The following is a 144,179-nucleotide window of genomic DNA, read 5'->3' as shown; positions in this document are numbered from 1 at the left end:
GCATTTTTTTGTATTATTTATAAATCTCATTATACTGTTTTAGTTAACTTTTACCTTTATTTACAGTATTTTTAACAAAAAGTTTTCAGTTTTAGCCAAATAAATTGTTTCCAAACGAATACTTAGGGTGTGTTTGAATACCGCTTATTTTGCTGAAAACTGAAAACACAGTAGCAAAATAATTTTTAAATGTGTGGATAGTGTCGTGAGACCCATTTTTAATGAAAATTTTGCTGAAAAAAGAAGTTTGTGGGTCTCGTGAACAATGCACGAGACCCACTGGAAGTGTATTTGCTTTGCTGAAGTGCACTTCTAAAAAAAAAAACGCCGACGCAACAATAGTGCTTAAAAGCACTATCCAAATAGGAACTTAGTGTATATTTGGCAAGATTATTTTTGCTAACTTATTTTACTATTTAGCTTATTTTTTGCTATTATTCATAGGTCTCACTGCACTTTTTGATACTATTTATGGGTCGCACTGTTCTATTTCAACTAAACTTTACATTTATCTACCGTACTTTCAGTAAAAAGTTTTCAATTTCAGCAAAATAAGCGGATTTTAAACAGACCTTTAAAGTGAAAGTAACATTAATGATAGGGCTAACATTAATGATATTATTTCTGGTGATGTGGTACAAACTCAACTCCCCCTTCCCAATTTTATGAAAATGATAAATCTATGTGAAAGTAAAGGTTGGTTTGGATAGTGCTGTTCGTTTCTACTTTTAGGGGACAAGTCACTGTGCGTGCATAGTGCGCGCACTGTTCACGTACTGTGCACGTACTATTCACGTACTTTTCAGTAATTTTTTAATTAAAAGTGGGTCCTACGGTACTATTTACACATTTAAAAATTATTTTTCTACAGTGTTTTCAGCTTTCAGTTTTCAGTTTTCAATTTTCAGCTGTATCCAAACGGACCCTAAGTAAAGATGCATGAGTCAAAAATTATTACATCAATGAACTATAAGATACTTATTCAGCATAATAATAAAAAAATAAAAAATAAAAAAACTAAGATAGATTGTAAAAAATGTGTTGTACACCCTTCTCCCTCGTTTAGGCATGACAAATTGGACTAAAGACTTCCTTTTCCTTCACACAAATTTTATAAGTCATGATGATCTATGTTTAAACAAAGTAATGGGCATCTAATTTTGTAACTCCTTGTAATCCCATGTACTTGAATGAGTTTTAACTAGGCTTATGGCATCATGTGGACCATGATTTTTTTTTTTCCTTTAAATACTTGTAGTATGCTAGTGTGATATTCTAGTGTGATATCATAAATATAGATGAAATCAAAATACCAAATGTCCTTCATTTATATGAAAAAAGCCTGTCATGTAAGATCAATTTTTTTTTATATATAAAAATAATAATTATGGTAGATTAATAAAATAAGTTAAAATATATAATGGATTTTTTGTCTTTTAATTTTAAATAGGATTCTCAATTTTGTGTCTGTGTTTCATTTAATTTTTTATTTTGTGCCAAGTGAATTATTGAGTGTAAAAATTGAAAAATTCAAATCTAATTAAATTCTAAATTTGATTTCAATTGGAGTTCAATTTTCCAACACGTATCCATCTATTTTTTTTAATTTTTGTGGCAGAGTGCAAAAATCAAAAAGTCTAAATCCAATTAAATTCTAAATCATATATATATAAAATGAGAAACCATTACATATTTTAGAAATGTATGGCTTTTTTTTAAAAAGTGTAGATTAATATTATAAATGATTTAAACTGTATAATTGCGATTTTTTTTTAAAATTGTACTCGTGTATATGCACGTGGCTACACATTAGTGTTGCATAAAATAAGGATATCCATTCATCATAAATGTGGTATCTAAGACTCAATTTAAATAATAAAATTGACCTACAAAGACACGTGTTTGGCTGTGACTGGTGGATCTGGGATATTTGAGGAGGTGTATGGAGGTGAAGCTGCACCAGATTGTGTTCCCCTTCAAACTTTTCTACACCTTTTATTTGAAGAACAAAGTTTCTCTCCAAACTAGTTTGGAGAGAAATTCTTCAAACTTCTCATATATTTCTTTTTTGGGTGTGAATTTTGAGAATCTAACCATTGAATTTCATATTCCTTGTGTTCTTAACATACGTATCAAATTTCGTTCAAATTGGATATTATGTACTATTTGATCAATTAACTTATTTTTTATATACAACTTTAAATCACAAAAACTTGAAATTATAACATTTATTTGATGACATAGCATTTGATCTTTGATCTTCTTGAAATTTTGTAAGCATTAAGAATGTAATAAGAACATGCAATCTAACGGTTAGATTTTCAAAATTCACACTCAATATAAAGATATATGATGAGTTTGTAGAGTTTCTCTCCAAACTAGTTTAGAGAGAAACTTTGTTCTTATTTGAAGGGTATTGAAGACTTGCCATAAGAGCTTCTTGGTAAGCCAGTGGAGCCAAACCCATGTTGAGCCAAGTCCTGCAGCTAAGGCTTGTGAGCCCCAAGCCAATGTTACTAATTTCACTAACTAAACTATTACTAGGAAGATTATGATTAATGTAAACTTGGTGACTTGTTGTATTACTGGTCACAGGGATAAGCAATAAAATACAAATGTTTTATTAATTATTACTACTAATGTTTTTTAATGGTTCATTTTAGTGCTCTTGGCAAGTTCCTAATTTTATATAAGTGATATCTGTATCTTGCTCGTTTACTATCTTTTATTAATTGTCTCTTTTGAACATGTGGAAGTGGATTAATATTTTATTTGTGATACCATTCCATAAGTATGATAAAATATGGTAAACCTTAACACTCGTTAAGGCTAAAATAATGTGGGTCTTACTTAATAAAAAATAAAAATTGAATAAATGGATGAAATTGTATAAAACTAACTGATGATGCAAAAAATCAACAGTTGAGCTCCTCGTGGTAGCAGATGGAAAATGTTGTGAATGGGGTCGTCTCTGTAGATGGAAAATTTGCAAAATGGACTGGGTGGAAGAGTAACACGCCAGTGTGGCGTCAATCAAACCGCCTCCGATGCTTAAGTTAGTAAGGGAGAAAGATTCTAGAGAGAAAAATGAGTAGAGAGTGATTTCGTAGAGTATTTGTGTGTACCTTTAAATTCTGTTACCTTCTCTTTTATAGTTGTGTGCCTCATTAATGGGCAATGATGTGCTGTATTTATGCTCAACGACTAGTGCGTTATGAAATCTTTGTCTGAAGTTCACAACTCATTCTATGACCGTTGCTCTGTCTGTTACGTTTGGTCATCAATGAGCATAATAAATGCGTAACGTCTTCTCTGGGTCAATGACAATCTCTGCTTAGTGACGACCATAAATTTCTGACTCATCAGCTGCCCCCTTGTTCGAATTCTCGTCTGTTAGACAAGATAAGAACAAATACATATGACGCTTTGTATTCCGTGTACTGCGCATTTATGACGATTTGATGTTTGAGCAGTTGAATGCCACGTGTATGGCCAGGATGCGTCAACATGCAGACATGGCTCGGTTTTCCCGCGCGTGTTTTGCCACTTGTTTGGCATTTTTTCCTCATCTTTCCTTTCTTCTGTATTTTTTCCTTATTCAGTTTCTATTTTAGGGTTTGTTTCTCCTCCGAGCATCCTTTCTCTGTCTTGCGTTTCCTCATAAGTTCTTCGTGCTCCTTCTTCTTTTCTGGTTCTTCCATGGTAGATTATTTTACTGTTAGGGTAGATTGTCCTTCGATAGCTTTCTTTTTTGTTCATTTAGGTTGTTTACTCGAGTTTGTAGAAGGGGAGTGTCTTGAGAGGGTCAGTCTCTTCGTAGGGGAGGACTGTCCATATAGTTTTGTCCTTTCTTCACTATTCCCTTTGGTTTCCCATTCTGCTAAGGTAGCTAGGTTGTTAAAAATGTCTGAGGTAAGGTCTAGTGATCTGGAGACAGGGTTATCTTAGTCTGATGATCGCATGATCTCGGAGGCTACTTCCATTTCCACCCCCTATAAAGCCTGGAACATCTCATGTTCCCTTACGAGAAAGGATGAGCAACGGATCAGGGATTGGTTTTAGTTCCATGATTCAGTAAAAATTAGGATTCCCAGTGACGAAGAGAGGAATTGTCACTCGTATGTTGACGAGGTTTGTGTTTACGAGGCCGACTTTACCAGTGACCTTCGTTTCCTTGTTCACCCCTTTGTTAGGGAACTTTTTTCTTATTTGCATCTTGCTCCGGCACAATTGGTGCCTAACTCGTGGTAGATCATCGTCTCTTGCATGGTGGTATGGATGTCCACTAATGATGGTGATGTCCTTAGGAGGGACGATTTCCTCCATTTTTATCATTTGAGGAAATCAAAGGACCTCGGCTTTTATGAGTTTAAGCTGTGGGATAGGGCTTCTAGGTTAATCCTCGATTGCCCACCGTCTTTCCGAAATTGGAAGCCAACTTTCTTTTTTATCTCTAGAAGTGGCTGGGAGTTCGTCCCTGGTGAGGAATTGGACAAAGCCCCCAACTTTTTTCATAGTTGGGGAGTTCTCGTGTTCGGTGTGTCTTTCCCATCTTTAGGTTGCTTTTCCCTTCTTTTATGAGTGACAATGATGAGTAACTTACTTGTGTTTCCGTTTGTAGTTTCCCAACATCCTCGTGTGAAGAAGAGATATCAGCGTCGAGCTGAAAGAGTGAAGGAGTACTTGGAGTTCGTCAAAGATTTTGACGAGCTCATTTCTCGTTAATCTTTATTTCTTCACTTTTTGGGTCTGAAACCGTCTACTAAGGTTTGGAAGAATTTAGAAGTTGTAAAAAAGAGTAAGTGCTTCTTTCCTTTTGTCTTCTTCTTTTTTCTTTTTCTTTTTTTGATCTTTTCTTCGTCCTTTCAGGAATGATGACTAAGTTTAGTAAGCAGAAACTAGCTGAGTCCCAAAAGAAGAAGGCCAAGGAAGGCACTGTCAATGGTCTCTTGTCGAAGAAGAAGATGGGTGACGCCTCTAAGAAAGATCCTGTGGTGACACCTCCTCCTGCCTACTCGCCTGCCAAGCGCCCTGCCTCTTGCACTTCATCATTGGAGGTTATTGCCTCTGCTGGAGAGGAGGTTAGGAAGAAGAAGAAGGTTGGTGGTAAATCTTTCCTTCCTTCCTTTTGGGACGATGCTGACGCGGCAGCTTTAAAGGCTCATGAGGCGCTTTCTGTGGATGACCTCAATCCTCTGATGACGAAGTCGTCCAGTGAGGTGATGTCGTCTCATATTCAAAAGCTTGTGCAAGTATGCGCTATAGGTTGTCTTTAGTTCTTCTTTTTCTTTTGCTTTAATTTTACTAAGGGAGATTTTTGTAGGCTTTAGGGGAGTCTCTATTTGTCTCTAGGAAGCTCTTGGACTTGGAAAAGAAGGAGGCCTCGTCCGAGCCTATGGTCAAGTCCCTTTCCGCTGAGAATGAGACACTTAAGAACAAGGTTGCCATCCTTATCGTTGAAGCTAAAAATGATAAAAATGGGTGGCGGTCTTGGAGAAAAGCCTACAAGTGGAGAAGGACTTCAACAAGCTAAAGGATAAGCTGATTGGTGACCTGGAGCTAAAATTGCAAAATGTTGGTGCTATGTCAGTGAAGGACTTTAAAGACTCTGACAAGTTCTCCGATGAGTTGTGCAAGTACTACGTAGAGTGCTTTGATCTTCTCGTGAATTGGATGGCAAAGCATCACCCTGGCCTAGACCTCTTTGGCTTAGTTGTGGTGACGTTGAGAAGGAACTTATGTCTGATCGTCCTTCTGAGGCTACAACAGAGAATGTGACGGAGGAAGCCACAGACGAAGCCGAAGTAGAGGAGGTCAGAATTACGACCCCTGTAGACCCTGTCCCTAATGAGCAGTAATCTTTATGTTTTTTTCTTCCCCCCCCCCCCCTTTTATTACAAGGCAAGAATAATGTTTCTCTTTGGGCCCGTTGTTTTGGGCGATTGAATAATTCCTTTGGGGCTCGTTGTTTTGGGCTATTAAACAATCATTTTGATAATGATAGATAGGTTGGTTGTAGCAAGCAACTCTTTTTATGTTTGGTTGTGTTTGGAGAATCTTTTATGACGATGTGCTGAAGCAACTTTTTATACTTAGCTCATTTTTGAATAATTCTCTGTTTTTGGCTATGTTGGAACAATCATGTTTGAATGATAATTCTGATCATGTTTGAACACCTTAGTACTTTAGTTGTGTTTTGACCAGCTTTCTATTGAGTCGTGTCTGAATGACAACCTTAGTCGTATTTGAACACTTAGTGTTCCTTAGTTGTGTTCGAACAGCTTTTACCGTGTCATGTTTGAATGATGATCTCAATTGTGTTCGAACAACTTACTTTTTTTTTTTTAGCTGTGTTTGAACAGTTTTTTATTGAGTCATGTTTGAATGACAATCTTAGTTGTGTTTGAAGAACTTAACATTTTTTCGCTGTGTTTGAACAGCTTTTCATTGAAGCATGTTTGAATGACGATCTTAGTTGTCTTTGAACAACTTAACATTTTTTAGCTGTGTTTGAACAGCTTTTTATTGAATCATGTTTGAATGACGATGTTAGTTGTGTTTGAATAACTTAACATTTTTTAACTATTTTTGAATAACTTTTTATTGAGTCATGTTTGATGTGTTTGAACAACTTAACATTTTTTAGCTGTGTTTGAATGGCTTTTTATTGAGTTATGTTTCAATGACGATGTTAGTTGTGTTTGAAAAACTTAGCATTTTTTAGTTCTGTTTGAACAACTTTTTATTGAGTCATGTTTGAATGACAATGTTGCGCTGTACTTGTGACTCAGAGTCGTGGTATTGGAGCGTCTTTTAGGTTAACCATTTTTTGTTTTATCTTGAATGACGATAATATTGGTTGTGTTTAAACAACTCTGTCTTAGTCGACTTTGGTATGAGGCTGTTAGCTATGTGTGAATAGCTTTTGATTTGAAATTTTAATGACGGATCCTTGAGACATCTCCCAAGGATGACTCCTAAGTGTTGTGCATATTCTCATTGATAAATGACCCATGGATAATCATTGATAAATACGCATGGATAATGCTTTCATGTATTATTGATCTTATGAATGATAAAAGTAATGATTGTCATACATACTAATATGAAGATTAGGCAACTTGAAATGTAAAGCATTCCTTACTGGTAGTATTTCTTCAAGTGTTCTATGTTCCATGGTCGAGGCAGTTCCTGGCTGCCTAAAGACTTCAAGTAGTAGGAGCCTTCTCTGGACTGGCGGATTACTTCATAAGGGCCTTCCCAGGCTGGTCCCAATTTTCCTTGGGATGGGTCCTTTGTTTCCTGTGATACCTTTCTAAGGACAAGGTCTCCTGTGCTGAACCTTCTTATCTTAACCTTTCTGTTATAGTATCTGGCCATTACTTCCTTGTGTTTGGCCATTTGCTTCATAGCTTCTTCTCTGACTTCATCAACTTGGTCCAGATTGCTGTTAAGCTCCTGCTGATTCTTCTGGTCTTCATATGTTTTGACTCGAAAGCTTGTCAGTCCTACTTCCAATGGTATGACGGTCTCAGTGCCAAATGCCAGTCTGAATGGTGTTTCTCCTGTTGGAACTCTTGTGGTCGTCCTATATGCCCAAAGGACATTTTGAAATTCTTTCAGCCATATCCCCTTTGCCCCCTCAAGCCTAGTTTTGATAATTTTGAGCAAGCTTCTATTTGTCACTTCTGTCTGGATGTTGGCCTGAGGGTGTCTTGGAGAAGAGTTGTGATTCTTGACTCTTAAGTCTTGGGGGAAATTACACTTTACCACCCAAAACTATACACCAGATTACACTTTGCACCCTAAACTATCCGAATGCATACTTTGCACCATAAACTATTACACTTATCACACACTACACCCTGGTGTTACTTTTGTTGTTATGTTTGACAGAACTTTGCAGCATGTGACAAGCACATGTTTTTTGCTTAGATGGAACAAACATAAAAGTCTAAAACACCATTCTTTAAAATCAATAAAAACAAAAACCAATTTTGTCTACCCGTGTGTGCCTTTTCCCAAATTCAGATTCTTCTCAAAACCTCAGGTCCCACCCACCCACCCACCTCACTTATCATCCTGTCCCTCTCTCTCTCTCTCTCTCTCTCTCTCTCTCTCTCATATTTCAATTCCAACTCATTGATTTTAGCAGCAATATCATTGTTTAATTGTAAAGGAGCACAAGAGGACTTGACAGTTAGCATAAACTTTAGAAGATCTCTGATTGTCAATAGCTGGGTTTCACTCATATCTCTGCAATGACAGATTATTTGCTAAATTTCTTTGTATTGGTCTGTGTTACTAAAATTTTGGATAATTTTGTCAAGTTCCAATGAGGTAAGAATTTCAATAGCTTTATTGTAATTGTGCTCTGCCACTCCAAGCTTCCACAGCAAAATCTATAACCCCATCTACCAAACCAAGAATGTCCATAAGCAACCCCATACAACAATCTAAGATCCATTGACCTCTTCTTTGACATCCTCAACTGTGATTTTTCTGCAAAAGAAGGAAGACCACCCAAATTTAGAGTTTTCATAAATCAAAAACAGAAAAACTGAGAACTTTGTATGGAATTATGGTTACCGGGTTTGTAGATTTTTACAAATCCTATCCCATAGACAAACAATGCAATAGATGGGTATGAAGATCAATGACATGATCAGCCAAAGGCGTATTCTATATCCTCTCTCTCATATTTCAAGTTTTGACTGCGCTATCAGCAAAACTTGTATGTTGATTTCCTACACCAGCAATACTTTCCATACGGTCAGTTTAGAGTTCCTCTTTTCGTAATTTCTGCCTCTATTCTGGTCCTTTTTCTATCTTCATTTTCTTTCATGGATCTTTTTGGTCAAAGAAAGAACAAAAGAATGAAAATTTGAGTTTTTTCTTTCTCTTTGGACAATGGGTGAGTTGGGTGGGTGGGACCTGAGGTTTTGAGAAGAATCCAAATTTAGGGAGAGGCACACACGCTAAACAAGAGATTTGGAAAAATATGGCTTTTGTTTTAATTGATTTTGAAGAGTGGTGTTTCAATTTTTGAAGTTTGTTCCATCTAAGTAAAAAGCATGTGCCAAGCACATGTAGTAGAATTCTGTCAAACATAACAGAAAAAGTAACACTGGTGTGTAAAGTGTGATAAGTGTAATAGTTTAGGGTGCAAAGTGTGCATTCAAATAGTTTAGGGTGCAAAGTGTAATTTGATGCACAGTTTAGGGTGGTAAAGTATAATTTTCCCTAAGTCTTGGCAAAATTTTCGAAACTTGGGGTTGTCAAACTGCTTTCCATTTTCTGATATTATGACATGTGAGACTCCAAATCTGCAAATGATGTTTTTCCACACAAAGCTTGTGACTTTAGCCTCTGTTATCGTCGTCACTGGTTCTACTTCTACCTATTTTGTGAAGTAATCAATTGCAATGATTAGAAATCTGAATTGGTTTTTCCCTAAAGGGAATGGACCCATAATATCGATTCCCCATTGGGCGAAGGGCCATGGTGAGGATATGGGTGTCATCGTCTCTCTTGGTTTCGTCTAGACATTTGCGAAGTGTTGACACTTGTCGCATGCTCTGACAATATCATATGCATCTTTCTGTAGGGTTGGCCAATAATATCCAGCTCTGAGCGCCTTTCCCACTAAGGATTTTGCCCCAGCATGATTTCCGTAGACTCTCTCATATATCTCGCAAAGCACAAAGTCTGCTTCTTCTGAGTTGGCGCATCTTAGATATGGGAGTGAGTATCCTCTTCTATATAGCACGTCGTCGATAATGATGAAGCGAGCTACTCTGATCTGTATCTTCCTTGCTTCCATCTTATCTTCAGGGAACCATCCTTCTTTCAAGTAACGGACGATGGGAGTAATCCACTCTTCTTGTTCTTTTATTTTCAGAACCTGCCTACCTTCTGTGCTTGGCTGCCCCCTTATCTTTATACATAGTTCAAAGGTTGCATTGTAGTCATCTGACGAGGCCAATCTTGCTAGGAAGTCAGCTTCTGCATTTTTGGTTCTTGGGATTTGCACAAAGTCTAGGTTGTCAAAGTGTTGTGAGAGTTGTTGACGATCTTCAAGTACTTCTGCATCCTTTCATCTTTGGCTTCGTAATCTCCCATCACTTGTTTAATTATTAGCTGAGAATCAGCTTGGACGATAAGATTCTTTGCTCCTAGAGCTTTTGCTAGGCTTAGCCTTGTTAGCAATGCTTCGTATTTTGCCTCGTTATTCGTTGCTAGGAACTGCAATCTGACTACATACTTCAATGTTTCTTTTTTTGGAGATATGAGCACTACTCCTGCTCCTCTTACTTTCTTCGTGGCAGACCCATCTGTCTGGACCGTCCATGTTTCCATAGGAGGTTCTTCCATCTTATAGGGGTAAGTGAATTCTGCAATGAAGTCTGCTAGTACCTGGGCTTTGATTGCTACTTATGGCCGATATTTGATGTCAAATTGGCCCAATTCAATTGCCCATTGAATGAGTTGTCCTGCTACATCTATCTTGTTCATCGTCTTTCTTATGGGTTGGTCTGTCATGGCGACGATGGGGTGTGCTTGGAAATAAAGACGAAGCTTTCTGGAGACAACCAATAATGCAAAAGCTATCTTTTCCATCCTTAGGTAAGTTGCCTCTGCTCCTTGGAATGTCTGGCTGGTATAACAAAATGGGTTTTGGGCATTCCTTTCTTCTCTGATCAGTACCGAACTTACTGCAGTGTTAGATACTGCTACGTAGAGATACAAATTCTCTCCCATCATCGAGGGGCTTAATAGAGGTGGCTTCGTCAAGTACTCCTTTAACTTGGCAAAGGCTTCCTCGCACTCGTTAGTCCACTAAAAAGCTTTTTTCAATATCTTAAAGAATGGCATGCACTTGTCTGTTGCCTTAGAGACGAATTTGTTTAGGGCTGCAATCTTTCCAGTGAAGCTTTACACCTCCTTCACTGTTTTTGGTGACTTGACCTCGATTATCGCCTGTACTTTATCTAGATTTGCCTCTATACCTCGTTGGAACACCATGAATCCTAAGAACTTTCCTGAAGCAACAGCAAAAACACACTTTACAGGGTTTAATTTCATATTGTACTTACGTAATGTGTCGAAGGTTTCTTTTAGATCATCCAAGTGGTTGGCTTTGTCCTTGATTTCCACTAGCATATCGCCTACGTAAACCTCCACATTCCTTCCAATCTGGTGAGAGAACATACGGTTCACCAACCTTTGGCTGGTAACGAACGATGTCTTCTCTTAATCATCTTCATCCATAAGAATCTGGTTGTATCTAGAAAATGCATCCATGAAACTCAAGAGCTTGTGTCCAGTAGTTGAGTCTACCAGTTGATTAATCCTTGGCAAGTGGAAGCTATCTTTTGGGCAGGCCTTGTTTAGGTCTGTAAAGTCAACACACATTCTCCATTTGCCATTACTCTTCTTTACCATTACCATGTTTGCTAGCCAATCTGGATAGAAGACTTCCCTAATGAGATCAGCTTCTAGTAGCTTCTCTACTTCTTCAATTACAATTTTGTTGCATTCCGGTACAAATATTCTCCACTTTTACTGTACAGGTTTGCATTTTGAGTTAACGGTGAGACGATGCTATATGACCTTCCTATCAATTCCGGGCATATCCTCGTGTTTCCAGGCAAAAACATCTTGGTTTGCCCTTAAGAATGAGATCATTTTCTCTTTCTCTGAAGTTGGGAGTGTTGTTCCAATCTTCAATACCTTCGTCAAATCTCCTAGGACGATCTCAACTTCTTGTAGTGTTTTTAACGGTTTGGGAGTGGGCTCAGGTTCATTGATCACCTATATGTGATTCTCTCTAAATGCTAAGGCAGCTTGATAACATTCTCTTGCCAGAACTTGATCTCCTCTGATTTCTCCTACCCCATGGGATGTTGAAAACTTCACCTTTAAGTAGTATGTTGACGTTGTTGCTCTTAGTCTGTTGAGTGCAAGTCTTCTCAGAATGATGTTGTATGTTAAAGGGCAATCAACTATAAGGAAATCAATTTCCTTGGTGACATGTGCTGGATAAGTTCCTACAATTACAGTTAGAGTGACGATGCCTCTAGGGATGATTCTATCCCATGTGAAGCTTACCAGAGGCGAGGTGAAAGGCCTAATCCTTTTCTTATCCAGCTTCATTTGCTGAAACACGGGCAAATAGATGATATCTGCTGAGCTTTCATTGTCAATGAGCACCTGGTGGATGTTGAACTCTTCTACTCTGAGCATGATTACCAGTGGATCGTCATGGGGTTGTCTGATGCCGCGACCATCTCTCTCTGAGAAGACAATATCAGGCTTGTCGTTCTTTTGCATCTTTATTGGAGGGAACCGTGAATGGATGTTGTTTGTTTCTCTTCCCTATGCCTTTTTTCGGGAATTCATCATTCTGCCTGCTATTAGTCCTCCCGAGATCATTCTTATTTCTCCTACAGGGGGTTTGCTATCCCCTACCTCCAAATTTCTATCCTGGTCATCCTTCCGTTGGTATCTGTAAGGCTCCGTCTTTCTGACGTACTTCTGTAACTTCCCTTGCCAGATTAAAGTCTCCCCCTAGTTTTTCAAATATCTACATTCATAGGTACGATGCCCATGGTCCCAATGGAACCTACAATACATGCTCTTGTCCCTTCTTTCTACTCAAGTGCTAATTAGCTTCGGCCATTGCAGGGAGGGATCATCTCTTATCTGCATAAGTACTTGCTCAATTAACATTATCAAAGGTGTAAAGTTAGTGAACTTGGGTTTCCTGTTTGGGAATTCCTTCTTTTTCCTCGTGGTCTGCCCAACACTTCGCGTTTCTTTCTTCTTCTTATGATTGCTGCTTGTTTTTGTAGACTTTTAGTGAATGAGAAGAAGAAATCCCTAGCAGCAACCTAGCTTGGAAGGTTGTTAAGATAACTTGATCTTCAGCTTCATCTACCTACAATAGCTCCTTATTGAACCAAATGACGTACTGTCTTAGTGATTCTCCTTCTGCTTGCTAAATGTTAAGAAGATGGCCAGTTGGTTTTTTGTGGCTTTGCCCTCCAATGAAATGACGAACAAAATTCTTGTTGAGGTCTTCAAAGTCTGCAATAGTTCTTAGGGATATTTTGTTGAACCATACTCTGGCCGTTCCCTTCAGTGTTGTTAGGAATTCCCTACACATCACTTCGTCTGGGGTCATTTGCAACAGTATCAGCGTCTTGAACGATTCGATGTGATCCAAGGGATCCTTAGAACCATCATATGACTCCAACTGTGGGAGACGAAATTTTGGTGGGAGGGGAGGATTCAGTACTATATTAGTGAATGATGAATTCGTCCTTCAAATCATCCCATCTAGATTATCTTCGCCTTTATCCTTTATAACGCTTTTTAGTTCGTCCATCTCCTTTCTCATGTTGCAGAGCTCATTCTCCACCCTAGTGGAATCTTATCTTGACGTTTTGTCTCACCTATTTGCTTGAGAGTTTGATTCTCCTTCCTTTTGGTTTTCACCTGTTCGCCAACGTTCTACGTTTTGAGACTCCATTGTCTTTCATAGTTCTTCATTCTGGCAAGTCAGCTCTTCCACATTGGCCAAAAGGACTTGGATTTGTTGTTGTTGCACAACATCTGGTTGAGGTCCAGTTTCTGCTTCCATCTACTTAGAAGAACTCTTTTATCACTGGAAATGATGGCTTGAATGATTAGTGTTCCCATAGACAGCGCCAAACTAATGATGCAAAAAATCAACAGTTGAGCTCCTCGTCGTAACAGATGGACAATGCTGTGAATGGGGTCATCTCTGTAAATGGAAAACCTGCAAAATGGACTGGGTGAAAGAGTAACACGACGGTGTGGCCTTAGCCAAACCGCCTTCGGTGCTTAAGTTAGTAAGGGAGAAAGATTCTAGAGAGAAAAATGAGTAGAGAGTGATTTCGTAGAGTATTTGTGTGTGCCTTTAACTTCTGTTACCTTCTCTTTTATAGTTGTATTCCTTATTAATGGGCAATAATGTGCTGTATTTATGCTCAACAGCTAGTGTGTTACGAATTCTTTGTCGGAAGTTCACAGCTCATTCTGTGACCATTGCTCCATTCGTTACGTTTGGTCATCAATGAGCATAATAAATGTGTAACATCTTCTCTAGGTCAATGACGATCTCTGCTCAGTGAAGACCATAAATTTCTAACTCATCACTAACCTTAAAACTTATAAAGCTAAAAAAATAATATAAAAATAATAATTGTGACACAAAGTATAAAAATTCCGACACAAAGTAAAACGCGATGTAGGAGAGACAACCACCACACCAAAACAGAAATCTATAGAGAGAACAAAATAGCGCTAGTACAATGTCGTTATTAAGTCTGGAAGGTTATCATAGGCAGAACACCCTCAAGATGGAATTTGGAGGCGCACTTGGCTAACTCACGAGGTACCATAGGATAAAGACTAAAGAGAAAGCATATATAAACAATTAACTTTATGTCAAAAATCATGACAGGTGACCTTGAATGATGAAAAAAAAAATTGTGATTACATTTTAATCAACAAAATAGAAATTGTGATTACGTGTGAAAATGATGGTTCACTGATTACAGTCATATATGTTATCAAGTTATGATAAAGTGTACAGCCATAAAAGAACTCTAGAATACAATTTTTTATTTATTTATATAAGATAAAATTCTACTCTAGCCTAATCTAAGTGTATATGTGTGTGAAGCTTCCTCTTGGAGACTTGAACTCCGACCCTTTGCCCCCTATACCCCACAAGCACTTATACTTGTAGAGTGACCATCGCACCAAGGGTTTGCCATAAAAAATGCTCCGAATTAAAACTAATAAGGGCACTAGCATTAATTGTGCTTTGCCAACTACTATTTTACCACTCCAAAACTTAACTTTTCTATTTATTATAACATTTAACATTTCACCATACATAGAATGTTTAATTTTTTCCATTCAACACATTAAAATAATACATACAATACATTAAAATAACCTTAAAAAACTCCTATATTAAATTAAAAAAAAAAAAAAAACACACATAGTACCCACGGTACCACCCATAACTCACCCCACCAAATCAAAACCCACTACCACCACCACCACAACCCACCACTATTGTAAACCCACCACCACCAACCACCGGCCATAATCAACCAACCACCACCTCAAAACTCAACTCAATACAAGACACAGCTGCCAAGATGTACCAGTGGCCACCAATCAACAACTACCACACAACCACCGCATCCTCCACAGCCCAAAACACAACTCTAAACAAAATTCAACCAAATCTAGCGAAATACCCATAACAAACCCACAAACACCAACAACAAAAACACCAACAACCACCACCGTACAAACACAACCTAACACCCGTAAATACAATTTGATAATTATTCGAGCTTAGGAGAGAATGAAACTAGAAAGCTAGAGAAGAGTTTTGCCCATGGGGATTTTGGAGCTATGGTGAGCGACGATAGTGTTTTGGAGGATCGGCCATGGGTTTTGGAGCTGTAGAGTGGTGGCGTTTTTGCTGGAGAGACTAGCAATGGGAGAGAGTAGAGAATACTATAGATATAGGAGAAAGGAGAGAGATATCTAATTTGATGGAGAAGAGAAGAAAGACAAGGAGAGAGAAAAAATGCTAGAGAGACCGGCCACTACATCTAGTTTCTTATATTATTGGAGTCTAATTTCATGAAATATAAATTCTAGTAACTCCTTGCTAAAATGATCAGGTCTGATACTTTGAACAATCAATTCCCATTAAATCTATCTCAACAAGAAGCTTACTGTCTCTTATCGAGATTTTGGATTCCATCTTGAGGAATAGTGCTCCACAAAAGCAACCTAAAGACTCCTTATTTTATTGAACTTTCATAAACTTAGTTTATTACACTACATACGATTACCTAATGTATTAGGGTATTAACAGTAAAAGATTTCACTCAAGTATACATCAAAATAATTTATATTTTACTTCAAAGTTCACCATCCTCTCAAGATTGAGAGTTTATGTATTTGGAAATCGTGAGGTCAATTATTGATGAAAGTAGTTTATAGGATAACAACTCACAGTGGTCCATTTCAATGTATTCCAAATAAATCAATATATTAATCAAAACTCTCCACTTCCATAATCAAAATAGATCATTATGATTGATACACTAAAGTATTATTAGATGAAATTCCCAATTTCATTACCTACTACAAACTAAGATTTATGAGTTTACAAGGAATGGTGATTTATATATTCTATATGTGGATCTCATTCCAATACTTAAATCATGAAAAATTCATCTTAGGGACTATTCATTAAATGAATGTGTAAAATCCAATGATTATATATTCTTAGATAGTAAAACACTTTTATTAGTTGAAGAATGTCATGTAAATTGGATTTTAGGACTTAAATCCCAACAGTCTCTCACTTGCCCTCAAAGACAGTTTTGCATATATTATTTGTCACTCACTTCCCTTCAAAGTAATTTGCAAGTATTTTTAGGCAAGGTCTTGAAAAAGATTCGCAAGTATTCTTAGGCAAGGTCTAGAAAAAGGTTTCAGCCAAACTCACAGCAAATATATCTTTACTACTACTATATCACACACTTTTATGACTTAATTAAAATGCCAATGACCTAATTAGGGGGAAAATCTTAGAGTTTGTAAATTATTAGGAAACTAAGTTGTTTGGATATCATTTAATTATATTGCAAAAAATATTAATAGCATTTAATAAGGCCTTACTTATGGGAAGAAGCTTTCAAAGTCTGCTTGAACTCATTACACAATAATTCATATGATTATCCACATGTATTTTGATCACACTACCTATCAAGTCATTTAAATATGGCACATGACTTTCTTTTAATGATAATTCAATAGTTAGAAGAGCGGGATTTAAACTATGGGTGTGTCCGTTGGAAATATTAAGGAATATAGTTGAGACATAAGACCCTTGGCCACATGGCTATTAAATAAGTAATGTAATTAAAAATATTAAGAATGTTCCCTTGAACCAAAATTTAATGAGTTGCGAAAGCTTTCCTCCAAATTGGTTTAGAGAAGTTTTTTTATACTTAATAAGTTAATTTTTCATGGAAAATAACTAATCACTTAATTATGATGGAAGAGAAGTGAAAGGTACAAGTCATAACACCTAGATATTTGTAGTGACGTGCACTCAATTATTTTAAACATATCAGAACCGATGAAGCCGCTCGATAGATTTGTTTTTTTCTCCAAGTAAATAAAACTTGGCAGGAAGAAGAAGAAGATAAAAGGGTAAACTACGTATTTGGTCCCTATCTTTTACACTATATTTCAATTTAGTCCCTAACCTTTCTATTGTATTAATTTGGCCTCTAACCTTTCAGTGCCGTGTCAATTTAGTCCCTGCCGTTATCTCTTGGATGGAAAAGTTTGATGTGTCAAACGGCCTAAATAAATAAATTTCCACATCAACATATACCTAAACTAATTTGTCAGCATAATCTTAATTTAAAAAAAGAAAAAAAGATATGTAAAAGTGAGTAAATTTTGGGTTCAAAATCCCAATCTCACATCTATCAAAAAAAGAAAAAAAAACCCTAATTCACAAGTGTTTCACGTTTTAAAAAAACTAATTCATGAATGCTTCACGTTTTTGTATTAAATGCAGTTGCTACTCTGGCTTTGGCGATCTCTTTTGGAATAATCACAATGAACAAGTAAATAAGAATCCAAACAAATTTCAATTGAGACTGAGAACTCTTCCTAGAAGATTTGGACCTTTTAGATGTGCCAACTTATGCATAGCAAATGGAGCTATCATGATTGGCGCTAAGATTTTGTAACCCAGTACAATAGTTGACAATTTTATTATGCTTAAATCTACAAGAATTCTAGGTCGGAATCTGAGAAGCAGTATAAAGTGATAAGGAAAAAGCTAGTTTGCAGCGAAAATAATTGCAAGAATTTCTTAATATATGTGATACTCCTGTCTATGGCCTTAAAAGTTTTCGTTGATCTTGCTTATATATGATATAACCACAAGCTAGCTTGAAGCAAAGTTGGGTTCCCAAGCAACTAAATTTCTTGCACAAAGCCATTCACATACTATATACCCTTAATATACCAAAGCTTGAATGAGCATTCGTGAATTAGGGTTTTTTCCTTTTTTGTGTTAGGCGAGAGTTAGGGATTTTGATCCCAAAATTTACTTACTTTCACTTATCTGTTGTTGTTGTTGTTGATTTTTTTTAATTAAGATTATGTTGACAAGTTAGTTTAGGTGTCTGTTGATGTGACAATTTTTTTATATTTTTATTTAGGTCATTTGATATATCAGACTTTTTTATTCAAAGATAATGATAGTGACTAAATTGACATGAAATATGACGTAAAGGATAGAACAAAATACGTTGTTTATTCAAGATAAAATAAAAGAAGCTTTTATTGTGAATATCTAGAAAGTACAAATTTTCAACTATATATTTTTTTTGGCTATATTTTAATGGCAGAGGGTATATATATATATATATATACTTATATATATATATATATATTTTTTTTTTGCTGAATAACAGAGGGTAAAATTTGGGTGGATAAATAGTGATTAGGTAAATTAGGTATCCATTAATGCCAATATCACTACTAGCGAGGTAGGTTTTTTTTTTTTTCCTCTGAGTGGTAGAAAATCACATCCGATAAAAACATCAGTATCTCTATAGACCCCCATTTGATAACTGATCAATCCTATTTCCATTTGTGTTCATAATGATAAGAATTACTCTTGGTGCATAATGATAGGCTTCTTGGTGCACAATACTCTTGCCGGGGGTCATGTTCCACGCAGCAAAAGACGCGTCTAGCCGTCACAAGATCAATTTCCTCACAACATTTTCCGTCCAAATCCCAAACCGATCTACAAGAAAAATAAAGTTCTTAGTAGAAATTGGAACTTTCTAATTTTCCATGTGGACACAGATGATTGTTTGATCCCATTAGTCTTTTTTTTTTTTTTTCTTGCACCGTCCATCCGCACACTCGAAAAAATTAAAAAATATACACATGGATTAATTCTCACTATAAAAAATAAATAAATAAATTATAAACCCTACTTCACCAATTTACTAATTGTCTCACCTTCGTTCAGACCAAACACTTTCTTACACACCAACCAAAGGCAACACTCTCAAAGTCTCTGTCTCTCTCTAATCAATGGCTTGCTCAAGCTCTGCTTTGAAGACCATCTTTCCCCCTATCAAGCTAGCCAACCCAAGATCACACCCCACCTCTTCATTCACGAATAACACACTCCTATCATTCAAGCTCTCAAACACATCTCTCACCCACCCTTAAATTCCAGTCAATCTCACCCCAAACCCCCCAGCTTTTCACTACCCAAAAGATCATTCACTTGCAAAAGTCAAGCCAACCCAAAATAATTTTTAAATATGTGAATAAAATTGTGGACCCATTTTTAATTTTTTTTTCTGAATAAAATGCTTGTAGGTTCTATGAATAGTGCGTGAATGTGAACAGTAACTTTGTCTCTCGCACAGTGTAATCACGTGCATGAACATAAGTAATTTTGACAGAATGAAGATGTCCTCTTTTCCATGGTTCAATTACACAAAAGATCTTATCTTGTTACATGTTTGACCATGCATCACCCTCCTATTCACAAAATTTTCCTCCTCTTGAAAGTTTTGACCATCCACAAGTCAATGTTAAACATGTTTGGAAAATTAAAAACCCTGTTGGAACCAATCCAGATGGAACCAAAAAACAAGTCTCCTCAGCTGAAGCAGCTCTCAATTGGCAGGCAGAAAATGTTGTTACACAAAACCAGGTCCTTTCAAAGATTCTTGATAATCAACAGAAGATGACTGAAGCAGTAACTCATACCTTCTCATCTTCCAATTCTCTTATTGAAGATTTGAAGAAAAAAATATAGTTAATTGAACAAGAATTGGAAATGATTGCCTCCACAGTAAAGGATTTGGCTGTCTCCTTTCCTCTCATTGGGCAAAAAGAAAACAGTTGTTGATACAACTCCAGTCTATAGAAAATTCACAAAAGGCGGCTACCCAAGCTCTTCCAATGCAAGTCTACATGCCTTATCAACCACGTCAATCATTGTATAAAGATCTGTCCATACCCTTACCCCCTGTAAAAACCTTGTTTAATCTAATAATATCCCTCAGTTTGTTGTATCTTAGGATGAAGGATTGTTGTTGCTGCTCCTGTATCAAACAAAGCTATTACCGAGATGGGTCTGGAATAAGTATCAAGGAGGATGTGAACTGGTGTGGGGCCAACAATTTTTTTTTTTTAATATATCTTTTATATATGTCTATCTTTTAGTCATCCCATTCGTCTCTACCTTGAAACCATTCTTCATCAACATCTGCATCTGGGTCATGGTTATGGTAGTAAGGGTAATCAAAGCCAAATAAAGGATTAGGCATTTTCCAATGGTCTTCATGTGGCCATTGCTGTCTGCAAACATCTGGGTCGGCTGGTACTATGGCTGGTAAGATTCCCTGATTGAGAGATTCTGCCATTGTGAGGGAATAGTGACAAGATATCCAAGATATGTCCACGTGTGTGTGAAGAGTACCATCAGCATTAGTCACCCAATGTATATCTAGAGGGTGGAAAGTTCCTTCTGCGTGAACATTATTTTTGGAGTTTAGCTTGGCTACTATGCATGCAGAAGTAATTTTGCGACCAAAACGGGGGTGATCTATTTTGGGATACTTGAACCATTGGCCATCATGAACATCATTTTTCAAAATTTCACGCCAGAATTTGTGAAAATATTTATTCTCTCGAGGGAAAATGTAGGAGTAGAATTCTGGTTTGAAATGGAGGCACAGGTAGTACTCATTGAGTAAGTACCACATGTAAAGGTAGTGTACAACAGTCCAGTTTGTTAGCCAAAATGCAAATGGAGTTTTCCATGGTTGCTCAATTTCTGGGAAAAGGGCAAAGAAATGGTGTTGGTGTTGTTTGAGGTAATCATGGAGAACTCGAATGATTCTTTTGGATCTAGCTTGAAGGGTCAGGGTCTACAAGAAAGTTGTGACCAAGGAGGTGAAACTAGAACTTTTCAATTCCATGTTTGACTGCCAGGATTTCTTTGAAAATAGAATGGTAATGGAGCTCTGAAAGCTTGAATGCATCACTTTTATATCCACAAATATTTCTTTTGCCATCAATTTTTTCAAAGAGAGCTGCTGCCCAATACTCATCACTTGCATCTTCTGTAGAATTCTTTTGCCTGTTCCTAGAATCTGCAAAGGGGGAAGTTTTTCTGCTAATTTTTTCAATTGTTGGACTGCTTCTGTATGAACTGGATTCCATTCTAGGGGAGACTTTTTCAACAATTTAGACAAACAATCCCTGTGTTTGGAGATTTTTGGGATGAAATCTGACATGTAGTTAACAATTTCAAGAAACTGCTGGATCTGTTTGGTGCTAGTAAGCGTATCTGGAAATTCACTAAGAGAGACTGCTATGTGAGGCTGCAAAGTGTACTTTCCATCTGAAATGTTTACGCCCAAGAAGTCAATAGAAGATACTCCTATGACCATTTTCTTTTCTGAAAGCATTATCCCTTGAGCTTTTACTAAATTGTAGAATTTCGTAAGCAATTGTTCATGGGATTCTGTATCTTTTGAAAATAAGAGGATATCATCTACATAGATCAATACATTTGACAAAAGCAGTTGGAACAGCGTTACCATTGCTTTTTGGAATTGAGATGGAGCATTTTTTAGGCCAAAAGGCATTACAGTCCATTGATAATGGTGGTCTGGGATTCAAAATGCTGTTTTGTGTTTTTCTTCTGGATGGATTCCTAATTGCCAGAATCCTGCTTTGAGATCAAACTTTGAAAACACTTTGGCATGAGAAAGATGTTGGAAAATGGCACTTTTGTTTGGCAAAGGGAACTTGTCATCAGCAAGGAAATTATTAAGATCTTAGTAATTAATTACCAATTTAAGCTTTCCTCGAACTTGTTAACATAGAAAGCTTCACACGCCCATGGAGAATTTGTGGGTTCAATGAGGTTTTCTGAAAGAAGGGTGGATAACTCCTGCTTAGCTAAGGACAAGTATTTTGGATTCATTCCTCTATGACTAGCTTTTGTGGGGTTAACATCTTTGTTCTTTTTGAAGGGAAGGGTGATGAAAAAAGCTGAATTTTTCCACAAAGGATTTGGATTTTTGAGGAGGAATTCAGAGTGAGTGGTTGTACAACATTCATTGATAATTTGGAATTTCAAGGAGTTAAAGGGATTTATTGAGAACAAATGAGGTACCTGAGTCTAGGTAAGGAGGTGTTGTTTATGCAAAAGGCCTTTTGAGGACCATCTGAGACTGGGTATCTGGTGAAGGAGGTCAAATCTGATGAGAAGATCTCTGCTTGTGAGGGGGGATCCAAGGACTTGGTGTCTAATGGTAAGGGTTGGAAAAATTCGAATATGAATGGGCTTACTTTTCTGGGTAATCAAAAATGTTTCTCCATTGGCTGCTCTGAACATCTGATGATGGGGTAACCAAAAGTCTTCGGGTAATATCTTAGGATGAAGGATTGTTGTTGCTGCTCCTGTATCAAACAAAGCTATTACCGGGATGGGTCTAGAATAAGTATCAAGGAGGATGTGAACTTGAGCTATTGGTGTGGGGCCAATTATTGGGGCTATAAGAGGCTGAGATGTGTATATGGTTTGGATTTCTGGGTCTGAATCATCAGTATTGTTTGAATCTGACTCATCTTCTGAGGTTGAATAAGCCATGACTGCCAAGGCTTGAGGAGAGTAATCACCATCCAAGGAAAAGAGCGATTCAACATCTGAAAATGGGGTGTCATCTACATGAATTTGGGCTTGCTCTAGAAACTTTGTTGCTTTTTCTATTTTTGGACAATTTTTTGCAAAATGACCGGGCTTTCTACATACAAAACAAACTTTTAAAGTTTTGCCTTTGAACTGCTTTCTTCTGAGGAACTTCCATTTCTTTTTTCTGAAAAACTTCTTCTTTGGATGAGAATGTTTCTTCTTCCAAGAGTACCTTTTGTAATGATCTCTTCTTTTGGTTGGACAAGCACAATTTTTGTCATAACATTTGATCTGCAAATCTTTCCTTTTGCAATTGTCTTTAAGCTTGCTGTGAATCTTGTCAATTTCTGAAAGAAACTTTCTTTGATTGCAGAGCTTTTCAAGAGCAATGAGCACATGCTGATAAATTTCTCCTAAGGAGGCTTGCTGTAGGGTGATTTTTTGAAGGTTCATCATGCGAAGAGTTTCATCACCTAATGGCTCTGGGAAAGAGTTAAGGAAAGTGTGCTTGGAATTAACATCATCCATTCCATTAAAGGAGTAGTACCTACTTGACATTCTGTCAAAATGTTTTTCCAAATCTTTTCTTTCAAAAGAACAACATTTCATCAGTAAGAATTCATTTCTTGCTACTTCAGTGTAATGGGCCAATGAACCAAGGAATTCATTATGAAGGATTGTGAAAAAATCTTCTAGAGTGTTACACTGGGCTGCTTATCTTTGCTTGTATTCTCCAAGATTAATCCACCATTGTCTCAATCCTCCTGTAAGTCTTGCAACAAACTTGGCAATGATCTGTGCAACAGTATTATTTGGGGCCTGGAGTTCAGCTGTACACCATGAATACATGTTAAAAATCTCATCATGCCACTTTGAAGGAGGACTGTTATCAATGGTAAACAAGTGTTTTGAATCTGTTGTTGATGAGTAGGTTAATCTTGTGTGGTGATCAGGGATGAAAGGTGGTGTAGGGAATATTGGTGGTGGTGGTGGAGGTTGTTTAGGATGAAGGACATCTTCTTCCTCTTCTACCTTTGGTTCTATCATAATACTTCATCTAATTCGAGGCTAGACAAGTCTAGATCTGTGTCATCAATGACTGGGAGAACAAAAGGTTATGTTGGTTCTTGAAGAGTTAAAGTTCTAAGAAATGATGAAATCGGGTTTGGGGGATCAGAGTTTATGGCCAACATGTTCATATCTGGGGGTCTGGAAGAAGCACCAATAATTGGATCTGGTGGTTGGTATAATGGTTCTTTGTCTTTTTTAATGAGAGGAGGGTCATTTTGTGGTTTGGTTTGAGGTTCTAGTTGGAGTGGTGGTGTTGGGCTTATGATGCTGGGAAAAATTTCACTTGGTTTAAAAGGATTTTGAGCAGGATGTGTCATGTTTAGTGGTTGGAGGTTCTGGTAGAGGGAAATTAGGGAGCATGGTGAGGGTAAGGGTATGGACAGATTTTTATACAATGATTGACATGGTTGATAAGGCATGTTGACTTGCATTAGAAGAGCTTGGGTAGCCACCTTTTGTGAATTTTCTATAGACTGGAGTTGTATGAACAACTGTTTTCTTTCTTTTTCTTTTTGCCCAATAAGGGGAAAGGAGACAGACAAATCCTTTATTGTGGAGGCAATCGTTTCCAATTCTTGTTCAACTGACTGTATTTTTTTCTTCAAATCTTCAATAAGAGAATTGGAAGATGAGAAGGTATGAGTTACTGCTTCAGTCATCTTCTGTTGATTATCAAGAATCTTTGAAAGGACCTGGTTTGGTGCAACAACATTTTCTGCTTGCTAATTGAGAGCTGCTTCAGCTGAGGAGACTTGTTTTTTGGTTCCATCTGGATTGGTTCCAACAAGGTTTTTAATTTTTCAAACATGTTTAACATTGACTTGTGGATGGTTAAAACTTTCAAGAGGAGGAAAATTTTGTGAATAGAAGGGTGATGCATGGTCAAACATGTAACAGGATAAGATCTTTTGTGTATGGGTTTGACTGGGAGGCTTGGGTTGACATTTTGGTATTTGGGGAAGGACTTTCTGGTAATATAAGATTAGTGGTGGTTTCTGGTTTTGTTGGTGTTGATCATGACTTTCTCTGCATGGGGAAAGGGATGGAGTTTTTTGCTTTCTGGATCTAGGATAGAGGACATAGTAGTCAAACTTTCCAAAGGGTTCTCCAAGGAGGTCAACTTCTGGATCTCTTGCTTCATATCTTTCTTTAAGAAGCTGTTGGGAAGACTTTTTCTTTCGTCTTTTTTGCTTTTCTTCAACAAATTCTTCTTCTTGACAATCAGTACAGTTACAAACATCCCACCATATATGGCCGGAGGATGATTTTCCTTCATAGCAAGGTTTTCCATCTTCTCGAAATGCTTTGATTTGAAGACCTTCAAGACCTTCATATGAGACAGGTTGGATCATAGTCGTTTGAGTAGGAAAGACTGTCACTTCTTCTTTTTCTGGTGTGGCTGCCATAAATCTAACTTCAACTTCATCATTTTGGTTTCTGATGAAGAAAGGAGTTTTGGATTGGATTGGCTAGGCTGCTTGATGAAGATTTTCATATTTTGTAATCCATGATTCTGGAAAGAGTTTTGTCATCTGCTCTTTATTCAATTGTCTTGGAACAAATGTGCACATAGGCGTCATGCCTGGGTCAACTTGGATTAAAAGAGCATCATTAGACTGGGCTATTTCTGGTATAATTATGTCAAAAGCATGATTTTGGAGTCTGTAGGCAAGCTGATAATAGAGTGTGGCTGCAAAAGTATCATGTACTTGTGAAGCTCCTGTGATCTAGACTTGGATTTTAAGAGCATCACAAAGGTGAGGGTCTTTAAGAGACATGTTAAAATTGGGGAAAATGGTGACAAAGACTGTTCCTGCATTGAGTGTGGTTTGGACAGTTCCTATAACTGCATTATGATATTCCAAAAATCTAGAATCAAGAAGTGAAATTCTAGAAGCTATAGGGAGTCATTTTCTGCCATGAAAAGTATTATAATTACAACTTACCCACCTATGGTTTGTCTGAAATTTAAGTTGCCTACTTGTGGTTTAGAATTTAACACTTTACTTACTTGGGGTTTTACCAAAATTTAAGTTACTTACCTATGATTTGAAATTCCAAAAAGTGTTTTGATGGATAGTTTTTGATCTTATTTAATCTTGTATTTTTATGTTGTTGTGTTTTTGGAGAAGAGAGACATAAAAGTTGAGCAAAATTACATATTTAGCTTTGTTTTTAACAGATATGAGTTATAGAAATCTAACTGAGCTAACCTCAGATAGGTACAATGTTAAATTTTAAACTACAAATAGGCAATTTAAAATTCGACTAAACCACATGCGGGTAAATTGTAATTTGTCATATTAGTAAAGAGTTGCTCTGTTTTATCTGTTTTCTACTTTTTCGTACATAGTGAATGAACATATCTTTAAATTAAATTTTTATTATTATTTTTAAATGTTAAAGTTGTATACCGGAGACTTGGAGAAACGGTTGGGGATCACAGCAGGAATATGCATTTTGATCGAGAATAAACCGGAAAAGAAAGGTGACCGGTACGAGGCTGTATACAGCTTTTACTTCGGAGACTACGGTCACATGTCGGTGCAGGGAGCGTATCTGACATACGAGGAGGACACGTACTTGTCAGTGACTGGTGGGTCTGGAATCTTTGAGGGTGTGTATGGGCAGGTGAAGCTGCACCAGATTGTGTTCCCATTCAAGATCTTCTACACGTTTTACTTGAAGGGCATCAAGGACTTGCCAAAGGATCTTCTATGCGAGCCTGTGGAGCCCACTCCTTATGTGGAGCCCACTCCTTATGTGGAGCCCACCCCAGCTGCAAAGGCTTGTGAGCCCCACGCCACTATTCCTAATTTCACTAACTAGTGAATTGTGATGTAATAATGGGTTTTGCCAAATTGTCTTTTGGAAGTGATTGTTTTTTATTTTATGCGGAGGGTTGCTAGTGTTGCATCAAAAGGATAATGTGGGAAAAGCAGAATAAGTTGTTATTATTATGAGTATTTTTTTAGAAAGTAATGTGAATTTAGCTTAATCATAAGCACGTGTAGCAAGTATATATATGGGGCTAATATACACATTTTTTTTTAAAAAAAAATATAGAAATAAGGCATATGATGATATAATCATATATGGGGCTGACTGAGATGATGGCCATGATGGTGAGTCACAACAACAATGTTGAGTGCTTATCCTTTTGTCAATTGATGCATTTGCTTTTCGGCCTAGATTTTTAAAGAATGTGTATGTGGGTGGAAGCATATACAGGCAGACAGCATACGTGCATTGGGCTTAGAGGTGTCCACAGGTCGGGTTTGTGCCCAACCCAAATTTTTCAGGCGAGAAGAAACTGAAACTAAAACCGACCCATATTAATGGTAAAATTGTTTGGTTCGGGTCTGTCGGGTTTTGGGTTTGCACTGGTTGGTTTCAAGTTTCGCCGCTGGTGACGATATTTCGCCGGATTGGTCTAGATCTGGCCGATATTTGGCCGGATTCGTCAAATCCGGACTGGATCTCGACAAGATCTTGCCGGATCTGGTGGATTTCAAGCAGCTCTTTGTCGGAAAAACAACAATATCGCCTGTATTTGTAAATTTATGTCGAAAAACCTTTGAATGTCGCCGGATTTCATTGATTTTATGGTCGGGTCAGGTTGCTCGGGTTTTTGGGGAGGAAACCAGCCAACTGACCTGAAGGAATCGAGTTCTGAGGATGATGACCCGCCGTCGACCATCGGATTGGTCGGTTCGGGCCTATGCTAGTCGGTTTTGAGTGGGTCTGGCTGGTTGATCGGGTCTCCAGGACCCGTGGACACCCCTTGGACTTATATTTTTTATCTTGGCGAAAACTACATTTTTGTCCCTTACATTTTCATGCGATTCCCACTTTGGTCCCTATCTTTTATTTTCACCATTTTTAGTCTCTAAAATCAAAAAAAGCGATCGCGTTTTTGTCCCTACCGTCAGTGCCCTAACGAGAAAGTCCTAGGTGGCAAACAGAACACCCTACTAGTTAACGTGGCGCTGATGTGGCGATTAAAATATTATTAAAAAAATATTATTTGGCATTTTAATTTTTTTTAAAGCCATGTCAGAAAATTTAAACCAAAAAAGAAAAAAATTAAAAAACAAAACTTTTTTTTTTTTTTTAATTTCTTTTGCTTTCATTATTTTTTCGTAAGAACTGAAGTTGTTCTTCGTGTTCTTCCTAAATCCATGAAATAAACCAATCTCCAACAAATCCCAAATCCAAATCCAGCAACCAAATCTACTCCATGAAATCCAGAAAAAACAAGAAATAAATCCAAGAAACCAAGCCAAACCATAAATAAATTGAAGAAATAAACCAATAAACCCAATAACCAATTCAATCTCTAGCAAACCCATAAACCCAGAATTTTTCTTCAGGAACAAACACACAAAAAAACCCACAAAGACAGACAACTTCACGTTCTCTCCAAGAAAACAAGAAAACAAACAAACCCAAAACAAGAGCAAGGATACCCAAATCTGAATAAACTTAGTCACACAAGTCTCAAACAAACCCAGATACCCACTCATGGGCAATGGATTCTCTTCTTGATGCATGCCACAGCCACCATCGGCGATGTTCCCATTTTCCATCCAAACACCATCCTCCACCGAAACCTCCAACAAATCAAACCCATAAACCCAGAAAAATTATCAAATCCACATTTAAAAAAAAAAAAAACCCCAGAAATTTAAAACAAACCAACACCCACATGGAAAAACAAACCCAGGTCAGAGAGATCGTGACCAACACCCACCGATCTATGACCTACATTCCCCAATCCGACAACAGAGCTCCGCACACGATGACGCTGATCCTGAGGCGACAGGATCGGACCTCTAGTGACTGGAGTGGTGGAGCGAAGAAGGACGTTGAGAGAGAGTTGGAGAAACCGATTCAGCACGATGAATAAGAGAGAGTGAGATCGCGAGGATAGAGGTTCGGAGAAAAACCATAGCTGGTGGTGGCTTGTGGTAGCTGTGGAATAGCTCAGAGAGAGAGAGAGAGAGAGAGAGAGGAGATAAGAATTTGATTTGATCTAAGATTTAGGAAGCTCCAGCTTATTTTTGTGTTTCGTTAAGAAAAAATAAAATGCACGAAAACTCGAGAATTGAGAAATTAAATTTTCTATTTAAATCAAATTTGCATTTTTAGTTTAAATTAAAATTAAGAAATTAAATGTTTGTTTTTTAATTAGATTTTTTTTGAAACCGTATTTAATTAGATTTCAATTTTGTTTTTTTAATTTTATTTTCTTTTTTAGTTTAAATTTTCTGACATGGCTTTTTAAAAAAAATTAAAATGCTAATGTGGCATATAAAAATGCCAAATAATATTTTAATCGCTACATCAGTGCCACATTAGCACCACGTCAGCTAGTAAGGTGTTCCGTCTGCCACCTAAGACTTTGCCGTTAGGGCACTGACAGTAGGGACAAAAACGAGATCGTTTTTTTGATTTTAGGGACTAAAAGCAGTGAAAATAAAAGATATGGACCAAAGTGGGAATCGCGTGAAAATGTAAGAGATGAAAATGTGATTTTCACCTTTTATCGTTTATTTTTCTAAGGATTTACTTCTATTTAGTGTGTGTTTGACATTAATTATTTTTGCCAGCTTATTTTCGCTACTATTCATAGGTCTCATTGCATTTTTTGGTACTATTTATAGATCTCACTATACTGTTTCAGTTAACTTTTACCTTTATTTACAGTACTTTTAGTAAAAAGTTTTCAGTTTCAACCAAATGAACTGTTCCCAAACGGACACTTAGCATGCGTTTGCTTGAGGATTATTGTGCATTTTGCATTTTTGGCTGGGTCTCACGGCACTATTCACGATCCAGCCAAACTTGTGAAAACGCAGATTTCGAGGTAAATCTTGGGTCCCACAACACTATTCATAACTTAAAAATTATTTTGTTAGAGTGTTTTCAGTAATAAGTTTTCAGTTTTCAACAAAATAAGTTGTATCCAAACAGACCCTTAGTGTCTATTTGGCAAGATTATTTTTGTCAACTTATTTTACTATTCATCTTATTTTTGGTACTATTTATGGGTTTCACTGCACTTTTTGGTACTATTTATGGGTCACACTATACTATTTCAACTAACTATTACCTTTATGTACAGTACTTTCAGTAAAAAGTTTTCAGTTTCAGCAAAATAAGCAGATCTCAAACAAACTCTTTGAGTGAAAGTAACATTAATGATAGGGCTAACATTAATGATATTATTTCTGGTTATGTGGTATAAACTCAACTCCCCCTTCCCAATTTTATGACAATGATAAATCTATGTGAAAGTAAGTAAAAATGCATGGGTCACAAATTATTTCATCAATGAACTATAAGATATTTATTCAGCAAAAAGAAAAAAAGGAAAAAAAGAACTATAAGATAGATTGTAAAAAATGGGTTGTACACCCTTCTCCCTCGTTAGGCATGGCAAATTGGACTAAAGACTTCCTTTTCCTTCACGCAAATTTTATAAGTCATGATAATCTCATGTTTAAACTATGTAATGGGCATCTAGTTTTGTAACTCCTTGTAATCCCATGTACTTGAATGAGTTTTAACTATGCTTATGGCATCATGTATGTGGACTCCGATTTTTTTTTTCTTTAAATACTTGTAGTATAGTGTGATATACTAGTTAAAATTTATATTTAAAGTAAAGAAAATATCATAAATATAAATGAAATCAAAATACCAAATTTCCTTCATTTATATGACAAAAGCCTGTCATGTAAGATCATTTAAAAAAAAAAATTATGGTAGATTAATAAAATAAATTAAAATATATAATGGATTTTTGTCTTTTAATTTTAAATAGGATTCTCAATTTTGCGTCATGTGTCTCATTTAATTTTTTATTTTGTGCCAAGTGCATTATTGAGTGTAAAAATTGAAGAGTCCAAATCCAATTAGATTCTAAATTTGATTTTATTTGGAGTCCAATTTTCTGACACGTATCCATCTATTTTTTTAATTTTTGTGGCAAGTAAATTATTGGGTGCAAAAATCAAAAAATCTAAATCCAATTAAATTTTAAATCATATATATATATATATATATATATATATATATATAATGAGAAACCATTACATATTTTAGAAAGGTATGGTTTTAAAAAAAAGTGTAAATTAATATTATAAATAATTTAAACTATATAATTGTGATTGTTTTTAATTGTACTCGTGCATATGCACATGACTACAAACTAGTGTTGCATAAAAGAAGGATATCCATTCATCATAACTACGGCATCTAAGACTCAATTTAAATAATAAAATTTATTTATTTTTAAATTCAAACATTTAATAATATCTTTAAATGGAAATAGTAATTTAAACTTATTAGACTTATAACTATAATAATTCAATTTTATCTAGAGTAAATTTAAATTCATAATTTTAATATACTTATAGTATGGTGACTAGTGAGAGAACTCTTATATTATACATATAATGTTGGAGTGAGTGTGTGTTCCAAACACTTTTATTATTATTAATTTTCTAGCCATTGGGCAATTATGAGAAAAATAGTCTTTGGGTAATAATGGGTAAACTAGTTGTTGGGTTTTTTATGACTTATCATTAACCAATAGCTATAGACATATTGCTATAAATAACTTATATAGGGGAAAATACACTTTGTCCACTTGTAGTTTGCTTGAAAAACACTTTGTTATCTGTGGTTACCCACTTGAGATTAGCTTCGTTTATCTCCCATTACCTACCTCTGTTAAAAACAAAGGTAAATTTGTATTTTTGTTACCCTTTTATGTCTCTCTCCTCTCAAAACATAATAAAAAAAACTAAAAAATCAAGGGAAAAAATAGTTAAAAGCTAGATTTTATAAAAATTAAAACTTAACTTTTACGTCTTCTTTTTATGTATGAACTTTTAGTTCTTTTATTTTAAAATCGTCCCCTCTTTGTATAGAACACACGCATAAACAAAGCCATCAGCAACTTTGCTTAATCATAGAATGAGTAAAGATCAAATGAACCAAACATAGAGGCAACATCTAAAGGGGAATATGCACGAAATTCTCAAATCTGTGAGATGCAAAAAATAGAGAAAAATGCACAAAAGAAAAATAATCACACAAGACCGTATTTATTTGGTTCGGCAATTTACCTACGTCGACGGAGTTACAGGAATTTCATTATTCTCAGGGAAAAATACAAGATACAGTAGTACAGTTTTCTTTCTAAAAAACAACATAAAACCTTAATCTACAAAACAACATTTTTATATTTTGTGCACAGGATTCACAATGGGCTACAAAATGGGCCAAAATTTTTTCGGCCCAAGCCTCCGCTTAATGGATTAAGTTTCAGAAATTCTCCCACTAAAAACTTTAACAATATTATTTCGGGTTGGGTTATAATCCGGATCAAACACAACTAGACTTCAAAAAACCCAACAACATCAACCATGAGTCTAGAAAGACATAACACACCAAAGTTTTGACACAAGTTTGAGCAAAAACAGAGACAAAAGTGAAGGACCTTCAACCCAAGCTTAAATGCCATAAGTGCAACTCTTTCAACAAATCAAACATAACCTCTCTGTGAATTAACATTTTTTCGCAATTTCTGTTTTGTGACAGATGGAAGAGTGCACTACCACTACCACAAATGAGAAGCCAGACAAACAGCCTCACTTCTTAGATGATAATGAAGATACATAAAGCTTGACAGTTGAATTTAATAACAATTTCTAATCTTCAATTGATCAAGAAGCAATATTAGGAAAGATTAGTTGATAAACATTCGAGGCCTAGAAAAAGCCTCAAAATGGGAATCTCATCACAACAGGCACACTATAACACTTATTTCCATTGATAAGACACTTGACCTTGTTAATAAGCACGCCCAATAGAAACCCTTTTAGAAGCCAGGTAAGTTATGATAGAGGTGCTAACAATACCCAGAAACTTCTTACTATTGTTCCCTCTCCTGCTAGCACTTACAATTGCAATATGTTAAAATAGAAGATCTAAAAGTTGATACATAAAAAGAAGATGTAAAAGTTAGATTTTAATTTTTACAAAACCTAAATTTTAAATCTTCTTTTTCTTTGATTTTTTAGTTTTTTATGTTTTAAGAGGAGAGAAATATAAAAGGGTAACAAAAATACAAATTTACCCATGTTTTTAATAGAGGTGGGTAATGTGAGACAAATAGAGCTAACTTTAGGTAGGTAAAATGCCAATTTTTAAACCACAGGTAGGCAAAGTGTTTATCAGGTAAACCATAGTTGGATAAAGTGTAATTTCCCCACTTATATAATACCATCATAACACCCTTTCCTATATGTTATTTTTTACTTTATATTTCCAAATACACAATTTCTATTTTCTTTCTCTCCCACATATTTTTCTACAATTGAATGGAAAGGCAATATTAAAAAGTTGTTCTTGAACCTCCATGAGTGGAAGTGCGTCTATCACAAAGATTGACGCTATAGTCTAATCTTGGAATTTTTTTTGGCCAAGAGAACCAATAGCATTGAGTTTTACTCCGTGTGACATGAATCAACATTTAAGGACAACATTTTCGCAGTGTAATTCTATAGCATTGTGAGGTCTTTCTAAACTTCTTTTATTTTATATTCTTGCAAATTATTCGAGTTATTATCTATTGTATAAAAACTTGTTTATTCACTCAAATATTTCCAATTTGTAACATAATAAAATATTATTCACTTGTTAATTGTTATAACCACAACTCCTAATATTGACTTTTATCATATACAATATACCGTTGTTACATTAATGTTTTGTGTTTAAAGTTTTTTTTTTTTTTTTTGAGGAAGAACGTAACTTATTTTATTAAGTAAAGCCAGCTATGTTATCCAAAACAACAGAAAATAAAAGTGGTGGAACATCCTCCATCCACACTACAACATCTGAAACACAAATAGCATGACGAGTTAACTTGTGAGCAACAATATTACCCTCTCTCTTTACATGAGAGTAGTGTAATTCATTAAAAAAAATTAACCTTATTTCTAATCTCATCCAACACTAAGCCCATGGCTGATAGGAACTCTGTATCATCATGCAAAGCCTTCACTAGCACAAGCGAGTCTGTCTCAAGGATGGCACGTTGAAATCCCAAGTCTGAAGCAAACTGCATTGCTGTTGAGACAACCATCACCTCAATTTCCAGAGGGTTGTATGCCTGGAGAATTTGTTTGGACAATGAGCCCAAAACCATTCCTTCGCTATCACGAATGACCACCCCAATCTTTGCTCTATACTCCTTTGTGATCCTGGCCTCGTCACAATTAATTTTCACCATTTCGTGTTCTGGCAATTTCCATTTCTGCGCCAGGGGAGGATCAGTCCGAGGAGATGGAGGGTGCGGATTAACTGTTTGGAATTCCTGAAGTCATTCCTTTGCCAATGGGGTGATTAAGTGTGGACTGCAGCTAGGTTTGTTTAGTCGGACCTAGTTTCATTGAATCCAGATAGACCATGTCGTGACCGAGAAGAACTCCAGGTGGTGCTGGTGCTTGATCAGCCATGACAGCAGCTCTTTGAAGGTGATGAAGCTGACTGTATTTCGACAACTCCACAGGGTCAAGTCCTCCCAAACTACATCCAATTCACCACACGACCACAACGCATGGAGGGCTGATTTGTTAACACAAGAGCAACAATAGGATTCTCAATAATGGTTCGACGCACCAAATTTTCGGCAAGCCCTCCATATGAAATTTTTTATTTTGTTTGATACCTGGAATGACCAAATACCTCGCTATAACTCCCTATCCTCCATCAACCGAGCTGAAACTTCAGTATTTTCTTCCTCCGACTTCATAAATCGGTACCCCAACTTGCTTGTATATGCCCCAGTTTCAGTGAAGGGCCAAAAAAGTTTGTCCTCCACCCCTTGTTGTGGCAGCGGGATGGACTTGATCAGTTCTGCCTCCTCTGGAATGAAAATACCATCAATGACTGAATGGTTCCAGCGGTGTGTCGCTTCGTCTATCAATATTTTGACCCTTGCATCTACCATGGAATCAATGATGGGAGAGGTTACCTTGGTTGGGTGTTTCTACGGCAGGGTACTCTGCCAAATGTGCACAGACCTCCCATTTCCCACCCTCCACCTACATCCTTTAAGTAGCACATTTCGCCCATGTAAAATACTCCTCCAAGCATAGGACCTTGTGGATGAATTTTTTGCCTCCATTATAGAGCAATTTGGGAAGAACGGGGCTTTGAAAAAATTATAGAAGAGAGAATCTGAATTTTGCAAGAGCCTCCAAGCATGTTTTGCCAACAAAGAGTCATTGAACATTGCTAGGTCCCTGAAACTCACACCCCCCTCCATCTTTGACTTCGTCATTTCCTCCAATTTCAACCAATGAATTTTTCTTTTATCTCCTTTTTTACCTCACCAAAATTTTCTGACTGTTGATTCAATCTCTTGGCAAAGTCCTAACAGGATTTTAAAGCACCCCATATCATATGTTGGAATTGCCTGAATGACCGCCTTTATCAAAATCTCCCACCCTGCTTGAGATAAAGCTTTCCTTCCCAACCTTGTAATTTCCGCCAAACGTTTTCCTTGATAAAATTGAAACTCTCCTTCGTTTTCCTTCCCACTAGAGATGGCAGCCCAAGGTATTTATCATAATGTACAATCTCTTATGAACCCAAAGCCTCCTTGATCTCAGCCTTAGTACCTTCCGGAGTGAATTTACTGAAGGATATGGCTGTTTTTTTTTTTGTTCACCTTTTGGCCTGGCCCCTCCTCGTAAATCTCCATAATTTTTCTGCACTCCTCAATGGTTGCCCTGTAAAAAAGGAGACTATTGTCTGCAAACAATAAGTGTGTCAGCTGAGGGCCATTCCGGGTAATGGATAGGCCTTTTAACTCCCCTACTCTTACAGATTGTTGTATAAGTCTGTGTAAGCCTTCCGTGCACAACAAAAAGAGAAAGGGAGAGAGTGGATCCCCTTGTCTGATTCCTCTGATCGGTTGGATGAGACCTTGGGGTTCACCATAGACTAGGATAGAATATGTCACTGTTTTTATGCACACCATAATTAAGCCAATTAGCTTCTCACTGAACCCCATTTTTGTCATAACATTCTTCAAATACACCCACTCCACCTGGTCATAGGCTTTGCTCATATCGAGCTTTACAGCCATGTAGCCTGTTTCTCCTGTTCTCATATTATTCATATAGTGAAGTGACTCATAAGCAATAAGGATATTATCTGTTATCAACCTATTTTTGTGTAAAGGCTAAATGGTGTTCAGATATAACACTTGGTAAAATTTTCTTTAATCTATTGGCCAACACTTTAGAGAAAATTTTATACAAGACATTGCATAAACTGATGGGGCGATAATCACTGACACATTCAGGGTTTTTTATTTTTGGGATAAGGGTAATAAAAGTGTGATTTAACGGATGTGGGATAGTACCTGAATTGAGCCAAGATAAAACTGAATTTGTGACATCGGCATCTACCACTCCCTAAAAATGCTGAAAGAACAAAGGTGGCATGCCATCAAGACCTGGGGCTTTGAAAGGTGCCATCTGTTTCAAAGCTTCTTTTACTTCAAAAGCCGTAAAGGTGTCAGTTAGAGCTGCATTCATTTCTTCGGTAATCATCAAAGGAATGTGCTCTAATTGAGACCATTGGGGATTCGGCCTTGAGGTAGAAAAGATCTCCCTATAATAGTTAACCAAAACCAATGATATCTCCTCTGATTCTACTCTCCATATGTTGTTCTTGTCCATAATTCCCCGGATTTTATTTTTCCTATGTCTCTTAGTAGCCCGACAATGGAAGAACTTAGTGTTGTTATCCCCATTTTTTAGCCAAATAGTACGTGATCTTTGGCCACATTCTTGCTTCTCTATCTAGCAGAATATTGATCTCCTCCTTTAATTCTCTAACCCGACCATTCTGCCCACTTACAATAGTAGCAGATTCGGCCTCCACCAAGAGAGCTTTTTTGTTTTTTTAACTCCTTCCTCACATTGCCGAAAATGTTGTGGTTCCATCATGCTAGGTCCCTACCACAAATCTCCACCCTCCTTAGTATATCACTATCACGATGCCCCACGGAATAGGAAGACCAAGATGCTTCCAACATTTTTGCACAGTGTTCATCTGATAGCCACATTTCCTCAAACCTGAAAATTCTTTTTTTTGGGGGGAGGATCCAAACCCAACAGGTTGATCAAAAGCTGGCAATGGTTAGAGGAGGTACTTTGTAGGTGTTGAACAATCGAACCCGAGAATTTCAGAAACCAAGAGTCATTAGCCAAATTCCAGTCAAGTCATTCCCAAATTGAATGTCCATCCTCAAAGTGTTTGCTCCATGTGAAATGGTTACCCACAAATCCAAGGTCCAAGAACCCACATTCATCAATAACATCTCTAAGGAGTTGCATTTGCTTATGTTGTTTGATTGCCTCACCTAGTTTCTCCTCCTGCCGAGTGAGTTCATTGAAGTCACCTACACATAGCCATTGGGTTTGTGGGTGGTGGTTTAAAGCTCTCAAATTGTCCCATGCTACAATTCTCTTTGATGTATCTGGCTCCCCATAAAAACCAGTGAACCTCTACTCATGTTCAGATTTCCTATCAATCCAAGTGTCAATGTAGTATTGTGAATCGATCACCTCCAAGTTCATTGTTGATTTCCAAAAAATAACAAGACCACCTCCATGGCCTTCCTTAGGTACTACCCATTTGTGTTCATAGACAATACTTCGTTGCACTGTATCTAGCCTTGCTTCGTCTGCCAGTGTTTCGGCTAAAAACATGAAAGAGGGGTCTTTTGCCTGGATCATATCTTCAAGCTCCTTCCCTGTATGCAGGTTCCCAAGCCTGGCGACAGTTCCAAACTAGGCAATTCATTATGATTGGCGGGGCTGAGCATCAACCTCCACCAATGTCATTTTTTGTTCTATTGCTACCTTTGAAACCTGTAGGTGCTTGCCCGGTAATGCGGGATAGCATTCAGCTTACATGGGTGTTCTTTTTCCTAAGGTCAAGGGCGTATGGTCAGTGACTGAGTTTGGGTGGTTTGGTTTCTGAATCTTGGTCCATTTCGGCTTAGGTGGCTGTGGTGAAACCTTAAGGTTTTCAAGTGTGGCACGTGGGGTAAAGGAGTCACGTGGTGGGGTTAAATTTGGGGTAGGGTCTAGAATCAAGGGTAGTGGGATGTTTCCATTTTGGTTGAGGTTTTTTGAGTGAGAGGCACATGTTTCTTGACTGTCATTTATGGGAGTGAATACTGGATTTGAAACCGAGGATGACGGTGGTAAGGAATTTCCTTTTTGGGTTGGGTGAGCTGGATTGATATCAACGGTTAGGGTTGACAATGGTAATGAAGGTGTGTTTAAAGGCTGTGGGGCGTTACCTGCTTGGATAGGAAATTCCTGAAGTTTATTGTCATTAAAAGCCTTGTTTGATTCGGTTTCTTTCCATTCAAAGCTACGTGTGGCTGGAGGAGAGTTACAACTGGCAGGGGTTTGGCTATAATCCGTTAGAATCCTTTGATTCTTTCTTTGAATGCTCGTAATTAATACCTCCAGTGGCATGGAATCCTTCCTTCCTTCTCCGACTGTACCATCACTCGTATGCTCTAAAGTAGTTGAACCACCCATTTTCTGCTTCTTCAACTCAGCCATGGACGGTGAGACTAATTTCGGGATTGAGGATTGCCTAGATTTGTAAAAACTTGGGACCGAGACAACCTGCTTCCTTGAGGGGAAAAAAGGTGATGCTCTAAGACTTGGACCAAACTGCCTTTGCTCTGGTATGAGTGTGCCTTCATTGTTCAGCCATACCTCACAATCTTTGTCATCGTGTTCGAAACAACCGCACCAATAACAAATGTTCTGCAACCGTTCGTACTTGAAGCGTACCCACACTTCCTTTTCTCTTCCTATAGAAACCAATCGCCCTCTACATAAAGGAGTAGTGACGTCCAAAGACACTCTGATGCGAACAAAGCTACCCCCTTCAGTTTCCTGCAGGTTGGAAGAAGGTAAACACCGTCCCTAAGACTTCACAAATTTTTGCTATAGCCTTCGCATTCATAAACTTTATCGGGAGGCCATGAACTTGCACCCAAAAAGTAGTCCTGTTGAATTGAAGCTCTTCAACTAAATTGTTCTTATTGTACCTCTCCAGAACCATTAAGTGTTTGTTGAAACTCCACAGCTCACTCTGAATCACTTTATCAACCTCTTCTTTGTTATCAAACACAAACAGTACCATATGGTTACCCAAATTACGGACTTGAAAACCATTCCTTGAGCGCCAAAGTGGAGTAAAAGTTTTTGCCATGGCATCCACATTGATTGCCCTCTTAGTTAAAAACTTAGCAGCCAAAAAGAACTCTTGGGAACTCAATTCATCATCAAGACAGCAACCCGGTCCCTCTCTATCTAAAAGGGTAAGACGATTCCAATTGGAGGTTAACTCATCCATGGTAACTGGAAGCAAAAAACAGAAACTAGAGATATTAGACACAAAAACTGTTTCCCACGAATCCCACGAAAAAGAGGAACCCCACAAGCTTTGAACTAACGTTATTAATTCAAAGAAAGACTAAAACACCTCCGTGAAGGAAGGGACCCCCTAATCTACTGTCTAAAAGAGAGCTAAAGAGAGCTTTCTTCGAGAGACACAGAAACTTTCATACAATGAGTATTTTGTGTTTAAAGTTGAAAGTGAAATAAAATATCTCAAAACCTTTTGTCAAAATAGTAATGGTCCAATTTAGCACTCACGCCGCCTACAAAAAGCAAAGAAAAAAGTAGGGCACCCATCTGGAAGCTAGAGAATTTTTCTTATTTCAAAATTTCTGTTTTAAAAAAATAAAAATGTTGGTGCCAAGAAGCACATGCATCATGAGTAAGAGCATCTCAAGCATAATATGAAAACCATTTTCTCTCCAAAGTTTGGAAAACCAGACCATAAATAGACATCCAATAAACTTACTATTTAGCTATTTTTCCTAAATATTATCGTGGCTTCCAAGTCGAGAGAGTCATTGGTGAGCCATCTATTTCTGTCCAAATAAAATATTCACCCCCTCTCTCCTTTTTCTCTCTTCATTTTCTTAAAAGAATAAAAAAAGAAAAAAGAAGAAAAGAGAACACATAAAAAAAAAAAAATGATAAAAGGCAATACTAAAAAGAATAAATAGAGAATGGAGAGTTTGTTGGACACTGATTTAAATAATGATTAGCTAAAATTTAAAAAAAAAAAATGTTTTTAAAGAAAATTTGAGGGAAACTTTTACATGGGGATGCACTAAATCGAGCTAATCCTATTCAAGCTTAACATTCGGATCAAGATCTTATTGAATTGAATCAAAATTATTGTGGTTATACTTCGTTGAAAGACCAATAGTATATATTTTGATAACCAGATAAACTTTTTATTGTAAATGAAAGAAAAATTAGGAACTGATTACAAGTTACAACCACGTCTGGGCACAGGTCCAGAAGAACAACATCAACAAAAAATCCCCAAAAAAAAAATTGCATAAGCATCTCTGCTATCTTGCTTCTTTTCGCGCTTCATATATGTAGAAAGGTGATTGTTCATTGTTTATTTGTCATTCATTTCTGGGTCTTCTTTTTTAAGAAAAAAAAGAACTATTTGAGCATTATGCCTTTGTTTAAAGAAATGATTGAATACGTTGGCAGACAAAATTCATTGGTTAAAACTTTAATTATTGCCAAAGTTAAAGGCATTAAGAAATCATCACGAATTGGTATTATTGAAGAGTGAGTCATACAAATATATAGAAAAATGCAAATAACACCTGTGGAGTTCTTGGGCATGAGTGCATGACATGCTCAAAAAGAACATTGCTTGGGAGTTGGGACTACTCCATAAAACACTTGCATTAAAATAAATAAATAAAACCACAGCACAATAATAATTAACTGAAAATGAATTTATTTAGTACCCATTTGACAAAAATTATTTTTGTCAACTTATTTTACTATTTAACTTATTTTTGTTATTATTTATGGATTCCACTGCACTTTTTGGTACTATTCATGGGTCTCATTTTACTAATTTAGCTAACTTTTACCTTTATCTATAATACTTTCAGCAAAACGATTTTAGTTTCAGCAAAATAAGCAGATCCCAAACAGACCCTTAATTATTATATTTTTTTGGAAAATGCTTTATAGTTCTTAATTATTGTAAATGGACAAAGGATGACCTCACAAGTGTAGTATATTTAATCATAAAGAGTGCTATTTGGGAGAGTTTATTTCACTCAAAAAGTAAGTTAGAGGGATACCACTATACCTAAAAATACAAACAAAAAAATTGCTTTACATAATTGTACATAAATCAAATAAATTGAAAATGAACTCTTCAATACCAGCCAGTAAGTAAGATAACTCATTCGAAATTGAACTCTCATAATGGAGTTCCAAAATCTCGATATAGGCCAGGTGTTGAAACTATTTTACTCCCTTGGGGTAGAATGAGGATTGTGTCTCTCAAAATTCAAAGAATCCTTAAAAACATTTTTTTTTATATATATATTAGTTTTGATGCACATGCAAGGCATGTAAAAAAAAACACTGACAAAGAATATTCTGTTAAAATTATGATTAAGTGATTAAACTCACCATTTTTAGACAGCTTAATATTTTGAGACAATCAGTAATTTAACATGGTATCAGAGTATGAGATCCTGAGTTCGATCATTGTCTTCATTCTACCTCCCATTTAAAATGTTAAATTCCCACTTGGTTGATCCCTTGCATATTAAGAGAAAATTTAGGCCCACAAGTGAAGGAAAGTGTTAGAATTATGATTAAGTGATTAAACTCACCATTTCCTGATAGTTAAAATTTTTTGGACAATCAGTAATTTAACATATTCATAGTAGATAGTATTATAATTTGGTCATAAGTTGGTCTTAAGAACGAGAATCAACTTCCTCAAGTCCGTTGTTCCTCATTAGCTTAGTGGTAGAGTGGTTAACTGCTAACTGACTGGTCGTAGGTTCAAGTACTACTTGGAGAGACTTTTTAGTTATCGCTTTTCTGACCTAGCGAGCCTTACCCCTTTCCTTAGTTTCTAAATTATTAGAATCGTGGGACATAAAAAGGGGGAAGTTGATTGTTAGTTTTATTCCTCACTCTCATATAGGTGAACTTAGTTCATTTATTATGACTTTCTTTGTCAAAAGTCAATTTTATAGTGCGGTGAGTAGGGGTGTGCATAGGTTGAGTTGAGGGGAATTTTCAATCCAAGCATGGGTTTGACAATATTATTTTTTATAAAAAAAAAAAAACTGAGTATTAGAACAAACGATTTATAAGATTATCAACACAAATAACAACATATTTATAATCTTATTTGTGTTGGTTTGATGCATTAATCAACCTTGAGCATAACATCAAACCAATACAAATAACATCAAATTTCTAACCTTATAAACATGAGCATAGTGCCAAACCAACATAAACTATTTGATTAGTGCATCAAACCAATACAAATAAAATCTCATATTGAAATGAGAGGAGAAAGTAAGTTAGGAGTTTATTTTTTATTCATGAAGAGAGGCAAAGCAGTAATTAACAAAACCATATAATATATATTTACAATATATATTAAATATAGGTGGGTCAGGTTAGGTTAGGTGGATTTGTGAAACCGCTAACCCAGAGCCAACCCAACTACTGTAAAAACAAAAAATGGCAACCCAACCCAACCCACTGGCTGGGTTGGATTGGGTCGATTTTGGTAGATTAGTGGGTTGACTGCACACCCCTAGCAGTAAGAACTCTTCTATCGAGTGGGTTGGGTTGGGTCAGCAGATCAGTGGGTTGTCTGCACAACCCTAGCGGTGAGAACTCTTCTATCTTACATGTTGCAAAAATTGTGTATATCCATCGAACTATGGCATCTAAGATTCAATTTAAATTATAAAATTTAATTTCTTTTTTAAAAATTCAAAACTTTTAATTATAGAATTTAAGTAAAAAATTTAAACATATTAGACTTATAACTTTAATAATAGATTTTTTTAATATTTAGAGTAGAATTAGATTAATAATTTTGATATACTTTTTTTTTTTTGAGAAATTTTGTTGATATACTTATAGTGCAGTGACTGGTGAGAACTCTTTTATAACACTTGTAACATAAAGAAAGAAAATTCACTTATCACTACCACAACATCTAATATTGACTTTATCATATAGTAAATGGTTTTATATGTTTATAAGTTAAAATATAAATGTCTTGTGTTGAAATTTGCAAGTGAAACATCTCAAAACCTTTTGCCGAACAGTAATGGACATTTTAGAATCAAGTCCCCTACAATAAACAAAGGAAAAAAAAAAAGGGCACTCATTTGGAAGCTAGAGAATTTTTTTAATAAATTAGTTGGTGCCCAAGAAATTAATTAAACCATAAAAGAGACATTCAACAAATCAACTATCAAATAGAGCCATTGTAGATGAGCCATCTATTTTTGTCCTAATAAAATATTCACCCTCTCTATAATTAACATTTTTCATTGTTATGACTCATAATGATCAAATTTTATATTTATTTTTAAAATAAAAAAGAGATTAAATTATATTTTATTAAACTGTCTTCTATATTGCACGGGTTGTTAATTAGTTAAATAGAATGGAGAATGAATGAAGAGTTTGTTGGATACTAATTTCAAAAAATGATTAGCTAAAAAAATGTTCTTATTGAAAATTTGAGTGAAGCTTTTACAAACATGTTGGCGTCGCACTAATTGGGCATAACCCTATTCAAGCTTAACATTCAGGTTCAAGATCTTGTTGATTTGAATCAAATTATCGTGGTTGTACTTTGTTGCAAGAAAAATAGTACATCTTATGATAAACAGATAAAGTTTTATCCGAAAAAGAGAGGAAACACTCGTCCTGAAGAACAACATCAACAAAAACCGAGAATCAAAAGTCCCCAAAACAAAATTGTGTAAGCACCAGCCCGATAATACATGGGCTGCTCTGTTAGCACTTAAGCATCTTTGCTATCTTGCTTGTTGCTTCTCTTTGTGCATCCTATCTTGCTTTTGAGCTTTATGCCTTTGTTTAAAGAAATGATTGAATATATTGGGTAGACAAAATTCAATGGTTAGAACTGTGATTGTTGCCAAAGTAAAAAAGTATTAAGAAATCATCACAAACTGGGATTACTAGGCACTTCATAGAAAAAGTGAGTCATACAAATATATAGTAAAATACAAGTGACACTTGTAGAAAAAAGAACATTGCTTGTGACTAATCCATAAAACATTTGCTTTAAAAGGAAAACCATAAAACAATAAATGATTAACTGAAAATGAATTTATTTAATTGTTTTATTTTCTTGTGAATGCTGATATGCTATACTATTCTTAATTATTGAAAATGGACAAAGGATGATCTCATTACTGTAGTATATTTAATCATAATGACTGCAATTAGGGAGAGCTTATTTAACTAAAAAAGTAAGTAAGAGGAAAATAACACCTATACCTACAAAAAAATAAAAATTAAATTGGGTGAGAAACATAAAAAAAAGGTATTTTTTATAAGTGAAAATTCTAAGTCAGTTTAAACAATTGCTTTAATTTAATAAAAGTTTTTGCTGTTGTATAAAAAAAAAATTCAAACGAAAAGCCAGCAACAGGATTCTTTAGAATGATACATTTACAAATAGTTTATAGGATTGAAATGAAAACTCCCTTCACATATTTTTCGCATTTTTTCTTTTCCCCTTTTTATTCAATCAAACCTTCACTAAGTAAATTTGTTTCCCTTTTTTTATATCTTCTTTACTTTTTTTTATTGCATTATAATACTCCTTTTTTTTTTTTTTTTGGAAATTGGGATTTATGCTGTTTTCAGGTGACTGAGAACCATGGAAAATGAATGGAAATTTATTTATTTTTAGTTAATTATGGAGGATTCTATTTTTCAGCAGCCAAAACAGTGTAATCAGTAACGCACTTTTTAATTTATTTGCAGGTTGATTCGGTAGATTAAGAAGGGTGGTTGGGAATTTGCTCTACCAAATTATCAAAGACAGTTAGACACACATCGTCCTCCTCTGTCTTCTTCATTTTGGTTGATAGAGTGCTTGAGAAATGGATATGGGTGCTTGGACAATAATGCACTTATGCACGTAACATACAAGTCCTTCATGTGTGTAAAGAACTTATACAGTTGAATATCAAGGATTCATATAACTTTTTGTATGTTTTATTTTGTAATTCAATAGTCTTTGCATCAAAATAAATATCTCTAATCTCAATGAATTCTAATTATAATTTTATGTGATACATGAATACGAATGGTGCTAACATATATTGTTATTATGTATTATTAAAAAAAAAACATTTAAGTGGTTGTAAGCTACCGAACAACATCATGAAAGTTGCTGGCTTTGAATAATGAATGGTGGATCAGAATAAAGAGATTGACTTTTGCAGTAGAGCATTCCCATCCCTTTATGGGAAAACATATGCATTTTGTATCCCAAAATACTACATTATTTATTTTACATTCCTACTAAATAATATATCTACATCCTATTTTAATTTTACATCTTCTCGCATTAAAATAATACTAGCCTCATCACATGCACTTCATGTGTGCTATGAGTTTTTTTGTTTTTGTTTAGTGTTATAATATTTCACTCATTCTAATTTGAGGTTTACACTTTTTTCTACAAAAATTACGCATTTAAAACTACCAATACGGTTGGAAGTGTCATAAGGCTAGCTCAAAAAAAAAATGAACATCTAAATAACATTGAAATCATACGTTCATGTGTGGATTTGTTCATTTTCAGCAAGCCTTATGACACATTTGGCCATGTTAGTAGTTTTAAATGTGTAATTTTGTGAGGAAAAAAATATAAACCTCAAATTATAATAAGTGAAAAATTATAACATTAACACATATATTGAGGCTAGAATAACTTATTGTAATTAATATGTAATAAAAACAATATTAATGGTAAACTAAAGTAAAAGTAATGTCACTCCACCACCGCGCACTCTTGGTACGATGGTCACTCCACAAGTATAAGCGCTTGTGGGGTGTGGGGGTAAGGGGTGGGGTTCAAGTCTAGGAGGGAGCTTTACACACATATACACTTAGATTAGACTAAAATAGAAATTCTATCTTGTATAAAAAAAAAGTAATGTCACTCCACGATAATAAGTTACTACTTAAACATAGAAATATAGGAGCATTTTAGAACCATGAAAATGAGGATTTCAAATAAGAGGTTTCCCTTAAATAATAGTATAGATAAAAAAAATTTCACACTGAATGAAACTTCATCTTGGGATTGAGATTTTTGAGTTTATTTATCAAAAAATGTTACAACCGTAACTTATTATTATACAACTTTTGCCAGAACTTATCATGTATCAAATTATGAAATAGTGCACTTCTGCCATTTACAACTCATCATATAACAAATTATGACAAAAGTTATATAGTAGATGCGTGCTTGCGGCATTCTTCTTATATGTCAACCTAACCGCCACCAAGACTGTAAAATGAAATATTTGTGTCCTGTCCACCTTCTTTTTTTTACTTAGAATTTTTTTTTTATAAAAAAAACAGGGAAAAGTCACTCATAAGTATGCGGCTTAGGCATTGAACTCAACTCTAATGAATCAGGATTCATCACTACAATCCCACCCCCTACCTAATTAGACTTCAAAAAAGACTCAACAACACACCAAGGAAAATCAAAATCAAAACCAACAACAACAACATGTTTCTTCCAATTCAATGCTACTTCTAACTTTCCCACAATTCTAACACACCAAAATCTCTCGCTTTCTTTTGTCTCAGTAGGCCTCTCTGGTTTGTGTGTATCTGTATATGTGTATTTGTGGTTTCTCTGTTAATCACACACTTCTCTCTCTCTCTCTCTCTCTCTCTCTCTCTAAATCTAAATGGTAGTTGTTCAAGCTTCGAAGCTCAACCTTCCCAACCCATCTCTCTCTTCTCCACACATAACCTCTCTTCTCTTCGACCCTTACTCTCTCTCTCTAGCTCTCATGCACTCCGACTCTTCTTTCTCGCTCTACCCTTCTATTTCCCTTCTCTCTCTAACCTTTCTCCCTTCCCCTCAAACCCTAATTCCTCCTCCTTCTTCTTCCTCCACTTTCCTCCGCCTCCTCCAAAACCCTAACCCTAATTCTCGCTCCCTTTTCATTGTCTCCGGACCCTACCGAGGTGGCTCCCAGGTTCTCCTCCGCTTCTATATTCTGCGCAACAAGACCAACTCGTTTGTTAGAGCTCGGGTCGTTTGTAATCAGAGAGGTCTCCGATTTGATGAAGAGAAATTGGGGGTTTTGGTCGATGTCAAGCATGGGGTTTCGGTTCGTGTTTCTGGGTCGGTTAATTTCTTCGCTATGTACTCTGTTTCGAGCTCCAAGATTTGGGTTTTCGGGGTGAAAACCTTGGGTGATGAGGATGAGGATGGGGTGATTGTGAAATTGATGAGGTGTGCTGTGATTGAGTGCTCAAGGCCGGTCTCGGCAATCAGCGTGTCGTTTGGGGTCTTGATTTTGGGGGAGGAAAATGGGGTTAGGGTTTTTGATTTGAGGCGGCTTGTGAAAGGGGGCCGGGTTAGGAAAGGAGACAGTTCAGGTTCAAATTTGAGTTTGAGTTTGGAAAATGGGAAAATGTTGTTTGAGAAATCGTTTGAGGAGGGCCGGGGAGGGTTGAATAATTTGCGTTTGCCAAATGGTGTGATTGGCGGTCATTATGCAAAGTTTGCTGCTGGAAAAAGTGGTGGTGAAGGAGCTCAGGAGTTCACTTGCAATGGTTACTTGGATGGGGGGATGGATAAGCATTGCGTTTCTGGTGAGTGTGTGAGTTCTGTATGGTAATTTGGATTTGAATTTAATGTTCTTTATATTGCAACTGTGAATGTCGTTGGTAAATATGGAAAGGAATTGCTTAGCTTTTGTTGAGTAAACTGAGTTTTTATTGTAGAACTATTCGGTTGAGATCATTACAATGTGTGTGCTCTATATACTGTAGTTAGCTTTAGATTTGGAAAGTACATTTGTAGAATGATGTTAATATTTGTGTATGTATGGAAATGAAATGACCATAGTTAATAGTTAAAAAAAAGTGACTTAAGTTGCTTTTTTTTTGGTATTATTTTTTGCTTTTAGATGCTCTAGATTTAGAAGGTACATAACATTTTTAGAAGCGGTGCTAGGTATGTACAACATTTTCAAGTATTCTAGAAGTCTATGAAATGGTATTACTTGTTAAAACATAGTCGATGAAATGCTTAAATGAACCTTATGGAATGCCATGATGGTCAAAATTCTAGTGTAAAGCTTCTCATTTTCATTTGTTATCAAACTGGTGCTGTGGAGTATCCATTTTTACGGCAATTTGGAGGTATGCAAAAATGAGAAATAGCAAAACTTATGGAAATATAAGTCGGGAGTGGCTATTTGGGGCTCCTAAGAGCATTCTTATCAAGCCTCTCATATGCTATAAATACTATTTTTAGCATCTAAACCCCAAAAAACCATCTCCATCAAACCTGGTATATGTTATAAAATTTACAATCTTGCTACAGTGCAATCTCATTTTTGAGATGGCACTGTAGCTGTATTGTAAAATAAAAAATAGTTTTTACTCCCACCCACACTTTCTGATTTCTCATTCTCTTTCCTCTCTCTCTCTCTCTCTCTCACTTCTTTCATCTCTGTTCTCTCTTCTCTCTCCGTGGTTCATGGTCTATCGTGCTCGTTGCCGATCTCTGCTCGTCGCCGGTCTCTGCTCATCGCCGATCTCTCTGCTCTCAGTCACTCGATCTCTCTACTCTTCTCTGCAACGTCGCCGATCCCTTATGTTTCAATTTGCAGGTTGTGGGTTCCGATTTGCCCTCACAGGTGGACGTTTTTTTTTTTTTTTTCCTGCTGTGGTTGGTGGTGGTGAGTGGATGTGGTGGTTGTGATTTGCAGGTTGTGGGTTCCGATTCGCCCTCACCGGTGGAGGTTTTTTTTTTTTTCCCTGCTGTGGTTGGTGGTGGTGAGTCGATGTGGTGGTTGTGGGTAGATGTGGATATGGAGGTTTCTTTCTGCTATGATTTTCTTTTTCTTTTTTTGTTAGTGGTGGTTGTGGTGGGTTTTTGGTGGGTGGGTGGTTGGTAGTGTGGTGCCGGCGGTGCTGCGAGAAAGAGAGAGATAGAGGAGAGAGAAGAAAAATAATAAAGAAACAATATTTAAATGAAATTGTAAAAAAAATAGAAGTTTTGATATGGGTTGTATTGTAAAGTGGTGTGTTATATGTTATAAATATAGGTTTTGAGAGGGTATATGCTAAAATTTTTAAAATGCTTGATAAGAATGCTCTAACCCTTCGAATCCCCTTAAGTGTCCCTCATCGCCTTTGAAATTGGTTTCTTTTGAGTTTTGAACATTCAATCCTTCAAAGTACATTTTCATATGCTAAAAACCTTCAAAGAAGTTTGGAACTATCAACTATGATAAAATCCCTATTTGCAAATGGGCAAAACTTAAGTACAATACATTAGTTTCCCTAATTAAATTCAAACACCTGGTTAAATTGACCAATAAAGTCCAAGCATTGTTACCTTTTTCAAGGATGAATAAATTCAATGCAGCTATGTGTTTGAATTTAATTGGGAAACCTAATGTGCCATGAGCCTTGTAGCTCAAATGGCACCTCCTAGTGTTTTCAATGGAGATGCTAGGGTTCAAATCCTCCCTCTTCCACTGTAACTATCGAATTGGGGAACCTACCATCTGGAGAGAGAAACTAGTTTTGAAGCTAAAAACTTGTTAAAAAAAAAATCAATTGCCTATTCTTACATTTGAAATGACATGGAATTATTCTTGATGTTCTATTTTGCTATCATCATATACATCCAACACAATCTTCCATATGTAATTAAGATGTAATGGGTATTCTTTTCCCTTACCACATCTAAAGTTCTGAAATTGTTGCAATATCCATGGAAAGACTGACGTCAGCTGGAGAGTTGCAACAGACTTGAGAATTGGGTTAATCTAATAAGTCTTGTTATCTTAGAAAATGTATCCCTCCCAACATAATTGCCTAAAAAATTCCCTGGTGATGGTGCAATGTACAGTCAGCAATATTTCCTATAAAATATTTCCCTTTTTTGTATTTAGATTTGATAAGGGTTTTTTCCATACTCATTGGGACTAAGGTTTGGTTGTTGTTGTTGTGTACTAGTGCTTCACCATTTTTCACTTCAATGAAATCATTATTACTTATACAATTAAAAAATGAAATCTCACCCTGACATGGCATGACCTGATTTTGTGTATTGATATGTGTTTGGCACTTTGAATTGTTTAGTTTTCTTTTCCTAGTAATATTCTACTTTGAATTTCTGTTAGGAAAAAAAATACTTAACCAAAACCTTGAATCCAGTCATTGAAAATGGTAGAAACTCTTACTCCATGCCCATGTATAATTTCGGGTTGTCCTATGTAAATTTCTTTATTGTATAACTATCAAATATTCAACTTAGGCTATAGTGATGAACCTATGTAACTAACTTACTTGATTGCTCTTTTTTTTTTTGGGTCTATATATATATTAAAGTATGTTAATAATGAACACAGTGGCCATGTTGATATACTTGGTCCTATATTTTTTAGCATTTGGCAGTGGAATTTAACATTTAGAAGCTTAACATTGTGCAAGAAGTATATGAGTGCATGTAGCTTAATTTCATATCATTTTCATGCATTTTTATCTTGACTGCTTATTTTATGTCAGAGCTTTAGCAATTCTATAGTCCTTGACCTATAGAGCACTGGGGTAGACAAATGATCTAAAACAATTCTCAGTGCAAGACGTATAGGATTGTCTCAGTATTAACAAGCAAAGAATTTGGGGCCTCTAAATCCTTTACAGCTTGTAGCCAACAAGCTCTAGCTCAAATGCTACATCTTCCCATTGTAAAAACATGGTGGAAGGTAAGGTCATGTATTCAAGACCCGTTGGATGTGCACCAGTAAAAGAAACTCCTACATATTGCGGCATAAGTGATATTCTCAAAATGATAGGCATGATGGATTGATTTCAATATTCAAATTGCTGGGCCAAAACAACACTTATCTCAGTGGGCTGACACTCATAAACCCAAAGTAGTGAAGGGATTGGATCCTAGTAGGTAGCTACGGCCTGATACTAGCCCAAAATCAAAAAGAAAAAGAATTAGTAGCCTTACACAAGAAAATGGATAGGTCCTTCAGTTTGGTGGGCAGTGCACCACAAACAAAGTCTAATCTTCAGGTTGATGGGATTTGGTATTGGGGGGCAGAGTCAAACGGAGGCTGAGAAGGTTTGATTAAGAAGTTTAGGGAGGCAACATTGGAACTCCTTTGTGAGTGGTCGGAATCACCTCGCTTTTAGTAGTGGATGCCACATTTCTATTTTAGTGAGTATTTGGCAGTTCCTTTTGGTGGATTTGAGCCCCGAGCATTTATTCGTGAATATTTAAAGATGTGCCAAAGCAAAGCTTGGGGAAAACAAAATGTAACTACTAAAGGTAAGTAAAGCTTTGAAATATGGAATCCTCAATCAATCACTATGCAAGGAGGATAGGGGTTGGTAGGAGGCCAGAAAATCGGTAAATGGTAGGGCTCCTTCAATAGTATCAATGAAATCAAAATCATCTCTTGAAATATATGAGGGATGAATGACCCTAGGAAGAGGGATATAGTTAGAAATTATATGCATGAAAGGAGAGGTGATTTGGTGTGCATTCAAGAGACAAACGTGGTAGAAATGACTGCAGGCATGGTTATGAGCTGTTTTTTTTGGCGGGGGATGTGGAGAAGGTAGCTCTCTGGGAGATACTCCATTTCATGTCTGTTTCAAAATGTGGAGGATAGCTTTGAACAGTTGTTCTTGGGAGTGTATGGTCCAAATGATGATCAAGAGCAGATGGATCTGTGGAATGAATTAAAAGAGGAGGTAAATAGGGCCCACATATAGCTTGTGAGTGTCTAGGAATCACTAATACCCCCTACAAAAATGAGATTTGTTCAAGTTACATATAGGGGCCCTCTTTTTTATGGATGATTTAGAAAAACCTAACTGCAGGAGGAACAGTTCTTGCACAAACCAGAATATAGTGCTTTGGGGGAACTATGCAAAAACATGTATGTTGAACCAGCTCTCAAGAAGAAGAGAGTTGATGTCATAGGAATTTGCTTCCACTGTCTTGTGGAGGGACTCCAAGTTTCATTTGGTGGGATGGGATAAGGTGTGTGTACCTTTGAAATATGGTGGGTTAGGAGTCAGGAAATTAACTACTTTTAATAAAGCCTTACTAGGGAAGTGGCTATGGCGGTTTGGGATTGAGGAGACAAGGCTTTGGAGAAGGGTGGTAGCCCTCAAGTTTGGGGAAGAATGGGGGGGTTGGACATCCAAGCTAGGTAGAGGGGTGCATGGGTGTGGCTTGTGGAGAAGTATCCGCATGGGATGGGAGGATTTTAGCAAGAATATTCGGTTTGAGGTAGGGGTGGGGGATAGAGTGAAGCTATGGACAGATCAATGGTGTGGGGATTCTCCTCTTCAATTGACTTTTCCGAGTGTGTATGGGATTGCATCCAATAAAGAGGCATCGATGGCCTCTTCTCTTGAACGGTTGGGGATGGAGGAGCGGAGAAGCTGGAATGTTCACTTTACTCGGAGACCAAATGATTGGGAAATGGGTGGTGTGGATGATTTTCTCCGTACCTTGGGCTCTAAACTTCCTCCTACTGAGAACGGAGATCATATGCGATGGAAGTTGATAAAGAATGGGGACTTTGATATTCGTTCGTTTTACAATAAGTTGAGAAGCCCTTTGCCCATTATGTTTCCTTGGAAAGGTGTTTGGAAGGTTAAGGCTCTTCGGCGTGTTTCCTTCTTTGTGTGGATTGTTGTATGGGATAAGATCTTTACAAGTGATAATTTAAGGGGTAGAGGGTTGGATTTTGTAGACTGGTGTATCATGTGCCGTAGTAATGGGGAAACGGCGGATCATTTGTTACTACATTGTGAGAAGGCTCATCGGCTGTGGAGTTTGGTGTTTAGATCTTTTGGGTTTTTTTGGGTCTTGCCTGGTTCGGTTGGTGGAATTGGCCTAGAAAGCATTTGTCTAGCATTTGGAATTTAGCTCCATTATGCTTGATGTGGTGTTTTTGGAGGGAGCGAAATAGGAGGACGTTCGAGGACATGGAAAGTTCAGATGACCAGCTTTTAGCCTCTTTTAGTGGCACTTTGTTTGACTGGTTTAGGGTTTGGGGACTCACCTCTAGTGATTCTCTCCCTATGTTCCTTAGCTTTCTCCTGTGTACTTATTTTCTTTTTCTTTCTTTTTTAATCTTTTTACTCTCGCTCTTCCCTTTGTATTTTCTCTTTGCCTTATGTTTTTTTGCATAAGGTAGTGTTCTTGAATATATATCTTTTTTACCTATCAAAAAAAAAAAAAAAAAATAGGGCCCACCTTGTGAGAAATTTGGAGCAGATAGCCTCACTGCTGCAATGATGGAATTCTCAGGAGTTCATTGATGAGTTGCATCTTTTTTACTTTCCTTTGGAGGGAGGAAATTTTACATGGTCAAACAGTTGGGATGTGCTGAATTGATTGATTTATCAATTTGATGTCCCAAATTGTTAGATTTATGGTTTCAATTAATTGGGAGGATCATTAAAATCCGAAAATTATTACTAAGAATGACATCAGATCACTTTTCTATTTTGTTGGTTTGTGGTGTGATGTAAAGAAGTAAAAGAGGAAAAGGACAATTTTACTTAAAAAAGATGTGGTTGAAGGTTGAAAGCTTTGTGGATAGAGTTCACAGGTGGTTGTTGAGTTATGGTTTCCATGGGTTGCCCAGTTTTGTGTCAAAAAATTTACTAGCCTTGAAGGACTGCTGAATTTGGAAGAGTGAGGTGTTTGGTAACATCAGGGGTCAAAAAGAAGAAAGCAGGAGACAAGATTCAAAGGATGATAGACAAAAAGGAAGGAATTTAAATCTAATGTGTAAAGTAAGTCAAGAGTATTATGGTGGAAGGAAGGCTAGAATAACAATAGATTCATTGACTGATTGGCCAATTTGCATAAAAGAGTTAATTTTATTATGGAGAAATTATTGATAGTCTGTACTCCAATAAGTTTGTTTTGCACTGAAATAATCTTTGGGTGAAGGAAGAAGTTGTTCTCTTCAATAGAGGCTTATGTGCAGAATCTATTAAAAGGATACCAAAAGTAGAAGGATTGCATTTTTCAAGTATTGATGAATACTCAAGCTAATAAAGGCCATTTGAAAGGGAAGAATTTTTTGGGGAACTTGAGGAAATGGCTGTTGACTAGGTTTTGGGGTGAGATGGATCCACATTTGCGTTTGTTAAACGTTTTTGGGAGGGGTTGCAGAAGGCATTATGCTGGTGTTTCAAGAGTTCTGTTATTATTTCAGGTTTGGGAGGTCCATCAATGCCACATTTATAATGTTGATTCCTTAAGGAATGGAGCTACAAAGCTAAATGATTTTAGCTCAATTAATAAAACAACAACAATAACAACAAACCTTAATCCCAAAATTTTGGGGTTGGCTATGGATTCTCAACATATTAGTTAGGGTCGGCCACATGTATTCTTTTATTCCATTCTATTCTATCTGAAATCATACTTTTTGTTATTTCCTTAATTGACATGACAAGTCTTTTTTTTTATATATATTATTTCTGCTAATGTTATTTTAACATTTTTTCTCTCCCTCAACTTGGATCAACTCACTCTTTCTTACTGTTGCATTAATTGCTCTTCTTTGAATATGATCAAACTATTTCAAGCGACTCCCTCATCTTGTCATCAATAAGGGCTACCACTAGTTTTAAGTGGATTTCCTCATTTCATGTCCAATCTTTCCTTGTATTTTGACTTATATATCTTAACATTCACATTTCATCTACGCTCATTATATGAATATTTTGCTTATGTAACAGCTCATCATTCAGTACCATAGAGCATAGCTAGTTGTAGAGTAGTCTTAAAGTTTTAGGACTAAGGCTTAGTCGTTGTTCTTTTTGACTAACTTAGAAATGTGATGGACCAGTACCATATTCATATAATGCTTTCGCTTAAGGTAGACCAGTTTTGGATTCTGTTCTTATTGCCAGTTTTTCTTGATAACAGAACTTCAAGATGCAGACTAATCTGTGAGCTGGATATAGAAAAATCATTTGACCATGTAAATTGGGACTGGTTGTTGTCTTTGTTAGAAAGATTTTGGTTTGGAGAAAAATGGATTCATTTTTTCATTTCAACAGTCAAATTCCCAATAATAATGGAAAGCCTACCCTACTAGGTTTTTTGGTAGCTCAAGGGATTTAAGGCAAAAAGACTTGTTATCTCCTCTACCATCATAGTGATAAAATTCTAAACAAAATGATTAAGAGGACGGTGGGAGGTGGCTTTCTAGGTAGATTTAAGGTTGAAGGGGGAAGAAAAGGAGTTTTGGGGATCTCTCACCTCCTTTTTGCTTAACGAAATTTATGTTTTGTGAGGCGAGTCCTATTCCGTGCTCGAAAACAAAATATATATATATATATATTTTGTTTTCGAGCACGGATTCTTTTGGAGTTTTGGGGATCTCTCACCTCCTTTTTGCTTAATGAAATTTATGTTTTGTGAGGCGAGTCCTATTCAACCTCGATATTTCTTGTCTTGTCTTTTGTGTTCAAAGGAATTTCACCTTTTCAATCTAACTTTTTTATATAGGTGTAATAACTTCATTTATGATTTGTTCGCAACTACATTGGATGTAGTTGTGAGGTTAACCTTGAAATTCATGTTTTAAATAAAAATCATCTCCTCCAGATTGACTTTCTCGTTTATTACTGCTTTTAATATTGCAGTTTCTTCTTATGCTGTAGTTCCCTGTCCCATGATATGGTTTTACTGTAACTTAAAGCTGATCGACTGTAGTCAAACCTCCTGTACTTACTCGTGACTACTTGTAGCAAATTTATATATTTATTTGTAAATTCCGCTGACAAATTGTTTTTTAGGTATTTTTGACCGGATGCTACCTAAGCAAGGTGCTGTTCTTTGGTTTATACATGATAAGGATGCCTCTAGATGGTAAAGTACTAATCGTTAGATATAAAACTTTAATTAGGGAATATCTGTCACAATTTTTTAATCCAAATAAATCTCTAGTGGGTAGACGGGTCCGTAAAACTTGTTTCTTTGATACCTCCATACATATGTTACAAAGATAATTCTGTAGTGTGCTGACTATTTGGTTAAATATTTCTTAAGGTTGGTTCCACTGGTTCTTAGTAGTTGCAACTGATTGTGCATTTTAACATGCAGTGAAGCAGAATTCAGTTACATTGAGACAAGACTCCAGCAAAGGAGGTACATGTTTTGTGGCATTCAGAAGTTATGAGGTTACATCCTTGACATCTACAGCAACACCACTGATGTCAATAAAGGCAATTTCCATTCAGGCTTTGTCTCCGAAAAAGTTTCTAATCTTGGACTCAGCTGGGGATTTACACCACTTGCATCTATCCAATTCCGTCATTGGATCAGATGCAACTTATCACATGAAGCAGTTGCCCCACATTATTAAAGTGCAAAAACTGGCTATTTTTCCTGATGTTTCTATAAGTATGGTTCCTTCATTTCTTTGTGAAAAATATTTGTGGATTCTTTTATGTTAGAATGCTTCATGATCAAAAGTCATTTGAATATTTATGGAATTATGATTTGGGAAGAAAAAAAGGGGGTTGTTGGGGACGTGTGCAATTAGAAATTGCTAGACCTGGTAGATAGGTTAAGGGATTGGGTTGTTGGTAGTCTGGCATTTGTGCTTGATTTATATCCCAAAGAGGGAGAGAGAGAGAGAGTGAGAGAACATTCATATTATATATTATTCCGACCAAATTATATGGTTAAATTATAGAGATTATGTAATTAACATTTTTATGAGTAGTTTGAGTTCCCTTATTATTAGGTGAATGTGTATAAAATTATATTGTGATAAAAACCCTTTAAAAAAATGAGTTAAGGGGATAAGGATATAGGTTTGATTTTATTTAATATCCCTCATCACAATTTTTCCTTAGCAGATGAACTCAAGGGGCTTAAGATATCTGTATAAGTTTGTAGTCACCAAGTTCTTTCAAGCTTGTTAGGATGTTGATCAATTATGTGGCTGCATTAAGAAGGATGAAAAAAAATTCCATGCAGTTTATGTGGTTCATGTTAATATCAGGCATAGGCTTGGTAGTTGGTATTAGCATTCCGGTCCAATACTAAATTTGTAGTCGGGTTTGGGTCGTGACAAACATGGTATTAGATAGCACATGTTATGTTAGTCTATTAATTTTTTGGTATATGCATTTTGATATGACTTTAGCCAAATAGGAAAAAGCCATCGAGGTCACTGGCCACAATCTCACTGCTGTCTGCAGCTAAATGACTGAGGTCATCACTTTTGCAGGAACCCAAACTGTTTGGATATCAGATGGATGTTATTCTGTGCACATGATGGCAGCATCTGACATGGACACTGCTGTTAACGAGAATGACAGGAATGAGAGTGATGAAATGCAAATGCAAATCTCAGGTTTTTGTGTTTCCATAATTTGGTGGTTACTAATAATTATGATATGCTTTTCTCCTAGTCATTTGGACAAGACCTGCATATTTGTTTACCCAGGGTTTGTGAATGTTTTGCTTTGAAGCATTTGTCGTATTTGTCTTGTATTTTACCCTTGTTAATAGAGTTTTATAATGTTGGAAACTTGTTTTGACAATCATTTAGCGTCAATTGCTCCCTCCGATGATTGGTCCATTTGTGCAATTTTCCTTTTAATAAGAAATATGAATTGGCTTTGGACAGATGCAAATTTAATTATTTTTTTTTTATTTGTCTGTTAGTTAGTCAGGCAATTTTCGCTAGTGAAAAGATTGAAGATGTTATTCCTTTGGCTCCAAATGCTATTTTGATTCTTGGACAAGGTAATCCCTGGATTTCTTTATTTAAATTATTGTGTAGGCAAGAAGTGCTTTAGAATTATAAATAATTAAAATGGCTAATTGTTATCAAATCAAATTGAGCACAAAAAATTAAATTTGCACCTTAAAAGTAAAAAAAAAAAAAAAAAAATGAAAACAATATTTTTATGACATGTGATTATAAACTCAAAAATAAATTAAATTAATGTATCATATACTTGTCATACTTTGTAATTTGAAGGGTGATATATCTGGGATATTTCTTGCGGGCAGCCTGAAGTTATAGGCTGTATAAAAATGCACTCCCTTGCATAACAAATTACTAAACTGCTGTTTGTGCAGTATTTTGTATTATGCTCTTTTTGTTCCAACAAAAAAACATTTCTCGAAAATTATTAAGTTTCCTGTATTTGGTTGCAAACTTGAAAATGAATTTGGAAAATATTATTTTGTTGTTTGGTTTACATAGAAAATCATTAATATTTCTTGTGATTCCAAATAATTATATGAAATAAAAATTTCATTCACAACATGATCATCAAACGTGAATAATATTTAGAGCAACTAGAAAATGCACCTAAAAAATATTTTTTAGGACACATTTACTAGTTTGCCAAAAAAAAAACTATAATAATGTCAATAATTTATTATTATTAGTAACTTATCAAAAAAAAATCATTTATTATTATTAGTAGTATTATGCAGGTATGATGCAACTTATCAAGAATCATATATAAACTATTATTATTTTTTGAATAATAACTTATATTGAATTATAAAATAGATAGTAAACTAAAACAAAATTTTCTTTAAATTACATGACGAAGGACGAATGAATGAGCATCGTGTATGTCCAAGTTCTATAAAATATCATAGATTTTAATTTTAAATAAAATTAAAATAAAGAACCAAAATCTTTTTAAATATCTTGAAACTTTTGATAATTTAGTTTTCATTGAAATAGTATTTTAATATTTTAAAACTTTGGTAATAGTTACTTAAAATAAACTGAAAAGGTCATACTCAATGTACAAACTCCCACTTCTAGAAGGTCTGAGTCTCTGAGAAAGATGATGTGTAGGTAGGCAATCTTATCCTTTTGGAAAGGCTCATTCTCGGACTTAAAATAAACTATATTGCTAGTCTTAATGTATTTATAGTGAGTCATGTGAAAAAAATTATGTTTTACAACTTGTAGCACTTATATTAAACCACATAGATATATTGCAAGCATGATGCATATGACCCAACCTTTATCATTAGAACAAAATATTATAATAGAATATTACAATTCAATAGTTTTTTTTTTGGAGGGGGGGGGGGTGAAGGACTTGAACATTATGACGTCTTTGTCGGAAACACCAAGAAGTAGGGGTGTGCATGGGTTGGGTTGGGTCGGGTTAAGGAGATTTTTTAACCCAAGCCAACATGGTGGGTTAAAAAAAATTCAACTCAACCCATCACATAAGTCCAACCCAACCCACATGGGTCGGGTTGAACCCATGGGTTGGACAGAAAACTAAGAAAAAGATAGAAAAAATAAATACTAATCCACCACAGTAAGAGAGATAAACAATAGAGTTAGTGAGTGAGTGAGAGAGAGAGAGAGAGAGAATAAGAGAGAAGCAAGAGAAAGAGAAATAGAGTTAGAGAGAGAAAACATTGAGAAACTTTACCTAACACTGGAAGAGAGAGCTACCACCGGAAAGACAAAACCACAGCCGAGGCGGTGATGGTAGCTGATGGATGATAGTGGCTCAGCAAAGGGAGAGAGGGTTAGGGTTCAAAAGGGAGTGAAGTGGGAGAGGGGAGTGGGAGACAACACATTAAGAGAAAAGGTTCTAGAGTTTGTGTGAACTAATTGACTTTTATATAGGATAGGAAGAGTTGGTTATTTAAAAAAAATTTATTAATTATATAATATATTTTAAATATATATTAAATATATATGGGTGGGTCAGGTCAAGTCGGGTGTGGTGGGTTTGAAATTTTATGACCCGAACCCAACCCAACCTGCTAGCAAAAAAAAAAAAAAATTGTAATCCAACCAACCCACCAAGCCCTAAAAACCAACTCAACCCGGTGGGTTAAATCGGGTCGGGTTTGGCGGGTTGGCTGCACTCTCCTACCAAGAAGTGGCAATAGAGCTACAAGGCTCTTTGCAATAGAAGATTCTTTTTTGATTAGTAAGAATAGGATAGAATATTAAAACAATATATAATAAATGATTATATATATATATATATATGTATATAAAACTTGTATATACTTAGTAACAGAATTTTAATTTTAGTAGTACATAGTTCATCCCAAATTGTTAGGCTTGTTTAGAAAATCCAACTTTTTAAAAGAACATGATTTAATACATTGTCATTCACATAAAAATGTACAAGTTTCTAAAACTATCCCTTTAATTTAAACTTCAGTGAAAGGGGGGGATTGGCTTTTTAATTAAAGTAAAGGGTATGTTAGAAAATTTATTTATTGACTTTTTAAGGAGTACTTCATTTTGGGACATCTTGAAATGGAATAGAGGACTAACAATTTGGGATGGAGGGAGTATTTTTTAAGTTTTTTGATAATTTGGAAATTGAGTTTCACTTAAAGTAACTATGTTAATTTTTTAATGTAATTATAGTGTCACACGAGATGGAGAGAAAAAAACTCGAAAAAAATTAATAATAAGAAAAAAACTCGAAAAAAATTAATAATAAAAAGTGTGTTCACTTGGTACAACCATAGCATTTAGGACACAGCTTTTATTATATTTTATTTATATGATATCATATGATTTGGACATGAGCTTATGTTATATAAATACTATTATATTTTGATGACAATAATTAAATGATTGATCATTATATAATTTCACAATTTTCATATTATATACCAAAGATGTTGTAGTTTTACATTAAATGATTGTTTATGTTTAGATAGGTTTTGGTACTTATCAACCTATCGAAAAAAAAAAAAAAGAAGGTTTTGGTACTTAAAATAAAAAATGTTTAGATAGGTTTCAGTTACGACTTATGTGTGTTTTGTTGTCTTTAGTTATTAGAGACTTATTGGAGGTGTGAATTGAAACAATTTTATTAGAATAATGGTTAAATGATTAAATTCACCATATTCTAATTTCTTCAACTTTTGAAATAAGTGGGAATTTATCATGTTATTAGGGTAGGTGGTCGTAAGTTCGAACCTTGTCTCACCCTCATTTAAAAATTAAAAATCACACGTTGGATTCCACTTATTAATGGGGATTGGTTTGGACTCACACCTGAAGAGGGAGTGTTAGAATAATGGTTAAATTCACCATTTTTTAAGAGCTTAAGTTTCTCAAGGCAGGTGATGATTTATCAAATTTAAAAAAGTTCATAGTTTTAAGTAAAAATCTTTTTAAAATTCAGGTTTAATTTGAAACCACCCGAAATTTTTTTGAAAAGTATCGTTTGCATTAATTAAAAGAAAAAGAGGCATTAGCCATGTACATCGGATGTATACATTAGGTACACCAACATCAAACACTAAAAGTAAAACTATCGAACATTTGAAACGAAGTACCAAAAGAAAAAAAAAAAAAAACCGGGGCATTTATCCACTCAAGCACAGTTTTGAGTAATAAAAGCTTCAAGTCAGAGACTGAATTTGCACATTCTTCAAAAGTCCTAGCCTTTATCTGGGATATTCCTTTAATTCTAGCAAGGTAACAAACAGTGCAAAAAGGGTGGCACAACCCTAGTACAGGCGATGTGTACAAGAGATCACCAAAGAAACTACGAAACGCAAAACCTAGTTTCCAAAGTTAAGAGATCTAAAGTATTCAACCATGGATTTAAGAGTAGAATGATTACTCGCAGCCATCCAATTGAGAAGCAAGTATGGATTCTTTGAGCCCATCCAAGAAGATTCCAATATATAAAAGAGTGTTCCTTGTTAGCAGACTGAAGTCTAAGCCATACAATAATGCTTTCAATTGCCTAACTGTGTATCAAATTGTTTATGATGTGGATTTTTTATTTTTTAATAATTTTTAGTTTCTGATCTTTGCCACATGCTGCTTCCCCCCCCCCCCCCCTCTCTCTCTCTCTCTTTCCCTCATTTACTGTTTTGGCTAACGCTTATTCTTGTTAACCAGGAAGCTTATATGCATATGCAATTTCCTGAAGCTGCTGAGGTCCTCTGTGATTGTCATTTTCAGTGGTCAGTAGGTTGTCTAGTATTTCTGCCCTATAATATATTTCCTCTTATTTTCATGATCTAAGCCAATTATTTTCAGGACATCTATGTTCCGGAAGATACTAAATAATGTCTGCCAGTTTGAGTGGGTTCCCTGGATCAGTTGTTCTGTTTTCTCGGTAAGTTATATATACATGTAAAATTCACTCAGATTTTTCACATTTTGTTAGTAAATTTAGTATAACCTATAAATTTTTAGTTAAAAAATTGACTCATTTTATACTGAATTTCAGTTGGTTGTCATAGGTCCTCTGATTACCATGGTTCCATTTGTCATTATGATATTAAGTCATGAACTGCAGTTGCCTCGTTCACATTGCGGTGCATGACACCCAAGAACATTGAGCTCTTGAAGGTATGTATGATTACAATGTTTATTATTTAATTTAACTTTCTACTGGTTTTAGAATGTGAACTTGAGTGAAATACTAACATTTTAAATTGAAATGGTACTAGAATAGTGCAATCACATTCACTTTATGTCCACAAATTTTTGTTGTTGTTGTTGATAAGTAATAAGTTTTATTGATATCGAAAAAGGGACATCTTAGTACACAAAGAGTGTATAGGGGGGTTAACAAATCAAGAACAAAAATTACAAGAATCAAGAAAATCAAGAAAGGAAGAGAATGATTGGTTTCGCAAAGTAGCCAATCAATCTAAATAAAGTTCTAAAGGAAAATAGCTTGAGGTTTGGTATGGATTTCTCATTATGTTCAAAACACCTACTATTTTTTTTCGTTCAAAGACACCACATTAAGCAGTGGGGAACAATTAACCATATATGACTATTTCTATGACGACCAAGCCTGCCTTGCCAGCAAGCTAGGAGTCCCACAACAGACTGCGGCATAACCTAGCTTACTCCAAATAAACCCAAAACCATAGACCACAAATCCATAACAACCCGACAGTGAAGAAATAGATGGTCAACCAATTCACCATCGCATTTGCACATATAGCACAAATCCAATATCCAAACCTTCCTTTTACGTAAATTGTCAATTGTCAAACATTTCCCTAAAGTAGCAGTCCAAACAAAGAATGCCACTCAAGAAGGGATCTTTTGCTTCCAACTACTTTTCCATGGAAAACAATCACTAGAAGACTATAATATTTATTAACCATGAACCCCTTTCTACCTGGTTTCCAACACATCTTATTCTCACCAAACCCCTTATCGTAGTGCCATATATGGTATCCATGAAGCTCGATACAACCTCTAATTCTTGAGCATGAACACTCCTAAAGAAACTTGCATCCCAAAAAAAAAAAAACTCCATTAGTGGACTTCATAAGCTCTACCACATTTGCCTCCTTATCTCAGCAAAATCTAAACAATTGGACCATAAACAAATCTGGTACACCAGCCACCCCATACACATCCATATTTCACCTCCATCACTCGCCTCCAAAGGGCATCTCTTTCAATCTGAAATCTCCAAGCCACTTCCCAAGCAAAGCTTCATTAAAAAGTCTTACCTTCCTTATCCCCAAGCTAGCTGAAGAAGGAGTGCAAACAGTAGCCCATCTAACCAGGTGAAATTGGGCTCATCCCCTAGCCCACCCCATAAGAAATTCCGTTGAAGTTTACGGTTAGCCACAATAGCAGGTATAGGAAATAAGGATAGAAAATAAGTAGGTAAATTAGATAGAGTGTTTTTGATTAAAGTGACTCTACCTTTTTTGGATAAGTACAAACGTTTCCATCCCGCTAATCTCCTTTCCATATTCTCCAAAATCGGGTTCCATATTGTCTTATCCTTGAATTTAGCACCCAAAGGAAGACCTAAATGTTTCATTGGAAGAGTACCTTGCTTACAGCCAAGGGCATTCAACAATAACTCGATATTCTACACCCCTCCAACAGGAACCAATTTTGACTTGTCCAGATTTATTTTTAGACCAGAAACTGCCTCAAACCAAATAAGCACCATACGGAGAATCAGAATTTGATCTAGATTTGCATCACAAAAAATTAGAGTGTCATTTGCAAAAAGGAGACGAGACACCAACAAGGATCTTCCCTCTAAATTTCCCACACAAAAGCCTTCACAGATATATTGAAATTTAACGTCATATCTATGTAGTACATGAGCAGGAAAGACAACAAACGAAGGACGTTACCTTTAATCTTGTAATTCAATCTGCTACACTTGACTGGAATAGCTAGATTGACGTCATTGGTTGAGGGTAATGCTAAGTTTTGAGTGGTTTAATACTTGGTTTTTGCTAGTATTATTGGACATTTGACAAGTCCTGTTGATGCTCACTGACGATCCTTTCTTTTGCATTGAAATTGTGGTTTCCTTTAGGGGGAGTTTAAAGTCATAAACATCCTAAGTCCTATTAGCTTGGCAAGTGACCTTTACAAAATTATATTCAGGATTCTTTGCCCTAGCTTAAGAGTTCTGAAACTTTTTACATGTCTGAAGGGAGACTTCTGTGTGAGGACATATCATGTTAGAGTGTTGATTACCAATGTTTGTGTCTAGGTATATTTTTTAATATGTAATAATTTCTTAATTGGTCCTTGCATATCCTCGAGAATATGTTAATCTAGACCTTAAGATCAATCATATCTCTCTAACATTAGCTTCGCTCTAGTAAAGGGAGAAACCTTTGAGTATACCCCCTTTTTTTTTTATAAGTGAGTAACCTTATCCCTCCATAGCTTTGTCCCTACTCTGGTGTGATTTATTCGAAATATTTTTTTTTATGCCGGCATTAATCTTTGAAGATTTAGGCTTAGGCCCTTAGCCTTTTACTTTAAGAATGTGGAATTAATAAATGGGTCTTTTCTAAAGCTGTAGCATAGGGTTCTTGTCGCTTTCATTGTTGCCAGCTCAATGTATTAGTAGTTATTGTTGAATTAGTAATTGGGTTCTTTACTTTAAGAATATGCATTTTTATTTTCTTTATTTATGTCATTTTATAGCTAGGATCAAATTTAATATATTACTGATAGCAATTATGATGTAGGACAAAGGCCTTTTTTTTGGCATAAAATGTCACGGGTTCCAATCCTATCATTCCTACCTATTACTTCTCCTATAAAGCCAAATCTAATATAGAAATTAATGGAGAGCAACTTGTTTTGGGGTCTATGGAAGAACTAGGGTTAAGATTTTGATGGGAAAGGATTGGAAAATATTAGTGAATATATGGGTTTATAGAGAAGGGAAAAGGTAGTATTTGGAGAAGAAGCAAAGAGGAGAGACTTAGGGTTTGGGAGTTGTTCCTGGAATGAGCAGTACCATTATTAGTGTTTTGAGTGGTTTTGGGAGAGCTATTTGACGAATGGGTAGTTAGGGGTTCAAAGGTTAGAATTGAGGGATATGAATAAATGCAAAATTCTTGGCATTAATTTAACTCAAAATTACTAGAAATTTCTAGGGAAAATAGAAAGATAGACATACGTAAGAATCACAACGAGAGTAGAATCACAACGAGAGGGACTAGGTTTTTCTTCAAACTAGTTTGGAAAGAAACCCTTCAAACTCCTCCTATATCTTTTTATTGTATGTAGAAATTCTAATCGTTGAATTATATGTTCTTTATGTCTTTAACGCACATGTCAAATTTCGTTCAAATCAGATATTATTTACTATTCGATCAATGAACTTATTTTTTCTACACAATTTTAGATCACAAAAACTTGAAATTTAAACATTTGATTGATAACATAGCTATTGACCTTTGATTTTCTTGAAATTTTGCAAGCATGTTGGATATAATAAGAACATGCAATCCAATGGTTAGAATTTTCAAAACTCACGCCCAATAAAAAGATATTGGCAGAGTATGAAGGGTTTATCTTCAAACTAATTTAGAGAGAAACCTTTTCCCATTGAGGGTACCTTGATATTACATCTTGGGAAGGGTTGCATCACACAAGCCTCAAGAGCAATAATAAATCCTTATATATATGGGTGGCTAATAGTAATACATACTCCTAATAGAATTTGGATTTCTTGAAACCCCCCAAACTAAATAACTAAATTCACAAATAAAAAAGTAAAAGCGCAATTACTTGATAAAACCAAAACAAGACCTAGTGGACTAGTACAGCCCATATTCAGAACCATAAAATTATAGAATGCTTGACAAAAATAAATAGAGCTCCAGAATTATTGTAATATTCTATCATAATTTTTAGTGTATCTTTGATGTCTTGGCAAACATGATCCAATGATGTATCCAGCCTCCAAGCCCCTTTGGTGGTTTTGAATTTTTCCAAATGCATTAGTGGATACATGAGATTATTAATCTACATTCATATATATATATATATATATATATATATATATATATATATATATATATATATATATATATATATATATACACATACACACACACTTAATAGGAAAGGCAGAGAGAGAGACTTGGGGAGATTCCATTTGTGTGATTGGAGCATGTTTTGGTGGAAGAGAATAGATAACTGCAATAAAAGGACTGATGACATATGAAGGCTGTACATGCTCCCTCCATTCTTTTTGGATCCCAATGCCCCCTCCTTGATGTCTTGGCAAACATGATCCAATGCATTGAGCCTCCAAGTCCCTTTGGAGGTTTTGAATTTTGCCAAATGCATCAGAATTAGTGGATACATGACATTATTAATCTACATCCATATATGTACTTAATTGTTTTTTGATAAGTAAGAATGATATATATACGAAAGGCTACTTATGCAGGAAAAGTACAGAGCAAACCCAAAATTTACAAGAAAAGGAAAAAAGAGAAAAGAAACAGGAGAAAACCAAGCAACAAATTAATTACAAAAGAGAAAGAGAGCTAAGAAAAGAAGGGACGAAAATGTTTGGTAGTTAAAAATTTACTACGAGAGTGGAATTGTGATGTAGTCTGCCTTCAAGAAACTAAGCTGGCAGGCATGGATAGACCAATGGTTTGCAGCTTGTGGAGTTGTCCTTATGTGGACTGGATGGCCTTGGATGCAGATCAAACGGCTGGAGGGGTTTTGATGATGTGGGATAGGAGGGTTTTAGAAAAGTTAGAGGTTATGGTGGGTTACTTTTCTGTGTCGGTTCGGTGGCAGGATGTGATGGGTGGTTTTGTTTGGGCATGTTCGGGGGTTTATGGCCCAAATCATAATAATTTGAGGGGGCAGATGTGGGATGAGCTGATGGGAATTCAGCAATGTTGGGATGTTCCTTGGTGTTACATAGGGGATTTTAATATCGTTCGCTTCCCAAGTGAACGATTGGGTGGATTGCGTCTTACTCCGGCTATGAAGACTTTTTCTGAGTTTATTGAGGAGCTTAATTTGATAGACTTACCGTTGGAGGGAGGGAGTTATACTTGGTATAGTGGGTCAGATCAGCCTTCGATGTTTAGGATAGACAGAGTTTTCGTATCTCATGATTGGGAAGACCACTACCCGGATGTGATCCAGCGGGTTTTACCTCGCTTGGTTTCAGATCACTTTCCTATTCTAGTGGAGGCAGGGGAGATAACGAAGGGGAAGAGTCCTTTTAGGTTTGAGAATATGTGGTTAAAGACGGTTGGATTTACAGATAGGGTTCATTCTTGGTGGAGTCGATATTCTTTCTCAGGTACTCCTAGTTATGTGCATGCCAAGAAGTTGAAGGCTCTGAAAGGAGACATTATTCAATGGAACCGTAGTGAGTTTGGAAATGTAGGTCATCAAAAGAAAGAATTATTGGAGGCCTTGAAATTATTAGATGCTAAGGATGGAGAGTTTGGCCTTTCTGAAGTGGAGATGAGTGAGAGGGTTGTGGTGAGATCTCAAATATAGAACCTTCTTTCTTTGGAAGAAATCTCATGGAGACAGAAGTCGAGGATGCTTTGCATCAAGGAAGGAGACAACAATACTAAGTTCTTCCACAAGGTAGCTAATTCTCAAAGAAGGTATAATCATCTTAGTATGTTGGAGGTGGATGAAGTTATTTATGAGGAAGACTCAGAGGTGGCAGACCAAGTATTACAATTTTTTATAAAATTGTATACGGAGACAGAGGAGTGGAGGCCTTTTGTGGAAGGCCTGGAGTTTGATCAGATTGAGGGGTTGGAGAGGGAATGGCTTGAACGGAGGTTTGAAAAGGAGGAGATTCTTCGAGTTGTCAAAGAGCTAGAAGGAGATAAAGCCCCAGGTCTGGATGGTTTCTGTATGGCCTTCTACCACCATTGTTGGAGAGTTGTGGAAAGTGATGTTTTAGCTGTGTTTGAAGAGTTTTATCAACATAGTAAGTTTGAAAAATCTCTTAATGCAACTTTCATAGCTTTAATCCCTGAGAAGAATGGTGCCTCCAATATCCGCGACTTTAGACCTATTAGCTTGGTGGGTAGTGTATATAAGATCTTGGCTAAGGTTTTGGCAAATTGCTTGAAAGAGGTTTTGGATCAGCTGATATTTAAGTCTCAGAATAGTTTTGTGGGCGGTAGACAGATACTTGACTCAGTTCTTATCGCTAATGAGTGTGTTGATAGCCGGATGAAGAGTAAGATTTTGGGGGTTATTTGTAAGCTGGATCTTAAGAAAGCCTATGATCATATGAATTGGGAGACTCTTCTAGATTTGTTAAAGAGAATGAGATTTGGGGTGAAGTGGTGTAGGTATATCCGTACCTGTATATCTACAGTTCAATTCTCTATCTTGGTTAATGGGTCTTCAGTTGACTTTTTTTGGAAGCTCAAGGGGATTGAGACAAGGGGACCCACTATCTCCTATGTTGTTTTTGGTTATGATGGAGGTTTTCAGTAGGATGATGAAAAGAGTTGAAGGTGCTGGTTTACTTCATGGTTTTAGGGCTGATGGTAGACAGGGTGAAGGGGAATGTGTATCACATCTTTTGTTTGCAGACGATATGATTCTGTTTTGTGATGTAGATGTGGAGCAGATTCTACATGTTCGGATGCTACTACTTTGTTTCCAAGCTGTGACAAGATTAAAGGTAAATGGTTTGAAGAGTGAGATGGTTCCCATTGGGGAGGTTAATAATGTCCATGTCTTGGCAGAGATTTTGGGTTGTAGGATTAGGTCTTTGCCTATGACCTATCTTGGTATGCCTTTGGGGGCTTCCTACAAGTCTCCTACTATTTGGAATCCTATCTTGGAGAAAATAGAGCGTAAGTTAGCTAGGTGGAAGAAGCTTTATCTGTCAAAAGGTGGACGACTGATGTTGCTCAAGAGTATGTTATCTAGCCTTCCAACTTACTTTTTATCTCTTATTACTATCCCTACACATGTGGCAATAAAATTGAGAAGTTGCAAAGGGATTTTTGTGGGAGGATTCCAAGACACATTTGGTGGGGTGGGATAAGGTGTGTGTACCTGTGGAAAATGGTGGGTTAGGAGTAAGGAAATTATCTACTTTTAATAAAGCTTTACTAGGAAAATGGTTATGGCGGTTTGGGGTTGAGGAGACAAGGCATTGGAGAAGGGTTATAGCATTGGAGAAGGGTTATAGCTTTGAAGTTTGGGGAAGAGTGGGGGGGGATGGACATCCAAGCTAGGTAGAGGTGTACATGGGTGTGGTTTGTGGAGAAGTATTCAGATGGGTTGGGAGGTTTTCAACAAAAATATCCAGTTTAAGGTAAGGGTTGGGGATAGAGTGAAGTTTTGGATAGATAGGTGGTGTGGGGATTCACCATTCCAACTAACCTTTCCGGTTGTATTTGGGATTGCTTCCAATAAAGCAGCCTCTGTGGCCTTTTGTCTGGAGCAGTTGGGGAGAGAGGAACGGAGAAGCTAGGATGTCCGCTTCATACGGAGACCAAATGATTGGGAGATGAGCGTTGTGGATGATTTTCTTCGTACTTTGGGTTCTAATTTACCTCCAACTGAGAATGGAGACCGTATGAAATGGAAGTTAACAAAGAATGAGGATTTTGATATCCGCTCGTTTTAAAATAAACTTCGAGGTCCCTTGCCTATTATCTTTCTTTGGAAAGGTATTTGGAAGGTTAAGACCCCTCGGCGTATTTCTTTCCTTGTTTGGACCGCCTTATGGGACAAGATTCTTCTAGGTGACAATCTGCGAGGTAAAGGGTTTGATTTTGTTGACTGGTGCATTATGTGTCGTTGTAATGGGGAGACGGTGGATCATTTGTTACTTCATTGTGGAAAGGCTTATCGGCTGTGGAGCTTAGTTTTTAGATCTTTTGGGATGTCATGGGTTTTGTCAAGATCGATTGCAGATACTCTTTTTGGTTGGTGGAATTGGTTGGATAAGCATTCGTCTAGCATTTGGAATTTAGCTCTATTGTGCTTAATGTGGTGTATTTGGAAGGAGCAAAATTGGCGGACGTTTGAGGATATGGAAAGCACTGATGACCAGCTGCTCGCCTTTTTCAGTGGCTCCCTTTTCGACTGGTCTAGGGCTTGGGGACTCACCTCTAGTGATTCTCTCCCCATGTTTCTAAGTTCTCTCTTTTGTATTTAGTTCTCTCTTTGTTTTTTCTTCTCTCTTTTTGTAATCTTTGATATGCCTTATGCCGTTATGCATGAGGTAGTTTTTTGAATATACATCTTTATTACTTATAAAAAAAAAAAAAAGTGGTTGTGAGTCCCTAAGCCTGAGACTAGTCAAATAGAGTTCCACTAAAAGAAGCAAGCATCTAATCTCTAGAATTGCCCAAATCCTCAAAAGTCCGCCGATTTCGCTCCTTCCAAAGACCATAGTAACACAATGGAACTAAATTCCATATATGAGATGAATGCTTCCCCAATCAATTCCACAAGACTAAAAGAAGCAAGCATTTGATCTCCAAAACTGTCCAAATCCTCAAAAGTCTGCCGATTCAGCTCCTTCCAAAGACCTTAACGGAACTAAATTCCATATATGAGATGAATGCTTCTCCCACCAATTCCACCAGCCAAAAAGCAAATCTAGAATTAATCTAGGTATGACCCATAAAAATCCAATAGTTGTAAAAACAAAGCTCCATAACCGATAAGCCATTTCACAATGAAGTAGTAAGTGATTCACTATCTCCCCCTAGTCTCAGGTTATCACCCGTTAGGATCTTATTCCAAGCTATAGACCAAACGAAAAAGGAAACACGCACGAAATAGGAAACACGCTGAGGGACCTTAACTCTCCAAATACCTTTTCAAGGAAAGACAACAGAGGGAGAATCTCGCAACTTGTTATAAAACAATTGGATGTCAAAATTCCCATTAGGCTTCACCTTCCATTTCATCCGGTCTCCAACATCCAGTAAAGGAATATTAGCTTCCAAAATACGAAGAAAGTTCACCCCTTCATCCATCTCCCAATCATTAAAGTCAGTGGCCTCCTTGTCAATAGCAATACTATACAGCCTTGGGAAAGCCAATTGGAAAGGTTGATCTCTATACCCATCTTGCCAAAATCTCACTCTATTCCTCATCCCAACAACAAACTGAGTATTTTTGCTGAAACCCCATCCTACCAAATGAGTCTTGCTATCACCCCACAAAAAGTCCCTTTGCAACTTTTTAATTCTATTAGCCACTTAAGTAGGAATGGTGAAGAGTGATGGAAATTAGGTAGGAAGACTAGATAACATACTCTTGAGCAGCGTCAATCTACCCCCTTAGACAAATACAATTTCTTCCATCCGACCAACTTTCACTCAATTTTTTCCCAAATAGGATTCCAAAAATTGGAGGAGATTTATGTACTTAATTAATCATTGGAGCTGGGTTTTATGACTGAATACTATTGACTCCATTTACTTCCAGAATTCTTCTTCTTCTTTGTACCCCATTACTACACATGAGAAGTTTTTAGGAGCCACTAAAGCTCCATTTTTTTATTTTTTATTTGGTTTGATTGAAGCACCACATTAGTAATTAAGATTGGGATGGTTGGTGGCCAGTTATCTATTTGAATTGGGTCACAATGTGTATCGTACCCAATTCCAGCACATGAGAAATTTTTAGGTGCCACTAAAGCACCATTTTTTTGGTTGAATTGAAGTACCATTTTAGTACTCTCAAGATTTGAATGGTTGGTGGTAGACATGGCAATACGGGTCAGAATTTTCTGACCGGACTCGACCCGACCTGAAAAGTACTAGATCTGAACTTGATTTTTTTGACTAGAAGCAAAAACGGGTTGACCCGTGACTCGACCCGATTTTTTGCGGATCAACCCTACCCGACCCATTAAAAAAATTCACTATTTTTTTTTATAATTATGTCCTGATACTAGGTGCATAAAGCACCTAAGTACTAAACCTAGTAATCAAATGATTTAGATATAATCATATAAATAAAATTATAAACTAATAAAAAATTGAAACAATTGTCATGACATGACAATTGACAACTCACAACACCTTACACCAACAGGTCTGTCCAACACGTTATACAATGACAAGGCTCTGGCTGTCTCACAACCATTCAAAATATATATATATATATATATATATATATATATATATATATATATATCATTCAATGGTCAATGCTTGCTAGCGCCTAGCTGTAGTCCATTTCGGATTTTCCAAAGCCAAAGACACTAAATGACAAAATGCACAATACAATTTTACAAACCTGAAAGTTCCTCTTCCTCAGTTCAGTACTTCAGCTCTACTATTTCTGTCTTTCAGTTCTCAGTTTCTCTTGCGCCTCCAGCTTGCCCATCTTCACACATTCGGCATTCCACACTTTTTTAGTTTCACACAAAGCAGTCGAAGCTAGACGTGGCAAAATGGGCTGGTCGGGTCGGGTTCAGGTCGGGTCATTCGGGTTTGCAGGTCGTGGGTCAAAATGGGTCATTTTTAAACGGGTCAATCGGGTTGCGGGTTAGGTTTGGTAGGGATGACCCGTATTTTTCAAATAAGTTTTTTTTTTTTTTTTCAATTACAAAAACAAATCAATGATAACCTGTTTAGAGAGATGAATAAAATCAATTAAGCAAATGAATTGCACTTAATGCCACTTGTTAATATCCTATGAAGCACGGGTGCGTTTCGGGATTCGGGTGCGGGACTCGGCAATTTTTGAAAAAGTAGGGTGCGGCGGGGTGCGGCGATTAAAAAATTATTAAAAATATTTTTATTTATATTTTTAATATGTTGCTAAACATACTTTTTTCACATTATATAAATATATACCAAATTTAAGAGCAATGGTAAATAATAACTAGAATACAGAGAATAGGAGAGAGCCTAGCTGAAGAGTGAAGGTAGAGAGTGGGAGAGAGGCTCAAGAAAAATGAAGAGTGAGAGGGTTGGGTCTTGGTTTTTTTCCAAACGGTGCGTTTGCACTTTTTTTTTTTTTTTTTTTTTTCCAGCCATACGCACCTGTTGTTGTTGTTTTTTTTTTTTTTTTTTTGAATTTCGGCCGGTATCGGCCGGACCGATTTCACTCGATACGGACCGATTCGGGCCGAATCGGCCCGATTTCGCGCGCGTCGGCCCAAATCGGCGCGAATCGCGCCGAAAAAAATGATTTTTTATTGCCGGACGCGGCACGGACGCGCAGGCAGCGGCGTCGCCTGCGCGTCCGGTCGCGTTCGATGCGGGTGCGGCGGCCCAAACGCCGCACCCGTGCTTCATAGAATTCCAATTCTGAGAGAAGTGAGAAAGCAGAGCAGTGCGCAGAGGAGCAAGCTTTGACTGCTTTGTGTGAAACTAAAAAAGTGTGGAATGCCGAATGTGTGAAGAAGGGCAGGCTGGAGGCACAAGAGAAATTGAGAACTGAAAGACAGAAAGAGTAGAGCTGAAGTACTGAACTAAGGAAGAGGAACTTTCAGGTTTGTAAAATTGTATTATGCATTTTGTCATTTAGTGTCTTTGGCTTTGGAAAATCCGAAATGGACTATAGCTAGGTGCTAGCAAGCATTGACCATCGAATGAGATATATATATATATTTTTTTTGAATGGTTGTGAGACAGCCAGAGTCTTGTTATTGAGTAACGTGTTGGACGGACCTGTTAGTATAAGGTGTTGTGAGTTGTCAATTGTCATGTCATGACAATTGTTTCAATTTTTTATTAATTTATAATTTTATATGATTATATCCGAATCATTTGATTACTAGTTTTGGTACTTAGGTGCTTTATGCACCTAGTATCAGGATATAATTTAAATATTTTTTTAGTGAATTTTTTTAACGGGTCGAGTCACGGGTTATCCGGGTAGGGTCGGGTTGATTCACAAAAAATCGGGTCAGGTTGGGTCACGGGTCAACCCGTTTTTGCTTCCGGTCAAAAAAATCGGGTTTGGGTCAAGTATATTTCAGTTTGGGTCGGGTCGGGTCGGGTCAGAAAATTTTGATCCGTATTGCCATGTCTAGTCAAAGCTTGCTCCTCTACGCTTCTCCACTGCTCTGCTTTTACACTTCTCTCAAAATTGGAAGGATATTAACAAGTAGCATTAAGTGCAATTCATTTGCTTAATTGATTTTATTCATTCTCTCTAAACAGGTTGTCATTGATTTGTTTTTGTAATTGAAAAAAAAAAAAACTTGTTTGAAATATACGGGTCAACCCGACCCGACCCAACCCGCAACCCGATTGATCCGTTTAAAAATAACTCGTTTTGACCCGTGTCCCGTTTGACCCAACCTGACCCGACCCGACCCGACCCGCTCGTTTTGCCACGTCTAGTTGGTGGCCAGCTACTGTTTGAACTGGGTCTATGGTTTTGTCCTTATACTCTTGAGTCTGCTTACTAATTTTGTAAACAAGTTAATTCATTCCTGTTCTGGGGTGCTGCTGTAGAAATGATAGTTTTACACCTTTTCTTGCATATCTTTTGACGTCACTACAAAAATTTAGTATGATCTTTAAGGGTCTGTTTGGATACCACTTATTTTACTTAAACTGAAAACTTATTGCTGAAAGTACTGTAGATAAATGTAAAAGTTAATTGAAATAGTAAAGTGAGGCCTATGAATAGTACCAAAAAGTGCAGTGGGACTCATAAATAGTAGTAAAAATAAGTTGAATAGTAAAATAATTTATAATTTTCATCCAAATCCAAACACACACTAAATGGATGATTGATACCGGTTGTCAAAAGAGAAAATGAAACCTGACTATATTTTGGAGTTTTTTTTCTTTTTTTTTTAATAATTTTTTTTTTCTCTGAGTCTGAAGTCTGAACTCACTTGTATTTTTAAACATGAATTTTTGACCGATTGAGTATAAGAGTTTGACTTTTTGTTCTGTTTCTTCTTTAAATCTATTGCATTAATATAATTTACTGTTGCCAAAAGGTTTTTTTTTTTTTTTTTTTCTAAGTGACAATGGGTGTGATTGAAATGGATAACAATTTTCACAGTTGATGATTGTTATTGTTTCAGAGCTGTTGCTCATAAGCATTAACCATCATACATCAAATATGACTTGTACAAACTTGGTTTCCATGCATTGAATGGTGTTTTTTTGGCTAAAGTGTTAGATATGGATAAGGATTGAACCCTGGGAACAAACCCCATGGAAAGGGAAGAATGCCATGGATTAAATGGGTTTGGTAAGTATTAAAATTAGACAATTTTATGGTGTCTAAAAATTTTCAAAAATGGACATCGCTCTAAGTGGAATAGTATGTCCATACCGTATAGAAGTCAACATTAATGTGTGACGTCCTGTTTTGAAAGTGCTCATTTTGAAAGTACAACTTTTTAAAACTCGATGTTTTTCTAGTTACAGTTTTCGAAACAACCAATTTTCAAAAAAATGATTTTTTTTTTTTTACTTGGGCTGGGTTTGGATAGCAACGCGTTTGCGTTGAAGTTGGCGTCTACATTTTTTCTATGGGTCCCGTGCATTGTTCACAGGACCCAGGACTCACAAGTATGGAATTTAGCAAATATAACTTTTAAACTGGGTATCACGGCATTATTTGCATATATAAAAATTGTTTTGTTACAGTGTTTTCAGCAAATAAGTTTTCAGTTTTCAGCAATAAGCTGTATCCAAACAGGCCATTGATGAAAGGACCACTGTCCCATCTGAATGTTTTGCATGTTATGCTTCACTGCATTAAATGTTATTGTTATTGTTTTATTATCTTTGTTTATGTTTTGACTTTTAGGAAACATAGAATCATGGAAACCAGTTGGATACCTGTCATGGAGTTCCAAATCTGAAGATTGATCCTTTTAACAACTCAAAGCCACCTCTGCTGTGTGGCCTGCTTCCATGTGCTGCAAGACAACTCCGCCCTAGATGTTGATATTGCTGCTGTCGCATTATCTGTTTCCCCTATTTCTGGAGCATGCGTCAAGTCTAGGTTTGTATATTGGAGGACTAAACTGTCATTCAACATGTACAGTGATATGAGACAGCATAAGTTGCTTTATCTGTTGCAAAATTGGGTCCGATTTGGATGAAACTCCATAATAATTCTTCATTATCAGGTTCAAAACTCTTGATATTTGTAAATTGTTCCCACTTTGACCCAATACGCATAAACGGGGGTGGTTACCCATAGAAACGTTTGATGTTTCTGCATAAAATGTTGGATGTTATATTTATTTTTCTTGTAAAACATGAAACTCTAGTTGTCAATTGTCTAAACACTATGGCCTCCATTCTTTGCTATTAAGATGACTAGCATGTTTTTTATTTGGCAAGCTGGTGAGACATCAAGATGCACTAAGATCAGTGTTAAATTTGAATTTCAAATGTTATTGTTGTGATTTTATTTTGATAGAGTATTTTGTGGAATTATGTTTTGTTTTTGAATTACTTTCCTTTTTGACGTATTCGTTGAAAGCATTTTTTTGTTGTTGATACATGATAGAAATTCAACTCTAGTCTAATTTAAGTGTATATGTGTGTGAAACTCTCTTTTAGAGACTTAAACTCCAATCCTTGCTTCTCATACCTTACAAGCATTTATACTTGTGAAGTGACCATCGCACCAAGGGTGTGTGATGATATCAGAAGGCTTACATTAATGAATAAAGTTTTGTATTAGAAAATTTTCGATTGCTTGGTGTTGATTCCCGGTGGCGTAGGTATTTGTTTTTAAGCTTTTTAGCAAACTTTAAGCGTGGAATCTTAGATCTATCTTTTACTTTCTATTCATTTCCCCCTTTTATTATCTTTTCAATATTTTCCATCATCAACTTGGTATTATAGCATTTCATGCTTAGACACGTTCAATTAAGCTCATGACCGGCCAAAAGAGACCGGACATGTGCATGACAATTGACGTGAGATTTCCTTGAAATTTAGAGAAAATGGAGGAGCAAGGGTCGATTGACACTCTAAAGTGGGGATTGAACTGCTAATGGGGGAGCCTTCTACTTCTTGATTGATAGTTTAGCTCCTAAATTCTAAACTTGCTCTATTTTGGTTCCTAACAGGACTATGGCAATTATTGTTTGAAAATACACTCACTATTGGAAAAAAAAGAAAAAAAAAAGTACTTTGAAATTACCTATTAACATAACTAACCAAGATGTTATTGTTTATTGATTTGTTGAAAGTTCTCATAAACTTAAAAGACCAATCAAACAAATTTAAATTCCCTTTCAACAGAATCTTGTATTGACATTGTTAATCCATTCAAGAAAAATTCATTCACCCCAAATGGTAGAAACCTTTAAAGCATAACCCTCAAAGAATACTGAATTCTGATACCAACTTCATAATCCTAAAACAATCGAAATCTTCAATACAATTTCCAATACTTCAAATTTTTTCACGCAAAAATACCTATTACATTATTTCTTAGAAACTTGACCTACATCCAAATTAACAACATCTCAATACCTAAAAGAATCGTAATATACAACAACCAGATCACATAGCGACTCTGTCGGAGAAGTTGATCAAAATTTAGCAGAAAATTGATCATATATCTCCTTTGCCACTAACCAGATCAAACGACATCATTTAAGTTTAGTTGAGACCTACTCCTTTGTACCCAAACCACCATAAGCTGTCATTCCAAAACATAACCCCGGCTTCACCCTTTAGAATTAATATCTAAGACTCATTGTAATGAAGTAAGAAAAAGTGCTAGTTACAATCTATACTATATGCCAAACGGACTAATCTAATCAAATTTGAATTATGAAAGAAAATGCAAAGAGGGATGGTAAAGATGAATTATAAAATAAAATAGAAAGAGTGGATGCTATTGCACACTTAGTGGGGTGGCAATGTTAAACACTAATTTGTGTCAAATGGTGAAATGGTTAGACATTCGAATATTCACATCAGCATAAAGTCCTTATCTCCTTTGCACATTCAAATATTCATTTAAAATTGATCACATATCACCTTCACACATCCAAATATTCATATGAGCATAAAGTCCAAGTTTTATTTTCCCTTCTTTGTAAGACATTCAACTCATGCAACTCATTATTCTATTAAAAGGAAAAAAACAATACTCAATTACACGCTTATAATTTAAACTGTTTAAATTTCACCATTATTTGCAATAACATTACCACATACTATCTCATCAACCAATTGATCGAATAATAACATCTTCCTCACGAGGATATACAACCTTTGATCAAACTCAAACTTATATAATGAGATGAATCTCCCCACGCATCATCTATAGCCTACCAAACGACACGTTTCTCTCTGAAGTCAAAAGCAGAACCCAATGTAAAGGCTTACTAAAATAGATATGACAAGAAGACTTACTAAATAGCTTCATCATTCAAATAAATCTTTAACTTTCGTATTTTTCAAAAAGACCTTAAATGAGAAACTATGAAATCTTTATCGACAAGCTATAAATACAAGACATAACTTCTCATCATCAAGCAATAGTCCTCAAGTCTATATGTTAGTTCAAAGCAACTAACTTCTAGAAATACTAAGGTCCTTAAACATATTAAACGACAATTTAACATTATACTCGTCATATGAACTTAACGGTTTAATGTCATGCTCACTCATGAGTCACTTGAGTCAAAGTAACCTTATCTAAATTAGTGGAGGAACATAATTTGTTCTCCATTTTTCTTAATTATATCAACACCCAAACTTGCAGCCATAGTTAGTCTCCAATATTTTACTTTTAAAAAAAAATCTATTCATATTAATTGGTAAATTAACCAGTAAAACTAAATAAAAGAAAAAAAGGCATATGTATTTCAACCTCAAAGTTTAAGGATTTTATAATCAAGAAAATAAAATGAGAGAGAGAGAGAGAGAGAGAGAGAGAGAGAGAGAGAGAGAGAGAGCTCTTCCATTGCCTCCAATCGATATCACGAGTAGCATCGAGGACCTCAAGGGACTAATGGTTCATAAGTGAGTTGGCAACACTTTTTGAGGTGATTGATGCGTACAATACAATAATACCAGATACATCATTTAAGTTTAGATATTTATTGACTTTTATATATATATATATATATATATATATATATTAATGTTGTAGGGGCATGTAGTGTGGACTAGTTGAGCATTTTATTTTATTCTCTCTGTGATAACCTTTTATTTTTATTTTTATAATTGAATAGTTACAATAGAGGAGGAAAAATTTCTCCTAAACATTCTATTAAAAACCCTAAAAAATGCCAATTGAACTTAAGATTTTTATTTATTTATAAATAACGAAAGATTATTAATCAAAATACTTAGGTACAGTGATAACTAAGAATTAATTATTTTAAATTCCTACTGCTTAGTGGCATTCGTAATTCTTAGCTTTTTTTTTTTTTTGTGTGTGTGTGTGTGTGTGTTTTGATTATTCATGTTGTTCTTTGTTTCCCCTCTCATCATCCATATTTAAGTATGTTGCCCGATGGTAGAACAAACAAATAACAAGAGGGTGAAGGTGGAGCAAGAACTAATAATTATTATAATAAGACAGCTATCTAGCTAGGAATTTGAGGAGGATAAGATTAAGATATCTGCTATTATGCTTGAAAAAGAAAAGAAAAGAAAAAACTTTAGAAATTAAAGGAAGCAGATGGACCCAATCTGACAGCCTACAGAATCTATCCCTTTCATGAAACCTACGTTGCATGTGAATCAGACAAAGCTGATGGCTAGGATGAGCCCTAAGTGGGACCCCTCTGCTTCCGTATTGTGAGGACCTCTACCCGCACTGCTCACTCATGCTCACGAGGTTGATGATAAGCACATGACTTCCTCAATCACAAACACGAACACATTAATGACATTCTCACACTCACAACTCTTCCAAACTAGCTAGTCCCCCCACTACCCAATTCCCCATCTCTATTTCTTGCTATCCACCATTACTGTGTAGTGTGTACAGCCCACACTGAAAACAACCCAACAATCATATCTACTTGGATCAACTAGTGAAGAAGACCATATCTTGAAGACCAACAATCATTATTCTCTGAGGAGATCTATTATTGACAATATTTTTCCTGGTATTAATAACAAAATGTCACCTGAACAATTATAAAAAAAATATAATTATAAAAAAAAATAATGAAAAATTCTTTCCATTGGGCTACACGATTTTATTGGTCAAGTATGAACAATTAATAGATTTATAGATTCATCAAAAATGATTTATAACATATCACGGTTAGACCTTGGTTGAACTCCAGTCTGATTTCAAAAATTTTAAACTTGTCACTTTTCTGGTTCTTTGAATGGTTTGGATTTCTAAACTATAAAAAACCACAACTTTTGTTATAATTATCTTACGTGACAGATTATAATTGTCTACCTATTACTTTCATTTAGACTCATCATCTTTTCTCCACTACTTGCAGTCTACCATGTGGATAGTTATGACAAAAGTTGTAAGTTTTTATATAGTTCTAAATTTTTTGTTATTTGACTAACTCAATAGGGTGTAAAAAAGTTATTTTAGTACCATAACCTTTAGCACACCTTTTCCCACAATTATTCAATGTGGCAAATTATGAGTAATTATATGTCACTGTTTTATGGACTCATCACTTTTTCTCTATCAATCACATTTAGCAACATAAGATATTTGTAGAAATTTTATGGTATAGTTGTCGTAGAATTATTGGGTGTAAAATTGGGAATGCTTGTAAATTTTATCTTTTTGAAGTTAGGTTGTGTTTGCCTGTTGAACCAAACGTAAAATAGTTTAAACTTTCATTTGTTGTAAAATACTTTTCACTTCACCCAAAACTTGTCAACCAAACCTTCACCTCCCATCTCCCAATGTCAGTCACCAAACTACCACCCCCTCACTAACGTTCTTGGTCTTCCATCGTCAACCACCACAGTCAATTGCCGATCTTTTTTTTTTTTATATATAAATTAAAAAAAAAATTTATATATGTACTTGAAAGATAAGAAAATGTGAAAAAGTTTTCCATGGCATTTTCAAAAATGCACCAAATACTAAAAATATTTAAACATGGCCTTAGTGTCTCAAAATGGCTTACCAAAAGTGACGTCAAATGAGGGAAATATATCCATGCCTTGACCTTTTTAAATTCAAAAAAATTCAAATTTTATGTGGTGCCCAAAGACTGTGTGGGCTTGAGCTTTCCTAACCATAACTTAAAAATCATGTACGGGTAGAGTCAGGGACTCCTATCTTTGTCTGGAACTTGTGGGTCTGTAGCCCTGAGGGGCTCAGACTGTTTAAGATTGGAACATTTGCTGCAAAATTTGTTTCTTCAGCCACTTCTATTTGCTAGAAAGAAAAGTTATTTCTGTTAGTCATTAATACTAAAAATATCTGAAAGTTTTTTTTTTCAAGCTTTTCACGGTACTTGGATCATTACATGACAAGGTGCACATGCATCACTTCGCTTGTTGTTCTATGTGCCCAGTTTTGTACAGTTGTCTTTCTTGTTTATCATTTTCCAAGTAAAAGATTATCCATTGCAGAGAAACAAAAGTTGTACTCAATTGGAACCCAAAAGAAAAAGAAAAAAAAAATTGTACTAATAAATTTGATTATAAAAGTTTTGTGGACTCTTCTCTGCCAATTTCAATATGTTTCCATAAAAAGACCAATCATATATCCACCAAATGCATCAAATGATTTTCTTAACAGGGAAAAGTATGTTATTGCATCAACATCCAAACCACAAAATTTGGTGGAGTGTGTAACTACTAACTACATGTTTACTTATACAACGTACGCTTATTATTCTATTGTTAGCCTTTCTTTTCGCAATGCTAACAAAGAAAAATTGTGAGATACTGTTCCTAGCCATTTTTGGAGCAAAGCTACAAGAAATTGGTGACCCACCAATTAATTGTATGTATGGTTAATTATTTGTTGATCCGTAGACCACACACACACACACACACACACACACACATATATATATATATATATATAAATATATATTCATTTTGCAAAAACACTGGTGAGTCTCCAATGTAAATTATTTATAAAAAGGCTTACTTATGCATTGCCTGTCAGTGATAGATTTTACCACTTGAACAATAAGTTGCTTTGTTCTTCATTTCTTTTGAACAATATAGGACTATTTTAATGCAGTCAATGGACACATAAAATACACCTACAACTGTAGTTTGTACATTTTCTTATCTTGCTTGAAAAAAAAAGTTGGAAACAAGTAGTAGGAATCAATATTTGAGGGTCCTAAACGGACTCATATGAGATCTTACTACGATGTAGTGTGTATAATAAATACCACCAAAAAAAAAAAAAACCACCAAACAAACAACGGTAGCAGCAGTAAAGTCATCAGGCACAAACCACGGGTTACCAAAACAATAAACTTAATTAGCATTAGTTTTTGACTTTGAGGCATCTTATGGAGACGTGGCAAAAAGATACTGAAAAAGTAAAACACTTTATAAAAGCGAACCACATTTGAGAAGTTAAAAGTGTTTGAAACCGTAAAAGCCCTTGGGAGTCCTGTTATAGCACCTTCATGGCTTCCACCATGGAACAGTCCGGACGAAGAGATGAATCAGAGTTCAGTTTGAAAGAATGGGCCGTCAAGGCACGTATTAGTCGTGCAAACACAAATTCCAGAAGGTTTTCAGCATCAAATATCAGAAGTTTTAGAGAAGATGCGAGGTCTTTTAGATCAAATGTAACCATTTCAAGCACTGCTTCTTCACCTGGCTACTCCTTGAGAGGTTAAATATACTTATACCACTCTTTTTTTTTTCTTTTTTTTTTTTTAAATTATGCACGACTGGGTTTTGATTAGCTGTTTCTCTAAAAAATTGCTCCTTAATATCTTCTTCTTTTTTTTGCAGATGAAATTGACCCCTCTACATATTCATTTACCAATGCTCTTAAAGGTACATTTTGAACTAATCATGCATGATGATCATAAAGTATTATATACTTTTTTTGTTCTTCTATACAAAACACCCATATTATTTGCTTTAGGGTCCGTATTTTTGTTCACCATAAAAGGACTCACAGGAATAGTTTTGATATTTCGAATCTCTTCATTAGAAATATTAGAAAATGTTGATTAAGCTACAGTACTTTTGAGTGTTCTTCTATATCTTAGTTTTTGATACACATGGTAATGGTAGTAGTGGTATTATATATGCAGCATTGCAGGCAAGGTCCGGTTATCCTAGCTGGGATTGCTTATCGCCAGACGGCTTTGCTTTGAATTCCAAGTGGAATGAAGCAGAAAAATATATATGCAATCCTCTTTCAGGGGAAGTTCCCATGGAATGTTTGTCTGCTAAAACACTAAGTGGAAGATCATTTCGTAACTCAACAAACAGAATTACAATGTCTGCGCCTCTAGTTTACTCATCCCATTCAAGACAAACCCAAACAAAGCCGAATTCAACTTCTACACAAGAAGCCTCAGTTCTCCAATTGCCAATTCCAGGTTCAAACTTCAAACACTACTTTTGCCTTGTATTTTTACATGTTTAATTGATTAGTAGGTCATAATGTTTACTCTAAATATTGTCTATTCAGAAAAGAGAACCGAGGGCATGATGACTAGAGATGTTGGCACTCAAAGCACACCTCCTGATCTTAGTTCAAGCAGTCCTAGTCCTACTTCCACTCCTTCCATCATTGAGAGATCCATAAAGCGATGTGGACTAGAAGCCGGAGATTCACCTATTTCAAATGCAAAAATTATAACAGAGGAACCGGTATGTACTTCTTCTAGATTTTCATTTTGATACTAATGAACTACTAATCTAATTATATACGTACTATAATTAGAAGTGGTAGTCTAGCTAGTTTGGCCTAAGCCTAAAATTAATCGAAGAGTAGTATAAGGTATCCAAAATTTCACATCTCTCTTTAAGATATGTTTATTCATCCCAAAATATCCAATCTAACAAGGTTTAAGACTTTGTTATGCCTAATTTAATTATGAGAAATGTTAACAAATACCTTAAGGGTATTGGTTTAGGGACTATTTTTATAAATATTTTATGAAAAGATAATAATAATAAATTATTTTTTCTGATAATTTTTTATATTTTTCATGAAAGTTGTGTTAAAAACTTTCTTAATATGATTTATTAACTACTGCTTTAAGAGTGCCTGTTAACATGACCCTTTAATTATAATGCATTGCAATTGCAAGCCTTTTTTGCCTTGTCCCTGCCACCAAAAAAGGTAAATTAAGAGTCTGTTAGAAAACAGTTCATTTAGCTGAAACTGAAATTTTGCTAAAAGGATTGTAAATAAAGCTAAAAGATAACTGAAATAGTACAACGGACCTATAGATAGTACCAAAAAGTGCAATGAAACCTATAAATATTAACAAAAATAAATTAAATAATAAATAAAAGTAACTTTTTAAGTCAATAACAAACGCAACCTAAATGAAGTAATTTCCAAATTAATGTTTGCATTTTTCAAGATGGGACAACAATATCAGGATTCGATGATTGTGAAACTTTTTGTGGTGCAAGCAAAAGTTGTGAAACTGTTGATGACACTAACATTTGTCTATAATTATACTCACTGCTACTACCCTACCAAGGTGGAGGACGAGAATTCAATTAATTGGGTACATAGGGTCCCCCCAGTACTTTATGTTTCTTTCCTACGTATAGCCTGCTAAATTCCAGCAACACGCCTCTGCTTTTTCCTCCCAATAATTGTGTTCATCTTCACAAAAGCCCGGATCACCACCCGTTCCCCACACGGCCACACCCCCCCTTTTGTAACACGGAATTCACCACCCCTTATGAACCTTCCCCACCTCCCTTCCTTTTGTACTACGGAATTTATTGGTTGTCTAGAAGCACTTGTTAATTTGTTCGAGTAAACAATAAAAAATTGTAGGTCCATATAATCAGTAGTAGGTATAAAGTATCCACTACTCACAATTACGTAAGTTAACAAATAGTAAAATTAGGTATGCGATTGATAGTGTTCTCAAAATTATTCAAAAATTATACAGATTGGTGTAAAAAGTCGGCAGTAAAAACTTGGTGGAAAAGTCTTCTTTGTTTTGGATTTTTTATTATTCAATGGAAAATGCTAAAATTACAAACTATTTTACAATTTTTTTTTACAAAACGCTAATGTGGTGAGTGATTATTGAGATATAAAAAAAATATTATGTTAGTAGTGGGTCCAGATTAGAACCAGTAAGAATTTGTCACATCGATAGTTTTTGAAAGAATTATAATTTTTTTTTTGTCCACAGCATTACTCATTTTCAATTTTCAATTTGGAAATACATTTTTGGTCCTTATATTTTGACAATGTTTTAAATTTGGTCCTTAAGTTTTAAAACTTCATTTTGGTGTTAATATTTTTAAATTTGCTATCATTTTGGTCCATGCTGTAATCTCACTTACATAAACGCAATTTTAAGCTAGCAGTGCAGTTCATTAATCATGTAATTGTTCTTTGTAAGTAAGTTGATAGCAAGGACCAAAATGACATCAAATTTAAAAATATAAGGATCAGAATGATGTTTTTAAAACTTGAAAACTAAATTGAAAACATTGCCAAAATATAAGGACAAAAAATGTATTCTTGCCTTTCCATTTTCCACCCATTCTGTTGGCAAATGGAGAAGGTTTCTTCTTCCCCAAAAATTTCGGGTTACATTATTCCGATTAGATTCTTTCATATATTTGGAAAACTAGTCATATGTTTCAGGGCTGGTCACTAAAAATAATTGTTCTGGGAAAATACCATTTGGGGTGTCCTTGCATTCACAATAGAGGGAGACACACGATTAGACCTATGAGACTAGATTTGTACCCCCGTCTAAGGAGAATCTGTCATCTATTGAGTCCTCAGGTAAAATGCAGCCTTGTGTGGTACTTTATGGTTGTTTGTACAGTGGCCATAGAGAAAAACTGAAAAAGTAACAGCATCTTATACTTTTCGTATATGCCAAGGGTGCAAATAATTAATAAAGCATATACATAAATAGTTAACGGAATCCAGTGTGTGCCAAAGGGTAATGATGGGTTTTGTTTGTGGTGAGCAATGAACATAGAAGTTTGGCTACAATTGATTATAATAGCTGAAACCCAAATAAAAATCGATGTGCCAATACGAATATATAAGGTGTTCAATCATCAATGTGCTATGTACATGACATCAACTTAGATTAATTCATTTATGTTGTTATTCTTTTATTTATCAAAATGTCAAAAAATTAGAAATCGTTTTTCATAAGTAAAAGATTGTTTCTTAATTCCTTGTTATAAAAAGGGTAAACTTTCTTTAATTGGGTAGGTTCTTTTTAGATATAACACATATAATTCAACTGATAAGATTCGTACGACTGCTAGTAATAAAAAAAACACACAAAAAGTAGGGAAATTGTACATTATTTACTTTTTTAAAGATGTGGTACCTCTTAGTAACAAGGTTACACATGTCAATGACTTTATCGCATCCTTTGACAACTCTGTCACATTGAGCAATAATTCCACAATTTTCTGGTATTTTTTGTTTTATTTTATTATGTTAGACTGTGATAAGATCAAATGATTCATGTTTATTGTTTTTAATTTTAATTTTTTTGTCATTTTAGATAAGCATGCTTGATAATTAATGTGTCACATCCATAAATAGCTCATGTAACATTTTTTTTTTTTTTTTGAGGAAAAGCTCGTGTAACATTAAATTGTAACTTTACAATAGATATTATCTCCAAAAACATTGAAGACGCCATAAAATTAAAAATCAAATTAAACGTCCTCATGTTTCTCACTCCAATTTAAACAAAATGACATGGAGTAAACTGTAGGAGTCATAAGAAAAAGGGAGCAGTATCTTTCTTGGAATCTTGGGTCATTAAATTAAATTTGCTGATTCTTGTATAAAAAAATTGCTAATTCTGCTTTTAGTACTAATTTAAGCCAAATAGAATTGTAGGTCATTAGACTTAGGGATCCTCTAACTCAAAATACTAGTTTGAGTTTAGCTAATTAGCAATATTAGTATTAATTTAAGCCAAATAGATAGTATATTTTACCTAATTTCCTTAATTTCTGAATAAATGGACTTTCCTGAATTTGGTGGAGGTCATGACTTACGTTGATGTTAGTTGAACATTTCCTAATTTAGCCAAGTATATATGAGATCATTAGTTGACAAACTATACTACGAAATATGACATTGATGTGAGTGTACCACATGGACTAGTGCAGGTGAAAGAAACAAGAGATACAAAAGAAACAAAAAGAGAAAAGGAAGAGAGTAGGAAGAAAGACGAGCAATTATGCAGCAGGCAAGCTGGGTGCTTGTCATGGATGAGAAAGAAAAGGCAGAGAGAGAAACACAAAGCAAGAAAGAACAATATCTTTCTAACACGTTTCAAAGGGTGTTAAAAGAAAACAGATAAAAATGGTAAAGAATATTGGTGGCCAGGAAGATTCTCTTTCCTGACTCTTTTTTATTTTTATTTTATTTTTATCAGGGATTGTAGAGGGGTCAGTACGTATAATGAGCGTGTCTCAAAGGGAAAAAAAAATGAGAGCAATCATGAAGTGATGGGGTCTATGGTGGTTGTTTTCTTCTTGGTTTTGTTGCTGTGTAGTGGTTCTTAGTGATGTTATGCTTTGTTTTACTTATGGGTGAGATAGGCTGACAAACTGAGCTTCACGTGCATGCTTCTTTCTCTGCCTTAAGAATGGAATCGTTCCCAACCTCTCTCTCTCTCTCTCTCTCTCTCTCTACATTTTACCTAAGAAATATTTTTCTTGGAAAAATTTTCTGGTCATTTGCCCAATAATATCTGCAAAACCAAATACACGTGTCAAAGGTAGGGATGGTAAGCAATAGCTACAAAACTTGGACTAATATATGTGTGTGTATTGAACTGATTTGGGCTAAGATTTTAAGTAAGGGAAGGGTAATTGTTAATTCTCATGCCTTAATGCGCGCACTGTATACACAATTTATTTTATAAACTGAAATAGTTTTAGTTCAAAAATTGAAATATGTATAGATGTGTAATATAGACATTGTTTAATAAACACTGTCCTTAAGAAAAAATATCTTTTACACTCATATTTATTAATTTATATTAATATCCACAATTAATACTAGAATATTCATTTCTCAAAACAAAAAATACGAAAATGTCCAGTGTAAATGAAAAATATAGCTTTTTTGGATTTACTATATTGCCTAATTTACGTTAAAAAAAAAAAAGGTCGAATGGGTTTCAAAGGACAAAATAATAAATGCATTTTTTTTTCACATTTTCATCCCACATCCCTCTCCAAGGGTTGAAATTTGTGAGCCTGGGTGAAAATTACCCACCCCATTTCCATTCCCCCTATTTAATCTCGTCCGCCAAACAATGGAAAAATCTTATTTTTCTTCTTATATACTTCCCTCCTCTTTTCACCCCAACAGAACTTAGTGTAAGACAATTTGATTGCCATTACCAGGTAAACCCCAGTTTTTGAAGAACAAGAAAAGCTAACCTCAAATGGCTGTTGGGAACCTTAAATGACTGTTGGGATCTCATCTTCTTGACAAACAAATAATATATCTTATGTTCTTTTATTTTCTTAAAAATGTTCTAATAAAATTTAAAAGTCAAAGAAAAACAAATGGTGGGAAAATTAAAGAGAACGAAATTGATTGTCTTAGAAAGAGAGAGAAGGAAATGAGAAAAAGTTGTTACTTTTTAGGCGGTAAAACAATAACTTTATAAGAAAATTATAAAATACTCTTAGGAGTACAATAAATAATTTTAGATTCCACTATAAATTTAATTAGAAAGAACTACAATTATACAAAGAATACACATTTACCATCGCGCACCCTTGGTGCGGTGGTCACTCCAGGAGTTCAAGTCTCTAGGAGGAAGTTTTACACACATTTTCTATCTTGTATCAAAAAAAAAAAAAAACACATTTATTATACTTTCAAAGTATTCTATATTACGCATTTTTATAACGGGGTTAAGAAGGAAAAATTTTAGAATTTAATTAATATAAGTTAAGGGTAAAATAGGAATTTCAAGTTTAACTAAGGTAGGTTTGTCAAAAAAAAAAAAAATTCAAACAATTGTTAACGATATTAAAGTCAAAGTTGGACTTTAGAGTTAAATCATTCCAATTGAAGTTTGAAATGAAAGAGTGTCCTTCCCCGTAAACCTCCAAAAAGATTGGAGTAATTTATTCAATTTTTTTTTTAGAACAAAGGTGTTTAGAACTCTTTGAGAGTCTAAGTGTCTGACTATTCTTCTTCTCAAAAAAAAAAAAAAGTGTAACTATTCCTTCAAGCATGTACAATCTCCATTCCCTCATACTAGACAAACTAGTACTATAAGAAAGAATCCCCTGAGGATGATACCAAATTGATGAACTCAAAACCTCATAAGACCCTAGACACCGTTAAGCCAATCTCTCTTAGGAAGACTCGATTATATTTTTACTCTATTAATGTTTTATTTATGGTAAAACCACTGTGAATGCAAAGCTGAGAAGACACAGTTGTTGACCCGCTGAGGAGAACTCAAGGCCTAAGTATCTTTTTAGTACAATTTTTTTAGAAAAAAATTAAATTACAGAATAATTTCATGAGATATATTGAATGAGTTACGAATCTAAATGATTAAGAGTTTTTTTTTTTTTTTTTTAAACTTTTGAATTGCCTTTTTGTTAAATATTTTGTTTATTTGTTGTCATTTAACCTAATTTTGTTATTGTTTGGACTATTTTTGCTGTTATTTGGGTTACTTTTTATTGTTATTTGAGATTTTTATTTTTTGTTTAAAGGTTTAATGATTATGTTTGGAGGGCTAAGATTCTTTTTGTTAAACCCAAATTTTTGGGATTCCCAAGTCAATTTGCTCAATAATTTTTTTTTAGGGTGGGCAAAATAGGTTCGTTTAAAAATAATGTATATATAATTTTTTTTCCAAGTATAATTTTTTTTGGTAAGTACGAATACCCTGAGCTCAAAGTAAACCCTCCCGAGCAGTGGTTCATGTCACTAAGATGAACTCATCAAGAGCTACTCCTAGCACTGAAGTGCACTGCTTGACAGGTTTCTGAAACAACGAAGCACAATTAAAATAAATATCCACTTGCACTGTTAGTCATCCATCTTCCCAAATTCATCTACATATTTTTCTCTCTTACCAAAATCTTATCTTTGTTATGATAAAGTTATTCCATCTGACTATTATACAAAATTTTACAACAGACTTATGTCATGCAATGAATGAGGCCAAAACAGAGAGCAGAATTAGATTAAAACCAGCGTACACTGCACTAAGGAGATGCATTGGGGTTTGTGTTGGAAATGAGTCGGACTTCATATAGATTATCTTCACTCTTTCCTGCACAAAGAAGCATATAAGAATTCTTCAAAAGGTTCGCTATGTAATGCACTGTGTGCTTTTCAAGCTTTTGAGATTTTCACTTAATTTAAAGCATTTGAACATAAAATAATTTACCAACTTCAGCCGCGATCCCTGGTCCAAAGAATGAAGCAAATTTTTCCTACACCCATGATTGGCAATCAAAATTAGCATGCAGTGATACTCAACTGATCTAAGCCCTAAAGATTACAAACAGAACTACTAAGGGTCCAAAGCCTTGTCATTAAACGATCTTCATGAAATATTTGAACCATGCACAAAGTCTTGTGAGGGCATAGCATTGTTTTACCTGTCTTTTTTCAAAATCTGACAACTTAAGAGCTTTGGCCTCAAACACCAGGACTAAACAGTATTTACCATCTTCTGTGACCTAAGACATGGTAGCAAGTGTATCAGAAAGTGGGTTATGCTCATGACATACAGATTCCAACAACGAAATGCCTATCTAAAAAGTACTGGTCAGTAAATAAGGTCTCTGTCAAACTGTAAACGGTCTCAAGTCTCAACATATGTATAATAATGGAAAAGAGATCATATAAGTATTAGGATTTAGGAAGGCTAGTTGTAAAATATTGCAAAAGATATCATATTGGATGATCTCAGACAATAGAAGGCTCTACGTATCTACATATTTGCAAGATGCCAAAATATAGTTGGGCAACCAAAATGGTCAAATATGCTTCTTTTGCACACAATAAGAAAACTCATATTGAAGTATGTGGGTTCCTAAACAGAAAAATCAAAGCTAATCACAAAAGAAGTAGCAACCAACATTGATTTGGCAGAACAGTCATCAGTTATTCTTCAGAAAAGATAGATCCAAGTCAGAAAAACATACTTCTTCACGAATCAATTGTAAAACAGGAGCACTCCTCCGTGGTATTCCTCCACCCTGCAATGCACAGCAGACAAAACTGATGTTAAAGCATATGGGCAACAGTATACACCAAGTAGAAAATCCATGACACCCACACACTTGAACCAACCCATGCCTAGCCTTGCATGTGTAGCCTGACCAATTTTACATTCCCAGAAGAAAATAGAAAAAATTACAATAAGTACAGAAGCAAATAGAGCACACAAAAAAAATGTCCTTTTAAGTTAAGCTCCTGTTATGGTTTTTTTTCTCACTCACACTTCGTTGAAAATTTGATTCCCCTCCAGTACAAGAAACAATTTAATAAAAAAAACGATGGTAAAGAAACAAAAGTTTGCAACAACTAAAACCAGAAGAACAAATTGTTCTTTTCAGTAGGCACAAGAAACAATATAATAAAAACAACGGTGGTAAAGAACACAGAAGGTTGCAAGTTGCAAGTTGCAACAAATGAAATCAGCAGAACAAGTTGCACTTTTCAAGAAGCAACAGGCCTTTATAGACACATTCCCCCAAAGGTTCCACATAATAGCAGTGGCCCCTCAAGACTGGACATATAATGCAACAGCTACACCACAAATCCTACCTCTTTTTGGCCCTCCCAATAATTACTCTTCAGATTTATCCACGTTTGCATAAATTTATAATGCCTAGTAAGCACCAATACAGTACGCTAGGATGTATATTTCTTTCATCCGTAAAGAAAGTTTCTCAAACAAGATGAATATATATACATATACATACACACATGTTTTATATGTAAAACTACAGAGAATTCAATAAATTTTGACAATAATATCAAGAAAAGAAAAATAGTTCACCCATGATGAGTATTCACACCAGTCAATAGAGCTATCAAGAGCTGGCAAGTAAAATACAAATCAATACAAAATTCTTAAACCAAAAAAAAAGGTCCAGTGCCCAAGAACTAATTTTCCATGATGCACAAAACAAACTACAAAGACAGATGTGGCCAAACTACAAATTTCAGGTTTAACAACTATTTTTTTTTTTGATAAGTAATAAAGATTCATTGATATTAAAAAGAGAGTCACCCAAGTACACAGGAAGTATACAAGGAGGAACAGATCAAAGACGAACATTACAAAAGTCAAGTAAATCCAAAATAGAAGAAAAATGATGGCTTCTCCACACTAAGAACCAATCAAGTAAGGTTCGGAAAAAAAGAAGCTTGAGATTAGGCATGGAACTCTCGATGTCTTCAAAACACCTACTATTTCTCTCCTTCCAAATACACAACAAACAATGAGGAACGGCCTTTCATATATCTCCATTACGATGGCAACCAATACGACCTTGCCAGCAAGCCAAAAGCCCAACAACAGATCTTGGCATAACCCAACAAACTCCAAATAAACTGAAAACCATATCCCACAACTCCATGGCAACCGGGCAATGAAGGAAAAGTTGGTCAACACTTTCACAATTGCACTTGCATATATAACGCTAATCCAGAATGCAAACCTTTCTTTTCCTTAAATTGTCAATAGTCAGACATTTCTCCAAAGCTGCGGTCCAAACAAGGAAAGCCACTCTAGAGGGGATCTTTAGCTTCCAAATGCTTTTTCAAGGGAAAAACTGCTCACTATGGCCAACTAGAAGATGATAATAAGCACTAACCGTGAACCCCTTACTCTTACAAGGCAGCCAACAACTCTTGTCCTCCCCAATCCCCCTTACGGGAGTGCTAAAAATGGAATTGATGAAGCTCCTGAAAGCTTCTAATTCACGATTATGCACCTCCCTACAAAACTGAAACTCCTAATGGAGGACTCCATTGGTGTACCTAATCCGCCACAGTTGCCTCTTTTCTAAGGCAAATCCTATATAATTCAAGATAGCGATCTGCGAGAGAAGAAGTTCCACACCAATAATCTAGCCAAAACTGCACTTTTGATCCATCTCCAATATCATACATAATAAAACGAGATAAAGAGTGCCACCCCTGTCTAATATTTTTCCACAAACTGACTCCATATGGACCAGAGAAAGAGCTAGAACACCAGCCACCCCAATCACAACCATACTTCACCTCAATCACTTGACGCCATAGAGCATTCCTTTCTTGCCCAAATCTCCATAACTACTTCCCTAATAAGGCAACATTGAAAGTTCTTAGGTTCCTAATCTCCAACCCACCTAAAGAGAGAGTACACACCGAAGACCAATCAACCAGATGAAATTTGGACTCATCTCCTAGACCACCCGAGAGAAAGTCTCGTTGAAGTCTAGCAATTCGATTGGCCACAGCAGCAGGAATAGGGAATAAGAAAAGAAAATAAGTAGGAAGATTAGAGAGAGTGCTTTTAATTAAAGTGACTCTACCTCCCTTGGATAAATATAATTTTTTCCAACCTGCTAATTTTCTTTCCATCCTTTCAAGAATTGGATTCCATATTGACCCGTCCTTAAATTTTGCCCCCAAAGGAAGACCCAAGTATTTCATTGGGAGGGACCCTTGATTGCAGCCTAAGACAGCCACCAAAAGATCCATATCATGAACTGACCCCACAGCCACCAGCTCCGACTTACCCAAATTTACCTTCAGACCCGACATAGCCTCAAACCAAATGAGCACCATATGGAGAATCAACAAATGATCAATATTAGCATCACAAAAAGAGAACCAATCATTGGTGTAAGAGAACCTTAAGGCTTATTATGTTGATATTTCTAAAGATTTTTTTTTTGCTTCAGATCCATTCAAGCAGCTTGTTCACATTTTCAATACAAAAACCACGAAAGTAACCAAACTAGATTGGGCAATAGTGCTTCCAATAATTAGGAATACAACTACTTAAATAAATTTTATAGATCCAGAACACAGAAGCATGATAGAAAATGAGCAAAAACATGCCATACAATTACTTCTTATTGTCAAGCATTATAAGGACTACAGTTGTAATATGACACTGGACTAGTTCCATGATTCTTTGACTTTCTTACAATTCCACCTGAATGCTATATATTATGCACCCATTTCTTGCTCATATTTGTGAAACTCCCAGCTGCTCCTATATCTAGTACAACAGATGGTAGCAAATGTCGATATTCTCAAGGGACTTATGATATAGCTCAACTTCACAATTCAGAGTATGTAAAGAATTAATCAATCAATATCAAAATATATATAAAAGCAGAGACCTCTTACAGGCATTTAGTCTTTTTTTACCTCCTTTTATTATTATTATTATTATTTTTTTTTTTTCCTGTTACTTAAAAGTTCACATTAACTTATTTTTACCATTATCTTATTAATCTCTCAATTGCCTGAACTTACTCAACACCTTTCTCTCTTATTCATGACTTTTAGGATACCCACCATTTTAGTATTAAAAAAAAAAAAAAAAAAATTAAGGACTAATAGTAATAACTAACTAGATAAGGACCTGTGGAGAGATAGAGAGACGAAAATGTTATGGATTATTAAATGAAACGCACTATTTCACTATTACCAAAATAAAGGACCCGAGATTGACAAGGCATTTGTAAGAGAGAGGAGGAGGAATCTACGGGGCTGTTACCTCCATCGTACTGACCTGCCACCACCATCAAACCGCCGAAACCCCTACGGGTAATTTTTTTTTCCTTTTTAAATTAGGGGCTTAAATATGATTTAGGTTTGGGTATATAAGTAAAGAGAGTATTTGGTACACAATGTAAAGCCATATTCTACCATAGTTTTAAATCATCGATAAGACACATACATACACACTTTCCCACACCATGTATTAATGTTGCACTATCAACGTGTGGAAGACGATGAGAGAGTTGGGCATACTTTTATTTCATAGTATGCAATTGGTGAACACAACACAAATTAATTGATTTTCATAATTTTGTTACTCTTTTACATTTATTTTTGGTTTCATGATTTAAAAAATAATAATAATAAATAATAATAATAATAATAATAATAATCTTGCCTTGAGAATGTAACAAATGTGTAGTGAAGTTATTAAAATAACTTTTAATATCTCAAAATGGATATGTTTCTTTACTCTAATTTAGTTTACTTTTTCTTTATAATATATGTACAACATTCTCCAAAACTGTCTTATATAAAATATCACAAAATTATCTGTGCATTGCAAGAACAACTTACTAGTTTATACCAGAAAAAAGAACTTATAAAAAAAAAAAAAAAATCACATAATGAAGATGGATTACAAATACTGTTCAATATTTGTTGGATTTTCTTTCACAATGGCAGTTCTCAGTTTCTGGTCATGGTTTCTTCAGATGTGACTCATTTAATTGTGAGTAGCTAAAATCCTTATCTTACTCAGAATTCTTATTTTCTCCCTCCACTATCATGTGTAGGGAAGTTGATTTTAACTGCCAAGAGCTTTTACAGTTTTAATTTATAAAGAAGCCAATACAAATCACAATGTTTGCAGAAAGCTATTCAAACGCTTTATCAAATGAAGAACCAGATAATTCTTTTCCTATAATTTTTCCCTATTATCATTTCTTACTGAAACATACTATATGAAGTTTTTCATCTTATCTAATACTTTTTAGTCTCATTTTACAAAGATAAGCCAGTAAAAAGCAGGATTGACAACAACATTAAACTCTTTTGCTTTCTCTTTAAGGCTCAGGCAAGAACAAAGAGTTATATATGTATTATTTAAAGCTTGAAGAACACAGGACTACAGGAGAGAAAAATGGCCTCAGTAGTTTATCAATTCAGTTGACATTCGAGCAAGAAGTTTTATGTATCAGATTTTTTTTTAAGAATCGTTGTAAACTTGACAGAATTATTCAGAAACACATTATGTATCATGTAGTATAACAGAATGTTGGATGACATACTTGACCATATTGGAAAATCCGTTTCAATGCCTCATCCAAATGCTGCTCATCCCCATAGCGATATCTTATAACGTCATTCCTGACCTATTAAATATGCACACACATAAAAAGTAATGCCATACATAAAATTATTTGGATAGAGTCAATCAGATTTATGGCCCATTTTTTATTTCTATTCGACATTAATATAAAATAATATTGTTATTAGTTGTTTGTCAACTCTAGTCCAAATCTCTATAGAACAGAATAGATTGTTGCTGGATTTTGAGACATTTAGATAGAGAATCATTACATCCAATTCAATTAAGATATTGTATGAAAATATGGTTCTTTCTATTCTCTTTTGAGATGAGAATGCAAGTGATCAGAACATACATTCCATCTAGTCGGACAGTGAATAGTCAGCATGTGATCAAACATGTTTAATTATGAGACTTAAACAAAATTGAATAAGACTTAGTGGTGCTGTTCATTTAAAATTGAGTGCTCAAAGTCGATTTTGGGGTATTCAAAATGAGTACTTCCCACAATGACTGAATGACATATTTTAAGCTCCTAATATGTAAAACATTATAATGAAGAACCAGGAAGATAAGCCTTTAATTGATCTTAAATGTTCATGACAATATTCGATTCTAAACTAAAATAACAGTTACCAACTATGAAAGAATCTTTTGAGGACCACTATTTGCTAAGATTCTGCATAAGCCAAGAAGTGAGTTGATCAATTTAAAGTACCTGTTTAAGAATTGGAGTGGCACATGTTTCTCTCAACTTTTGAGCTTCTGAATAAGTCAAGCATGGCACTGGTTTGAGTTCCGCATACTGCAAAATGGTCAAAAGGCTATATGATGCAAAAGAAAGACATCACACACTCATCACCATTTAGATAAAAATGACGTAGAAATTTTAACAAATAAGACATGATCATAATGTCATTCCAAAAAGAAATTCCAACATACCCACAAGAAGTTTTCCTATTCATTTTTCTTTGGGGGATATGAAGTGTAAACCATACGATGAAGGTAAATTCAAGTGGGAACATTAGAATATGCAACATAAATAAGTAGTTAAATAACTTCAACACAATGTTGGTAAAAGCGCAAGTTGCACTTAAGCACAAAGGCATCCTGGAGCCTAGGCACAAAGAGCAAGTGAACACCTGGTTGAAGTGAGTCACACATTTTTAAAAATATAATGTAATAAATTTGAAAATGATTATTAATGAGCAATACAAAATCAATGACCAAATAATTATAAGTTAAAATATAAAAATTTATATCATTCTCTTAATCATTTATTCACGTAATAAGTATTAATCAATATAAGTCTAAGCGCACGGTTCATTATATGTTCTACATCAACTACTAAAGTAACTAAACAAGTATCACAAATGAATTAAATCATACTTTCTTTCTTTTTTTCATGAATGAACTAGGAGTTTCAAGACGTAGCAGTTTTGGTACCAAACAGAAAATTCAAGGGAATATGTGTAAAGGTGGAGGTGGGTGGGCTTAAGTGGGATTTTTTTTTTTGAAAATAACTATAAAAGCCAAACTATTTTATTAGTTAGTAAAGGTTTGAAACTATTTTGATATCTAACAACTCGAGTGTAACAAACTCAATTTTGGATTGCTAAATCATGTACAATAAACTCGATTTCAACATCATGCTGCAGCTGACGTGGAAATTTGTCCACGTAGACATAGAACTCGAGTCAAACGGACTCGAGTTCAATCATCTAGAAATCGAGTCCGTAGGACTCGATTTAGTTTTGCTTCAACAACTGAGTGACTTTCTTGTTCTTCCTTTCCTTTTTTTACTTTCTCCAAATGTCGTCCCACTCTCCACTTCCAAGCCCCAAAAACCCATGAACAAATCAAATCCAAAACAAATCAAACCCACTCTCCACTCCAACGTGTTCTCCTCTATTGGAGCGGCGGTGAGAAACCACATGTCCGATCCAATTTCCATCACCTGAAGCTTTCGCTGACTGGGTTTGGTCAGAATCAGTGCCTAGGTTGCTGCGTACGTGTTCTTCTCCTCCACTAGAACGGCGGCGAGAAATCACACGTCCGATCCGATTTCCATCGCCTGAATCAACACCTGGGTTGCTGGGTTTTGCATCATTGCTTCTTTCTTCTTCGTTGTTTATCTCTGTGTTTTGATCTCTGGATTTTGCTAATCTCTGCGTTTTGATTTCTGGGTTTAGGTGATACTAAATCGAGTCCATAGGGCTCGATTTCTATATGACATAATCGAGTCCTTCTGACTCAAGTTCGGTGCCTACGTGGATCAAGTGTCCACCTCAGCTACAACATGATGTTGAAATCAAGTTTATTGTACCCGATTTAGCAATCCAAAATCAAATTTGTTACACTCGAGTTATTAGATACCAAAATACTTTCAAACCTTGGCTAACTAATAAAATAGTTTGGCTTTTATAGTTATTTTCAAAAAAAAAAATCCGCTTAAGTGTACAGTAGCATACACGAAATTGACTTTCATATATGAAATCATTAGTTCATTTTAATAGTATTAAGATCAGATGGCTATAATTCATATTTGATTCATAACATTTTAAAAAAATCTTAAAGTGCGCTTTCAGCTTAATGGAAAAGCTCCCAAAACTGCACTCGCTTTAGAGGCAAAAAGCACTTGGGCTTTCATGTGCTTTTACCAACACTGCTTCAACAGCAGCAGGTTCTTCTTTCTTTTTGTTTTCCCTTCACACGCCAATCTACAACCAATTTTAGCATCTCCTATAAATGTTAATTCATTTGAATGAAAATTTCAACAAAAATTTAGGAATCCAAAGTGGCATTTTGATTTTACTGGAAGTACACCAAGAAGTAAAATTAAATAACTCCCCCACATTAAAATAGACTAAAGTCGGACCTAAATATGTTTCAATTCACATTGCAAAAAACAAGCAAAATAAAAATAGCAAGCACCACAACAGACAACAATCAACGTGGTTAGGCAAAGTCTATGTCTAAATCCACAATCAACAATATGGATTACAACCACGCTCACAAAGTCTTACTAACTCCCCAAAAAAAACTAATTCTAAATCCCAGTACACCCAAAAAATTCCCTCATGCTAACACACTAGAGAAAGCTTATTCTTTAAAGGTGTGTTTGGTTGGAGGTGGAATAGGGTGGATGGAAAATAATTGAGAAAAAATGGGTTTGTGTGTTGTTTGGTAAGGAGGGGGGAAAGAAAATTTTTGAGTGAGGCCCAGGCATTTTCCACCCAGGCCCACACAAAATTTGTCTCTCCAAAATGGAGAGAAAACAAGCATGAAAAGCTTGTTGCTTGTCAAATTACCATATTGCCCCAAATTAAGTCTCACTTACACTCCCCTAGCATGTGAAATACATCGAATATCTCTCTCCCAATTGCTTCTCTTTTGTTTCTTCTGCATAGCCACAACCATTTGAAACAATCAAAGTATCAAACAACAAAATGTGCAGCTCCAATTTTTTTTCTTTTTTTCCTTCGAGCCACTAATATATCATATATAATATATTATATATAGTAATAAAGGAAAATAATATAATGAGTAAAAATAATAATAATAAATATATTATATTATATATAATGTTATTTTATTAATTTTAATTATTAATAGTTAATATTTTCTTCTTCTTGAATGAGTACAAAGAATTATATTTTACATATTATGTACTAAGGACATAATAGTACATTTATATAAACTACATTTTTTATCCTCCCAATTTTCTCCACAACCAAACAAAAATGATTTCTATCCCTCAACTTTTTCATCTATCCAACCAAACACACATTGAGGGAAAACTAAATCTTTTCTATCCTCCCACCATTTTCTATCCTTCCACTTTTCCATCCTCCCAACCAAACAGACCTACTCTTTCACAAGACAAAGCTTAGTCTTTAACTCTTTCTCAAGAAAAAGGTCTGCTTCTAACTCTCTCTCACACACAACAAATCTACACCACCACTCTATTTGGAGGGACTGTAACACCTCCTTACATAGTTTCTTTTCAATGCGGAACAATCACTTTTAATAGGATTAGTGTACCTCATTTTTATTCTTCTAGCTGATGTGTGATTCCAAAACCAATAAAGAAATCTCTAAACTTCTCCTATAATGGGCTGGACTTAACACATGTAGACAACACAACGATAGAGAACACAAGACAATATCACCAAGACATGGAAATACATGACCAAATTATCACTTCAGTTCAATGCTAATACAACAATGACTTAAGCCTTAGTGGCAGGTCGACAGTTCAATGCTAATACAAACTGAAATAAAAGAATGCAACTAATGTGCCACATTATTAAGTCTCACAACATCATTTGAAACGTTAGAGTTAGCAATGACAAACGCCAATCATAGAGATCCCCATTACACACAAAAATATTTACCTTGAGAGCCATTCCAATGATTGCAAGAGGGAAGCCATATGTTAGCATTATTGCTGACCATTCAGATCCTGGGAGGATATTAAAATAGGCCCCAAAACCATACCTATATAGATTCCCAACCAACCAATATATAAAATTAGAGCAATCCAATATATATATATATATATAAAAGGAGCATTTAGTTGATACTCACGACAAGAGTGAGACCCCAACACCTAGGCCAATAACACCAAATGAAACCTGCAGAAAAAAAAAGGCACAACTTTCTTAACTTTCTTAATAACACCAAATGAAACCTGCAAATTACTATAATTTCATATAAAGTAATGATTGTATTTCTAATACAATTACACGAACACAGCTCAATAACATAGAATATACAATATTATCAAAATATCTAAATAAGCGCGAAAAATAAAAATGGAAGAAAAAGGGGGCAGGTGGGAAAGGTACCTTAGCGAGGGAGAATTCCTCGTCGGAGACGATGGTTTTATCGGCGGAGGAGGAGGAGGAGAGCGAGGAGGCGGGTTGAGTTGACTCGGCCGCTTTGAGGACGAAACGGTGCGTTTTGGGAGGAATGGGTTTGAAGAAAGCGATGATGATGGGAGGTCTGGATCGTGTGAGGTTGGGTGTAGGATTAGGAATAGGTGGCGAGAAAGAGAGGCGATTGCAGAGAGTGAAGTGGTGGTTGTGAGAGCAGAGGACAGTGTCTCCTCCTCCTCTAGCTAAAGCTGATATTGCTTTCATCTTTGTCTATAACTGTGTCTCAGTCTCAGTCTCACAGAGAGAAACAGTGTTTTTTTTGGAAGAAGAAGTAGAAGAAGAGGATGGATACAGTTTTTGTTTTTGAGGACTAAAGTAAAATCAGTTTGCGCTTCTCTCAACCGCCAAATTTCTGGTGACGTGTCCTCATATATTCTCCACCATTTTAATATCCTTAATCCTTACTAGAGAGAGAGAGAGAGAGATTTAAATCATATTCTATTTTTAATAAATTTTATAATTTTCAAAAATATGGAGGGAGACACTTCCTAACTAAGCCCATTACTCTGTTATTAAAGAGAGGAGACACTTCCTTACTTGTTACATATATGGGATTAAAATAAAATCTAACCCATATTTTACAAACCAATCAGTATTAAAGTTGCTTTGCTGTAGAGTTCCTATGTTTTCATTTGTCTTTTTTGTTCACATTTAAACAAATATTAATCTTTTTTTTTTTTTTAGGAAAACAAATATTAATATTATAAGTGCACAATTTGTACCCCGTCCAATCACTAGATGGACCCAGGCCCAAAGAGTCTTATACAATGAAATTTGTAGAGTATGGGTTTGAAATCTAGGTTAGGGATATTGGAGAGTTGATAAACAGGCTAGAATGCCGCAATCTATGCAAATAATAGATGAATATGACAAAAAACTCTCCTCGAACGTAAGCCGAGGACCACTTGTATTGCCTTTCTTTCTCTAAGCAAAAGATTACAATTGGTCTTCAAGTTTTTCCTCCCTCCTGCTCTTCATACCTCTCCTCTCCTCTTATATCCCTTTTCTTTCTCTCCCACGTGTAGCACAGATTTTCCTCTTAGATACTTGTCTCATCCACCACATTCTTCAAGTCTTCAAATAATAGTTAGAAGGCTGAAGATTACTGTTCAGAGATCATTTCTCCATTAATGCGGCTAGGGAGGTAGATACAGGGCCTTTAATGCAATGGTAGCAGCTTTTTTCCTCAGATATTTCTCACACGTTCCTCCTTCTAACGAGTGTTTGGATCACGCCTTTACCCAACAGATCTTCTAGAATTCTGTCTCTAAATCCTTTAGCACGTCCCATGGCCTTTACTGGGCCCGTCCAAGGAGATACTCCTCCTTGGACAATTCCTCTACCCTTGTAGCGCGAACTGGCTTGTGGGCCTCGAAGACTCTTATTGAACAAACTTATACCAACAAACCAGGCCCAAGGCCCAAATGTGCATTTAAGCATTTTTACCCCCGACAATAGCCCCTCAAAACTTCATTTTTCCCCCCATCCGAGGAGAGAAATGGAGTTTTGAACCAACAGCACACCCTCCATACACTTTGCATACCGCCACACGTGTAAGGGTCCTTTCGTTCCTTTAAAACCACCCCCGACGCTTCGAAACCCAGAACACTCGCATTAATGACTGCAAGTTACGTCTTGTTCCCCACGTTCAACGATGAGATATGCATCCAACGGTCCGGGTTCGCTCTAAAATTTTGGGCGGGATAATTCTGATTCGAGGCCTCCTCCCACACGCCAAAACGCCTAGGAAACCGAATCTCCATCCATCCTTTCAGAAATCAATCAAGTCTAAGAGTTACTCACTCTCTTTCCTCTCAAGAAGCTCGTGAAGAATCGCCTAACTATTTCCCGTAAGTTCTCAACTTCCTTTACTCATTTCTCCTCGGCTTCTATCCTCGGCCACCAACTAGACCCCTCCCCTTCTCTAAACTTTCATTCTCACTCCCACCAGATGGGTAGATTTAAGTGTTTAGTAGATACCGACGCCGGTATGGAGGTTTTTCGGGCCAAATATCATATTCCCCAAGACGTAGGCTTGAGATATTGCCCAGTAGAAGCCATAGGTAACGCTAGAAGAGAGGGAGAAGTTATCATCCCCATCATCGCATTCCTAGAAGGTGGGATGACCCTTCCCATGAGAAACGTAACCAGCGAATACCTACGTAACCATAGGTTATGCCCAGATTAGTGCACACCAAATGTATTTAGAGTCTTAGGTTGTGTCAACGTTTTAAATAAACAAATGGGTCTGAACCTCATATGGCACGACGTCGTTTACATGTACGAGTGCCATAAACTTAAAGGCGTAGGATATTACCTTAAATCTAGATCTAACATTGTTAGGCTCATATCTTGTCTTCCCAAATCCAACAAAGGCATGACAGACGACTATCTTATCGTCTCGGGAAACTGGTCTGACGGTCCTCACTACCTAGTCGAATGGGGAGACCTAGGTATGACTCCATAGGAGTTAGATTCCCTAACCTGTAACTTAGTCTCATTAACTTTACTGTTTTTGGTTACATTGCGTATTACTACACCTTCCTTTGATATTCATTGCTGATCTAACCATGCTCATCTCCTCGGATGTTTTTCATAGATAAACAACACGTACGGCCACGTCTAAGCCTTTGCAGCGTCGCGGACCTCAATCGCATTCTTCGATCCGAAGTGTTTGTTAGCGAAGACCTACAAGTGAGAGCAGCCCACCTGATATTAGGATACAATCCTTTATCAGACGATTTTCAAGAGATTGACAATGCGATCACCGTAGGAGACCAATGACGCAAAAGGATAGATATTTCACGACAAGGCTTCCTTTCTGACCACGAACTCCCAGACGACCCCTCCATCATATTGTATTCTCACCCCATCGTTGCAGTTCCTCTCTCAGCGCATTCCCAGACGACAGCCATCCGAGAAGAACCGTCATCTTTGCAACGATCACTTGACGAGGAAATTGAACAGTTTCGCCTTGAAGAAGCTAAGAGACCTCGAGAGGATCAACTCGTCATCCTCTCAGACGAAGAGCACGTGCCTACAGAAACATTATGGCATAAAGGGTTTAATAATAGCATAACTCGACTCTAGCTCCAAGGAAGACGACATGTCTACTCTTAGGAAGCTGATGTCTAAGAGGGGCACAAAAGCCTCTAAAAAGGGCGCGGTTGAGTCATAGATCCCTCCCCTTCTGCCACCACCCCCTCCTCCTACTGACCCTAAGGTTCACATCCCAGATCCTAAGAAGAAGAGGAAGAACGAGGCTGAGGAGACAGAGAGGGAAAGGCAGAAGAAACTCAAGCAACAACAACAACAACAACAACAAAAAGTAGGCCAAGGTAAAACTCGCGCCTCTTCAGTGGAGAGTGGGGAGAACCGTGACTTAGCCGAGGTATGCCGTACACAAGCCAACTGGTCTCCCGAACTGAAGCTAGATGGGGCCCCAATCTCCTGCCAATCCAGCATCAGGGCATTCCAGCAAGGACACGCTCATCACCTGGCTGAGGCTTTGGAACGGCCTCTTCTCCTACCAAAGGACATGGATGCCCTAGACAAGATGACTCAACCACATCTTTTTCTCTCTCTCAAAAGGGACTTGGTTTTGGTGAGTGTCTCGTATTTACCCCCACCTTACTACTTTCATTACACTTTAGCGAAAAAATCGTTCACATGTACTTTGAATTTGCTTTAACAGTAATGCATTTATCTTAATACTTTAACGCGGGCCATACAAGAAGTCTTTGCTGCAGAAAAGTGGGTGGAAGACTCTCGGAAGAAGGCTGCAGCTGAACTTGAGGTCAGACAGGAGACCGAGAAGGCCTTAGGCCAAGTCCTTGCGGAGAATGAGAACCTAACCAAGCAGCTGACAGAGGAGAAGAAGGAGAGAGATGATGCAGAGGCCAGCCTTAAAACGATGAAAACTCAGGTGGAAGGGCAACGCAAACTTCTACGTCAAAAGGACGAGGACTTGTCCAAAGCCCATCAAGAAAACTCTGACCTGAAGAAGGAGCTTACTCGAGTGAGGGAAGATGCTCGTACCCTTAAGGAAAGCATGGAGGCTGCCAAGAAGGCTACTTACAAAGAAGGGGTTGAGGCGACAGAAAATCAACTAACAGAGGAGTTCGCAGAGCTATGCAAGGAGTATTACCAACAAGTGTAGGCAGAAGCTCTGAATGTGGCAGGGATTCCCACGACTTCCAAGTTGAGGAAACCTGAGAACATTTGGCTTCCTCAGGACATCCAAGTGCTCGAAGAGCTTCCTCCTATCGCACCTACCCACGAGACAGCGCCTTCAACGCATCCATCCATCATTCCAGAGCCCATTCCAACTCCTAAAGAACCTGCTGGTTCTGACAAAGAGAAGGAACAAGGCGACGAAGCCGAGAAGCCTCCGAGCAAGAATGTCGAGCCCAATGTTCCTCCACCAGTGGCAAAAGACAAAGGGAAACAAGTCCAGACCTCATTCGAAGCGGAGTTAAAACAAACAGAGGAGGACATCAAAGCAAAAGGGGTTGCTAGCACATCTAAACAGGACCCCCCCACCAAGGTTTAAGACCTAGGCCAGTTAGGACTCCCTCCCCTTTTCTCATGTAATAATTTTTGTATTAGGGTTTTCATTTCCAGTATATATCTTGACAAAATTAATGAGAAATTGGAAAGGTTTGATCTTCAACTGACTTCCAACCTTCAGTACAAAATTACTAATTGGCTTATCCTTAGCGCAAAATTACATGAGTGGAACAATTAACTCCACCCCCTAATACATAGTAAAGTCTTTACAGCATTTCGATTAGCAGTAACTTCAAATAAAAGTACATACACTTAGTATATATATATATGTAAATTATGCCTCAAAACCATAATATATGCAATACAGCAATACACAATCTAAAACTGAACTTAGCATTTAGTTTAGGGCATAAAGCAATCCACCAAACTTACTGTGGCTCATCAACACATCAACACTCATGAGGCACGGTTTCTGCTAATTTCCCCGAAGTAGAGGGTTCGAGGACTTGATGTAACTAAGGTTCTGTTTAATAGTCAATAAGATGTCAATTTCCACGAGGTATGTGGTCCGAGGACCATGCATGACCAAGTTTCTGTTTGATATTTAGAAATAGCGAATTGAAATGTTAATTTCTCCAAAGTAGAAGGTCCGAGGACCTGGCATAACTAAGGTTTTGTTTAACAATCAATAAGATATCAATTTCCATGAGGTATGTGGTCTGAGGACCATGCATGACCAATTTTCTGTTTGATATTTAGAAATAACGAATTGAAATGTTAATTTCCTCAAAGTAGAAGGTCCGAGGACCCAACATAACTAAGGTTCTGTTTAACAATCAATAAGATATCAATTTCCATGAGGTATGTGGTCCGGGGACCATGCATGACCAAGTTTTTGTTTGATATTTAGAAATAGCGAATTGAAATGTTAATTTCCCCAAAGTAGAAGGTCTGAGGACCCGACATAACTAAGGTTCTGTTTAACAATCAATAAGATATCAATTTTCACGAGGTATGTGGTCCGGAGACTATGCATGACCAAGTTTCTGTTTGATATTTAGAAATAGCAAATTGAAATGTTAATTTCCCCAAATTAGAAGGTCCGAGGACCCGACATAACTAAGGTTCTGTTTAACAATCAATAAGATATCAATTTCCACGAGGTATGTGGTTCAGGGACCATGCACGACTAAGTTTCTGTTTGATATTCGGAATAAGTAAATAGAACTGTTACATAATGATAATTTGAACAACGAACGACAAAAGTACTTTTTTTTAATAATAATACCTTCGTAGGTTATTTACATTCCAAGGGCGTTGTACAATTTTTTTATCTAGATCAGCTAAGCGATATGACCCTATGCCCGCTACAGAAATGATTCGGTATGGTTCTTCCCAATTTGGTGCTAGCTTTCCCCACACTGGATTTTTGGAAGTACCCATGACTTTCCTTAACACCAAATCGCCAGGCGCTAGTGGCCTTAGCTTCACATGAGCATCATATCCTCGTTTGAGTCTCTGCTGATAATAAGCCATTTGGACCATGGCGGCCTCTCATCGTTCCTCAACCAGATCCAGGCTTTTCTCCAGGAGGCCATCGTTATTTCTCAGGCTGAAAGAACTCGTCCTCAATGTGGGAAACCCATATTCCAAAGGTATCACTGGCTCAGCCCCGTAAGTCATGGAGAAGGGTGTTTCTCCAGTGGATCTTCGCGGCGTAGTCCGATATGTCCACAAAACGTGTGGCAATTCCTCTACCCATCTATCATTTGCGTCATCCAGCCTCTTCTTAAGTCCACTGACTATAACTTTTTTAACGGCCTCGGCCTGACCATTTCCTTGAGGATAAACTGGAGTGGAGTATCTATTTGTGATGCCCAAGTCATTACAATATTTCCTGAAAGCTTTACTATCAAATTGCACGCCATTATCTGAAATAAGTGTGCGAGGTACCCCAAATCTAGTGATAATGTTCTTCCAGATAAATTTCTTGGTGTCCACATCCCTAATATTTGATAAAGGCTCAGCTTCGACCCACTTGGTGAAGTAATCAGTTCCCACGAGTAGCCACCTTTTGTTTCCCACAACCCTTGGAAAAGGCCCAACTATATCCAGTCCCCATTGAGCGAATGGCCAAGGAATAGACAAAGGATTAAGGACACCACCAGGTTGATGAATATTGGGAGCAAACCTCTAGCACTGGTCACATTTTCTTGCGTAGTCCTGAGCCTCTCTCTGCATATTGGGCCACCAATATCTCTAAGTCAGAGCTCTATGGGCTAAGGATCTCCCCCCAGTGTGACTTCCACAAATTCCCTCGTGCAATTCTTCTAAAAGTGCCTCCGTCACTTCAGGGTGTACACATAGCAGGTATGGCCCGGAAAAAGAGCGTTTATATAGTTTCTGATCCTCAGACAACCAAAATCAAGGTGCCTTTCGACAAATTTTATCTGCTTCAAACTTCTCCTCGGGCAGAACATTGCTTTTTAGAAAAGAAATTACAGGGTCCATCCAGCTAGGTCTGAACCTTATCAGATGGATACGGACGGCACTTGCGGTGGTTAAAGTCGGTTTCAGCAAGTCTTCGACGAGGATAATCCTAGGCAGACATTGAGTCGAGGACGTCGCTAAAGTGGCCAACGAGTCCGCATACGTGTTTCCACTTCGAGAAACATGCGAAAGGATGAAAGAATCAAACTTGGATTGTAAACATTTGACCTGGGTCAGGTACTTTTGCATTCTTGGATCCCTAGCCTCCATGGTCCCCGTCACTTGGCCCACAACTAATTAAGAATCCGAGGCCATATGAACTACCTTTCCTCCCATTCTCTAGACCATATCCATTCTCCGGACCATATCCATACCGACTGAGACAACTTCGTACTCAGCCTCGTTATTAATGGCTGGGAACGCTAATCTCAAAGATTTCTCAAAGGTAATTCTCTCAGGGGATACCAAAACAAGTCCAATGCCTGATCCCCTCTGGTTTGCTGCCCCATCAACATACGCTTTCCAAACTGGAGGCCCTTTGCATACGATCATGCCAACTGATTTTTCATCCATGTGCGATTCATTTGCAGTTTCTTCTAACGATGGTTCGGCGAACTCTGCCACCAAATCAGCGAGAACCTGGCCCTTCACCGAGGTGCGCAGCATATATTTGATATCAAAAGCTCCCAGAATAGTTCCCCACTTGGCTACCCTCTCCGAGTAGTCAACACTTCGCAATACTGACTTGAGAGGCAGTTGAGTCAAAACCACGATGGTGTGGAATTGGAAGTAGTGAGGAAGCTTTCGTGTAGCATGGACTACGGCCAGAATTACCTTCTCCAAAGGCAAATAACGCACCTCAGCTTCATTCAAAGATTTGCTAACATAATAAACTGGTTTTTGTACTCCACCGTCGTCCCTTATCAGAACCAAGCTGACTGCATGGATAGCTACAGCTAGGTATGCAAACAAGATTTCATCGACCTCCGGCCGAGACATGATGGGTGGTCAGGAAAGATATTCCTTAAGTTGCTAAAAAGCTAAAGCGCACTCCTCAGACCATTGGAATCCTTTCTACTTATTTAACAATTGGAAAAAAGGTCTACACCTATCAGCAGACCGAGAGATAAAACTGCTGAGAGCAGCAGTCATCCCGGTCAATTTCTGAACTTCCTTCGGATTCCGAGGTGGTTGCAAGCCCTGAATGGCTCTGACCTGTACCGAATTTACCTCTATTCCTCTATGAGTCACCATGTAGCCTAGGAACTTTCCGGAGCCCACTCCAAAAGAACACTTTGAGGCGTTAAGGCGCAGCTTGTACTTCCTAAGTGTTTGAAAGGTGTCGTCCAAATCTTTCACATGCATAGGTACTGTCTTACTCTTCACTACCATATCATCCAGATATACCTCAATGGTCTTCCCAAGCTGCGATTCGAACATCCTAGTCATCATCCTTTGGTAAGTAGCCCCTGCATTTTTCAAACCGAATGGCATCGCTTTATAGTGATAATTCCCCGTAGGAGTAATGAAGGCAGTCTTCTCCTGATCACCCAATACCAAAAGTATTTGGTGATAACCTTGGAAGGCATCCAAAAAACTCATCCGAGAATGCCCAACCGTAGCATTCACTAGCTGATCGATGCGAGGCATCGGGAACGAGTCTTTTGGGCATCCGAGAACAGTATCTGTCAGAATACGCTTTCAAAGCCTCAGCCAGGTGATGAGCGTGTCCTTGCTGGAACGCCCTGATGCTGGATTGGCAGGAGATTGGGGCCCCATCTAGCTTCAGTTCGGGAGACCAGTTGGCTTGTGTACGGCGTACCTCGGCCAAGTCACGGTTCTCCCCACTCTCCACTGAAGAGGCGCGAGTTTTACTTTGGCCTACTTTCTGTTGTTGTTGTTGTTGCTTGAGTTTCTTCTGCCTTTCCCTCTCTGTCTCCTCAGCCTCGTTCTTCCTTTTCTTCTTAGAATTTGGGATGTGAACCTTGGGGTCAGTAAGAGGAGGGGGTGGCGGCAGAGGGGGAGGGATCTGTGACTCAACCGCGCCCTTTTTAGAGGCTTTTGTGCCCCTCTTAGACATCAGCTTCCTAAGAGTAAACATGTTGTCTTCCTCGGAGCTAGAGTCGAGTTGTGCTATTATTAAACCCTTTATGCCAGAAGTTTCTGCAGGCACGTGCTCTTCGTTCGAGAGGATGACGAGTTGATCCTCTCGAGGTCTCTCAGCTTCTTCAAGGCGAAACTGTTCAATTTCCTCGTCAAGCCATCGTTGCGAAGATGACGGTTCTTCTCGGATGGCCATGGATAACAATGAGTCCAAAGGCTGAGGGACTCTACTACATGTAATGAATCGAGACGCGACTGCCCTAGTGAGTTCCATGAAAGAATCGACAGACCCCGACTCTAGTCCGTTAAACCATCTCATAGCAACAGGTCCCAGGCTAGAGGGAAAGACTTTGCACATCAAGGTTTCGTTCTGAGAATGTACCGCCATCCTCTGATTAAAATGGCTCATGTGTTCGACTGGGTCTGTCCTGCCATTATAGATGGTGAAGGTGGGTTAAGTGAACCGCTGTGGAAGCCTTCCCTTCTTGATCCTGCGTGAGAAGGGTGACTTGGAGAGTTGGTGCAACGCTCGGCTCATAGCATCGTTTCCCAAGCCCTTGGAGGGAAACTTCTTATGCTTACGACTTGGAAGCTCATCCTTCTCGTAAGAGAAGGTTTCGCTAGGGGGAGTCTTGGACCTTGGACTGTAACTGCTTTCCTGGGACCCCCTAGAGGAAGGATTGGACGGAAGTGAAGCCCGCCTTCGTCTGACACGGCGTAGCTTTTTCTTAAGGTGGTCAATCTTCCTCTGCATGGCCTTAGCATCATCCTCATGGGTGGCCCTGCTTCCACATCACGAATGGCTTGCATCAGGGTGTACTGTATACACACTTCCCTCTCGATCCCTCCGACGTTCAAGACGCTCAAAATAATCTTCGCACTGGGACCCTTGAGACTCTGCATGATGCGAACTTAAGCCTGCCATGATGTTCCAATTCCTTCAACACTAGATTCCCACAGACGGTGCCAATTGTAAGTGCACAATTTGTACCAGGTCCAATTACTAGATGGACCCAGGCCCAAAGAGTCTTATACAATGAAATTTGTAGAGTATGGGTTTGAAATCTAGGTTAGGGATATTGGAGAGTTGATAAACAGGCTAGAATGCCGCAATCTATGCAAATAATAGATGAATATGACAAAAAACTCTCATTGGACGTAAGCCGAAGACCACTTGTATTGCTTTTCTTTCTTTAAGCAAAAGATTACAATTGGTCTTCAAGTTTTTCCTCCCTCCTGCTCTTCATATCTCTCTTCTCCTCTTATATCCCTCTTCTTCTCTTCTTTCTCTCCCACGTGTAGCACAGATTTTCCTCCTAGATACTTGTCTCATCCACCACCTTCTTCAAGTCTTCAAATAATAGCTGGAAGGCTGAATATTACTGTTCAGATGTCATTTCTCCATTAATGCGACCAGAGAGGTAGATGCAGGGCCTTTAATGCGGTGGTAGCAGCTTTTTTCCTCAGATATTTCTCACACGTTCCTCCTCCTAACGAGTGCTTGAATCACGCCTTTATCCAATAGATCTTCCAGAATTCTGTCATTTAGCACGTCCCATGACCTTTACTGGGTCAATCCGAGGAGATACTCCTCCTCGAACAATTCCTCTGCCTTTGTAGCGCGAACTGGCCTGTAGGCCTCGAAGACTCTGATTGAACAGACTAATACCAACAAACCAAACCCAAGGCCCAAATGTGCATTTAAGCATTTTTACCCCCGACAAATATTCTAATTATTCATAATATGACAAAATTTATACTTTTGATGAAGATTTTTTTTTATACAAAATAAAAATTATACTTTAGCCTAATTTAAAGATATATGTATGAACTTAGTTCTTGCCTCCCACACCTCACAAACACTTATATTTGTAAAGTGACTATCACACCAAGAGTGCACAGTGGTAAGTCGCAAAGATTTTTAAACATACATAGTATAGTTAAATTGCTAAAGATTTTCACACAACTTTCATACCTGCTTTGGTGTAAATCCTTTTTAAAGTAGTTAGTTAAAAAAAGATAATAATAAACTTAGTATGTGAAGACTAAAATTCTTAATTACTTTTTTTTTTCTTCAAATACTTCAAAATAAAATTTCAAACGAAAAGAATTGGCAAAATGATATAACCAACTCGGTTACCAAATATTTTTAAATAGCTCAATTTAAAGATATTTTAGACCTATTTTTAAAATTATTTCTAGAAGTAAAAAAATATAATAAAAATTTTAAGACTTGCTTTTAAATTTTACTAGCTTTAAATTTTTAACAAACAAGCATTAACAATAACATTACCAATCATTTGTTAATTTGGAACTTAATATTAAAGGAGAGAAGAGTGCTACGTTTACAATATTTTTACAACATTTTTACAACAAATCGTAAACATTTTTGTTATTGGTTCTAATTTGAATCTACAACTTAAATTATTTTTTTTGCTTACCTATAATAACCAAAGACAACCCACCATTTAAATTTGTTGTGAAAATATTGTAAAATTACAAAAATTCTTATAACTCAACTAATACCCTCCTAAATCCAAGGTTCAAATCTCCCCTATGACCCTCCTCTCTTGTAACTATCAAATTCTCCACACAAAAAAGGCCAAAGAAACTTTTTTTTTTTATAAGTAGATAAAGGGAAAAGAAGAAAGTAAATAAAGAATCATAAAGATGCCTTTACAACTAAACCCCCCAAAGAAAACTTCTATTAACATGCAATGATTTGCTTGTTTGACAAAAGATTTATCAAACCAAATTCAAAACTGACGATACATCAGATTTCTAGAAATAGTTTAGGACAGTCAGTAGAAAGCACTGTTGTCATACAAATACAAAAGAAATCTAGTTTTTACTAGTAGACACATTGGAATACAATACAAGCAGATGTAACACATGTTAGCAAATCATCATTGTCTAAAGTCTAAACCCTGCAACTTAATATGAACGTAATCCCCCATCCCCTTCCCTTTACATTTACACGTCTTCAAAAAATGAAAGCAAAAGAATTCATTCAAAGTACAGTAGAAATCAAATCCCGCACTTTCTTCTTTGCTACCTGCTCTATAGAAAAGGAGAAAAAATGGTAAGTCTCGAGTTCAATTCTGTTTTTAATTCAAAGAACTTATTAATTCAGAGAAATAAAAGGTACTGTAGGTACTAAAGCATTCCCTGTTAACATGTCCTTGAAAAACTCTTGAACAAACAGGAAGCCAATTTATAGTTTCTAATTCATTTTCCATAATGCTACATATATTCTCAAACTTGGAACTAAAAAGCTAGCTCTGGCAGTCTGGCTGGCAATAAAATTACACTGAACAGCTCACATTTGGATGATCCAAATTCTAAGGCCGTGAAAAACGTAGGCATCCAATTGGCTTCAAGAATCAAGACTGTTATTAAACGTAGGTTTGATTCAAAGAATTCTTAAAATTTGGTTGAAATATATAACTTAAAAGAGTGTTATTACTTGTCCTATTCTCTATGGGCCATATTTCAGCGTAGGATTTTCCAACCCATTAATATAAGGTCCACCATCAAGTAAGTTCTGCAACTGAAAAGGCCTTTGCATCAAACCAATCAAATTTAACTTTGAACCTTTATATCATAATTTAACAAAGCCTTCTTGCAACCAAGCACCTAAAGTATAACATCACAACAGTGAGAAGGTTTATGTCATGTTACCTCAATTCTAATGGTAATGCTTGGTAATGCGTTTGCAAAATATCCAAGATTAGATGTTTGCTACATTACTTCCCCTTGGAACAGTGTGAGCAACATTTTGATTCCTTTTCCTTTTGACCCTGCAAGCAAAAGGCATGAGAGACATTAAAATGACGAAACACATAAATAACCAAACAAGAACAGTACCATAAATCACAAATAAAGAAAAAAAAAAGGTGAATGTAGATACTTTTGCTTCATACAAAAAGGTAATTTCAATCTGTTTTTTATCATTACAAACCCGTAGATCCACACAAAAATCAACAGTAGATGCTTTTATTAAACTTGTAATTGATACTAGGACCTAGAAACCACTTAAGTAGGACCAATGCTATGTAATGACCCTTTCATACTATGACCGAGGAATTCAAAAGCTCCAGCACAGCATTTCAGCTAGAATTTACCCTATTCATAAAATAAAAAATAACCCTGATGCAGATAGGTAGGTAAGTCATTGCATGAAAGACATTGACTGTAATTGATTGATCCCAATGACTTTAGATCCAAATATCCAAATCCATAGCTACATTTTATGATCTGCTTATGTACCTAGCTCTATCACATAAACCAGTCTCAAACTCGTTTTCATAATAGATTTTTTTTTTGATTGGGAACATCACCAAGGCAAGGCCCTTTGGACCCACTACTAAAGAGTAAACCATGCGAATACAATCCCACCCATCATAACCATGTATCAGGTAATCCAAGAAAACTCTTAATAGGGTTCAAACTCAAGATGTCTGGGTCTACTCTTGTTTTCATAATAGAATTAGTTTTGCCTAAATACGTTAAACCCATTAATTGAACACAATAAAATGATTGGTAAGGGCAGTGAGGGTCATATGTTGCCTTTTTCACATCCATCTAAGTTCTTCTACATATGGTGAAAGCCAAAGGCTTAAATTTCCATTTGTTAGCATGATGGTAAGAAAAAATAATAGTAATTATGTTTTCTGGGAATTTTTTAAAAAAAATGCTCGTCTTCCTGTAAATTTTGCAGGATATATTTTAGGTACAGTAAACAAAAAAGAACCTAGCAATCTTGCACTCTTCTTCTGACAAGCAATATTCATGCTTTGCAACTCATTGTATCAGACCCAGATGCAATGAAAAGTAAGAAAAGATTAGCTAAAGCATTCCTTATAAGCAATGCACTACATTGGAATTTTGGGTGTAATGAGAAATGAGCAAGAGTTCTCAAACTATTATGAACCAGTGCAAGTAAAGTTACTCTAGGAAGATGAAATTCATATGGGCACCTAGAATATATGATCTACAAGAAAACTAATGGAAGTAATGGATACAATGATTAGGAGGAGAATATACAAAATCTACCAAGAGACTAAGTGAGCAAATGACAAAACTAGAGAAACTGAATATACTTGATATACATTATAGCGTACAAAATAATACAAAAATGAAAATGGAGTAGAGATAATCATAAATAAAAGTCTTAAAAAAGGAATTTGATATTAGGACAGTTGATAGAATTTTGATAATAAATCTTGTTTTAGTAGAAGAAACAGTTAACATAGTACATACACTCCTAAAATAGGGATGGAAGAATGCATTAAACAAGATTTTTGGGAAGACGTAGATACATTGATTCAAGCGGTAACATACAGGAAAAAGATTTTGATTGAATGAGACCTAAATGGTCATGTTGGAAAAGAGTGAGTTTTGGAAGAGCTCATGAAGGCCAAGGGTATGCAATAAGGAATAAGTCAAGAGATGCTATTCTAGACTTGCAACAACATAAAAATTTGATGGTAATGAACACTTGGTTCAAGAAAATAAATTCACACTTAATTATATTCAAAAGTGAGACAAACAGTAATCAAATAAATTTTAGTGTTACCTAAAATTTTTAATAGTAAATATAATAAAATAATGTAAGGTAAATACCAAGAGAGAACATAACCCTCAACATAGGTTGGTGATACTATTAATTTGCATTAGCAGGTGGAAAAGAAGAGATAAAACAAAGAAACCCAAGAATTAAGAGATGAGTTTGAAGGGAGAAAGACAAGTTATGGTTAAGATAAACGAAATGTTGATAAGATTAAAATGAAATAATTAGTTTTATTTTAAAAGAGTGGATAGGAAAGTTTTGGGAGAATCTAAAAGATGTGAACAATTAACTAGGAAGACTTAATGGTGGAATAAGGAGGTTCAATCAACAGCTAGATTAGATAGAGTTATAAAAGCCTACCCAGATGTAAAGATAAAACCACTTAAGAAATTATAAAATAGTGAAAAGGGAAATAAAAATGGTTATCCAAGAGGCTAGATTTAAGACTTATGATGAATTAGATAGCAAGTTAAAGACAAAGGAAAAAAACTAATATATATATATAAATTTGTAATAACGAGGGAAATGAAAGCAAATTACTTAAATTGAGTCAAATGCATTAAAGATATAGATCAAAGAGTGCCAGTAAAAAGATGGAAAAAGTTCTCCAGCCTAGTTTGGCTGGGGCTGGTTATGATTAAAAAAGATGATGAGATGCTAGAGAAATTCCTGCTGGTAGCGTGGGTAATTTGGACTTCTTGGAATAAGCTAATTTTTTAGAACCTAAAAGGAAATCCTAGACATCTGGCCTGATCTGCTATTGACTAATAGTCTAATATAGAGAACACAAGGAACACACCATAGTGCAGTCCAGGTCTCAAACTTCTTGATGCAAGAGCACAGCCAGAAATTATTTCAATATTTTATTTTGGATTGTCATTGGATAATTTTATGCTTTTCGTTTTTATTTGTATAGTTTGAGTTGTGATAGGGACTAAATTTCATGTTCTTAGATAGGGATTAGTTTGAGTTGTAATGCAGACAACCTAGGCTTCACCACCTAAAACAGTCTCACGGTAAACCTTAGGCTGTGAAGCCTAAGGGTTGTTTGAAATCACTACAGAACATAAAAACATTTTAGAAAACCCTATCCACAAATCTTATTAGCCACTTCAATATGCTACCAATTCTCTAAAAGCTTCCTACAGTTGAGACTTTATGAATAAGAGTTTCACAGCCATATATAGTTGATGAATCGTGAAATGAAAGGTGACACCTGCCAAAACAAAAGGTGAGTTAAGCACTTTGATCAAAATGAATTAATTTTTGTTTAGCCAAAAATGAATTGTTGTTTCCACTAAAGAGTTATGTTGCAGGATTTCCAGTTACTAATTCCTTCCTTTTGTTGAAGAATTTGATTCATAAATACCTTCTGAATTCTGATGATAGAGATAGAAAGCACTGAAATCCTCAAATAGAGTTTCGATAAAACAAAAGGTTCAACCATATTGAAACAATTCATTGATACTAGAAATGAAAAATGCACACCTTGAGAAAGAAATGTATTTCTCAATTGCTTGTTTCTGTTCAGCACCATACACAAACCATTTTTCATCAGATGCAACTGCATCCCAAGTCCCCATATCTGAACAATGAAACATGATAATTCTTAGATAATGTGCAGTGAATAATTATCATTGCCAATTGCAAGGCCATATAATAGTGTGTACATCAATGTCATAGTACATAGTCACAGATGGTTCTGATTTTCTCTGTCCATATATGTTTGGGTTTTGACATAGTTCTTCAATAATAAACACCCCCAATTTCGTTGTGAATATACATATTTTTTTAATTGGATCCTCTATAAATTATATTAAAACTTTTGAAGTCAAAACAAACCTTGAAGTAAAATAACATCTTCACCAGTATAGCCTTTCAATTTCCAAAATGCACGACCATCAACATCCAAAAAGATAGCCTCTGTTCTAATAGCATCAGATTTTTGCTTGCCTAAAATATACATATACACACAAATATATAAGAAAGAGGTCCGCACAACTCAATAATTACTAAAGCAATAACCAAACGAACATAATTGAAAATAAGACAGATAGAGTTCAGGTTAAATTTGCTGAGCCCACCCGTGTGTTGGCTTCATGTTTCATACAAGTACATTATATGGCCATACACTATACTGCCAGCAACTTCCTTAAACTGAAGGTTCAAAAAAAATTGTTTCCTCACTTTAGTACTCTGCTTCTACTTTTCTCGGGGAAAAACATCAAAATTCATGCCTACTTTTCAAATATCACATGCCAAAGACAATTTTGCATTAGCCATTCACTTGTATTTTCTTTTCTTTATATTTATTGACTTGAAAACTGTCAAAATTTATTTTATTACCAAAATTTAAATTAAACAATTAGATTCTCAACAACTAACAAACTATTAGAAAGATGCACATTTTCAACACAGCAAACCTGTGGATACACATTGAAAAGTACCATCTCTAGATTTTAAAGCATTGAATCTCCATAGGTAAAATGACTCCCTCCTAATACTTGTATCGCGCGCAGAGGGGGGGGGGGTGTGGTGGTAAGAGAGAAGAAGAAGAAAAAGTATCTAGCAGCTTAATATTAAGCTCAAAAATTTTAAAAACAACTTACTCTTAGATACCATGCCCATTGCATCAAGCCTCTCAGCATGAGCCTGAGCTGCCTCACTTTTTATTTGTGAAACAATAGCATCATGCTCTGCAATTGAAAGAGCACCACTTTTTGCAATAATTGCTTTGGCCACCTCATCCTGCAACTTCTTCTTTAGATGTTTCTCCTACATAAAAATATCAGTTTCAAATTAGAAATGACCTAAAGAACATAATTTGAAGCTCTAAAAGACGCATTGCCTTATCAATTTTCTAACCTTATCCTTTGCTGCAAGAAGCTTTTCTTTTGCTTCCTTCTCTTTTCCAACAACTTTTGAATTTTGATCATCAATCCAACTCCTCAATTTTCTAGTAGTAAATTAAAGAAATAATAAGTTATACTCTAAAACTATTGAAAAAAGTGATTAAAAATATAATTTTCCATTAAATACATTTTGCTTACACAGTGCCTAAAGCCTCATCACAAAGAAAATTTAAGATTCTAAGTTTCATAGAGAAATCTAGCTTGTCATATTCATCAACACCTCCATTGAAACTATCTGAGAGCAACTCATTCAATACAGATGGCGATTCAGAGATGATTTTCCCTAGAGCTTGGCACCATGACTCTCTTCCATTCATTGGACTTGATAAAAGAGGCCTAAACAGAAAACCCTCATCAATAATCAACTAATTCCTCAAAATTGTTTAAAGGGGAAAGAAAAAGCTTTATGCATAATAGAGCAAAATTCATACTCTTCTCCCACATCTTTTTGTATCAAAGATAAGAGCTGGATGTGAAATTGAACGTTCATGGAATATTGTGATCGCCTTCCACGTCGTCCATATCTTAATTCCCGAAGTAAAGATTCAGCTTGTCCTTTTCTCACATCAATAACCTATACAAGAAAGCAGAGAAAGCGTAATATAAGATTTTTATTTTTGTTGCAAATGAGTTCTAACTCAAAGAACACCTCACCCACCCTAAAAACAATGTGAAGAGTGAAACCATATGTTCAAAACAGAAGCATTAAAACATGTGCTTGTAATTGGACAAACAATACAAAGAAATCAAACTCCAACCTACCAGAAACATTCATTTTAGGGTGTGAAAGCAGGTAGAAGAGGAATCTTATTAGGATATATTTGCACCCAAACATATCCCATTTAATAAATTGACATGAAAATGGAAATTTGTAATAACCACGAACAACAGTATGACTCAAATTTGGAAGGATGTTCATAACTTACAATCACTAACAATCAACGCTAAATTTTTCTAGTGCGCTCATAACTTACAATTACTAATAATCAATGCTAAAATTTTCAAGTGCTCACAATTAATAATGGTCCGACATTCACAAGCAAAGATACCATAGTATTTTATAAGATTCAAGGATTTTCATTTCAGTCTAATGTTTTAAAAAAGACAAGTTTAACTTACCTTTCCAAAAGAAGCACAAAATTCTAAAAATTGCAATGCATGTCCAACATCTTCTGGGGGTAAATCAATGTCAGCTACAGTCATTAAGCTGGCACCCTGAGGCAAAGGAATATCGACTTCATATTCTTTGTTCTCAAGAATTATGGTACAATTATCAACTTTACATTTCACAGGGACTTTCTTGGGATTGGCCCTGGCATTGTCATTCCCCACAGCACTTGAAGCTCCTCCATCTTTCTGAGTTCTACCATCTTTCTCTTCTTTTTTATCCCTTGAAACATGTGTCTTGGAATTATTTTTCTTAGAGATGACACCATTGTCCTTTCTGTTTGTTTTAGCTTCTTTTTTAGAGACCTCCGAAACTTTTGGCTTTTTTGGGCTACTTTTCTTTGGGAGAGCATCATCATTCATGCTGCCATTAGATATTTCCTTCAATTCCTCCCGCTTTGTTTTCTTTGACTTCTTTTCAACAGTGTTTGGTGTTGATATCTGAGAATTCAAGTTAGCATCAGTCTTTCCATCAAAAGAATTTTCCTTACCCTGTATCCTTGGTGAAACGGCTTCAGGTTCCTGCAAAGGAAGACAAACCTTATCAGATAAACACACTAAAAACTAAAATGCTGCTGCAAGGCACAAAGAAAAACACTAAGAAACCTTGTTTGAAGCAACAGGCTTTTTTGGTGAAACACCAATGTTTTCAACAACCTTCTCATGAACCAAATTGTCGGAATCTTTGTTATTCAGCATCTCTGAAACAGATGAATATCCAGTTTTTCTGGCTGTTATGACTAGCTGACCAGTGGGTTTGTGACCTCTTCTCTTCCTAGAAAAATAATTGTCTATCAGAATTAACTAAATATTAACAATAACAAATTATAATAACCTATGGGCACGCATCATGGAACACTTACATGCAGATACTGCAATTGCAAATTCCTCTGCACTTGGGACATTTCCAGTCATCCAACATTGCCACATCTTCTGCTTTCTCTCCATATCTAAGTAATATGAACCCAAATGGATTGACCAAAAGCATACACAAAAACCCCAGCATGAATTATAACACAAAATTAACTTTTAGCAAAAGTTTATTACCAAATCTAACCTGTTCAAAAGGCATTTGTGACAGAAATTTATGGGACAAAGCTTGTTCAAGTTCATGTTCTTACATGGCGCCACAAAGTCCCTTGTTTTTTGACGACACTTCAACATTATATCCAAAACATAAAAAATAATCAGTAAAATTGACCCCAAACAATTCAACAACTTAAATTGTCCTTAGCATAGAGAAATGATCATTGAAAACTGACCACAGATAAAATTCAGAAACATAGGCTTTGCATTGTGGCTATTTCCTTTACAAGAAGGAAATAAATTTAATAACCAACAAATTGTCTTAGTCCCAAACTAGGACTTTTCCAAACACTACCAAACAAAGGTTCAGGAATTTTTACCTTCGTTCACTTTCCCACATTTTCTCACCAACCAAACATAAAAAAAAATGGAAATTTCAGCAATTGATGATGTAAATGTTGCCATGCGTTAATACTCAAACAAAAATTTATTATGAACATGGTTTTAAATGAGATTAGATCATTCGGTCGAATCCAGTACAACACGAATGTACAAAACTACAAATTTAATCAAATATTTAGACTTACAAGAAAATATCAACTTGATCTTTATAATAAATGGGGAAAAATATCACTTTATCATTAATGAATATATATATATATATATATATATCTCAACATTCTTAACAAAAACGGAAAATTCAGCAATTATGTTTTTTCCCTTACATCACAAACAAAGGGAGAAAAATTATTTAAAAAAAAAAACCCATAAGATTCAGAACTTCACTTTCTATTAGTTTTCCACATTTTCCTTGACAACCAAACAGAACCAAAACAGAAATTTGAAGTTCCCAGTGCAATTATGTCCCATACAATTACCAAGTCAATGTTACAACTTACAAGGCCAAGTAAATCTATTGGCTCCAAATCCCACGCACTTTTTCCAAACAATACCAAACTACGAATCAGAGTTTTTACTTAATTTCATGACAAAAATAAGTTCCCAAATTACAACAAGGAAATTGAGGCCAATAAGCTTGGCAAATCAACAAGGCTTAGTTCAATAACACGTTTTCTTCCCTTTGAATTGTGTATATGAGAGCTAATATGATTCAGAACTATGCTTTCTTTTTTACCACATTTTCCCTTCAACCAAACAATACAGAAGCAAGAATCCGAAATCCAAACAAACACACGCAATCATTTTCACACATTTTTCAGGTTAAAATTTATAAATTAGAATAAAAGGCAAATAAAAACTTCAATAGCAAACTGAGAAAAAAACACGCCAATAAGTTTCAGAATTTAAACTTAAAAGTACACTTTCCCACATTTTCTCGTGAACCAAACAGTGAAAAGAAGGGGAAAAAAAAAAACCTGGTGACAGGTCTTCCCGTTCTCGGAATCGTAGATCCGATTCCCTTTAACGCGAACTCCGGGAAACGAAGTCCGCTTCGCTTTGGAAATCTCACCGGCGTCGACTGCTTTGTTTTCATTTTCATCGTCAACTACTTCTCCTACGTGCCTCCTCTTCCTTGCAGAGACTACTTTGCTTTCAGAAGCAACGGCCATATTTTCTTTTTTTCTTTTTTTACTTTAAGTAAAATGTTTTCAGTGATTTCAAAAAACACAGAGATGATATTTATTGATAAGTAATGTGTTTCTGAGTTTGGGTTGTCTTTTCTATCTTCTTCTTCTTCTTCTTCTTTTTTTCTATAAAATAAGAGCTCAGTGTGGTTTTGAGTTTTGACGATGTTTTTTGAATTTCGTTTCGTTTCCCTCCTCTTTTTGTGTTTTTGTTATTGTTGGAGTGGCGGGAGAAATTAAACACAATTGAACGGAATTGGAAATGAATTCCCGGGATTTGGAAATTTTTGAGAGTATTGGTTGGAGGGCGCCAATTGGTTTTAGGGTTTAGAGTGGGCCTCAAAATGTGAAATTGAGCCACACTTGTCTCTCTCTTTTTGGTCACCAAATTTTACAACTTTTTTGTGAAGTAGGATATTTTTTTATTTTTTTTTCCTTAATTAAAAAAAAAAAGTATTCGTTTAGATACAGGTGAAAACTTCCATGCATGTTAATTGAGTTTCAGTGGGTCTTGTGCACTGTTCACGGGACTCACAAACTTCTTTTTTAACAAAATTTTCATTAAAAATGAGTTCTACAGCACTATCCACATATTTAAAAATTATTTTGCTACAGTATTTTTAGTTTTCAACAAAATAAGCAGTATCCAAACACATTCTAAGATCACAAAGGTAAGGCCATGTTTGGTATATTCACTCAAACACATGTTTTCAGTTTTTAAATAACATTACACGTATTTTCACACACTTTTTCATCCACACATATTTCCACATATGTTTTCATTTTTTAAGAGCATGTATCAAACAAAATTAGATTTTTTTTTGTATTTATATGATTCAACTGCTTTAAGAATAATTAATGCAAGAGATAAAACCTTTTTTACAATTGCAAATATGGTCTTCCTTGATTAGAGTAAGAACACTTTATTGGAGTCTATTACTGACACTATCTTTACTATGGGCCAATTTGAACAAATCATGTATGTTGTTAAAAAAAAAAAAATGTGACAAATGTTGTGTGCCTAGGCTTATTGTGCCTTTTATTGTTTGTCCAAAACAAATTTTTTAGGATTCTAAATTACCATCAATTTCGAATATTTGTTTCAAAAAATCTTTTGTCCAAAAAGCATATTAGTTTGCATGTTCACACAAGTCATCGATCACATTTTATCCTGAGGCTCATTAGAGTTATTCTTCTTTACCATGTTCCTCTCATATGGAAGTTAGAGGTTTAACTCGAAGGAAAGCTTGCCCTATATTCTCATCCCATGTTAACATGTTCCATTCCAAGATACACACTATGAGGTCACTACATTCCCAAGTTATACTATAGGAAATTGGTTCTATTGTAGTGGTCACAAAACGCTGCAAAACTCCTAGAAAAACGCTGCAAAATATTTTGCAACATTTTTCTAACCGTTGCAAAGCATTATCCCCATCGCAACGTTTATTGAAAATGCTGCAATAAATTTCTACTTTCATAGTGTTTACTTTGCAACGGTCAAAAAAAGCTTTAATAAACCCTAAATTCATTTATTCTAAAAGTCACTCTCTCTCTCTCTCTCTCTCTCTCTCTCTCTCTCTCTCTCTCTCTCTCTCTCTCTATATATATATATATATATATATATATATATATTGTAGCATTTTGTTAAAAGCTGCTATACACAAAAAATTTCAAATTGTTATTATAAAAAGCAATACTCCTGTATAAACCAATATTCATCCATGATCAAATAATTAAATTGAAATAAATGTTTTGTTCAAATTGTTGGAAAAACATAGTTTGTATCGCATACAAAACATATACAGCGAAAAATTAACAGATCTACTTTATTCACAAATGATAACAAGTACTATTTAAATTTTAGAATTTAAGAACAAGAGAGCGTACCTTGGTGCAATGAAATTCAAAATCAAATATTAGAAGTACTTGGGAACACTTTTAATCTTCACTCCAATTCCACTTGCGCCCAAGAAGTGTGGTTTCTCAATCATTTTAAACGTATGTGTTCAAGGGAGAATAAAAGAGTGGCTTACACTCACATACACACCATTTCATTCCATACAAAATTCTGTATATTTCTCTCCTTATATTTAACTAATTATCTAATTGGACTAGCCTTTTAGGCCATTCCAATTGGGCTTTAATATGTGGCTTGGAGTGGGACAAAAAGGGAACAAATAAGACTCTAGCTCCAATGGGCCTTGGGATTATCTGCTAACTCTTGACAAGTCCAAAATTACCTTTAATTATATTTAATACCATTATATAAATATAATTGCATTCTAATCCTTATTAATAAATTATATCCCAAGACTTTATTATAGATGCAACCCTTTCATTAAAATATTCGTAGTAATACAAAGTCATGAATGTTGACTGCAACTTTGAAGATTACTACATCTTAATCCTTGAGTACTCGGTTTAATCCTTTAAGTTATTCATCATATATTTATAAAATCTAATTTCATAAATATATACTTTAGTAACTTCTTAATAAAGTGGTTATGTCTAACACTTTGAATAACCAAACCCATTAAACTTATTTCAAGAGAATATTTTATATTTCTATTAAGAGATTATGAATTTCATTGTGAGAATATATATTCCTTCAACATTAAATGTGGCCGTCCAACATACTGAGGTTTTGATCGTGACTTTAGATCTCACTCCTGATATATCAAAACAACTCACTCTTCATGATCAGGTTTATTATTCTCTCAGGATTAAGAGTTGATGTAAATAAAAGTCGTGAGATTTATTATTCATTTGACAGTCGTTAGAAGAATAATAAATCTCACAGCGGTCTAGTTCAATATGTTTTAACTCTTAAAACATATCAATATATCAAATAGAAGTCTCTACTTCCATGATCAAGACAAATCATCTTAGTTATGTTATAGTCTTCGTAGATGAAATTGCCAATTTCATCACTGACTACGAACTAAAATTCTAAGTTTACAAACAATTTGTGATTTATATCTTTTGTGACTAAATCACATAAATCATATACTACGCATCTCATGGATTATATGATAATGTCCAAATATTCATGTTACTATTATTTTAGATAATAATAAAATAATTTAATTAATCACAACATAATGTCATACATAGCATCATACAATAGGATTTAAAGGGCACATATCCTAACACAACTTAATACACCAAGTTTCATCTAAACAAAGTGCAAATAACATTGTAAAATTCAACAATAAACTATACAATCTTTTCAATTCATGCCTTCATTAAAAAGAATAATTTCTGGCTATGCGTTAAATGCAAGCTTGCTACTTGCTATTGATGTTTCTTATCTACAAGGGTACAACACAATCACAAATATAAAGATTAATAGTACGTCATTGATAAAATTAATGATTATATTCACAATTTTAACAATGACTATAAGAAAACATGGTAAAAATAAAAATGATAATGACATAATTAAATTTAAACGCATAATATAATCATAACTTGACTATTCATTTGTTGAGCAAATAAGGCCATTTGTGCTTATAATGTGGTCATATCTTTTTGTTGATGTGCATTTGCATCCTCTTGACTCAAAATTTTATGTTCTTAACTTACAAGCTTTTCCTCTTGACTCATTAGTTTCTGCTCTTGAAACACTTATTTCTCTTTGAGTTTGCAAATTGTTTCTATATCTCTTAATCTCTTTTATTCTGATTTCACCTTGAAACTTGAATCGTTGGTTCTAGAACTCAAACCAAATTTAGAAGGAGTTGGCCCGAATCCTAAACCACGAATTCGGCCATTTTACTCATTGCCTAATACTTGAGAAAAAACATCATTCTCAGACCAAGCAATACTCCCAACTTGAAGTGAAAGTCAATGGAGTTGGTTGTTGGCTTATGAATTCATCCATTTTTTTCCTGACAAACAAATTATTAAAAAAATGAATATAGGATTAGAAGTCACAAAATGGAGTTGTAATAAAGAGAATTCCAACTATATTATGTAAAATATATTACATACCATATTCTCCTTAGCTGTAACACTCATAGGTGTCTCATCTCTCTTAGAATGAAGAACTCTATACATTTTTTCCAAGTTATTTGGAACCTCTTCCATTTCCTACATAAGTTAGTAATTTTCCACTCTAATCATATTTTTATTAAAAAAGAGATTTGAACATAATAGAGAAATGCACAAGTTACTACTATTTCATCTACATATTGAGCAATACTTTTTTATCCTCTAGTATGTGCATGTGCAACTTTTTTTTGCATACTCCTTGTTTTTATCACTCATATCCTACGTTCACAAAATAAAAAAATAGTATCAAATTCATGCATACAATAATGGCACAAATTAATTTGTCATACATTTCCGTCCTTTTAGCTCCAATATTCCGCAAGAACTGCAAGTTACTCAAGATTGATTAAAGGATGCACTGCCTTTAGCCATTACCTGTGCCGATGTCATGTTGTCCTTATAGCATTTTTGTTTCAAGCTGTTGAGTTTGTTTAGACCCCTTAAACCACAATTGGATTAACCTAATTAACAAGCCAAGTTATTACTTAGTCCAAATTCCAGATCTAGGTTAACACAATCATATAATCATATCAATGTAAAGTGCGGAATATAAAAACACAAAGATATGATGACCCAGGAAAATCAAACCGGTAAAAAACCTAGGGAGGATTTAACCTAGCTATCCTCAAGGTAAACCTGAATCTACTATGAAAGAATCGAAGTGTACAATAGCGATTTAGACCACTAACATCCTATTGCTACCCACCAGTAGAACTTACTAACACGACCACGTGCAAGCTCCGAGACCACGGACTCCTTCTTTCTTGGATTCTCCAGCAAGTACAAGCACCCCCGCTTGTGTATCTTTAAAATCTTATGGCAGCAACTAAATGATCATCAAGTTCTTGAAGCAATCTCCTTCTTGATAATCCTAAGCTCGTGTGAAGGCAAGCACCTCTCAGATCTCAAAAGAGATTCACACAAACAGCAATATGAGCAACCAAGACTCTAGAGAGCTTTTGGGTACAAACCCTAGATATAAAAAGAGGCACCCTCTTCTCTCTCTTAGAAGCCTTTAAAAACGTGCTTAGGGTTTCCTTTATATAGTGGGAGAAGTAGATCTGAAACCCTAATCCTTAACAGGCTTGAACTGTGTTTGGATCGACTTAAAATTCTGCAGAAAATTCCTGATGCACGATTCTCGATCGGTCAAGTCTATTCTTCGATCGATCGAGCCGTGCTGAAATAGAACAGTAATTTCCTGCAACTACTCGATTCCAAACTTACATTAAACCAAACTTTGAGCAAGTCTAAACCTAGACTAAATGTTTTGATCATGGTTTGCCAGCACAATACACATTGAAGTTCTAATACATTAGTCCCTAAGGTCTTAGAACCTAACACAAGCGATTTATAAAACCCCTCCAACACGCAAACAATGAACTAATAGTTTTCTTCTTGATTTCTTTATTATCTTCTGGAAATTTAAATTTATATCACATTCAAATATGTATTTTATAAGTCAAGTGGAAATTACAAATTGCTATACAAAAGTTTAAAATGTAAAGAAAGATATATTATTACCTAAATGACATTCCAACTTTCTTGTTTGTAATGGTCTGGCATCTTATGTCAATCAAGATAATCCAATGGACACATATTTGGCATTTTAGAAGTAACAGCTATAGCCCGTGCAAGTAAACTTGCCTCTTTTGCTACTGGATGAAGGTAATTATTATATTAAACAACATATTTAGAATTGTTAGGCAAATTAAATACTTCAATCATACTAGTAACCCCTCGTGTACTTCACATGCCAGAAACATCTATGACCAATAAATGAAAAAAAAAAACCATTAAGTAAACATACATAAAAAAGAAAAAAAAGAATTATTAATGTTTATTATGTCTAAAATATCTAAACAATTATATTAATGATTTTACGTGATTATACCTTTAACATTCAATTGAACTGCCGCAAATTCTTCTTCATCTAGTTCTTCATTACCTATGATATCATCAAGCTATTGCAAGCCTTCTTGTAGGGGCAATGTATTTTGATTAGATATACCCTGAGTAGATGTAACTTGACAAGGTGTACCCTAGCCAAATGTAGCCCCAACAACTTCAATATTCTCTCTTTTCTTAGTCATATCTACTCCATTTTCATGTAAGATTTTAACAATGTAAAAGCTATACCGATGTGTATAAAACAGTAGATCACTTAAAAAGAAATTAATGAAATACAAAGATAGTAGTAATAAAAAATTAGAGTTTACAAGCTAAGTAGAAAATGTATGGTGTTAGGACATATGTGATTGGGTGTTATGAACAAATGTCAACATTTTATGTATTGACTAATCCTTTGACAAAACACACTTTACTTGTAATTGGGTAGATCTAAGATGTGTTTAATGCTTCAAGAAACAAGGTTTCAAGTTCAAGTGCTAAAGCCATGCAAGTCTATCCAAGAAACAAGTGAAGAAGTGATGTTCATTAAAGCTCGACAGCTAGCATCTATCAAGGTTTAAAAGACCTGTTTCAGCCCGAGGCTCGACAGCTGCTCGACAGCTAGGGTATCTGTCGAGGTTTATGTGAAACTCAGTTTTTCAGGACTGTTTTTCACCCAATCCGTGAGTATGTGTTTGGGTTTTCTTTTCTGACAACCCTAAACATATATATGGATTATTTTAAGGGCCGTATCAGGTTGCACAGCCACGATCACAATTGCACAAGAGCATAATTCCTCAAGTGTGATCGGAAACCTAGTTTGCCCTAGTTCTTGAAGAAGCTGTTGTATTTGTACACTTTAGGGTTTTGTGACCAAGCAACTTCGTGATCTTCATGTGTTGAAAAACAAAAGAACTTTGCAGCTAACATCCTTCTCAAGTTGGTGATATAATTGCGTACTAGGATCCGCGCATCTATTGGTTAGTCACGTACTGTGAGCCATGCAATACAAGGAGAGATTGTCACTACAGAACAAGTCTAATTAGGTATTGGGGTAAGAGTTCAACTGTAGGTTGGTATAAGGTACTGAGATTCTTTTACTTGTAACCGCTTGTTTTGATAATAGTGGATTCTCGGGAATGGTGACCTTAAAATCACCCAGTGGGGTTTTTATCGTGTAAGTTTTCCCCATTTGTAAACAAATCACCGTGTCATTTAATTGTCGCTGCATATTTAGTTAATTGGTGATTTGTTTGTGCTACCACACTTGTTGCATGTAATTGAACCTAATTAATTCACTTGGTTAATTTATCACAAGGGGTTAATACATTTTTGGCCTATCAAGTGGTATCAGAGCAGGTACACTCTGATTAGGGTTTAATCTTTGCTGTGAGATTTATTGACCCCTGTTTGTCATGAATATAGGACAATCACTTATTGTACCTCGTTTATTTGATGGAACTAACTATGCATATTGGAAAGTACGCATGAAAACTTTCTTACAGTCTTTAGATGAGAAGGAGTGGCAAGCTGTGGAGATAGGCTAGACCAAGTTGAAGGAAGTGTCAGCCGATTGGGATGATGCAAAGATCAAGGCGGCTAACTTCAATAACAAGGCATTGAATGCTTTATTCAGTGCAGTCACAAATGAGGAGTTCAAGAAGATCTCTTCCACTGAAATTGTAAAGGAGACATGGACCATTCTCCAAACAACCTATAAAGGAACCAAGGCTGTCAAGGATTCGAAACTTCAGAGGCTCACTACTAGCTTCGAAGAAATCAAGATGGAGGAAGATGAGTTATTTGATGAATTCTATGCCAAGCTCAAGGACATAGTGAACTCAACATTTAATCTTGGGGAAACCATTCCCAAACCCAAGATTGTGAGAAAGGTGCTCAGATTTCTACTCAAGAGATTTCATGCTAAGATCACTGTCATTGAGGAATCAAAGGATATTGACAAGATTCCTTTGATAGAGCTTGTTGGAAATTTGCAAACCTATGAGTTGGGTTTGTCTAGGCTCGGGAAGTCAAGCAAGAGCAAGAGTATGGCACTGAAGGCCAAGAGCAGTGACACTGATAAGTCTTCTATGATGAAGATTCTAAAATGAAGTCCTACATCACCCAGCAGTTCAAGAAGTTCATGAAGAATGCCAATACAAAGGGCTTCAACAAGGACCGCAGGCAATCAAGTTCTTCACAGTCTAAGAGCCAAGACAAAGGGAAGAAGGATGCTAGGGATGGCGATCAGTACACTATTCCTTTAGGGCCCAAGTGTTTTGGGTGTTAAGGATTCGGTCATATAAAACAAAAGTGCCCCACTTATCTCAAGTCTATTGGGAAAAGTAAGGCACTTGCTGTTACCTTGAGTGACACCAAACCTGAGGATGATTCTGAAAATGAGGATGACGGAATCCTAAATGCCTTCACCGCCACTATCAATCCTACTGAAGGGATTTGTAAAAGATGTGGATGAAGAAGAAAACTTGGATGAGTCAAAATTTGAGAAGATGGATGAGCAAGATGACATCCACACAACCTATGTGAAGTTATACAAGAAGCTGTATAGGTTGGCCACCAAGAAGCTCAGTGATGTGGAGCTTGAACGAGAACAACTCTCCACAAAGTTTGATGAAGCAAATCAGACTATTGGAGCACTAAGGTTTGAGAACAATTTCTTGGTTGAGAAGACCAAGAAGCTTGAGGCGGAATTGTTCCAAGTGAAAGCTCAGTTGGGGAGGACCTCAAGTGCAAAACTTGATGAGATGCTCAGCATGCAGAAATCTGCCTCCGATTGAACCGGTTTAAGGTATGATTTTTCTTCTTCTAATATTGCTTCTTCTAGTACTACTGTTTTTGTTTCTCCTGCTAAAAATATTGATTTTGAGAATAATGATGCTAAAACTGTCATAGTTAGTAAGAACATAGACAAGGGTAAATCTATCATAGGAGCACCCCCTAAGCTAGCTAAGAAAGAAACCAAAAACCCTAGGGCTAAGAAGAGTAATGCTCAAAAGTCCAAAGAGAAGAAGCAACATCTCTATCATCATTGTGGCGTAGCTAGACATACTCGATCTAACTGCTATGAGTGGTTAGCCACTCAACAAAGCAACAACATGATTTCGTTGGGAAGCCAGAATTAGCTTTCGTCCTTTCTTGCTCCTCTTGGAGATCTTCTCAAAGCCCTAATGTTTCTTTCGAACTTGAACGGTTTTAATTCTTCCCCCTCACCGCCGATTCAAAGGTTTGCTCAAAGGAAAGATTCTTCCAAGGTGTGGAAGGAAAATGGCTCCAAGTGATTTAGTCACTCTTTCTCTCTCTCCCTCTTTTTGTTATGTTTGCATTACTTGTGTGTTTTTTTTGAGACAGTCTAGTTTTTATGCATTGCTTTATTTGACATGTTTTTGTTTGGTTGTTTTTGAATTTTGTTATTATTTTTTTTTCATTCATAAAAATAAAAAATTGAAAAATCAGAAAAATATAAAAAAACAGTGTGTGTTTGTGTACATTGGTACTTGTGTACCTTGAATGGCCAATGAAACAAAGTTTTCTAAACTCTGTATCTTTTGTAGCTTAGATGAGTATTTCTATGCACAACTAAGCAAGTGAGCTTTGTGGCTTGTGTTTGTGATGAGTAAGGTTAAGTGATCTCTTGTACTTAACACTCGTATCACTCTTTTTGACGGGAATGACTAAAAAATCATAAGAGAAATGTATAAATAACCATCTTACCACTGTTGCCTACCAATCATGAAATGACATTTGTATGCTTCGGCATAGCAAAAGTGCAATGTCAAAAAGCTTAACATAATTGGGTCTTTCTTTTCTCTCTCTTATATACCCATGCATGATATGCTTAATAAAAGAAAAAAAAAATATGCAAAGAAAAATTAAAAGCAAAAAGATCAAAATGCTTTAAAACATGATTGCAAGTGTGTATACTAGGAGATGTGGGAGTTATAGGATGTACCTCGCAGGTGATAGTCCCCATCAAGCAGTTATGATCGTATGTGAGTTAAATTGATTTACTCATAGCTCAAATCGTCATAACATGGAGATACTTATGCAATCTTGTGATGTTTTCACACATAACACACAATATTCTTTGCTACTTTTGATACATGTGCAGGTACAATGTGATTTGGCCATTATAATGTTTACATGCGCTAATTTATACTCACTAAACTGTCTAAACTTGTTTTTGAAATATAAAATTGGTTAGACTTGTTTTGTGTGTGTGTGTGTGTGTGTGTGTGTGTGTGTGTGTGTTTTGGATCTAAATGCATGACATTTTTCTTGTTGAGAGATGTTTTTGAGAGGTTAAAATGTTGTTTGGATCCTTGGTTGAGTTGCATGTTTGATTGTATTCAGTTTGTGTTTTTCTCTTCTTGAAAACTATTTTCAAAGCAATCTCGACAGCTCCTCGACACCTCTCGACAACTAGGCTATCTATTGAGCTATTCAACTTTTTCTTATCGCAATCTCGATAGCTCCTCGATCCATTGAGAAAGTTTCTGTCTCCTCAATAGCTGCTCGATAGCTCCTCGATCCATTGAACTCATTCTTGCCGTGGACACCTCTGGACAGCTGCTAGATAGTTGTTTCTCTCCAAGCTTTTAAAGCTCGACACCTCTCGATCTGTCGAGAATTATGAGACTTCTATATATACGCGATTCGCGATTTCTGTCTCATTTCTCTTCGATCTCTCTCGATAGACAGACTTCTCTCACACTCATAAACTCTTCTCACTCAGCCTCTTCATCATCCTTACTCATTCTTTGGTCTCTTCATTGCATATTTCATAGGTATGATCTCTTTTCTAGCCTTTAATCATACATTTCTTGCATTCTGACCTAGATTTTGGGATTTGTTGAAAATTTTAGGGTTTTTCAAAATCAAAGAGGTTTTTGCAAAATTTTTGGGATGGGTTTTGTATATTTGATCTTAAAACATCATGCATTGCATCACATGTGCATTACAACAACGTTTCATGTATTTTAGATGTGTGTTTACATTGTGGAACTAATTGTGTGCTGGTAGGTTTGGATTGGGCTGCGCCCATGATGTTTTTACTATTGCATTTCACATGCTCATGCATTTTCATGCATACGTACCTTACATTCTCTATATTCTTATATATTGATGGTATTTGGTGCTTTTCTGCATGTTTCTCTTTCTCCCTCTCTCTTTCTCTCTTGTTTACGTTAGTTGCGTTATGACACCTAAATGTAAGTTTACTTCGTCCCAGAACCCTCTTCATTTTGGGGCATCTACCTCTTCTGATCCTACCTTTTCTCATATTTGGTTCCATGATGATAAAGCCCGCAAGGACTTTTTAGAGAACATTTCTAGACGAGGCATTCATTCGGAACGCCAAGTCATTTTGTCAGACTTCTCTGACACTGACCTACCCACTGTCATTGATAGTAGGGGTTGGGAGTCACTGTGTGACGTCCTGGTCTTGTCCATCCGTGCTTATCCAGGAGTTTACTCCAACATGCATGGATTTGATTATTCAGTACCTTTCTTTGTCACTCGCGTTCGAGGTACGCGCATCGTGGTCACTCCAGATATAGTATCCGATGTGCTCCATGTCTCTAAGGTAGTGCATCCTGACTACCCTAGTTATGATCGTCTTAAGACCGTGTCTAAAGACGAGCTTCTTTTCTCTTTTTGTGAGTGTCCTTCAGATTGGGGTGAGCTCCAGTTTACTTCTTGTTCGACCTTTGCTAAAGGTCTTAGGTTCATTAACATGGTTATGACCTTTGTTTTGCATCCTCTCTCTCATTATAACTCTATTACAAAGTCCCGTGCTCGATTTTTGTTATCCCTCATTGAGCATCTTATCATTGACTTTCCTTCTCATTTCATTCTTTCCCTTATAGATGTGTATAAGGATACGACGACCCATGATAAGTTCACCTTCCTTTATGCTATCACGAGGATTTTATGCCATTTTTTTGTTCCCTTTCCCGTTTCCGACTACTTCCATGTCATATGTGCCATAGACGCCGCTACCGTTAAACGGAGCGAGGCGTAGTTACGTTCGAGGCGGTTCGAGGCGGTTCGGGTCGACAGGTCCTCCCACTCCTTCAGCTCCATCCACCTCCGCTCCCTCTTATTCTGCGGGTGGAGTGACTCTTGATGCGATCATGGAGCAGCTTCAGCGCATGGATGCTCGCCTTGACACTCTTAGTGATGAGTTGTGTCAGGTGAACACTCGTGTTGGCCGTATTGCTAGATGGCAGGCTCGCCTTGGTGGCTTCGTAGAGTCTCCCTCTCCTCCTTTCGAGGCATTCGAGGCCGATGATGACTCCAACGACGACGATGATGGGGATGGTAAGGCTAGCTCTTCTTGTGATGACGAGATATCTACTTGATACTCTTACCCTTTGTCACTTGTGACAAAAATGCGGAGTAGTTTTGGGATGAGAGTAGTCATACTCATAGGAAGAGGGTTAGTATAGGAGATTTTTGTTAAGGGGAGTGCTCATGTTTTTGAGGGATGTAATGAGGATTTCGATGTATCTTTTTCTTTTCTTTCTATTTTAGATACATTCTTTTTGTACATGGGTCGTGTGACCATTTGACATACATTGTACACATATTTGGTTTATATATATATATATATATGTTGATGTATGTTATTTCACCTATCTCTCTATGTGTTGTTTCTTCTCTCTTTATACACATGTTTCTTATTATTTGTATGCAATCTTTTATTTCTGTTTTACACAAAGATGTCTTGATGAGTTTTGTTTAAGTGTTTCAGAAATACAGGTTGTCAAAGTCTTCCTTGCCATGAACTCTCTTCTTGCAAAGTTTTTCAAGAGTTTGTGTTAGGATAGATTTTATTGTACTTAACAAATGAGTATGAGTTGAGTGATTTATGACTCCTCTCATATGTTCATTTGTTTGTTGTGGTTTTGTCACTGATTGCCAAAGGGGAAGAATGTTAGGACATATGTGATTGGATGTTAGGAACATATGTCAACATTTTATGTATTAGCTAATCCTTTGACAAAACACACTTTACTTGAAATTGGGTAGATCTAGGATGTGTTTAATGCTTCAAGAAATAAGGTTTCAAGTTCAAGTGTTAAAGCCATGCAAGTCTGTCCAAGAAACAAGTGAAGAAGTGTTGTTCATTAGAGCTCGACAGTCATCATCAAAGAATAGCTGTAAGGCTGTCATAGCAATAGAAATTTCACAAACTATAAACAAAAAATTAACCAAAAGATATTAAGATGATACCATTAAAAACCTGTCAACTTGATAGCAATCACATTCATTGTTTTTATTATTGAAAATTCACCCACTAGCAACCATAAAATTACAACAACAAAATACATTTTCTACAATTGTCTACCATTAAAATAAAAGTTTAAAGTAGCTAACCTTGGTAATTATGCAGATAGGGTGAAATATTGACTAAAATCTATGAAATAATCAACTTTGTATAAAGAACATTACACTTTCAGATTTCAAAGTTCCACAAATTCAATCCCTCTTTAAAAATAGTAGAACAGGTAGGAGGGAAAACAAGAATTGAAAATTAAATTGAATTCTGTAGTTGCTATTTTTCATTCTTCAATTTTTCTTCTTCTTCTTTGATGCATTTTGTTTAGTAGCATTGTTTCGTTTGCGAAGCATTTGAATAAACATGCTATCATCTTCTAATTTTCCATCTTCAACAAGTTTATAAGTTGTAAATAGAGAATTGCTGTGAGGATCAACATAATATTTTCTTTCATAGGAGTTAATTTTCTCAAAAGCTAAACAAACAAAAATATATATATATTTTTTAAAATCAAGCTAAATTATATTATTTTCAAGCTTGCACAGCCCCAAATCTTACAAAATTTCAAGAATCTATTATTATGGCTTATGTCTTCCTTTAGGTATGTACATATATAATAACAACAACAACAACAACAACAATAATAATAATAATAAGTCAATAATTTTGCCACCATTTTCATTGAGGTTATGCTGTTAAACCCGTTGAGATTATATCTTGAAATTGGGTTTTGTGGGTATGGCTCTCACATTGTTCTCTGTGGGTCCCTAGAACAAGTGAATGTTGCCATCAGGTCTTCTTTTGGATTTGTATATATTAGGTCCTTTTAGTTTTGCCATGTTGTCTTTAGTTATATATATTAGGATGAATTAACGTTTTCTTTGGTTATATATGTTAGGATGGTTTAACATTTTCTTTGGGGTTTTATATTAAATCCTAGGTCAATGATATTTTGGCTACTGCCTTCCTCATGGCAATATGAGTTTCGATTTTGATTAATGCAATGGAATATTATTGGTTAGAATATCATTGGTTAGAGAAACTTTAATTTAGTGTTAAAAGTGTTATTAGTTCAGCAAAGTGTTTTTCCTAGTGAATCAATTTGTATAATTCGATAATTTTTATATTTTGTGGAGGATATTATGTAATTTCCATGATTGATTATAGGTCCTATTTAAGAATGTTTTGAGGCTTTTTTGGAGGTTGTTTCGGCTGGACTTTCAGAGTGATTTAAGTGCTGTAAGTAATTATGCATAATATGCACAAATTTTGTTCTTTAGGTTCTTAGAAGTTAAAGATTTTCAAAAGTTATATTTTTAAGCTTACATTTTTAAAAGTTTATCAAAAAGCATTTTTACACTATTGAAAGAGAAATTTTGACTTTTAAATAAGGTTTTAAAGAGAAACTTTGAATTCTAAATAACATTTTGAACGTTCAAATCTCATTTAAAAGATGAGTTCTAAACTAAACTATTTTCATAAAATAATTGAGTTTCAAAGTAGGTTTTCTAAAAAAGGTTCTTGTTCTTTAAATTTGTTAAAACAAAGTGATTTTAAAGTCATATTCCTATTCTCCAAATGGTATTTAAATTGTTTCTTTTAGCAAATTGAATTTTTAGATTTACTCAAGAATTGTAAAATATTTATATAATTCCTTGGTTCCTATTTGTTCCCTAAGGGAGTCAAGCATCCTTCGATTCTATTTCAATTCAATATTGTGACATTCGATATGTCTCTATATCTGGAATCATTGTTAATGTTAAGAAAATTATTCTATTTTGTATATATGTTGTTTTGTGATATGTGACTCAAAATGAGTGTTTTTAGAATTGATCAAATATGTGTAAATCCACTCACAGGATTGTATGTGAGAATATGTGATGCGTATATGTGACACTGTGCTCTAATTAATTATCTTTATGTGTTTTTGAATGACTTTAAGAATTAATTGTATATGTATTAAGTGGTTCTTTATGTGTTTGGAAAACTATCTGGGCATTATTAACAACTACAAGGAGCCTCAATTGTGACTAGTCCTTTTGAGGTATAGCGCAGATGTGGCTAGCGCAAATGTGGCTAGCGCTTTTTCTTGGGTCGTTACAATTAGGGCCAGGGACCAAAATTTATTAATGGGATACAAAATGGGGTGTTTACAAAATGGTTGAGATATCTTGAAAACTGTGTCAAGCGCGTTAGCTCGCTTCTCGAGGCTATAAATTTTGATTAGATAATATGATTTTCAAAACTCAATGGATCTAGAAACTAGACATCTATATCTTTCCAATGCCACTAGAATTAGCTCAATCGGAATTCAGAAAGGCCTTCAAATAAGTAGCCAAATTTAGAGCCAAAAGTTGGAAAAAGATGAAACAGCTGATTCAGCCACGTACCACCGGCGTGCACTAAATGCACGCCAGGCATTTCTTTGCATATAAAAAGCCCAAAACGTCCCCTCCCTTTCCAAATTTCAATAAGAACAAAATTTGGGGTCTTAGGGCATCTTTTCCGGGCAGTTTTTTCTTTATTTTCTCTACATTTCTCTCCCCAAAAAAAATTTGATTTTCTCTTCCTCCATACATCAAGAGGTAGTGTTCTTGCTTCCATCTCCTCCTCCTTGGTCCTTTTACCTTGGTTTTAAGGGTGTTTCTTTTTGGCTAAAATCTACACCAATTTAATTTCTAACTCTATTGCTTTCCTTTTAATTCCTAGCATGTTTTATTGCTTTTTCTTTCTCTCTAGCATGTTTTTATTGCTTTGATGATGTTGGCCTAGCCTTCTTGGGCTAGGATATGCCTAAAGTTCTTGTTTGTACTATCTTTGCCATGTTTATATGCTTAAATACTATGTTCGGGTGCTATGCTTGCGTGCTTTATAGCTTCAATAAATTATTTATGATTTCTTCTTGTGTGTTTTGGCTTTGGGTAGGGTGTAGATCTAGATATATTGGTTTAGGCCTACATCCAAACACCCAAGTTCAATAAAGGGTTTGGATTAGAGTCTTACTTGCTTGTTTGGTTTTTCACATGCCTTTCCTAGCTTTTACTCTTAGATCCATCTCTTGTGTAGCCATGTTTGGATGCTCCATGCTTAGATCCATGTTCATCCTTTAGACCCATGCTTGCATGTTTAGATCTAGCTTCTTGCATCTTTACCATGCTTCACATGCTTTGTGCTTCTCTTTAGTATGTGTTTGTTTGCACCTTTTGTGCTTTTCTTGTCTTGTTTGGTTGCATCTTTCCCTTTTGTTGGATGTAACCGCTTGTATGAGATCTTATCTTATTGTTGGCATGCTTGTATCCTTGCTCTCTCTCTCTCTCTCTCTCTTTGTTTCTCTCTCATGCTTAGCTTTTATCCTTGTGTGATAACATGTTTTGCCTCCTTTTGTGTTGCTTGCCTTGCTTGCTTGCTTTATACCATCATGTACGTTTCTCATGTGATTGGTTGCATCCCTTGCATACATACTTGTTTATTTTGCTTATGCATGTGTCTTTGTTTACTTGTTCATGTCTTTAAGCATTGCTCCACATATTGATTCCTTGTGGGTTCATACCTATTTTTACACACTATATCTCGAGTCCCTTTCTTGGAGCCATGCTTGTTGGCACGTGGGTCATTTGTAATTCAATCTAATGAATCCATGGACTTCGAATCCAAACCTACATTTGTCCCCTAAGGACATTTATTCTCTTTTTTTGCTTGCTTGTTCACATGCTTTCTTTCTTTGCTTATTTCTAGCTTGCTTATTTTCTACTTCATTCTTTTCTTCCTTTGCTTGTTTGTTGGTTTCTTTTCTCGTTTGTTGCATGTACTAACAAAGCACGTGCGCAGCTTCCAAGATGCAAGCAAAAGGGGTATAAATTAGCAGATTAGGGGTTTATGCCCTCCACAAGGTCCTTTCTTTCCCAATATTTCCTTTAGAACCATGTCTATAGCTTTCCTAGACTAGGGTTCCTTTTTTGTACCTTGCTTTGGGCCACACCCTCTAGGTGTGGATATATTTGCTTTCTTTTCAGCTTTATATGTATATGCATTGTGCATGCTATGTATGTTGTTAAAAAGGTAGTCATGCACTTCGGATGATGGACATACATGGTTAGGAAGACAACCCCTTCTTAATCATGGATGCTCTTAACCTTGGAGTGTGGGAATGCATTCAAGGCTCTACTGTAGACGCATATTCATGCTTCATTGGGTGCATGACCTACCACGTGTGTGATTTCCCCTATCCATGTTAGCTATTGACATTGGTTTCGTTGTGTATGCGACACGCATCATGTGTTTAATACTTCGGTGAGTCTCGGCTTGCCTTAGTCCAAACATATTGACGCATGCCGTATACACAGGAATGAAACCCTGTTGGTGCACTATAGTGCACCAAATGTGAAACTCTACCAGATTTTCACCATAAAAATGTGGCATCATTCTTACCATATTCTCACTGCAAAAGCTTAGTGAGGATAGTGTTTTGTGTGCTACAATGCACTTGACCTAAAATGTTGCCAAATTTTCGCCTTGAAAATAAGGCAAAATGTTACCGAATTTTCATTATGAAAATTTGGTAACAATTCCAAATATGTTAGCAAAGCACCTACAAAGGCCACACCTTTCCCAAATCAAACCTCAAAGCCCAATTTATTTAAAGCTCCAAAAGCTAATGGCAATAGCTTGGTTTTATTTGCCAATGACCAAAAATTAAGAATTGACCAAAACAAAGGATTATCTCACAATAGACGTTGTGGGGTGCCTAACACCTCTCCCACACGTAACCAGGCTTCTGAACTCAAGAATTAAGATTTTTTACCATTCATTTAGATTAGGAAAAATGACCTTTTAGGATTGGTAATAAAATTAAATAGAGTCAGGTGACCAATCATACCTAGAAAAACCCAATGATTGGTGGTTACTTCACTACCTTTGGTAATAATCAATTAAAAATGGCTCAACTAGCCAGTTACACACCAAAGGTTTATTTTACCTTCTCACAACACTCGAGCACGTGTTGGCATTTAGGGTGGTCGACTGTTGTGAGGTATCGACAGATGGTTTGATGTGCCCTTTTGGTTGCCCAATAAGCTTCCGTTCTAATTGTTTTGGTGCTATGTTCTTTTTGAAGGGTTGTATATGTATAGTTTTCTGTTGTTCTTTGATTTGAAGAAAACGAAACTTATGATGTTTAAAAGAAGGAAATTGCAAACGTGGATACACTAATTTGCTAAAATTACATTCTAAAATATTTGGTGAATGTTGGAAAATTGATAGATGGAATCAAAAGAATAATTCTTAAGTTTCCACACCTCGGGACGAGTTTTGCTCACCCTACCCAATGAACTTTTCTTCTAAGTTTTGTATATATTTGTGTATATCTACTTTTGAAACATTGTGTTTGATCATAAACTCAACATGTTATGTGTGTGTGTATGTGTGTGTGTGTGTGTGTGTGTGTGTGTGTATGTGTGTGTGTGTGTGTTTGGACATATTAATTTGATGAACTAATTGACTTTTGCATTTTTTTATTTGTATCTTTAATTTGTTATTATAGTTCTTAAATATGATGTTTATATTGTCTTATCAATATATATAATAGGTGAAGTAGAGAGAAACTCAAATTGCAATTCTAAATTAGAATTCTAATTTTTTGCCATGTGTCAAGATTCATGTGGGGACCACACCAATTTAAATATAAACTCATGATTATTGTAGTAAACACTAGGTTCACCTCCCCTTCTAGAATTCTGCGTTTTACATTTAAATGTTGTGCCTTTTGTTTTTTTTTTTTTTGGCTAAATAGAACTTTCTGCTCTTCTTTAAATATCAGACACGCTTATTTACAGGTTCACCTCCCCTTCTACAATAATCAAACGCAAATTAGAAATACAACTCCCCTCTTTTTCAATGAATGCTATGAAATTTGAAAGGCATCTTTCAGGATCAATGATGAATGCTTTTTCTGCTGTGACTATTCTTTTTTAATATTTTCTGGTTAGCAATTTGCAATCAAGAATGAAAAGATGTCTCTCACTTCCTGTCAGATTTCTTCATCTAATTGTCCGCTAATTTCTTTCCTCGGAATAAGAAGAAGTTGTTAGGATGTTTGCCCTTAAATTATGTTGTATGATGCTATGTATGACATTATGTATGACTTAATGTTGTAGTTAATAAAATTGTTTTATTATTATCTAAAAATAATGGTAACATGAATATTGAGACATTATCATATAGTCCATGAGATGCATAGTATGTGATTTATGTGATTTAGTTACAGAAGATATAAATCACAAGTTCTTTGTAAATTTAGAATTTTAGTTCGTAGTCGGTGATGAAATTGGGCATTTCATCTGCGAAGACTATAACATATCAACTAAGATGATTTGTCTTGATCATAGAAATGGAGATTTCTAGTTGGTATGTTGATATATTTTAAGAGTTAAAACATATTGAATTAGACCGCTGTGAGATTTATTATTCTCCTAATGATTGTCAAATGAATAATAAACTCACGACTTTTATTTACAGGAACTCTTAATCCTAAGAGGATAATGGACCTGATCATGAAGTATAGGTTGCTTTGATATATCAGGAGTGAGGTCTAAAGAAACGATCAAAACCTCAGTATGTTGGGCAATCACATTTAGTGTTGATGGAACATATATTCTCAAGATGGAATTCATAATCTCTTAATGGAGATATAAAATATTCCCTTGAGATAAATTTAATGGGTTCAATTATTCAGAGAGTTAGGCCTAACCACTTTGATAAGAAGTTACTAAAGTATATATTTATGAAATTGGATTTCATAAATATATGATGAATAACTTTAAAGGATTAAACCGGGTACTTAAGGAATTAAGATGTAGTAATCTATAAAGTGGCAGTCTATATTCATGACTTTGTATTACTACAAATATTTTATGAAGTGGTTGCATGTGCAATAAAGTCTTGGGATATAATTTATAAATAAGACCTAGAGTGCACTCTAGGCCTTATTTATAAACTATATTTATATAGTGGTATTAAATATAGTTAATGGTAACTTTGAACTTGTCAAGAGTTGACAGAAAAGCCCAAGGCCCATTGGAGCTAGTGTCTTATTGGTCCATTTTGGTCCCACTCCAAGCCACACCCTTAAGGCCAGTTGGAAAGGCCCAAAAGGCCAGCCCAATTAGATAATCAGTTAGATACAAAGGGAGAAACATACAAAATTTTTTGTGTGGGAAAATATAACACTGTTGTGAAATGGTGTGTAAGAAGTGTTAGACACTTTGACATTTTTCCTTAGAAAACTGATTGAGAGACCATGCTTCTTGGGCGTTAGTGGAATTGGAGTGAAGATTAAAAGTGTTCCCAAGTGTTTCTGATCTTCAATTTTGAGATTCACCGCACCAAGGTATACTCTATTGTTCTTAAATTCTGAAACTTACATAATACATGTTAACATTTATGAAAGAAGTAGATCCGTTATTTTTCTGCTGCGTATGTTTTGTATGCAATACAAACATGTTTTTATCCAACAGAAGTAAAGAAGATGAAGCGTCAAGAACGAAGAGGAGTCTACCCCGCCCATTAAGACATGCTTCTAATGGGTACCTCTTCTTTTTCTTTCAATTTTTTTACCAAATTTAGAAGGAAAATTTGACCTTTTTTCTATTTGCAAAGTTACGTTTTAGTTCCTGATTAAAACTTAGAAATTAACAAGAGTTCCCTTTGATTTTTGATTAACAATGCCTCTAACAGGTTCCTATTCTTTCTCTAACTTTTTTTTTTCCCCACAAATTTAAAGTTAAATTAGTTTTGTTATATGTTTTCCACTTATACAATTGCAATGAGATTTTGTTTCCTGAAATTAGGGTTAAGGAAATCGGAATTATGATATTTGACTATTTTTATTAAATATATTCGGTAATGGTTTGTTTGAATTCTTCTTTTTTGGATTTAAATCATTCAATTTCTTTCTTTGTAGATCTAGAGTCTCTAATTTAATCAAAGCAAAGGTATTAATTTCTTTTCCTTATA

At 35.8% G+C, this 144,179-nt stretch overlaps 7 protein-coding genes across 14 annotated transcripts; 4 read left to right on the top strand and 3 right to left on the bottom strand.

Annotated features, from left to right (window-relative positions):
• Positions 1 to 7,140: 7,140 nt before the first annotated feature.
• On the bottom strand, positions 7,141 to 10,374 carry LOC142628843 (uncharacterized). The gene is made up of 4 exons (XM_075802883.1): positions 10,085 to 10,374; positions 9,584 to 10,019; positions 9,285 to 9,400; positions 7,141 to 7,588 (listed from the first exon to the last, which is right to left on the bottom strand). Exons 1-4 carry the CDS (start codon positions 10,372 to 10,374, stop codon positions 7,141 to 7,143), a joined length of 1,290 nt encoding a protein of 429 aa, XP_075658998.1.
• A 15,925-nt stretch (positions 10,375 to 26,299) lies between these two features.
• LOC142628837 (allene oxide cyclase, chloroplastic-like) lies at positions 26,300 to 26,731 on the top strand. The gene has a single exon (XM_075802876.1). It carries the CDS (start codon positions 26,300 to 26,302, stop codon positions 26,729 to 26,731), a length of 432 nt encoding a protein of 143 aa, XP_075658991.1.
• A 19,855-nt stretch (positions 26,732 to 46,586) lies between these two features.
• LOC142613386 (uncharacterized) lies at positions 46,587 to 76,867 on the top strand. 3 transcript variants are annotated; one of them, XM_075785731.1, is made up of 8 exons: positions 46,587 to 47,793; positions 56,324 to 56,623; positions 57,459 to 57,584; positions 57,899 to 57,979; positions 62,112 to 62,176; positions 62,253 to 62,331; positions 62,446 to 62,567; positions 76,233 to 76,867. In XM_075785731.1, exons 1-5 carry the CDS (start codon positions 46,878 to 46,880, stop codon positions 62,138 to 62,140), a joined length of 1,452 nt encoding a protein of 483 aa, XP_075641846.1. In that variant the 5' UTR covers positions 46,587 to 46,877; the 3' UTR covers positions 62,141 to 62,176; positions 62,253 to 62,331; positions 62,446 to 62,567; positions 76,233 to 76,867. The 3 variants fall into 3 exon arrangements, with proteins under 3 accessions (XP_075641846.1, XP_075641864.1, XP_075641854.1); XM_075785749.1 differs by having other exon boundaries at positions 46,596 to 47,793; positions 57,903 to 57,979; XM_075785739.1 differs by having other exon boundaries at positions 46,596 to 47,793; positions 62,459 to 62,567.
• On the top strand, positions 67,110 to 67,994 carry LOC142628834 (uncharacterized). The gene has a single exon (XM_075802873.1). The coding sequence runs from the start codon at positions 67,110 to 67,112 to the stop codon at positions 67,992 to 67,994; it is 885 nt and encodes a 294-aa protein (XP_075658988.1).
• A 5,994-nt stretch (positions 76,868 to 82,861) lies between the features above and the next one.
• On the top strand, positions 82,862 to 88,188 carry LOC142606417 (uncharacterized). Of its 2 annotated transcripts, none has more exons than XM_075777779.1 (5): positions 82,862 to 83,206; positions 83,330 to 83,374; positions 83,638 to 83,928; positions 84,021 to 84,202; positions 87,684 to 87,801. In XM_075777779.1, exons 1-5 carry the CDS (start codon positions 82,996 to 82,998, stop codon positions 87,690 to 87,692), a joined length of 738 nt encoding a protein of 245 aa, XP_075633894.1. In that variant the 5' UTR covers positions 82,862 to 82,995; the 3' UTR covers positions 87,693 to 87,801. The 2 variants fall into 2 exon arrangements, with proteins under 2 accessions (XP_075633894.1, XP_075633888.1); XM_075777773.1 differs by having other exon boundaries at positions 82,870 to 83,206; positions 87,689 to 88,188.
• Positions 88,189 to 90,546: 2,358 nt separating this feature from the next.
• On the bottom strand, positions 90,547 to 101,920 carry LOC142624109 (uncharacterized). The gene is made up of 9 exons (XM_075797621.1): positions 101,469 to 101,920; positions 101,209 to 101,255; positions 101,016 to 101,118; positions 97,337 to 97,423; positions 96,599 to 96,682; positions 91,721 to 91,774; positions 91,172 to 91,252; positions 90,958 to 91,003; positions 90,547 to 90,840 (listed from the first exon to the last, which is right to left on the bottom strand). Exons 1-9 carry the CDS (start codon positions 101,760 to 101,762, stop codon positions 90,773 to 90,775), a joined length of 864 nt encoding a protein of 287 aa, XP_075653736.1. The 5' UTR covers positions 101,763 to 101,920; the 3' UTR covers positions 90,547 to 90,772.
• Positions 101,921 to 113,401: 11,481 nt separating this feature from the next.
• Positions 113,402 to 123,252, bottom strand: LOC142605499 (uncharacterized). Of its 5 annotated transcripts, none has more exons than XM_075776899.1 (13): positions 122,714 to 123,252; positions 121,369 to 121,466; positions 121,175 to 121,261; positions 120,918 to 121,086; positions 120,264 to 120,833; positions 119,576 to 119,718; positions 119,283 to 119,480; positions 119,098 to 119,188; positions 118,842 to 119,007; positions 118,075 to 118,185; positions 117,721 to 117,817; positions 114,342 to 114,460; positions 113,402 to 113,720 (listed from the first exon to the last, which is right to left on the bottom strand). In XM_075776899.1, the coding sequence occupies exons 1-12, from the start codon at positions 122,906 to 122,908 to the stop codon at positions 114,391 to 114,393; spliced, it is 1,995 nt and encodes a 664-aa protein (XP_075633014.1). In that variant the 5' UTR covers positions 122,909 to 123,252; the 3' UTR covers positions 113,402 to 113,720; positions 114,342 to 114,390. The 5 variants fall into 5 exon arrangements, with proteins under 5 accessions (XP_075633014.1, XP_075633034.1, XP_075633020.1 ...); XM_075776919.1 differs by having other exon boundaries at positions 113,402 to 113,715; positions 120,969 to 121,086; positions 122,714 to 123,046; XM_075776905.1 differs by having other exon boundaries at positions 113,577 to 113,715; positions 122,714 to 123,046.
• Between the last annotated feature and the right edge of the window lie 20,927 nt (positions 123,253 to 144,179).

This window comes from Castanea sativa, chromosome 1, assembly GCF_040712315.1.
Source record: "Castanea sativa cultivar Marrone di Chiusa Pesio chromosome 1, ASM4071231v1".
Classification (NCBI taxonomy): Eukaryota; Viridiplantae; Streptophyta; class Magnoliopsida; order Fagales; family Fagaceae; genus Castanea; species Castanea sativa.
This window is presented reverse-complemented; position numbering and strand designations above follow the sequence as displayed.

Excerpts from the sequence above, each read along its gene's own strand:
- LOC142628843 (XM_075802883.1), bottom strand. The coding sequence starts at position 10,374 with ATGGAAGAACCTCCTATGGAAACATGGACGGTCCAGACAGATGGGTCT. Across the intron at positions 9,401-9,583 it reads AGAAAGATGCATATGATATT|GTAGAAGTAGAACCAGTGAC; the intron begins GTCAGAGCATGC and ends TTCACAAAATAG. Across the intron at positions 7,589-9,284 it reads ATATCAGAAAATGGAAAGCA|GACGACCACAAGAGTTCCAA; the intron begins GTTTGACAACCC and ends TTGGGCATATAG.
- LOC142628837 (XM_075802876.1), top strand. The coding sequence starts at position 26,300 with ATGTTAAAGTTGTATACCGGAGACTTGGAGAAACGGTTGGGGATCACA.
- LOC142613386 (XM_075785731.1), top strand. The coding sequence starts at position 46,878 with ATGGTAGTTGTTCAAGCTTCGAAGCTCAACCTTCCCAACCCATCTCTC. Across the intron at positions 57,585-57,898 it reads AATGCAAATGCAAATCTCAG|TTAGTCAGGCAATTTTCGCT; the intron begins GTTTTTGTGTTT and ends TTTGTCTGTTAG. Across the intron at positions 57,980-62,111 it reads TATTTTGATTCTTGGACAAG|GAAGCTTATATGCATATGCA; the intron begins GTAATCCCTGGA and ends CTTGTTAACCAG.
- LOC142628834 (XM_075802873.1), top strand. The coding sequence starts at position 67,110 with ATGGATAGACCAATGGTTTGCAGCTTGTGGAGTTGTCCTTATGTGGAC.
- LOC142606417 (XM_075777773.1), top strand. The coding sequence starts at position 82,996 with ATGGCTTCCACCATGGAACAGTCCGGACGAAGAGATGAATCAGAGTTC. Across the intron at positions 83,375-83,637 it reads ATTTACCAATGCTCTTAAAG|CATTGCAGGCAAGGTCCGGT; the intron begins GTACATTTTGAA and ends TTATATATGCAG. Across the intron at positions 83,929-84,020 it reads TCTCCAATTGCCAATTCCAG|AAAAGAGAACCGAGGGCATG; the intron begins GTTCAAACTTCA and ends TTGTCTATTCAG.
- LOC142624109 (XM_075797621.1), bottom strand. The coding sequence starts at position 101,762 with ATGAAAGCAATATCAGCTTTAGCTAGAGGAGGAGGAGACACTGTCCTC. Across the intron at positions 97,424-101,015 it reads TCATTGGAATGGCTCTCAAG|TATGCGGAACTCAAACCAGT; the intron begins GTAAATATTTTT and ends ACCATTTTGCAG. Across the intron at positions 91,253-91,720 it reads TACAATTGATTCGTGAAGAA|GTCACAGAAGATGGTAAATA; the intron begins GTATGTTTTTCT and ends ACCATGTCTTAG.
- LOC142605499 (XM_075776899.1), bottom strand. The coding sequence starts at position 122,908 with ATGGCCGTTGCTTCTGAAAGCAAAGTAGTCTCTGCAAGGAAGAGGAGG. Across the intron at positions 119,481-119,575 it reads CAAAAAGATGTGGGAGAAGA|GCCTCTTTTATCAAGTCCAA; the intron begins GTATGAATTTTG and ends TTTTCTGTTTAG. Across the intron at positions 119,008-119,097 it reads TTCTTGCAGCAAAGGATAAG|GAGAAACATCTAAAGAAGAA; the intron begins GTTAGAAAATTG and ends ATTTTTATGTAG.